The 144179-nt window shown below is 42.4% G+C and overlaps 2 protein-coding genes across 8 annotated transcripts; both read right to left on the reverse strand.

Annotated features, from left to right (window-relative positions):
* Positions 1 to 232: 232 nt before the first annotated feature.
* On the reverse strand, positions 233 to 69519 carry DPY19L3 (dpy-19 like C-mannosyltransferase 3). Of its 6 annotated transcripts, none has more exons than XM_055310108.1 (20): positions 69341 to 69519; positions 68304 to 68352; positions 67816 to 67957; positions 64891 to 65024; positions 44958 to 45048; positions 41932 to 42053; positions 41060 to 41205; positions 38901 to 39024; positions 38223 to 38357; positions 27491 to 27622; positions 26003 to 26104; positions 23676 to 23749; positions 23345 to 23503; positions 20329 to 20451; positions 19828 to 19939; positions 18973 to 19029; positions 14998 to 15080; positions 6734 to 6866; positions 5512 to 5670; positions 233 to 4021 (listed from the first exon to the last, which is right to left on the reverse strand). In XM_055310108.1, the coding sequence occupies exons 3-20, from the start codon at positions 67916 to 67918 to the stop codon at positions 3860 to 3862; spliced, it is 2151 nt and encodes a 716-aa protein (XP_055166083.1). In that variant the 5' UTR covers positions 67919 to 67957; positions 68304 to 68352; positions 69341 to 69519; the 3' UTR covers positions 233 to 3859. The 6 variants fall into 6 exon arrangements, with proteins under 6 accessions (XP_055166083.1, XP_055166084.1, XP_055166080.1 ...); XM_055310109.1 differs by having other exon boundaries at positions 68304 to 68659; XM_055310105.1 differs by having other exon boundaries at positions 68160 to 68352; positions 69341 to 69518.
* Positions 69520 to 85534: 16015 nt separating this feature from the next.
* Positions 85535 to 124475, reverse strand: ZNF507 (zinc finger protein 507). 2 transcript variants are annotated; one of them, XM_055310568.1, is made up of 8 exons: positions 124328 to 124475; positions 122173 to 122266; positions 120668 to 120786; positions 114158 to 116292; positions 112638 to 112755; positions 108921 to 109035; positions 89527 to 89661; positions 85535 to 89420 (listed from the first exon to the last, which is right to left on the reverse strand). In XM_055310568.1, the coding sequence occupies exons 4-8, from the start codon at positions 116288 to 116290 to the stop codon at positions 89054 to 89056; spliced, it is 2868 nt and encodes a 955-aa protein (XP_055166543.1). In that variant the 5' UTR covers positions 116291 to 116292; positions 120668 to 120786; positions 122173 to 122266; positions 124328 to 124475; the 3' UTR covers positions 85535 to 89053. The 2 variants fall into 2 exon arrangements, with proteins under 2 accessions (XP_055166543.1, XP_055166544.1); XM_055310569.1 differs by lacking the exon at positions 124328 to 124475 and adding an exon at positions 123351 to 123629.
* Between the last annotated feature and the right edge of the window lie 19704 nt (positions 124476 to 144179).

The raw sequence follows: 144179 nt of genomic DNA on the forward strand, positions 1-144179 counted from the left end.
GCTGACATCAGCCTTCTCTTTAGAAATACAAACTATAACCCTGAGGTTCAAGTGAAACAAGTAAGCAGCTATCAAATTCCATGAAAAAACAAACTCCTTCGACATTAAGCAAGTCCAGCTGAGACCTTGGAACATCCATCTCTAGGGACCAGAATTTATGTAGCACGTATTTAATAACTTCAGTAGCTCGTTCCTTGGTTTCTGACCTTCAAAGAAAGGAAAAACACTCCTCTTGTGTACTTTAAAAGAGCTTTATTTAGTATATAATCTCCGTACAATTCAGTACAACAAATTATAAAAGCTCTTCGTAAGATTTTACCCATAGGATGTTAAATACAGAAAATCAATTGCCAATTGCCACAAGAAAGCAAGCCACTCTCATCTTAAAAGCTTTTTTCCATCAACAGATAAGCACTCTCTTCTAGGCCAAAAAGGTTGTCATATATAAAGCATTTGGGAGCATATTAACCAAGATACATGATCTGGGAACATTTTGTATCTTCCTATTTAATTCCAAGGTTTCAACTGAATTTTAAAAATGGGAGTATTTCTATGTTAACTCAGGTAAGTTTTGGCCAAAGATAAGCTAAAATTGGTACATCTTAGACAAAGTTCACATGGAATGAGAGTAAACATTTTTAGTTAACTGTGAAATAAAGATGCAGACCAGATGAAATATCTACATAAGTCCTAGCCCTCCGGCAGCACCGACCAACACACGCACACGCGCACATGTGCACACACACGCGCACCCCCAGCTGACCTCACAAAGAAAGAAAATCGTCTGTAAGTGGACAACAGATGGCCTACTTAACACCTAATTATGCTCCTGGCTAATATATCTGAAACGAATCCCTATTTCTTCGGACTGTAATAAAAGTGACTGGAACCTTTCAACTATACTAGAATCTCTAATAGCCACTGTGATCAGTATCAGTCATTTAATGAAGCCATTTAATGAAGTAAGTAGATCTAAGTAGGGAATCGTAACCTTAAATGTGTAATAGTCCATTCATTTGCTAATCTTCTGCTGTGAAGCCAGGGTCTTTCCTTTGCAATAAGGGTTCAATGATTCCAGTTCTATTCTTGCATAAATCGTACCAGGAACGTGGTTTGGGTATGTTCTAATACCTCTGGTCAGTAGAGATGTTTTTAAAGGTGCAACAGGTACTTTATAAAGCAATCTGAGCTCTGAAATTTTCTTGAATTTCATGTTCCCAATATTTTATAATTTTCCCAACCACAGGTAATTTACTCAAAAGCAGTTTTTATTAGTGACTCAACGTTATCAAGCCTTACCAAAGCAGTCAAGTTAATTTTCAGAAATAACCCTTTTTACGCCATTTCCTATGCTTGTGTTGAAGTGTGTACTTACTCTAAGAAGGGGAACTCGCACAGGGCAGTTTGGTACGAGTACAGAACTCACAGGAGGGAGCTCGGGAATGAGAGGACACTGGGGAGCAGTCTGGTTCGTCAGCTCACAAGACGGGTGGAGACAGTCAGGGAATCTGGGGAGTCACGTAAGTAGAGGATCATTAAGAGCACTTATTGTACTGAGAGGTTCTTCTAGCTAGCTAGCTCTGAAGCAACATCAAGGGGTTATCCTCCCCATAAAAAAACAGCCACGTTTGAGGCCACGACCAAACATTAACACAGCTGCTGAGATCTGTGTGGTGGGAGCGACGGCCCCCGGTGCCCTGCTCTGGCCTGGTACAGAGCCAGGCGTCAGCCACTCTTCCCCTTTCCTCCTGCGGACTCCAACAAGAAGATCATACAAGAGAATACTGATGAACGCTAAGAACGTTTAATGGGATTTGTTGACAGACTTGTTCATCAGCAAAGAAAAATGTCTACTACACATGGTCACAGTGTCTTGGAAAGAGTGTATGTATGGACTCTGTCTTGCAAGATTTTTTTTTTTTTTGGCACTTTATATTTTTCGCTGAAGACTAAACACTAAATATCTTGGCAACAATGGCACCTACACTAGGAGAAAAAGATTCCTGCGTGCCATCAAGATGGTGATAAGCATACACATTTAAGGACGTGTTTCTTATGCTGAGACTCCACGTATGCAAACGCTTAGATTAGTGCATATAGAAGTATTTAAAATAAAACTGGAATATATCTGGAAGGTGATCGAGGACTTTAAAAACAAAACTACGTAGTCTAACATGTACCTTACGTGTGCTTCGTTTCAATGAAAAGTAAGGCACTCGCCGAAGGATGTGCTGACCCATGCTGTCAGCCACACCAGGCATGCATCATTCCTGGCTTAAAGTTCTCCTACTGATTAAAGTGTTTTGTTACTGTGTTACCCTAAACTGCAGTGGTCTCCAACCTTCTTACAGAATATAGGAAAGACATAATTCAGGTGTTTCAGCTGCATCATTTAGTAACCCAGCCAATTTTTTTTTTAATTTAAATAAGTTTGGATAAAAAAGCCGAGTATCCTGGAGTCCAACATGACAGTCTAAAATTTCTTTTTTTGAACACTGTTTAATAAGTAGTAACTGAATGTGAAATAACTTGGACGTGTGATCTGTCTAGCTTGATGCCTAGGGTACTTCAGTACAAGTGCAAGGAGAGACCTTTCCATCATTTCCAGTTGGCAAGAACAGGGGAGAAAGTTAATTTCATTAGCCACCTTGATTTAGTTAAATGTGCAATAAGCTTTTATCAGCAACTTTTACATGTCCCCCTCATTAGAAATTAATTAGAAAAGCAATCATCAAAAAATGTTTGAACAGGTATACATAATCCTCTTTGTTGTTTACAAATAAGCATGACTTAGAGGCACTTAGTTACCTTTTAGTAAGAAAAAGAATAACATTACCCGGGCCCTCACAGTTAAGATTGGAGACCACAAATCAAATTTGGTATGAAAATGCTCTCTGCCAAAAATATTGTATTCGTGAATTAGTTAAGATAGAACATTTTAAAAATATTCAGACTTTGCAAGGTTCTAGGCTGTAAAAAATACAAAGGCTAAAAACAAAAAGTTTAGAAAATTTTGCAAACCCAGTAAATTTAAATGAGTAAGAAATGAAGAAAAATTTTCTTACTTGCAGGATAGGCTAAATAGTATCAATAGGTTTTAAAATAACACTAAACAGTAACAAATTCTGCTCGGCTACATAACATTTCTGCTCTTTTCACGACTTACAATAATGAATTTGTCACACTTTTCTGTATCCCACATTAAAACATGCACCTGCATGCATGCGCGCCCACACACACACACACACACACACACACACACTGAAGTGCTAAACTTTACATTTCAGACAGGGCACAACGAAAAGTTTTAGATATATATACAAAGACCTAACATGATTTTTTTAAAAAAATATTAAAAGCATGACGATTGGAAAACATTATAAAATGTTTAGGTGAAACAGGACAATAAAGAGCTTTTTAAAAAGCTCCCCGTTGGTCTTCACTAGTGAAACGATACTGAAGAATTTAACTATGCATCCCCTTAATTCGACTCAACCATAGCTGTCTGAAGTCAATTGAAAGTATTTCAGATCCCGAACAGCCTCTGGATTTCCTGAATGACGTGTGGCTGTTCAGGCTACCTGTGGCACACTTACGTTTCTCCCCAACAACAAAATTTGAGACCACTCCTAGAAAGGTGAGAACCTTTAGGCTAAAGAACATTAATGAAACGAGATAAAAAAGAGAAGCTTGTGTTAAGATACTTTTGAGGACGGTGACGCTTGTGTAAACATCTCTACAACTTCCTCCTATCACAGCTTTGTGGTACAGGCTACCTAAAGACATATGAAATGTTACTGTTGAGTTGCATTAGGATGGAATTTCAGTATCAAAAATAGAGGTTGGACAGAGAGCTTGGTTACTTGTTTCTAGATAGCTTGTAAACATGGAACGTCTTGTTCTGGAACACTCTAGTGAAGTACGCTGTGTAGGGTGGCAGGTTTCTCTTTATCTCTTCGCAGAAGCGAGGGTGGCCTGCAAGTTTCAAGTCGGGATCGTTCTCTCCTGGGCCATCCATCATCTAAAGCCAAAACAAAACCAAACACGGTTTGGGAAACAAAATCGTATTGATAGGAGAGGAGAGAAGTAGGAACAGGTGTTGGGTTTCTTTGAGAGTCATGTGTTACAGCTACGTAAGTTGTATTATTTCAATGTCAGTGGCTGCTTCAAGATTATCTGGTCTACCTCTTCCCCGTCGGAAGTTTAAACCAAGGCTGAGAAGGGGAGCTGACGGTCGCACAGGGACCACCTTTAACTGCAAGGCGAGAAGTAGAACTTGGATCTCCTTGTTCTTCGGGACGTACTAACTACACTGTCACTCTCACAAAAATGAGATGCAGAGTGCTCGCTTTGGCAGCACGTATACTTAAAAAAAAAAAAAAAAGTGAAATGCAGAGAAGAATTACTATGACCAGAGGAAATCCTCCAACTCATCAGATGGTCTAGTTAGAGAAAGTTACACACAAATCAAAATTTAAATGCAAGTCTTGGGTCTGTTATCTCCTCTGAATTCAAGATAGTTATAGACAGTTACTTTCCTTGGGCAAAAATCTGAATCTCATGTTCTCTTTCCCCCGGATTTACTGAAGCGTAATTGACTAAACTGCATACAGTTAAGGGCTACAACCCAATAATCTGATACACACATACATGGTGGAGTGATTACCACAATCAAGCTAATTAATACTTCCACGTCGGTCAAAGGGACAAACCTGCAGTAATAAGGTGAATTAGGTCTGAGGCTCTGACCGCACAGCATGGTGACCACAGTTCATGGTCCTACCCACATGCCTGACATATGCTAAGAGAGGGACGCCCAGGTGGCTCAGCGGTTGAGCGACTGCCTTCAGCTCAGGGTGTGATCCCGGGGGCCGGGGATCGAGTCCCGTTTTGGGCTCCTTGCAGGGAGCTTGCATCTCCCTCTGCCTGTGTCTCTGCCCCTCTCTGTGTGTCTCTCATAAATAAATAAAATCTTAAAAAAAAATATGCTAAGAGAGTAGATCCTAAGCGTTCTGAGTCTCTAATTCTGTATGGTCAAGTTTTCTTTTTTGAGAATTTATTATTTCCAAATGGCTTATCATTTCTCCCCCCTCATTTTCAGCACACACGGCCTCTTGGTGCAACTCCTCTGCTGTGCTCTCATCTGAGGCCTGGCGGGGTTCCAAGGCCAAGTTCCTCCGGAGGGAGGAGGGAGAGGCAGCCTGCTGCTCGGGGACACAGGCTCGGCCACAGGAAGCCGTGTCTGAGGGCAGTGCCGGGAACAGCGTGGGCGCGGCCCTGCCGTCCCAGCCACACTCATGCACCGGCCCAGACGATGCTCCGGAGCTCAGGTCTTTGGAGGCTGAGCTCTTGTTTTAACGGCAAAGCCTTTAAAGACGAATTTTATGCAAAGCCCCAGGACACAGATCAGCTGAAGGCAGAGGTGCTCTGCTGGACGTGGCTGGGACATCCTTCTAGAAGGTACAGACACCCGGGTGGCCCCCACACGAAGCGAGGGGACGATGTGCTTACGTGCCCGTTGGCGACGTCCAACAGGTCCCGCAGCCGGCAGCCCCGCTGGTGCCTGCGCTCGTAGCAGATGCTGTCCTCCAGGATGACGTAGTCGGTGCCAAAGGACCTCAGCAGGGCGTGCACGTCCTCCGGGGACCTCTTGGCGTATATCTGATACACCTGCGACGGGAGAGCGACGTGGAAGGGGTGGCAGTGGCCCTCGCTGCCGGGAGTGAGCGGCGCGGGGGGATGGGGGTCCCAAGAGGCGGCTGTCGTCACGGAGCCCGGGCCGGGGGGGGGGGCAGCCACCCCGCAGACATGGACTCAGGCGTCCCCGGGGTCCTGCGGCACGAGAGGCCAAGTGCAGGTGGTGCAGGTAGGACAGCGCTGCACCTTCACAGAGATGGTGGGGGGACGGGGCGCCTTAGGCATCCAGGGGGAGCGTGCGGCGCCCTCACCACGAGGAGCCCAGCCTGTGGCCTGGCGGTCGTGCAGGAAGAGCGCCACGGGCCTCGGTGCTAGGTGCTCGCTGCGTGGTCCGGGGAGCCCACCCCGCTCTCTCGACCCTCCCACTCGCCACCAGCGTGGCATGCTGGGCGAGCACCCACGAGGTGAGCACCCCGCCTTCTGGGACTCGACACTGGGAGGACGTTCCGCGTGTGCACGTGTGCAGGGGGCTGGCGGTGGGTGACAGAGAGGGGCGCCGGCCGCTTTCCTGCACGCGGATGTCCACGGATGTGCCAGCCTGCAGGTGTCGGGGGAGGGGCAGAGGGGGGCCTCGGCCCTGCAGCTGGAGGCCGTGGGCCATCCTCACGCCCAAGGCGGCCCCAGGACTCGAGGGCACCAGGACCTTGAGGGCGTGGGTTTTGTGAGTCCCCAGATGCGGGCTCTGAGGCCCAGCCCCACGGCCCCCTCCCGCTTGAACTCTGGGGCTGAGCCAGGCACCCTCGCTGCCTCCTCGGCTGACTTGGGCATAGACAAGGGACCAGGATGCACCCCTCGTCCTCTGCCTTCCCTCCCCGACGCCCCCTTGTCTACACCGCAGGCTGGGGATCTCGTTACCCTTCGGAGCAGGAGGAGGTCTCCGGGCGCCTGTAGGGGCCGTGGGCAGGGCAAGGCCTCGACTCAGGAGATGCCAGGGGCTTCAGGCCCGCCTCGGCCGCCGAGCTACCTGGGGCAGGGACCCCCGCGGCCCACCCACGCCACCCCACGCCCCGGCCAGGAGGCCAGGGCCCGCCCTCACCGCTTTGGTCCGCTCCCTCAGGCTGTTGTCCTCGTAGTGGGGGTGGTTGGTTAAGGTCCTGCCCGTGCACAGCTTGACCCCGGCCAGCAGCTGCATGCTCCCAGCGAACACGGCCTTCCTTGGCGTGTTGGAGCTGAAAGGTCGCGAGAGGCTGGTTAACCCCATGGCTGCGATTTCCTCACAGACGACAAACAAGACAAGACAACCTCATGCTGCCGGACTCACCCGGCTGCGTCAGGAAGGCCTGAGACTTGGGGGGAGACGCAGCACCTGGCTGCCTGACACTTGCACTCAAACTGTTTTATGAAACTTCCCCTGGTTTTGACAGCGGGCGGGAAGCTTCTCCTTGACGCTTTGCTGGGCTTCCTTACAGTGGACGGCCCTCGGGCCTTCCAGGCCAAGTCCCCCGGTCCCCTCCTGGTCTCGCCCCAGAGGGGCAGATCCCGACCACACAGACCTCCGCAGACGGTCATCGCCTTCTGTACGAGACTTAACTAAGAGGCTGCCTACAGTCAAACAGATGACAAAGCCAGAGACTGCCGCGATCACGGGTTCCTCCCAGCTTGGTTTTGTTCCAAACAAGAAAATGGACCACAGATAAGTGATAAATTACTTCCCAGAGAAAGCGAATTGGTAACAACAAAAGGACACAGAAGATTCTGGAAAGCAGGGAATGTACTACTCCGCTTGGGGATGTCCACCATTTGTGATGTGGCAACGCAAGTATTTCCTACGTTCCCTTCCTTAGTCCTGATGATGAAAGTCCAAGGACTGTGGGGAACATGGGGCACTCCTGTTGTTAAATCATGACCCCCTGGCTCTCCGAGGGCCACCGAGCTGCGATTCTCTGCCTCCGCACGGGGCGTGAGGGACAAGGATGGTGGGTCAAGGAAGGACTCCCTGATGACTGTGAAAGCATTTTTCCTTCCCGCCCCCCGGAAAGAAAGAATCTTAGTAGTGGATTTTAATTCCCTTCCATTTTTTTGGGACATGGGAGTCTCTTGCAAATCAACGAGGTGCCGGTTTACTGTGAAGAACACGAGCGCCCTTCTACGACTCTCCGCTGAGGCCCACGGGGGGCACCGCAGCCCACACGGGCCCTTCCCGGGCTAAGGAAGAGGCGCCCCGGCCTGCCAGGGGGAGTGAAAAGACGGAGACGGTTTTGAGAAGGAGTCTAAGTGCAATCATTAGAACTCAGCATACTCTGTAGAAAGAACCAGAGCAGGCTGTTCTCAGCGAATCTGGAGATCAGGGCAGAAACCCCAGCGCTAGGTTTCTGGGAGAGGCTGCCATCGCTCCCCATGTGGCACGAGCAGGTCTACGTGCGTCAGCGCAAGGCTCAGACCGCGGTGCGAGTGCCATCCAACGGAGGCCTCGGGATGCCTGGAAGACGTCCCACGGTCCAAGCTGCAATGCTTACAAATCATTTCCTTGAAGAACTCGGGGTTTTCTAACCATGACCCCCTCGTTCACTTGGATTTCAAGGAGCTGTCTCACATGACGGAACGTGGGTCCAAGCGCAGCGGGCACCCGGGGAGGACACACAGCCTGCATCCCTCCCTTCCCTAAACCCCAGAGCCCGGCGCGTGGACTGCCACGGAAGAGCGTTTTCCGAGAGCGGGGCTGCGCTCGATGGATGGTCAGTGTTCTGACGGGCAGGCCCAGGGGCCCGAGAACAAGCAGATGTTTGCTCCGTCCCCTTGAAGTGGCACCTTACAGGGAACTCTTGACATCGGCCCCTTGAGGTCAGGGGGACAGGAGGGCTTCAGGGACAACACGTGATGGTGGAGTGAGCGCTCCTCAGCAGGAGACTTAGCTGAATGCAACTGACCCTTGTTAAGCAGCTCGTCGGGGCCGCCCCCATCCCCGCGTGCTGGAATGGCCAAAGAGGGTGAGCACCGACAAACACTAACTACAGAGAATGTCAATGTTTCCCCAAGCCGTCCTCCGTTCCTTTTGTACACTCCGGACTGGCTTAAGCCATTCCACTGCAGTAAATAATGCAGTTAATGCCACGTATTAGATGGATGCCAAAAAGTGGCTCTTTGGGACCACGGAACCGAACAGACTGAGGACGCAGGAAGAAATGAAGTCTGGTCTCCCCATCTGGCAGAGCACGGGGTAGAGCGAGAGCGAGCGGTGGGGGGCAACCCCGGCCTCTCCAGTCCTACTGCCCAGAGGGTGCCGAACCGGCCTTTCTACCCAAATGACAAAGCCTGTGGCTGAGCTGAGAAGATCCATGCAAATCTTCAGACTCAGCATCACTATTCTGAATTCCAACGGGGGGCAGCGGCGGGGAGACGCAGAGCTGTTTCTAGTGTCTATTTTGTAACTGTGGCACATACCGATGACTGGCCTGTTCTCTATTCGTGGCTCACGACCAAGGTTTCGTCTCCCTTCCTGGGCTATGATCCCACCACTTGGAGGAACTTCACAGTTCACAGAGGTCTGAGATGTCCAAAGGCCTGAACTGCTTGCCGGAGAGCTACAGGCTCATTCTCTGTCCAAACGACAGTGCTGAGGGCCTACTAGGTGCCGGGCCGCAGCGTGCTAGCTAGTCAGCCACCAGAGCCAGCCTCGGCTCCCTCTACAGGCAGACACTTCTGAACAAATGAGTCGGTGCGGCGCGCGTTTGCCAGTGCTTTCTGTGGGCCTTCAGCTACCCTGGGAAACAAAACACACCAGACAAGGTCCCATCGTGGCCAATCTTGCCTCTCTCCTCCGGGGGGCCCGAGCACACTGGAGTGTCCCCTTGCCCACAGTGGGTGCAGCCCCCGGGGAGGGCAGGGGGGTAGGTCACATGACTGCTTAGAGGCGCTGGGAAAAATGAAATAAACTGCACTCATCTGTCACGTGTTTTAGTGTGTGGCCCCCCATTAGTAAAGAGTCAAAGTTGAATGTCATCTGTTTCAACTGTTGGTGTAACAATCTTCTGGATTGTTAACAGTCTTTCACCAAGATCCTTGGTTTTACTTTATTTAAGATTTTATTTATTTATTCATGAGAGAGAGAGAGAGAGGCAGAGACAAAGGCAGAGGGAGAAGCAGGCCCCATGTAGGGAGCCCGACGTGGGACTTGATCCCGGGACTCCAGGATCAGGCCCTGGGCCGAAGGCAGGCGCTAAACCGCTGAGCCACCCAGGGATCCCCCTTTAGTTTTACTTTATTTTTTTAGTTTTACTTTAAAGTAGCAAAATACAAGTATCCTAATGCCTATAAAATGGACTAGAAATAATACTTCTTTGAAAACTACTGACTTCCAAGCATGGCAGAGATGAGGTTTATTCGTTTTCTCCTACGGACTCGGTTTGATATGCCAGCCCCATGGTAAATCTGGGGTACTTCACTGCTACTTTAAATATTTAAGTTTACTCATAAAGCAAAGGCAAAGGAAAACAAGCAAAGGGAAACAAAAAACAAGGACACACTTTCTGAACTTTAAAAGCCTAGATCCCCCGTGTTTTCTATTTTCTGTGGTGAACTTAGCAGGCAAAGCGGAAAGGCGTTCTTTGTCCTTCAGATATGCAGCACGGCAGGTGTGACGCTGGCTACTCCTCCTTCAGAGATACTTCTGCTGACACAGTCTGTGGTCTGTGTCTAAAATAGCTAATGTGCTTTTAACCACTGAATGACACTTCTCTATTATAGGAAAACAAAGCAATTTTTACCAATGTTTGAACAAATGATGTATAAAATGAAAGGATAATTTGTTTTTATAGCTCTCTGCCAAGCTCTGTAGCAGGCTGCCCAACCTGCAAACAATTTATTCTGTAAGAAATGTCACTAAATAATGACAAGGACTCACAGGTCAAACGGATTTACATTACATAATTTAAATGTCATTCCAGGAAGACCTGATGGCATTTTGAACAAATAATCTCATTTATTTTTGAAGCTCTAAGCTTCAACAAGTTAATTACTGTTGAACTAATGGGTAAACTGAGCATTATAATATAATGTGTGAACATTTGCTTTATCTACACTTCAAAAATTTATAGAATTATGCAAATACCACAAAATGATTCATTAAATATAAAAGAGGCTTATAGGCATTTAAGGTCTGAACTTAACCTTCATCATATTTAAAATATCCAGTAATTCTTTCTGCTTTGATAAAATGCTAAGGAAGTTTGGGCCATTTTCTTAGTTCCATTGAGAAAATATGGCACACGCAGGCTTCATCACTGAAGAGAGCCTACTGCCAGTGGGAAATCTTCTAAAGCGCCATAGTTAAAATGTTACATCTCAAAATATTCAAATCTATAGGAGTGTCTTAATTGCACCACGTCCAAGAAGAATTTCAGGAACCAAGAATGAAACCACTCGGGGTCACAAAGGAATGAGGTACGAAGCACTGCTGTTGTGGCATTTGGCCTCATGGAAGGAAATGTGCTTCCCAGACGCACATAAAGCCCAACCAGCACCCCCTGAGTCCGGCTCAAAGTGATACCAGACCATTAAAAAAATTGACACCCCAAAACCAAAAGGCCAACACATCAGGTTTTTAATCTTTGTATCTGGGAAACATTATTGGCAAAAGAGTTAATATGAACATGGGCAAAATCTGCTGGGGAGCAAGGCCTGTGGCACGTCCGTGTCACGCGGGACGCAGGCCACCAGGTGAGCATGCCGCCTGGCGCCTTGCAAGGGAAGGACCGAGTGGCCTCTCCGTCCTCCCAGGGAAGATTCTGGGGCTGATGTCAACTAAATGTCCTCGCTGATTAATGAGAAATTGAATCTCAAAGTTTTCTTAATTTTATACTTAAAACTTAAGTCTCCAAGGAACTGAAGCTAGGAAATTTCTATCACTAAAAATTAGAACTATAAAAAAATTTCTCTTGAAACCCGGTAAGCCTCTAAAAATCTTTAAATGGAGTCAACAATAAGAATACAGAAGAAAAAAAAGAATGGAGACAATATAGGGCTGACATGAGGCTCAAGTTTTGCTTCAGTGAAGAGAGAGTTAAAGTAGATGGAGGGCACCTGCATGGCTCAGCTGGTTGAGCGGCGGCTGACTCTTGAATTTGGCTCAGGTCATGATCTCAGGGTTGCGAGGTGGAGCCCGACTTAAGATTCTCTCTCTCCCTCTCCTGCCATTCCCCCACCTCTCTCGCTCTCTCTTGCTCTCAAAAAAAGAAAGAAGGGACAGCCACCCCATTTACAAACAGTCATCATCATGTCCCGTGCTCCATAAACAGCTGTTGAATTGTATTCCTAAGTATACAAGTTCTGATATAACTTCATGTTGGGTGCCTGGGTGGCCCAGTCGATTACACATCTGCCTTCAGCTCAGGTCACGATCTCAGGGTGCTGGGATCAAGCCCCACATCGGGCTCCCTCCTCCGTGGGGAGTCTGCCTCTCTCTCCTGCCTCCCGCTCTCCCTGCTTGTGCACGCTCTCTCTGTCCAACAGCTAAATAAAATAAAATCTAAAAAAAAAAAAAAAAGATATGACTTCATGTATTAATGCTTTAAACATTTTCATAGAAATCTAATCCCTCCACTACAGCTCCTGTCATATTAATAAGTGATATCCCAACATAATGCCCTTTACCTTCCCTGGAGGCTGTCTGGTTAAGCCAATAAAAGGTCATAACTGAGCCCCTCCAAACAAAAGAGCAGAACCTACTCCTGCTGAGGTGATGGGATCTTTTTCCCATTGACCCGCCAAGCCCGAGAAGCCCAAGTGGATCCTCGGCAAGACCTAATCTGCAAATGGAAGCTCAACGTCCCTGGAGCACGAGCGTGATGCCTAAGGCAGGTGTGTGGTCTGCTCTGGCGTCAAGTACAGGAACCAGAGACCAGGACATGGCAGGTAAGCTTCTTCTCAACACTTCACAGGGGAAGTGCCCTGTGCCATCATGGAGGGTCACTTGAAGTGTCCCCTCAGGTTTCTCCAGGTCACTGTTTCTCATCCTGACCCATCAAGGGCAGCCATCCTGTATCAGAAGGTACATCCCCACCCCGGTAGAAGCTGTCGTGACCACTTGACGGAGGACAGATGTGTTGTCACCACGGTGGCTGTCTGACAACAGCAGCAGACAAAGCAGAGAGGAGGAGGCATTCCTCGCTGACAGGGTTGGGTCCCCACCGGAGGCTGGTGGCTGCCTTCAGACAATTACAGACAGACTTTCAGATACACGCCATGTATCCTTAGGCCACGGCCTATTCCCCAGCACAGCTCAGACCTAGTAATGTCGTGGGCACATGTGACTAATCAAAGTACTAAAATGAAGCTGAAGGTCATATTTTATGTTTCAAAAACAGAAGAAATCAAGGCGAGTTAAAAGAATATTAAGTACATTCCTTTGTGTTTGGAATTGAAGGCGACAGACCAGAGCCAATTTAAATGTTGATTTAAACAAATACATTTTGTGTCTAAATAGACCCTATTTTGGCATATATTCATCATCACTTAAGCTTATTTCACAAACATGCCCAGCAGCTATTTTTGCAAAAACAATAATTTGGATTTGAAGAATTTCAAGGGAAAACAAGCAGGATTAGATCACAATGGAACCAATATTTTGGAAGAATACAAAGCTTTCCAGTTGCTGAGGGTTTTTTAGAAAGTAAAAAGAGGATGGTCTACATACGGGGAGAGAACCAGGTTAATGAGAGGAGAAAGTAACGAGCAAAGATTGCTTTCCCAAATGAGAGAAATAACAGACTAACAGACTGCCTTCTTTACACCCGGAATATAATCTCTCATCCACAATTTTTCAGAACCAGAAATGTTACTTTAAATAATTTTCTGCGAGGACAAGCACGAGAATAGAGGCTCTACAGTAAGTATGCCCAGCCCGCCAGTGCCAAACACAACCCCGGCTCTGCTGGGGTGCATCTTTATCACTGATGCTACTGTTCGTTCCTGTAGGACTGGCCAGTGGAGGTGGGATGTTTACAACAACGATGTAGGTAGATCCACCAGGCCCCCCGGCCTCAGGAGTATACCCGACAGCGGGTGCCCTGCACCATTCGTAGCAAGAGTGCAATTTTAAAAACAGCAAATATCCGCCTCACCTTCAGATGTACGTGTCATAAATTTCTAGTTGACTACAGTTAATACAAAGGTAATTAGCTTTTCTTTACATGAATAACCCTCTTTCCCCTCCCACACACACACACACACACACACACACACACACACACAATAAATACTGAAGGAATTATTTACTCTATAATTGTCTGCCATGATTTAAAGTTAAATAAATAAATAAAGACAAAGCCCTGCTTTGTAATCTCAGCACTGGAAATATATGAAAAATTATACTCACCACATCTAGTCAGAGCCAGTCCGACATTGGGACCAAAGCCACATATATATATTTTAGGCATAAATCTCTATAAAACCCATGTATTACACTCAGGAGACCTAAGCTATCAAACATTTACCATCTCTTAATACACAAGCGGTGCTAAACTGTACTGGTTAGTAAACATTCGTCATGAGCAAGTGCCAATATGGCTACTAAAATTCTAAGTGATGGAGACGACACAGCCGATGCCTTTGGAGTATGTCACACAAGATTGGTGACATCTATTTACATGTGAATAATTACACCGCTGCTTTTTGGTTGTAAAGCAGGGAAATACAGCAGTACAGGGCCCAGGAACAGTGCTCTGGGTAGAAAAGTTTATTCGTGCTGGTGGGAGGCAGGTTTCACTAACAAAGCTGTGAAGCACACGAAGTTCATCCTGATGCAAGTGCTGAGGCAAAGCAACAAAACGTGGGCAACAGTAAAAACCAATGTAATGCTGCACATGACCGTGTTCAAGAGAGAAAAGACTTTGCGTTTTCGGTTTCCTTAGGCCTAGGCTTGGGAAATGTGCTTAGTTGAAATGTGCTTGGAGCTAGTAGGACTCTATGGTTTACAGTGTAATTTTTAAATGATCAACAAGGAAAAAGAATACTCTCAAGTGTCGGCCGTCACAGAAAATCTGAATGGTGTTGAAATGAAAGAAACGAGAAAGGTGGAATTGGTGGAGAGTGTAAAGCTTTCTTTCCATGACTGTCAGAGGCCTGGAGTATGTCCTCCAGCTCTGTTTCCCTCTCCTTGTGGGTTTTTTCCCTTCATGAGATCGTGGTTAGAGAGACTATTTCTTAAATGGAAAGAAACTGTTGCCAAACAGAGAGTTTTAAAGAAAAGCTTGAAAATGAATATATCTTCACAATTAGATTCAGAAAGAAGAAAACACCAAATGAGGTCTATAGTGACTCTTAAAAGGCACTTTACAGTTTAAAGGTTAAAAAAAATCCTCTTACTTAATCCAGTTCATCAGCTCCACTGTATCTGGATCATAGAATTCTCTCAACTCGGAGAGTTCATCCATCATTCCTGGCCAGAACTGAAATTAAAAACAAAACAAAAACAAAAACAAAATCCACCCCCACACCCACAACTATCACTAAGGTTAAAACGAAAGAGGAGAAACTGCATATGACTTGTGAACTAGACAAACAGGGCAGCTGCAGCGCTGGATCGACCTCACCTCCACAGTCCACCCTCCTAGCGTCAACGAGCCAAAGTCCGAGACCAGCTCGCCAAACTACTTGAGCCAAAGCTAGTAAGGCCTAGAGGGGTGGTCAACTTTTAAAACAAGAGCTTTCATTTTCTCTAGTAAAAATGCTGCCATAGGTGGGGTTAGTATCTAGGAAAACGTTAATTTGGATGTGACAGCAATGGCAACCGCGAGGAAGCTCACCGGGTACTGGAAACTGTGACTTCCACTGTGCCATCTACCCTTCAAGACAGAAAGTGCCCTTACAGGACAGCACTGCGTTAGAGCTGCAAACATGCGCTGGAACCCAGAATCTCGTTTCCTCCCCGCAGCTACCCCGGGAGAAGGTGGACACAGAAGGCGTCCTCCCTACTGCTATTTCACTAGTCCGCAGACAGTGGCTCAGGCAGATGACTTAGCCAGGTCACAAAGTGGCAGAGCTACCGCCTGCAGCCTGACTCCAAATCCATCCCCCCTTCACTGTGATTACACGGTTCCCGCTAGAAATCTGGGCAAATGCCTTGTTGTATTTTAATATAATTACAGGTACAATGGGAGAGAGGAGTATTTGAAAGTAGGACTCTCCAGGAAAATCTGGTGCATTTGAATATTCTATTTATGCCACTGATGCCTCCTACTCAACTTGAGAGAGTTAGGGTGATGCAGAGAGAGTGTAAATATCCCACTCTGAGCCCACGGCTTTTCTAACATAATTGCCTGTTTAATTCAACAATTAATTATATGTTCACTGCTGTATCAAATGACAATTGGCTAAGAAGCCTTGATCATCTATATACGTCTAGAGTGAACAGCAGAATTCCTATGTTGGAAGAAGGCCACTGACGATGGGTCTGCGCTTCACTAAAGTAGAAAATGTAATAATTTTATTTAAGAACCAGGAACTGGAACCAGAGTGGCACCTGATCGGTTGGTGGCTGTATTTTAGCCCTGTCACTTTCCCTTCTTCTCATCTCATCTTTGGCCATTTTTTAATGCTCATTCTCATCTTGTTTCCTGGGTGCATGAACCAGGAAAGATGCTGGTGATGGAAAATCACTGCTGGCTCCAAGTTTTAGAAGAGATGTAATCAGAGTGATTCAATGATACCTGTGTAATATTCCAATTATTCCTACAAATTGGGATAATCAACAGAATGCCGATTTTTTAATGACACGTCCTCATTCTTTTGGTATAAAATATATTTCAAAATCTGTGAATTCAATGGATGTGAGATATTTTTCTAGCGTGGGAGTTGCTGTTGTTAATTCTGAAAATGTTCAAATCTAGTAATATCACCTGTAAACTTCTTAAACAACGTGAATATAAGTGTTAGATTAACTAACTGCTGTTTCTAAATGATAGGAGATTTCAGCAACACTAGTAAGTTAATCAACACGAGGGTAGTAATTTCACTAAACTCCCGACTTTTGAGTGAAGTGCATGCTTTTCCCTTCTAAACGGTATTGTCCTAAAGAGACATAAAGCAAAATTGCTACCATTAACAAGAAAATCTGAAATCCTTATTACAATCGCTCTGTAAAACTCAAAATCAGGCTTTGAAATATAGGAGTTCATTTTACTTAAAGGTAGTTCTGTTCAATAGTTGGAAAACAGCTTCAGTTTCAGGGTACTTCTTAATATACATAACATCTTTATCGTCTTTGTGATTTTAAATTTTGAGAGGCTGGAATATCTAAAACATTTGAACAGTGAAAGCTGGATGCATCAGTGTCTCTCCTGAAGTCCAGTACCAAGAAGGGCTATGTGGATCAGGCCAATCTTTGGAAGGAGTCTTCCAAGTTACTGACTCTCTTACTCAAAGAATGTCTACATAGATTTCCTGGAAATGATGGCTTTTTTGTGCTATCATTTTTTTTTTTTATAGTAATGGTTTTCAAGAGGGGTGGGTAGAGGAAAAGATTTTGTCCCACCCCTAAGGGGATGTTTCCCAATGTCTGGTGACTTCTGACTGTCATGATTGGAGGGAGGTACTACTGGAACTTAGGGGGGTAGAAAGTAGGGATGTTGAGACCCAGGACAGCCCCCTAGAACAAAGATTTATCTAGCCAGAATGTCAGTAGCGCCACTGCCAAGAAGCCCCGTTCTATGCATTAGCCCCCACCCAGAGGGCCATGGAAAACACATTTCTAGACTCCCAAAATTTTTGATTCAGTAGGACTGGTCTGGAGTGAGCCACAAACCTCTGTATTTCTAACAAGTTCCTAAGTGATGCTAATGCTGCTTGACTGGGGACCATACTCTGAGAACCAGTACTGTATAGTGTAATTTATTCTATACTGTCCTTCCTCAATTTCACCAAGAACAAGAGGTTTAAGTCCCCAAATAGCTGTAAAAAAAAAAATCAATAAAATTCCAAATACATGGCTGAGACCTAAGAAGTCAGTCTATGCACACAGAGACTCAGGAAAAAAGATTGTGATTGTGTGCGTATATCTTTAGTGCGAGACAAGAAACATGATGAGCTCAATCTTTCCTGCGAGGAGGGCGTTTTATCACTCAGAACCAATGTGAAGAGGTCAAGTTACCTCATTTGTTACTAAACATATATTCTATTTAATCTTTAGTTGTTGCCTTCCAGAGGTTTTAAGGAAGTTTCATTTATTTACATTTAGGGTAATAAAATTCCCAGGGGCAGGGTGGAAGAAATAACCTATTTCTATGTTTTCTAGTATCTGAGTTAGCACAGTGCTCTACCTGCAACAGTAAATGTTTTGATAAATAGGAACATTTAGATAAGTCATACTTATTGGAAATATTTACAATAGAATCATCCCATATTACCAAACATGATTTTTAGCCTAAAACCTTGGCTTCAGATAAAATCTTACGTGAAGGGCTAAGCAAATAAAACCAGAAGCTGAGCACTGCTCTAGCTGGGCCTCTCCATGGGGGACCCCCTCCTCCTTGCAGCCTCCGCCCAAATGAGGGGCTGGACACAGTAGAGTATGAAAGTAAAAAAACCCTAAACTTAGAAAAATACGTCAGATTCTTTAAAAAGAGTGGGTGAAAGCTCAGTTCTATAGCAAAGTCTGGGCTCCCTGCCCAGGTACAGATTCGAGCCTCTAAATCTCAAAGACATGACAAAAGGGTCACCAAACAGTCAGCCTGACTGGCGACTCCCTGTCTCTTACAGAAGATTCTCAGAACTAAAGCACACAGTTAAAGCTATTTCAGAAAGCAGTCAACTGAGAATATGAAGAATTTCACAATTTCCTATTGAAACTGAAGGACAGCTAACAAGGAAGGCTAAGAGGCTAATCTGGGACTGTACATATTTACATACGCCCAGGCTCTTACAAAGATGATCGTAAGCATCTAATAAAACATGCAGGTTAAAGTAAGATGCATTTCGGTATCTCTTACTCTATAAAACAGGTAACGGGGGTAAATTATTTTTCTACTTTATTCATTTCAGTATAGGTCAGAAAATACCTTTATTTTCAAAATTTGCATTAGCTGAATAGTAAGTCAGTCAAAACCAAAATTAATTAGAAAAATTAAACTGTGGTTGTTTTTGCTATAATGTTTTTACTTGTTAAATTCTATTTGGGAAACAGATCAGTTTTCCTGTCAGTGCCAAATGCCTTCATGAGAAGCGAAGGAGATGTCTGTGACCTCAGCAAACCATTCTATTTGCCAATAACACACAGAATACAATGAATCAAAGCAATTATTCTGCTAAATTAATGATGGCAAGAATGAGGAAAATCAGTCTTACCTTATAGCACAGATACAGCAGTATTAATATCGGTACTGAATATCGCATTATACATATCTATATAAGAAAGACATTATTTAGATCACAGGTATTTTTTGCCTTACAGTGTTGCTTTGTAAACATAGGACTTTTTTCTCTTTAAAACAACAGAAATGTACTTTAATAGAGCCCGATTCTCCAATTTGCCCACCATCTAAGTCAATGTAAGGGTCGGGTCCCAATCACTCATGAGATACTCACAGCTTCTATCATGTTGCCACCTTGTGAAATTACACGGGAGAACAACTCAAACTGCATTTACAGCCTATTAATCATAACCATGCACTTATTAATATTTGTTCTAGGTATAACTTATAATAGTGATAAGTCTGGATAACTGTGGGATTATTGGTGATTTTTAATTTTTCCTGGTGTGCTTTACAGTATTTCTAAATTCAGTATAATGAGCATATCTAACTTATGGTCTGGTTAAAAATAAAGGATTTAAAAAATTAAATTAATAATAAAATTATTTTAAAAATAACTCCTTATAAAATCATGTGTCAGGGCACTTGATTTTGGCTCAGGGCATGATTCAGGGTTCTGAGACCGAGCCCCACCTCTAGCTCTGTTGCTGGCCCTGGAGCCTCTTTGAGTTTCTCTCTCTCCCTCTCCCTCTGCACCTCCCCCTTCCCCTGCTCACGATCACTGTTCAAAATTAAAAAAAAAAAATCATAATGTGTCAGTTATCTATTTTCAGCTTCAAACTTTAGTTTCTGTTTCATCAGGCAACTACTGAAAACAACAAGAATTGGTATGAAAGAAATCCTAAAACTCTTAGCAATAAAAGTGAAATGGCAAAGGGACAGCACTGACCCTCTTTGGGTTATAAAGATGGATTGACTTCAGAAGTAATTCCCATATTTCAGGGCTGCATAAACCAAACGACGCGAAGACACACATGTGCGACGTCCAGAGGTACTTCATTCTGTAAGAACAGAGACAAGCGAAGTTCGACAAGTGCCAGCTGCGGACAGACTGCAGTGTGACATGCGACACAGCTGTACCGTCTGTGATAGGAAAATCTGACTAAAGCTGTGCAGGAACCATCTGCCAAAGGGTTAGTTATGAATGTTACTGCCTTTCGAGAAAATCATATAAGTAAAAAGAGAGGAATGTTGGTAATTAGGGGAAAAAAACTGGTTATTAATAATATTTTGTACTGGAGAAGATGCTTAAATAAGGACATTTTTATGGGAAGCATAATTATCAGTGAAGAAGAGTGTTAGTTTCCAAACCACATTGCAAAAATATGTCAGGTAAAGAAAGGGTGGTCGAATAAAAGACTTAATCAAGCAAACAGATAAAGCAAAATACCTCATTGTACTCAATGCCAGGAATCCAAACAGAATGGTATGTATTAGGTTGTAGGCAGTTTCTGGTTTCAGGATGATTGTGCACTTTCCCGTCTGACCCGTGGATTGCTGGCTTTTGGAGTCACTGAATAAAATAGCACACATACAAAATTACAGCTGGATACATAACTTTAAGTTAGTTAAATCTTTTTTAGAGATACCAGAAACTTACGCCTTCGTGATTTAGAAATGTGTTATTGCTCTAAGATAAAATGAATCAGCATCACTCAATTCTGAATTCGTGAGGATAAAACTGTTATAACTTAATGCATTAATAACTAAACTTCAACCAATTTCATTTTAAGTAAAAATTTAGAATGTTCAACCCTTTAAGTTACAGGAAAATAGAAAAAATTCTTTTGGAATCACTTAAACTGCAAGGTATCTTTAAAGATACTTCATGAGTTACTAGCAGTTACTAGCATTTTACAAGTTTTTACAAATAAGAAAAAATAAAAATGAATCCATAAATGTGGAATTCACTTCCTTTATGAACAAATGATCACATTTTAACCAACCAATACCTCATTTAACCAACCAATACCTCATTAAATATGTCTAACATGATTTTTTAAATCAAACGTGGCTATATTAAAATTAGACCCATAAAATAAACAATTCCTTATCACTTAACACCCAATTCTTGCTCTATTTTCCGTTGCCATTGTTTTTTTTTTTTTCCCCAGGGTTTCTTTGAATTAGGACCCACAGCTTTCATGCTGCATTACATCAAGATCTCTTTAAATTATTTTCAATCAATAAAAGTATCCTCCACTTGGAGGCCGTTTATTGGCTGAAGGAAACATATCATTTGTCCTGTAACTACTCCCACCTTCTGGATTTGGCTGATTGTCTCCCTGTGGCGGTGTTTAATACATTTCTGTATTCCCATGCTCCTTATAAACTTGTAATTAGATCTAGAGGTTAATTATTAGAGTCAAGTTCATTTATTCTGGCAAGAACACTGTATGGGGGATATGCTATACTCTAAATTGCATCACACTGGGGAAGTGCATACTGTCCTATCTGGTTGTCTGAACTTTAGAGATGCTAAAATGGGCAAGTGGGTTTGGATGTTGCACCATTTGTTGTCAAGGGAGTGAGGAGAGAGAAAGAAGGGCTGTCAATTTAAGATAAAAACAATACCTTTTACAAAGGCCTCACTTACCCTTCATAAAATCCCATAGACTTGGAATATGTATGATGGTTCCATGCAACTAGAGAACTCTTCTTTGCTAGAAATTCATCACCCTAGATTCACATGAAAATTAAACTGATATTCTAGGGTAATTTTCACCACTGGTAATAATCTTTACTTAGATGTTATATATTACAACCCAAACTCTGGCTTCTATGCTGCTACTAAAAGATTGCTCTAGACAAAGAGAACATATATTCTCATCATGTTCCCTTGATACCTAAGAGAATTTTGCAACACCTCTCCCGATCTCCCCGACCAAGCTGGAAAGCTCTGATTAATCCCATATATACAAAGCCCATGAGTTAATCCCCTTGCGATCCTATTCTTCACATAATGCAGATGTGTTGCATAAACATAATAGTATCATCCTTCCTAGTACTAAAATGGTAGAAATACTTCAAGTACTTGGCATTGATAAAATATCCTTCAAATTATTTAAAAGCTAATTAAAAATAAGATACTATAATTCTTAAATTACTTTAATTAATGTAATGCTTTTCTTCTAATAAGGTTCTAATACCCCTACCTGGTAGATGAGGATGCTCTAAAATCTTTACCTACAATCATACACCAAGTCAGCTTGCAGAGACGGCTCATAGATTCACATTGAGCATGGCAGACATTTTCACAAAATACTGCAGGCCAACTGAACTTCCTGCTTTGCATGCAGTCTAGAGTCCTGTCGACACTTGGCGTGTCTGGAATAATATTAAATTACACTGTCTAGAATAATTTCCATCTATTTTCACAGGGCTAAATTTTATCTTGGGCTAAATATCGGGCTAAGAACACTTCTGAAAGATACTAAAATAGTTTATAGTCGATGAAATATTTTCATGGTTCAATGTGGCTTCACTCTTAATAATCATAAAACATCTCAACTGATCTGGACTCATTTTAATGCCCTTTCTCAGCTCAGCTCTCTGGTGGCTGCGAATCACAGCTCACCAGCACCTTAATTGGCAAGATAACTACAGAGAAAAGGGCTTCCTTCTGAGCTTCATTAAGTTTTCACAAATGACAGTAGCTTCAATTTCTTACACTTAATTTTCTTTCAATTTAACATGGATAGTAAATGCAGAAACCTCCATCGGCTTTGTAGGTAGGTATTCTACAAGCTTTAAAAAAAGTCTTTATACTTCTGTGCTCTTTCTTTTAGCAGATTAGTAGACATGTGAGGTTTTTGAGACATAGTCAATTATTACTGAAGACTTTGGTGCATGCTAATAGTTATGGTCCACTCCAATTTTATAAGACACAACAAAACAAACAATAACTCTCAATATTTCACGAGCCATAAAAAAGGCAGCTAGATGAAAAGGAGAAAAAGAATGGGAAACTAATACTGAGAACAAAATGGAGACTATGAGTCAGTAATAATCACCAGTTAATGACAACTAAAATCTACAAAATATTCTAGAAGTGAGGTACCATTCTAAGTACTATTGTTTGAACTTTCGTACTTCTGACAAAACCCCATAGAGGAACTCCTCTGAGTATCCTCATTCCATAATAAGCATAAGGCGGAACTGGCTCGAAGAGGACAGAGTTCCCAGACCTGTTTTTACTGCATTGCCTGCTGTCTGCTGTCCCTTAGCTGGTCGATCCTTAACTACTGAGCATGTAGTCCACTCTAATCTGGTTACAATCCCCTCCCCTTGAGCTGAACAATACTACCCTGTTTGTGTGTGATATTTTGAATTTCAACCTTGTAGTTTTTCTGCAACACAGACCAAGTTCATTAAAGCATGGGATAGGTTTCTGGAACATGCCGTACCTGAGGTTATGGAAGGCAACCGCTAAGGCTGCCATCACTGTGATGGATAGAACAAATATGTAAGCATAAAAAAGGAGAGTATCTGAAAGCCTTCCGAATGTATTAAAAGGTAAGAGGCCAAATGCTTCTTCACACAGATACAGATTTGCATCAAAATCTCTAGGGAACAAATGAAAACAAAGCCAAGTATTAAATTCAGTACAAGATAAGTAAACCACAAATTTTTCCTCAAAATCAGCTTGGAATTAATAGTTGAAGGCATAATGACAACTTAAGTTTTAAAGTCCCTGTTGAATTAATATAAAAAAGCAAATTTTAAATTCGGTCATACCTTGTTGCTCCAAACCCAAATTTTGCCTTCAGAAATTTAAATATGTGTTCGTCTGACTTCAGATTAAGAATTTTCTATCAGGGAGGAAGAAAATGAAAATTGTTATTAGTGCCTTATGCATGGTTTCCTGATAATTTCCCATTGAATACATGTATTTAGTGTCTAGTTTCACTGAACTGTGTGTGCATATGTTTATGAAATCCGCAAATATTCTCAATAGTTGTTAGAACTGAGGAATTCTAACACAGGGACTTTCAAGCCCTCTCCGTTCCTTTTTTCTTTTTTTTAAGCAGAATCATTTTTTAAAATATCTTACATGTTGAACTTAACATGTAAAATAGATAAAAGGTGAGCTTCTTTGGTCTCAGAGAGAGGGAGAGAGCTGAACCCCAGTAGAGTACAAATTTTTTGATCAGAAAACCAATAATATGATGATCTGAAACCTCAAACAGATACAGAGCCCACAGGGCCTGTCTGGCTTTGGGGTTTCTGTCTGCAGGCACAACTGATAGAAGATTCATCCACACAAAGACAACTAAAGGCCCCATGGTGGCCCTCAGGGTGAACTGACAAATGCCAGTGCGTATCATTAGTGATTATAATTTTAATTCATATAATTTTATTTTTAATATATATAGTTTATAAAAATCCATATAACATAAATGGGTGAAGAAATCCTGTCAGAAGGAAAATGAAGATAGAAAAGAAAAGAAGATGAATCCGTGAGGTTTCAAAGTGAGGTTAGTACATAAAACACATTCACTAGAGATGATCCACAAATTTGGGCTTAAAACATTCAACTAGTAAATGCAGACAGAGATAGAAGCCTAAGTTCTAAGATTAAAACAAACCAGTTGTTCAAAAGAGATGCTAGCCCTCCTAGAACTGAGACTCAAGAGAAATTTTCCCCATGGGTACAGTAAAAACAGCAGGAGTCTCAGAGAAGGTTTTTTTTTAATTCCTCTCATTGTATGTAGTTGGCAAGACATCAAGTACAATTCAATAGATGTTATTCTTTGGGAAGTCAAGAATCAATGGTCCAGGCAGGCAGCTCTCTACTGGCTTAATCCAGGCACAGATCACTGAATATCTAGAGCGGGGGGGAATGGATGAACTGCGTATCTTTCAGCCAATCCTTCAGAAATGCTGATTGCTCAGCTCAAATAAGCTTTTGATAAGTACTGAACTGTATGGGGCTTAAGAACATAGTGGCAAGGACCCGGAGTGGAAGTGTTTAATGTGGCTGGATGAGTGAGAGCCTTTGATAGTCAACAGACAGGAAGAGGGACTGCCATTCTCTTATGGAAGAGAAGGAGTCTGTCTTGTACATGCAGATGTCTCCTGTTCTGAAACCAGCCTTCTAGAAGGGGCAAAATCATCTTAATAAATCACTGCGGTTCTGTAAAATCAGTTTATTATCTCTCTCTTTTTTTTTTAAAGTAATCTCCACGTCCAACATGAAGCTCCAAAGGGCCATACCGAGACCAAAAGTCACATGCTCCACCAACTGAGCCAGCCAGATGCCCTGCCACCTTATTTACCTTAACCCAATTAAACAAAAGTCATTTTTTTTGTACCAGAGTGCAAGAAAATGCTCTCTAAAAAGCAGAATTTTTAAATTTAGAGAAACACTTGTTTAATGCTTTTAAAGTTGAGCTTTTAAAAAGTTTAATAACTCACAAAGTGAGTTCAAGTTAGAACATATTAAAGAGTATGTTCTCATTTATTTGGGGAATATAAATAATAGTGAAAGAGAATAGAAGGGAAGGGAGAAGAAATGAGTAGGAAATATCAGAAAGGGAGACAGAACATAAAGACTCCTAACTCTGGGAAACGAACTAGGGGTGGTGAAAGGGGAGGAGGGCAGGGGGTGGGGGTGAATGGGTGACTTGCACTGAGGGGGGCACTTGACGGGATGAGCACTGGGTGCTATTCTGTATGTTGGCAAATTGAACACCAATAAAAAAATAAATTTATTATTTAAAAAAAAAAGAGTGAACAGGGGCACCTGGGTGGCTCAATCAGTTAAGCATCTGCCTTTAGGTCAGGTCATGATCTCAGGGTCATGGGATTGAGCCTCATGTCAGGCTCCATATCCATACTCAGCAGGTAGTCTGCTTCTCCCTCTCCCTCAGCTCCAACACCCACCCCGCTCATGCTCTCTCTCTCTCAAATAAATGGGTAAAAATCCTTTAAAAAAGAGTGAACAGAAATCCATGATTAAAATCAAGAAAACTGTTATTGAGACAAAGTTAAAGCAGAGCTTGTTACAAGTAAAACTGGTCATTCTGTAGTAATGTAAATTAAGGGTTGTTTTATTAACCTACCTTAATAATGCTGTTGAGAAAAAGTGTCAAACACAAAACTGCAAATAAATGTAACAATAGTTTCCCAAGCCTATTAAGGAAGCTTCCAGTCTTCAGATTTTTCTAGAAATTAAAACAGTTGAGTTTTAATTCTTAGATTATTTTGTAAACACTTAAGATGAGATTACTTAAGGATTTAAAATATCAGATCATGCAACATACAGAGAAAATATGTGGAAAATATAACCTAATTTTTATGAGGTTACAATGTCTTAATATTTGTAAATTTCTAATATAAGAGTAAATGAATTCCTTAAAATGCTTCAAAGGGCAGAGAACTGTCCTAGTCTTCCTTTTTTTTTTAAAAGATCTTTGCAACCAGAGCATGGCGTCTGCCAGAAGGTACTCAGGATACACGGACTGAACAAATCTTGTGATCATTGATCCAGTAATTCAAATAGCACAGACATAGCCATAACCCAATTAAATAAAAGAGCTGTCAGTATAAAAGAAGGTAAATTGTGCTCTTTGATACATAATAGTTTTCTCATAATCCTTAGATAACTTTACAGATTATCAAATATCATCTAAGGAGTTAAATATGCATGATTTTTATTTATAATTAAAGTTAGAAGGATGAATGAGAACTACTGTTTTAGATAATCAACTAAAGCCTGTTTTTAAAAATCTTTGTGACAGCTTGTCCATGACAGCCTCCCTCCAAAGAAAAAGGATTTATTCTTCCCAAAGCAGAAAGTAAAACAGCTTCTTGATATAAAAGTGTTTATGAGAAATGTTTCTCATATGCTTATGAGAAAGAAAACAGGCTCTGTGACATTATATGAAGAAAAACAATGGACTCTTAATTAAATCTCATGTAACTTTAAGAAATTTGAATTATTTAATAAAGCCAAAAGATAGGGTCAATGTTTTCAAATGTGACACTCTATGAAGTGTCCCCTTATTTCTAAATGTATGTATTTGGATTCTCAAAATTCTCAGAGTTAATTTTAAGTCACTTAAAAATCAGTACCATGGTATGGAACGATGGGGTAAAGAGCAGTGCTCAGTGCTGTGATATCAGTAATAAGGTGTCCACCAACTTGAAGGACATTGTGATGAACATATTTCCCCAAGCAATGGGTTCTTTTTACTCTTGGATTCACACGCAAAGGTTAAAGATTTTTGCTCTTTTACCTTTGTATCAATGGCTTTCAAATAAGCATTTTTGGTTAATCCCTGAACTGAGATTCCTATTCTCTAAGAAAAGATGTCAAAACAAAGGGATGGCCCATCAGAAAGCTTGAAAACAGAAATGCTAGACCATGCATGTAAAAAACAAACAAACAAACAAAAAAACAACCCACATAACACCTAAATAATGTCCTCAGTGCTTTTTAGTAGGAATTTGGTCATAAATCTTCCTTTCTGTGCTGTATAAAAATAAGGCCCAACCAACCACACAATTAAAAAAAAAAGTTTGCTTTAAGGACCAAAAAAAAGTCCTACCTGAAGTTTTCTTGCAATTAATACTGAAAGATTAAAACTGATAAGCAATGATCCAAGAATCATAGAATTAAAAAACTGAAGAATGCAGACCAGGAGCAAACCTGTCATCTGGATGCCATACAGCCAGGTTGCCTGCAACAAGCAAAGATTAGATGGTGAAATGGATTTTACTAAGAGACTACCACATGCTGATATGTTTTGGCCACTAGCTGGATACATTTCAAATTACAAATAAAGCAGGAAACACACCTAGCTTCACATAATTCAGTAAAAAAAAAATCCCCAAAACTAAATCATTTACATACTGTTTATTTCCCTTTTAATTACACAGCACTTTAAACTTTGTAACTTTAATTATGGAGGAAACAAACAGATAATATGAGGTATAAGAAGCAAACAATGGCATAAATATATTCTGGAAATGGGCAAAGGAGTCTGTAGCATTCAATTTTCTTCTGAATTCTTTTACAGTTACTGTGTACGGTATTTTCTCATATTTTGTTATTTCTGATTTTTCCAACATTTCAGGACTGTGCCAAATACTGCTTTATTTTCTGTGTGTGCTTAATTCTATTAGACTGACAACTCCTCCCAGAGCAAGGCCTTTGACTTTCTACCTCATGGATCTAGAGCAGGTGGCAAAGAGCAGCGGTCAAGAACACAAGCCCTGATGTGAACGGCACCTATGCTAGAGTGCTGACTCTGACATAAACCAGCTGTGGGTCCTTCATGTGCTAGAACACGTTCATCTGTAAGACAGGGATGATTACACCTTCTTCGGAGCTGCCATAAGGGCCTGGCATAAGGACCGGATGTGGTAATGTTTTAAAATGCCTAGCACATAATGAGCACTCACTAAAGACTGCTCTTGGTGTAGAACTGTTGACAGGCTGATACGGAGAGAAGCAAAGCTCCTAAAATTTGTATGGAACCAGAAAAGACCCCAAATAGCCAAAGGAATGTTGAAAAAGAAAACCACAGCTAGAGGCATCACAATTCCAGACTTCAGCTCTTCTGTAAAGCTATAATCACCAAGACAGCATGGTACTGGCACAAAAACAGCCAAAGATGAATGGAACAGAATAGAGAACTCAGAAATGGACCCTCAACTCTATGGTCAACTAATCTTCAACAAAGCAGGAAAGAACATCCAATGGAAAAAAGGTCTCTTCAACAAGTGGTGGACAATGGATAGCAACATGCAGAAGAATGAAATTGGACTCCTTTCTTACACCATACACAAAAATAAACTTAAAATGGATGAAAGACTTAAATGTGAGACAAAAATCCATCAAAATCCTAGAGGAGAACACAGCCAGCAGCCTCTTTGATGTTGGCTGCAGCAACTTCTTGCTAGATACATCTATGAAGGCAAGGGAAACAAAAGCAAAAATGAACTATTGGAACTTCATCAAGATAAAAAGCTTTTGCACAGCAAAGCAAACAGTCAACAAAACCAAAAGACAACCTACAGAATAGGAGAAGATATTTGCAAATGGCATATCAGATAAAGGGCTAGTATCCAATATCTATAAAGAACTTATCACAACACCCAAAGAAGAAATAATCCAGGCAAGAAAAGGGTAGAAGATAAGAACAGACATTTCTCCAAAGAAGATATACAAATGGCCAATAGACACATGAAAAAATGCTCAACATCACTTGGCATCAGGGAAACACACATCAAACCACAATGAACTATCACCTCACACCAGTCAGAATGGTGAAAATTCACAAGTCAGGAAACAACAGATGTTGGTGAGATGCAGAGAAAGGGGGGCCCTCTTACACTGCTGGTGGGAATGTAAGCTGGTGTAGCCACTCTGGAAAACAGTACGGAGGTTCCTCAAAAGAGTTAAGATAACACTACACTGCTATCCAGCAATTGCACTACTAGATATTTACCCAAAGATATAAATGTAGTGATCTGAAGGGGCACCTGCACCCTAATGGTTATGGCAGCAATGTCCACAATGGCCAAACGATGGAAAGAGCCCAGATGTCCTTCAACAGATGAATAAGTAAAGATGTGGTATAAATATACACAATGGACTACTACTCAGCCATCAAAAAAATGAAATCTTGCCATTTGCAATGACGTGGATGGAACTAAAGAGTATTATGCTAAGTGAAATAAGTCAATCAGAGAAAGATAATTATCATATGATCTCACTGATATAATGAATTTAAGAAACAAAACAGGATCACAGGGGAAGGGAGGAAAAAAATAAAACAAGAAAAAATCAGAGAGGGAGACAAACCGTAAGAGACTCTTAATTATAGGAAACAAACTAAGGGTTGCTGGAGGGGAGGGGAGGGGAAGAGAGGAATGGGGTAACGGAGTAATGAAAGGAGCACTGAGTATTATATTAAGACTGAAGAATCACTGAACTTCACCTCTGAAAATAATACAATATATGTTAATTAAGTGAATTTAAATTTTTTAAAAAAGAAGCAAAACTCAACCAACTTATACACAGAACACATGCCACAAAGAAAAAGTGACAGCCCCTAATAAAGAGCTGACACTTTCACAAAAAAGATTTAGTTATTTACCTGAGAGAGAATGCACGTGAGAGCATGTGAGTGAGGGGAAGGGCAGAGGGGGAGAGAGAATCTTTAAGCAGACTCCCCAGTGAGCATGGAGCTCGAGGCAGGGCTTGATCCCAGGACCCTGAAGTCATGACCTGAGCCAAAATCAAGGGTTGGACGCTTAACGGACTGAGCCACCCAGGTGCCCCAAGAATTGATACTTTCTTTCCTCTCTGAAATTGGACAACTCCATATTTTACTGGAATATGAAAAATTCTGCTTTTATTTAGCAGCAAATTAGATCTCCCTCATAGTTTTGTTTTCTTAACCTCAAAGGAAACAAACCTATTATCAAGCATCTAAGGGCACAGTCTGCAATGGTTCAGTGCTTTTGCTTGGTGTTAACAGAAACTCGGATGTTAAGATTATAAAGACACAATATTTTATTGTAAGAGATTTAGAAGATCTAGGAAAACATAAGAAAGAAACAATAATGGATAGAAAGGTGGGCTCTAAAATCGAAATCCAACACCATTACCTACAGAAATAATATTGATTTCAGAGTGGTGTATGATATTTCATGTAGCATTTTACTTATTTCACATTATATTGTATCCTTTTCTCACATCAATGACTATTCTGTGAAAACTTAATTTTAAATGGCTACATAACATTCTACCATATGCCATAATTTGTCTGCCAGTGGACCATTTGTTTCCAGCTTTTTATTACTGTCTAAATTAATGTTATGAACATCCCTTAAAAAACAAATCCTCAGATCATGGTATCTGATTACACTCATCCACCCTTATCTGCCATGGATATGTTCCAAGACCCCCAGGGGATGCCTGATAGCATGGACGGTACTGAATCCTATAGATAGTACGTTTTCCCCTATACGTACATACCTGTGATAAAGCTCAACTTATTCGGCACAGTAAGAGATTAACAACAATAATCAATAATAAAAGAGAACAATCATAACCAAATATGGTACAAAATTTATGTGAATGTCGTCTCTCTCAAAATCTTTACTTATGCTGTACTCCCTCTTCTTGTGAGGTCACGTGGTAAAATATCTAGGTGATAAGATGAAGGGAAGTGAGTGATGTAGGTGTGGTGACACAGCATTAGGCTACTACTGGCCATTTATCAGAAGGTGGATTATCTGCTTCTCACCGTGGCTGACTGCACATATGAAACCATGGATAAGGTGGGGGGTGTGACTTCTGTAGCTACTTAACTTGCTCACTGTTGTATATTTAGTGCCTGAAACACCCACTAGATCAGGGTGGCTCAATACATAAGGAATGAGTGAACGAATGAATGAATGAATGCATTTCCTTAGGATAGATTTCTAAAAGTATAATTACTGGTTAGTGAAGAAATAGCTTTTGCTTTTTTTTTTTTAATTTTTTTTGAATTTTTATTTATTTATGATAGTCAGAGAGAGAGAGAGAGAGAGAGAGAGAGAGAGAGAGGCGCAGAGACATAGGCATAGGAGAAGCAGGCTCCATGCACCGGGAGCCCGATGTGGGATTCGATCCTGGGTCTCCAGGATCGCGCCCTGGGCCAAAGGCAGGCGCCAAACCGCTGCGCCACCCAGGGATCCCCAGCTTTTGCTTTTTAATAGCTCAATTGACATAATTCATATACCACAAAATTCACCTATTTAAAGTGTACAATTCAGGACTTTTAGTATTAATAGAGTGGTGCAAATATGACCAGAATCTAATTTTAAGAGATCCTCGTCGTCTCCCCAACATCCCCACCACCACCACCACCAAATTCCATAGTCCTCCCTCCTTACTCTCTTCCCCTCATTCCTGGCCAACACTTACCTACTTTCTGCCTCTAAGGATTCGCATATTCTAGACATTTCATATAAATAGAACCCCACAATATTTGTTTTTTCTGTGCCAGGCTTCTTAGCACTACATTTTCAAGGTTCATTCATCATGCAGTAGCATGTATCACTACTTCATTCTTTTTTACTATTGAACGATATTTCATTGTACCACATTTTGCTTCCCCATTTATCAAGTGTTGGGCATTTGGGTGGGTTCCACTTTCTGGCCATTTACAGTCATGCTTCTATAAACATCCATGTACAAATTTTTAAGTGGATGTGTTTCCATTTCTCATGGGTATGTACGTGGCAGTAGAATTGCTGGATCACATGGTAACTCTATGTCTAACACGTGAGGAGATGCTAAATTGTTTTCCAAAATGGCTGCACCATTCTGTAATCCCGCCAGCAATGTATGAGAGTTCCAACATCTTCACAACCTTGCCAACATTTGTTATCATCTGTCGTCGTTGTTGTTGTTTTTAGATTTTAGCCATCTGAGTAGGGGGGAAATGGTATCTTACTTTGGTTTTGATTTGTGTTTCCCTAATGAGTAATGAGGCTGAGCATCTTTTCATGTGCTTGTTGGACATTTACATATCTTCTCTGGAGATATGCCTATCCAATCTTTTGCCCATATTTTATTGTTGAAAGAGTTCTTTATATATTCTGGAAGTGCCTTATCAGATACAGGATTTGCAAATATCCTCTCCCATTTTGTGAGTTGTCTTTTCATTTTAATGGTATATTTTGAAGCACAAAAGTTTTCAATTTTGATGAAGTCCAATTCATCTATTTTATCTTTAGTCACTTGTGCTTTTGATGCTGGATCCTAATAAAAAGGCTTGGCTTGCTCCGAGGTCAGGAAAAATTATTTCTGTCTTCTAAATGTTTTATAGTTAAAAAAAAAATAAATGTTTTATATAAAGTTTTAGCTCTTACAACCAGGCCTATGATCTATTTTGAGTTAATTATTGTGTATGGTGAGAGAGAGGAGTCCAACTTCATTCTTCCGCATGTAGATATCTAGTTATCCCAGCACCATTTGTTGAAAAGATTCTTCTTTCTCCATAATTATCTTGGCACTCTTGTTGAAAATCAAATTGACTGTTTATTTCTGGTGAAGATTTATTTCTGGTCTCTCAATTTCATTCCATTGATTGATGTCCATCCTTCTACTAGGATCACACTGTGTTGATTACTATAGCTTCAAAGTAAGTTCTGAAATTGGCAAGTGTGAGTCTTCCAACTTTATTCCTCTTTTTCATGATTGTTCCAGCTATTCTGAGTCCCCTGAGTTTCCACATGAATTTTAAGATCAGCTTGTCAATTTCTGCAAAAAATTAACCTGAGATTCTGAGAAGAATCAGGTTGAGTCTGTACAACAATCTAGGGAGTACTGCCATCTTAACAATAGTGAGTGTTCCAATCCATGAACATGGGGTATCTTTCCAATTTATATAGGTCTTTAAAATTCTCAATGTTTTACACTTTCCAGAGCATAAGCATAAGCACTTCTTTTGTTCAATTTATGCCTAAGTATTTTATTCTTCTTGATGCTTTTCCTTCTAGGAAATATTGGTATTTTTAGCTCCTTTTCCTATTGGGATATAAATATTTTTATTGATTTGTAGGACTTCTTTAAGGATAACAAATCACTCATGAATACATTTAAAAAAATAAGTATTTTGCCTGCCTTTTTGAGTTATGGTGTTTTTTGGTGCTGCCAGTTCTTTTTTTATATCAAATAGGCATAATTCTAGAAAAAGGAACAGTTTACGTTGCAACAAGATTGCACAGTTTTATAAATGTAATGATAGCCTAGGTTCATAAGAACATTGTTGGTGAGCAGACAATGTAAAATTGAGCAGTTCTGTATATTAGAAAGTTCTAGATTATCAGCAGTAGACCTGATGTCTGACATCAGCTCACTTCTCAATTCTCTAAGTTTCTATCCTTTGCAAAATCTGGGAAAGTTTCATTCTTTCGAAAAGTACTTTTTAAAATATTTTTTTCAGCCTCATGTTCTCCTCCTCCTTTGGGGATTCTGATTATAAGAACATTAGAGTTTTTGTTAGAGCCCCACAGGTCCCTGAGGCTTTTTTTTTTTTTTTCAGTCTGTTTTCTCTTGTTCAAGTTAGGTAATTTCTGAATTGTTCTATCTTCAAGCTCACTGGTTCTTTTTTCTGACCACTCCATTCCTCTGTTGAGCTCATCTATTGAGTTTTTAATTGTCATTATCAGAGTTTTTCAGCTCTAAAATTTCCATTTGCTCCTTGTTTTTAGCTTCTGTATGTTTGTTGAGAATTTGTTTTTCATTTGTTTCAAGTAATTGCTTGGTGAAAAATTTTTGTAATGGCTGCTTTCAATTCCTCATCAGATAATCCAACTTCTGTGTGTTGGTGTTGGCATCTGTTGATTGTCTCTTTTCACTCAACAGAGATTTTCCTGGTTCTTAGTATAAGAAGTAATCTTCAATTGCATTGTATTATGTTATGGGACTCTGGATCTTTTTTAAATTTCTGTGTCAGTAGGCCTCCTCTGATACCATACCAGAGCTACGACAGTGGGGGAAGAAGGATGCTGCTCCATTATTTCCAGATGGGGTTAGATGTCTGGGTTTTCCACTTGGCCCCCACTGACTTTTGGGAGACCAGGGAGAGGAATGCCTCATTGCCAGGAGATGGTGAAAGTTTAGGTGCTCTACAAGGTTTCTGCTGATACCATCCTGGCTGAGAAGGGAAGGGATGCCACATTACTGCTCTTCGCATGGACTTCGTTGACACAGTGTGGGGTAGGGAGGGTGAAGGGAGAGAGGGAGGCTTGTTACTTCTGAATGGTGGTTAGAACCCCAGCTTCCCTGTTGGTTCTTTTTTCTTTCTTTCTTTTCTTTCCCTTCCTTCCTTCTTTCTCTTTCTCTCTCTCTCTCAAAGATTTTATTTATTTATTAATGAGAGAAACAGAGACATAGGCAGAGGGAGAAGCAGGCTCCTTAAAGGGAGCCCGGTGTGGGACTTGATCTCGGACTCTGGGCCCACACCCTAAGCCAAAGGCAGATGCTCAACCACTGAGCCCCCCAGCTGTCTTTTCTGACACCATCCTGTCAGGCAGGGGAAGGGATATCTCATTACCACTGGATGAGGGCTGAAGGTTCTCCACATGGCCTTCACTGATGCTTCTGGGAGATGGTGAAAGTGCTGCCTCCCTAGCCGACTCCGTCTGACAGAGCCCTAGCAGAAGGGGAGCACCTTGTTACAGGTGGGTGAGGGTAGAAGTCTAGCTCCCCACTGACCTCCTGCTGATGGAGGTGGGAGTGAAGCTGCAGTTTTTTTCTGTGCTGTTTGCCTGAAGTACTGCAGTTAACATCCAAATGTTTTCTATCTTGCTAGAGATGCCCTGCCTCCCTTTTCCCAGTCCTTTTGTTTTTCTTGGGCCTTCTGATGGAGTCCATTGGTGTTTCCTGGCTGCTGACTTTTCCAGCACCTTCTCTGGGATATGTGAGGCTAAAAGAAAACCCAAGCGCCTCACTGCCGTGTTCTTCCTCTGGGCATGAGGGCTCTAAGCAGCCTGCTTTCGTTTCTTCACCACTCAAAATCTTCTTATGTGTGTTTTATATATACTGTCCAGGGCTTTTAGCTGCACTAAGTGGGAGGAACAGGGAGCAGTACATTCACTCCATCTTGTCTGTAACCATATGGAGTACTTTAAAATTTCCTCTTACGTAGTGATCATTAATGTGTCTTGCAGTTTTCACAATGGGTTAATAAAACTTCATTAGCTTCCATATTCTTAGTCTTTAATGGAGCAAAAGTATATGCTTTATAATGCCATCTACTGTTCTGCTCTGTATTCAAAAAGCCTATACACATTTCTAAGTGAAACTTGAGCTTTTGATGGTAAGAGATTTTCCATCACCCGTGAAGACATAAAATGTACTAAAGAGGATACTTCTTGTCACATCAGACTCTGAATTTGCATTACCTTTTTCTATACCAACAATTCTGACTCTCCCATTTGACATGATTAGAGGTCAGTGATTCCAATTTATGAAGAAACTAAGGCTCCAAGAAGGTAAACCACTTCAAAGAGCTGGTTATTTCCATATCCAATAGTAGCAACTTGGTTTTACAATTTAGGATTCTTTCATTATACTGATCCTCTCAAATTTTTGCTACTTATAACTACTACCACTAATATTAACAGTTTCAACTAGGAAAGTTCAACAAAATGTAGAAGTGAATAGGACAGAAATTACCTGTATCATTCGTTAGTTTTGTGTGTTTTGTATGTGCCCAAACAGTATCTTTTATTGTTTTCTATTTTAAAAGAAAACAAAAGAAGTAATATGTGTTCATTAAAGAAAAATTCAAAAGATTTAAAGGACAAAAGGAATTTAAGAACATGAATCACATCAATCACAGTCAGCCGACTGCTAATACTTGGTTGTATATCTTTCCAGAAACTTTTCTCACTTTTCCTATATGTGTTTTATTTTTATTTTTTCTAGTTTTATGGTTTTTTAAACATTTTATTTATTTGAGAGAGAGAGAGCAAGAAAGAGTGAGCAAGCAGGGGGAGGAGCAGAGGGAGAAGGACAAATAGATTCCATGCTGAAGGCAGAGCCCACGGTGGGGCTCGACCCCACGACCCTGAGATCATGACCTGAGCTGAAATTATAAGAGTCCCACACTTAACTGACTGGGCCACCCACCTGCCCCATATGTGTTTTACTTTTTTTTAAAAAAAGAGAGAGGTAAAAGAATACTGTTACACTAATAAACCATATTTATTTAACAATACCCTATTGCTATTGACTTAGGTGGTTTCCAGCTCGCTTTTTCTTATTACAGTACAACTAAAACAAACATGTTTGCTTATTTCCTTAGGCTAAATCTCTAGAGGTGAAAGTGTCAGTGAGAAGGAAAACACATGTCCAGGCTTTTCTGTGAAATTATGCTGCAGAAAAATGTTACATATTTGTTTTCAAAATGGCTCAACGTATTTATTTTTTATGTGAAAATGTACAGAACTCTTTTGAAAGTACTTGGTAGAAAGGGAGGAAACGTGCTATTACATACAAAGAGAGAAAGGGAGACCAAGCAGCTCAGGAGTGCATGGCATGGAGAAATACAAAGGCATCTAGGCTCCCCGTCCCCATGACCAAGCTACGAAGAGATTCCAAAACAGGAAAAGCAAATCTAAACAGACATCGCTTCATTTGTACACAAGGCTTTCTGAGGCACCTGGAGCTCTCCTACCATCATTTAGTATCCTATATATGCACTTCACACACACCCACACACGACACACACATTCGTTTGCTCTAACTACTAACTACTTGCTTTCCTTCATTTTACCTTCATATCTTCCCCACAACACTCCATCCAAATTCCACTCTTCTTATTTGTGGCCCAGCTGGAGCCTCCCACTTTCTAGCCTAAAAAGAACCTTCTTGGACTTCTAGCGCTTATTATTACTAGGAATTAGACATCTAATTGGTCTAGTGGTCCACATCCTTATTTCCCATGCTGGAGCACACACACGACGTCTCACACAGGTGCCACTGCTCTGTCGTGCCTCCCCACTGCCCAGCAGATGGACAGTGTCCACTCGCTGGTGGACTTCAATGTTTCCTAATTCAGATTCAGTCACTCTCTCTAAAGACCGTTGTATCTCTTTTGACATGGAATAAATGAATGCGACTCTTTTGCATTCAACTGTCTTGCTGCCTCAGAATTAGAGAGAATATTTTATTATACTGGGAAATACGTTACGGTTACTTAAGAATAGTTACAATGAACAATTTTTAAAACATACACAATACATTAAAACACGTTGCTGCACGTGAAAAATACTTTGCCATTTAATGACAGCAGCACACACGGCTGTCACACACTGTGAGACAAACAACGGCTCCCTGTGTGGCCTTTGGTCAGGCAAGAGGAATTCCCATCTCACACTTGATAAATGTCACTATGAAGATTTTATACAGTACCACAGAAAGGTGCTATGTACCCACTGATTTCCTTGGGGGACCAAGGCAATACATTGTAAGACATTTTATAAGAGCCATCTTACACTTTAAAATCTAAATCATCTCTGTAAAGGACAACTGATCTAGACATTTGTGCTCCAGATAAATGCATCTTTTAATGTAAAATAAACAGAATAAAAGTTAAGGTGGTCAGAGAGGCTGCACAGATTACTCAACTTCAATTGACCACAGCATATTTACATCACGGCTAAGAAGCTGCTTCGACTTTATTGTTCACGTGTGCACATTTTGAACTCATTCTGTGATATAAAACACTAAACAACGACTATCTTGAATGAGCAGAAAGCAAAGCTTACCTTCACTGCTGGCAGCATGTCCAAGGAGTCCAGTGTGAAGAGCACTAATGCTTGCATCAGCATCATAAATTGATTAAATTGCCATGTCAGACTAAAGAGAAAAGTTGATATGAAAATGGCAAGAAGTGTCAGCCTCTGTAAAAAGAAAACCTTTGTATAATTTCCACGTCTCTAGTAATAAAGAGCCCTGCAGACAAGTTCTCTCAAGAGCAGCCAATATCTCTATAAACCAAATAGAAAAACCATAAACTGTTGCTCTGAAAACCCTTGCATTTGTTATTTAAGCTCTAAATATCCTAAAGTGACACTGGGCATATAAATATTCACATAAGGTATGTGTACTCCACAGTATTATGGAGGCGATAATGCACCAAATCACATCTCAAGGGCAATGGCTTAAGGATTCTGACAGTTCCGCAGAAATTGTGTGTGGGTTTGCTGCAACTATTTGAGGGCAAATTATGTAGAGTACATTTTTAACATCAAAAATGAAAACATTTTCTTTGCAAAGTAGGAAAGGGCTCAGAAGGGGAAAACTTAATTTAACTCAAGTTAAAAAGTCGGTCACGGAATAAGAACTATTCACATGCGCTGAGACACCATGCACATCACATTTTCTGAAGCTTCTTCAACAAAACTGGAGAATTAAAAAACATACGAAGTATCGTAAAAACTTACTTCAGAAAGAGGCTGTAAGTTTGGTCGCAGGAAATATGTAATTGCCGCTATCTGAATTGCAAAGAATGGTAGAGCCCAATTCTCCCTCAGCGGGATGGTAAACTCAACTCTTGTAGTATCTATTCTGCACAGAGAAAACACAAATGGCCAAAGGAGTAATTTTTGCTACCATTACCTGAAAAGATTTCCTAAGATGAAAGATACAGGACATTAAATATGCTTAGATTCCGGTTATCGGTTCTCAACAATAAGGATTTCTCCTTACTGTTATCATTCCTGTAACATCAAATTGCACTGAGAAAATTTAAGGAAACTGTTCACAGGTACACGGCCAGCTAAGGAGTAGGCCTGGGCTCCAAGCCATGGTAGGGTGACTCCAAGACCCAGGAATACGCACTCATGCCTGGCTGCCTCGAACTTTTTTTTTCAAGTTCATTAGTGCAAACTGGCAGCCTGTCACGTTCTCCCTCTCTCTAGTTCTTTGGTGCTTAAATCTGAATATTAAATTTGTCACTGGGAATTTGTAAAAGCTTCTTGTCCGTCTGGAATGTGAACCAACAAGATGGTCAAGTAGAGCTAAGTTTTCACCTTTGTCCACTCAGTACCAAGAAGCATCCCCACACAGATGAGGTATTCAATAAACAGATGTCTTCTACTTCCTCCTAATAGAACAACAAATTTGGCTTTCATGTACTCTTAGCAATAATAATATGCAAAAATGTTAAAAGGCAGCATAATGGTGTTTTCATACTCTGTGTTTGATTTCTGACTGAGACTTAGCTGGGTGAGTGTGTGTGTGTGAACGTATGTATATAAAACTTAACTTTTTAAGCTTTAATTTCATCATCACTCTGGAGTGCCTGGGTGGCTCGGTCAGTTACACATCTGTCTTTGGCTCAGGGTCCTGGGATGGAGCCCTGCACTGGGCTCCTGGCTCAGCAGAGAGTCTGCTTCTCCCCCTGCCCTCCTGCTGTTCACACTCTCTCTCTCAAATAAATAAATAAAATATTCTATTAAAAAATTACTCATCTCTACAGTGGTTATAATATCTATCCTATAGGATTGTTAAAAGAATATATAAAAAAACATTTTGGATTGGGGCAGCCCCGGTGGCTCAGCAGTTTAGCGCCACCTTCAACCCAGGGCGTGGTCCTGGCGACCCAGGATCAAGTCCCGTGTTGGGCTCCCTGCATGGAGCCTGCTTCTCCCTCTGCCTGTGTTTCTGCCCCCCCCCCTCTCTCTGTCTCATGAATAAATAAATAAAATCTTTAAAAAAACAAAAACAAAAACAAACAAACCCAAAAAGCATTTTGGAAAGTGGTTAGCAGTAAGCACTCAATTAGGTCATAATAAAAAGTAGTTTGCTTAGGATTATAAAATAAAATCAATTTAGAACTTAGTGCTGAAGTTTTAAGACTCCTACTCAATGTTTGTGTTGCTCCTGTACATGGGTCAATAATTCAACGTATCCTATGTTTAAAAAAAACAAACCACTATTTTGGGCCACCTGGGTGGCTCAGTCTGTTAAATGTTTGCCTTTGGCTCAGGTCATGATCCCAGGTCCTGGCCCCATGTTGAGCTCTCCCTGCTCAGCTGGGAGCCTGCTTCTCTTTCTCCCTCTGTTCCTCCCCCCTCCCAGGCTCTCACTCTCTCAAATAAATCAATAGAATCTAAAAATAAATAAAAATAAATAAATAAATCAATAGAATCTTTTAAAAAACGCTATTTCATGCTCTAGTATTTAGAATCATAGATATTACCTAAGTAACAGAAGAACTTCCTTGTATTTGTATAGTGCTTTATGCTTTGTTAACTACGAGCCCCACACAACCCTATCAAGACTGATAGTAAAGATACCATGTGGAGCTAGGTGGCCGGAGACATAATGATCACACGTCAAATTGGTAACAGGAATGGAATTATTACAATGATTGTCTCGACTTGTAATTCAATGTTCTGTTCCTCGGCTGGAAATAAATATACAAGTAGGACTGTCTACATTGCTAAATAAGACAAATAAACACGGCTGGGGAAACCAGAGAGAGAACACTCTTATACAGACAAATGTGGCGGAACCACTTCCTCAGAACTGGAAATAAAGCATCTTCACTGTAACTTACATCTTAGAAAGGGAAGAGGGAATAGGGATTCCAACTCACCTATTTGTGACATACCAGAAAGCCGCTAGGAGCCCTGACAGCCACGTACCACTGAGGAGCCAGCTGGTTACGTAAAGCGCTGTGACATAGATCGCCTGCAGTCCAAACAAGGTGTAAATATAAAAATAAACTGGCTCTAAATATTTCTGTAAAAAGGAACAATAAAAAAACATTTGTTATGGAACTCTTAATTACCTTTTCATTGTCACTTAAAAAGTATGACAGTGGAGGGGCGCCTGGCTGGTTCAGTTGCTAAGATCACGTGACTCTTAAATCTCAGGGTCAAGAGTTCAAGCCCCATCTTGTGTGTGGAGTCTACTTTAAAAAAAATTTTAAAAATAGGACAGTGGAAATTTAATATTTAGGAATTGGGTGTTAATTACCAGCAATAAGCCTACATCAGTCCTTTCTATGCAAAAGTGTGCTAGCAGACTTTCTTCCTACTATGACAGTAGAAGAGGGAAGGAAGCCCTTGAAGACTCTGGCTTCATTCTTTAGACAAGGTTTACATTTAACTTTGTCCAGTACTGGCTTATTTACATGAAGTGGTCATTGTGATTTGCTAATTTCCAATTTTTTAATTTCAAAGATAAGGGAGGCATGATTACACGTTTCTAAATGAAAATACCTATCAGCCTCTAGACTGCACGCACGTATTATTGGCCAGGAGGCATCTATAGACACAAAAAATCTTACAAAAACATAAATAGAAAACAAAGTTCACAACGCATCTGGAGAAAATTAGGATTTTGCTGCTTTTCTACCAAGCCAGTTCAAGACTGGAATAACATACGTGAAGGTTTCAACTTTATAATAGCACATTTTGACTTTCATGTGATATTAACAATTCAGTGTCACAGAATACAACATACCTGTATGGGCAGAACTCTATATAAAATACTGAGAAAAACTTCTTGGTAAATATTCATTCGCTGAAGAAGGTTAATTGTCCTCATAGACTCAGTTTTGTTATCATATATTAAGCCATGAAAACCTAAGGTTGAAAGGTTGATATTTGAAAAATCAGGAGAAAATAATTATAAATTACTTGTTCATTTAAAACTATTAACAGATTCTTTAGTGTGTGCCAGAGAATGTGCTATGCACTGGGGACAGAATGGTGAGCAAAAAACACGGTTCCACCCTCAAGGAGCTTACTGTATACTAGATGGACATTTACATGTTTATACAAACATAAGTGAATTGTAGCTTGAGTATGTACGATATAAAAAACACCCATGTGCTCTTCTACAGAAATTTAGGTCGAGGATTTTATATCTCCACTCTGCCCTCTTGCCATGAGACCTATAACTATCCCTTTTGGGGCTGTAAGTAGCCTATGGGTTTGGCCATTTGACTTGTCTGACCAATGGCACGTGAGAGGATGTGACATCTTTTACCAAAACATAATGCCTGTTTCCACCCTTCAGTGTGGCCTTTTCCCTCTGTCATGACAACAGCAGGTTCCAAATAGGGGCTGGATAATAAAAGCAAGAAATAAACCTGTTTTTATAGAATTCCGTTGCTACACTGAGGTCATGTGCCTCTGTAACCAAGCTAAACTAATTAGTAGAAGGTTTGAAGAGACAGTTCATAGAAGAAAATATACGTACAGTCCTTATACATATGAAAAGATACTCAACTTCGCTCCTACTGGAAGTGCAAATTAAAACTACATTGATACCATTTCTCACCTCTCAGCTTGGAAAGGAAATTAAGAAATCTGACAACATCCTCTTTTTTATAGTCCTTATGAAATTAACAGATTTAGGTAATGATCACCAATGGTGCTAACCCATCAGGTGAAAGGCTAATTGAGAACTTATTAATGGATCAGTCTCAACCCTAAAAGAGATAGTACACATCATGTGCCCCCGGTGTGGAAGTGTACATCACCATGCAGGAAGGACTCTTGCTGAAACAGAATCTAGACCTGAGCAAGCCTCTAGATCTAATTACCAATTAATAGGAGATGCAGGCAACAGAGACTCATGAAATGACACCATGGTGCTCCAGCAATATCCAGAAAGTGAAAAACTATCAGACAAATAAATCTGTGTTTTCAACAAAAAATTACAAGAAAAAATATGGAAAGAAATCTATAAATTAAAAGAAACAGCAAGGGGGGGGGGCCTGGCTGGTTTGGTTGACAGAACATGTAACTCTTGATTTTGAAGGTGTGAGTTTGGGCCTCATGGGGGGGGGTGTAGAGATTTAAAAATAAAACCTTGAAACAAAGAAAGAGAGAGAGAGAAAGAAAGAAAAGAATAAAGGGGGAATGCAAGCAAACAATTGCATTGCATGGACTTTATCTGGATCTCAAAAACATTTTTATATATAAAAACTATATTAAAACAAGTTGACTCGTTGAAGTGAACACTGACTTAGCAATACTGAGCCCTGTAGGAAATACAGGGTTTGTTCTTATGCACCTCTGGTCATGCATTTTCATCAACTGATCGACACAAGACCTTGAGTTACGTGTTTCTGTTTAAAGGCACCTTCTTTAATACGTATTAGTGATTCATTAGCGCCGAACACATGGCCAACAGCACTCTAACTCGTGCTTGAACAAAGCTTATCTGACACATGTGTTTTCTCTGAATGCCCTCTTCACAGCCTGCGTGCACTTGGGAACTCCACACAGCACTTTAGCGCTATGCTGGGAGCCATCTGAAGCTGCCAGATCACCAACCAAAAGCACAAAAATGCACAAACCATGGCCCTAGGTAGACTGGAAAAGGACAGTGCGGAATGAGAGCTCAAACGAGATGGCAGTGCATCAGCTTGTCCCACCTCAGCTGGGAACATGCGAGTCAGGTGCCTACCAGTTTCGCTGCTCTGCACAAGCCCGGGAATGACCACAAGAGCACCGCAAACACGGGTTCTGGGGTTATAAGCAGATTTTAGCGAGTAAGTGAATTTGTAAATATGGACTCCGTGAATAATGAGGATCAACTGTCTGGGGAAAGAAAATCAACATCTATCCTGCCTTTGTTGTAAAAATCGTTCCTCAGGGTCATCACACAATTGAGGAGAAAAAAGGTTTCTTAAATAACAGAGTTCCAGCTGACAAATACAAGAGGGAGGCAGAAGGTCACTTTTGTAACTACTGATATAAGGGACAGAAGCAATAAGCATCAACGGCTGCTAAGACCATTAAGTGACAGGCTGAGGGGTAATTAACCTTATTATGGGGGAGCCTGGCTATCTACACAGGAACCAACTGATTAATACTTCTGGTGCAAAAAGAAAGATAACCAACATTTCATGTCTCCCACTGTGATAGAATTAGAAGTGCAAAACATCACCCATGACGGATTCTTGCCAAAAACGTATCCGAATCCAAGCAAAACCTAGCAAATGTCTCTGTCATGTGTGCTCGTGTGGAGCACAGCAAGCACACAGGAAGTAGGAGAGATCCTTTCTGGGGCTTCTATCAGCAGACTCAAGGTAAAAGGTGACCGTATGGGCTCTAAACCACTCACAAGCAGTGAAAATGTGGGAAAGTGGCATCTGCCAAATAAAGGACCGGATGGGGACACCGAGAACAACTGTAATTTTTGTTTGACCAAAGTGCCTCCTGTTTTCAGACAATACTCTTTTCCCTTGCGAAGACCTCTTCCAAACGACCGTGAAAAAAATCAGCAGCAAAACCAAGAAATTGCCAACAGATGAGTTTGGGGATGGAGTTGCCTGGAGGGGAGTTACGGGAGGTCTTGGAGAACTTCTTCCAGAGCAAAACGCTGGTTATGCTAGCAGGAAACACTACACGAGTTTAAAGACAAAGTACACAAGTTCTGTAAAGCATCTGAGATGCTTTAGTGCACAAGTAGGCTTGGCGGAAATAACTGAGAAGGACGAAGCAGGTCCCTGCAAAGCTCTTTGCTGTAATTACCTTGCATGAGCGTTGGAGCCTGCAGCATTTGCTTGTAGTAGGAGTAATACAGTCCACATTCTGTTCTGAATGAGATTTCTCGCTCCACTTCCTGAAATAAAGTTAGGTCTACTGGGTTTACATGACCTCGTTTTGTGTTTTGTTTTGTTTCTTGTTTTTTTAAAACATCTATTGTCACAGCAGAAACAGGATCCAGAACTACAACTTCAAAGGAAAAAAAAAAAAACCCAAAAACCTCTCAAAACATGTCTTATGAAATCTTGGCCATCCAGAACAATAGGAGGCTGGTCATCGTTGAAGCTGGATGGGATTTACAGTTTATATTATGTGATTCTCTCTACTTATGTGGATGTTTAAGATTTTTCCATAACAAACCGTTTTACAAAATGGAGACAACTAGTTCCATTTACGCTGATGTTTCACAGTTAACGATCTTCTTTTATTTCACACAAATTAAAACTTAAAAAAAAAATGCCACCAGTCTTATGTAATACTAGTGAGAATCAAAATAGGGACAGTATAAAAAAAAACTTCTAAATGAAAAGAACTATAATTGCATTAGACACCTACCTAAAAGCTAATGGTATTATATAAGATTAATAATTTGGTTTATTCAAGACTGTAAGGTATTCTTAGTGAAATGGGGCAGACCTTTTACATGTGAATTTTATATTGACAAGGGTCATCTCGTGGAAAGGTGCTCCTGTAGGCAAATGGATACAAGAAATATTAAACTACTTTTAAGTAAGTATTCAATTTTAGAAGAACTGAGAATTTAAAGTGACAGCCACTAGTCAATTTGGTTGTTAAGACGCTTTTATGAAATTTAAAAGTTAAATCATTAACTAAATCTGGAGGCAATTGGTGGTGAGGATGGGGAAGACATTCTGGAATAATCATGTTAATATTCTTAGATACTGTATTTCATATATTTATAAAACAGTATAAATGAATGAAAATGATCATTTCTGTCATTACAGATTCTTTTACCCCAGTGTTCAAAAAGCCAGGCTCTAGAATCTGGCACGCACTGTCTAATGTGTATTTCCATCTCTGTTTTTCCTACCATAGCAGATCCCGCTTCCATAAACCCAACCTTACTGGGAGAAGATGATAAAACACGAAATACAGTATGTTCTATGGGATAAGCTTCTTTTAATATACCTTTGTTATTTTTCCTACCTCCAACTATTTTTCAAACTGTAATAAACATTTCATGAAAAGAACCACTCATGCTATTTACCTTCAGGCCTGAAATTATTTCATGTATTGCTTCTTTTTTTTTTTTTCATGTATTGCTTCTACTGTTTAAATATTTCTCCTATCCTTTAAAAAAAAAGTACCATGAGTTGACTCATGAATGAAGCACTGAAGAAGTACTCGGTTATTTGAGTATAAATACCCAATTATTGACCTTGAGAAACAAACTTATGTTTTATCATTGTTAACTCTTTAAAAAAAAAAAAAAACCTGGAGGGAGGAGCAGAGTAGCAAACCTTACATAATGAGCTGCCTTCCATGGGGAACAGGCTTATCTTGGGGAAATCAAACATGGAAGAAAGGCCCAGCCAGGTTCTGAGGTTTACTTTCATTAGCACGCTTGCTAATAAAAAGGACAACATACAGCAACAGGGCTCTTTTAGCTTTTGCATTTGCTACTGTTTTGTGCTGTATCTTTCACAGTGGTAAAGGCAATTCTTAACAGTCATGTTAATCCATTCATCTTTAATTTCTGAGAAAAACTGCTCTAATGCTTTTCATAACATAAAACTAAACTGGTATCACTTGCTTCTACAATGTTCCCACTCCTACTTGGTCAAGTAGCCACAGAGGCTGTGAATAGACGTTAACTGAGCAAATGTTAGCTTTTGTTCATGCAAATAAGGAAAAAAACCCCCATTAAGTCTAATTACATTCCTTTTCTTCTCTCCAGCTGCCTTAAAGTGTTCAAAGTACGGCTGTCTTCAATGGAATATTCTAATGTCAAACCCGTATCCCCAAATCAAACTAGAGAGCCAGATCAATCATTCACATGAAGGGGGGCTTCATATCCAACGCAGTTCTAAGGATAAAAGAAGACTGACCTCATAAAGATGGGGAATAAAAGGTACAAAGGTAGAAAGCTTTGGTGCTCCACCCCTCTCTTTAATATACCCGGAATGTGTAAAGAACAGAGGGGGTCCTAATTAGTAAAAAAGCATTCAAACATGATTAATTGGTAATCTTGGCACCAGCTGTATGGAACCAAATGCTATACTTTATTAGACAGACACTTGCAAGTTTTACATCTGCTTCATGCTAAGAGAACATCTGCTTTACTCATTCAAACACTTTTCCAGTTTTACAGCAATTTATACTTTGCCTGGTGGATTGTGCCAGTGAAAATGTACACCAATAGAAGTTACCCTCTAAAGAATGCAAAATGAACAAATACTTCATATTTTAATTTGCATCGGTTCCACAGGGAAAGCAATGTTGGGAGAATGAAAACATCTCTTCTGAAGATAATGACAGAAAGAAATAGATGAAAGCATTGTGTCTTTACGGAACCGTACAGCTAAAAAGTAAGTAGTTATATTTAAGTAGTAGTTTATATAGTGCATTAACAGAAGTACTGAAAGGAAAAAGCGTTATAAAAAAATGACTGCTCACAATTAATAATTTGCATCCCCTAGAAACACACAAAACATAACAACCCCTTGTAGACAAATGACATCAAAACCGCCAAAGGAAACCTCTCATTACTTTTTTTTTTTAAATCTCATGTAAGTAACTTCTGTTTACAAAAGCTTCACCCAAAATAACTAGGCTGCTGGTGGCGGGGAAGCCATGGAAAGATTGACTTTATACATGTAATCTGCCTCAGAATTAGGTAACAAATCATCTCACCAAGGAACAGTAGCTCACGATAAGACAGCTGTTCTTGAAGCTTTGTACTGGGAATCATGCCCTTAGCAAACACATTTATGGCGCATACGTGGTTTATGGTCTGGTTAGATTCCTGTCCATCTGTTGGAATGGAATGATTCTTGCCCTAGACTTGATTAATGCCTTGATGGGTGAGAGCTGCCAAGCAGCATGTGGGAGGTTAGACGGCTGCTGAAGAGACCGTGCACCCACTGGGCTCGCACAGAAGCCACCACCAGTCCTGGTACCACCACAGTCCCCGCTTCACGGGTTCACCCTCTTTATTCTAAAGAGTCTTTGCTTACTTAGCAAGAGCATTCAGTGAGAAGATATGCAAAGTCTGTGATACCAAGCAAATGTGACAATAACAGTGAAAATACTACCGTAAATTGTACAAGATTGGTAAAAACTGAGTGACAGGAGTGCTTTTTTAGCCAAATGAGAATGATCTTTCCTTATCACTCAACATTTATTTGCTGGGGAATCAAAGGTGTGAAACTTTGGTCTTTGATCCCAAGGGGTTTATGTTTCAATGAGAAGGAATAATGCATTTTTTAAAAAGGAAAATGACAATTCAAGGAAAGGTATCAATTAGAAGGAAGGAAGAGCCTTTTGCCTGAACTATTAACCCAGCCCCAGTGGATTCTGTGCTTCTCACTGGTCTATTTCCTCTATCTTCCCATTCATTCATTCATTCATTCATTCATTCAACAGACAGATAATGACCAGAAAGTGACAAGCATTCTCCTGCTAGGAGACCCAGCGGGGAACAAAAGAGACACAGATCTCTGTCTTCACAGAATTTATAATGTAGAAGTGAGGGATGAATTTGCTCGTCTGGCAAACAAGCAGAATATGAGAAGTAAGGCAGAGAAGGGGGTGGTGAGGGATGGGTGGTGCTGTGATCTTGCAGGTGAGGGGGTAAGGCCGGATCAACGCAGGGACAACTGAACAGAGATCTGAGGAGGCGAGGCAGTGAGCCACCTGCAGAAGAGCCTGCTCACCAGACAGGGCAGCCAACATACACCCTGGAGAACCACGAGGAAGGCAGTGTGGTCGAGCTGGAGGGAGCAAGGAGGGTCAGGGCACCGGAGGGCTGGGTAGTCTGAGAGGTGACGTGGGCTCAGACACCGGGCGCTGGCAGGTGACAAGGACTGCAGGCTTGTACTCTGAGCTAGGTGTGTGTGCAGGCGTGGAGGGGGGAGGTCAGAGTGTGGCTTCAGACACGCAGAGGCGGGCTGTGAAGGATCCGGAGCAGGAGGGAGCTGCCGCAATAAGCCAGGTGGGGATTAAGGATGTGAGAGGCCATCACGTTCTAGATACCGTGACCTGAGGTTATAAGGTGGGCCTTGGGGACCAGGACCGTGCGAGGGCAGAAACCCCGAGCCACTGGAGGATGAAGCTGCAAGTCACAGAGATGGAGCCACACGGAGGAGCACCGGAGGGCAGGGCCGGTCAGGGGCCTGGGGTGGCGGGTGTTAAGTCCGAAGTGCCCACCGGCCACCAGAACTCAGGCGGCCCAGGAGGTGGGGAATGCAAGTCTGGAGTTGAGGGGAGCGGTGCGGGCAGGGGAGAGACATCTGGGTGCCATCAGCACAGAGACGGTATTTAAAGATTGCTCTCAACGCAGACAGAAGAACAGAGCCAAGTCCCGGGTCCTCTGCCAACGAGAAGTCAGAAGGCTGAGGAGGAGCCTGCAAAGGAGCCAAAGAATCAGCTGCGGAGGTAGGAGTGAATCCAGAACACGTGTCCCGGGGGCAGGGAAAGCCGCAGAGCCCGAGGAAGACGAGGACCGGGCAAGGACCACTAAATCCAGCAACCTGGAGGGCATCGTGACATTAGCCAGAACTTTGTGCCGAAGCCTGACCGGGGTGGGCTCAAGACAGGGCACGGGAAGGGGGGGACAGAGGCTCCCGGCCCACAAACTCTAGGCATCTGCGTGGGAAGAGGAGAACAACGGGACAGTGGCTGAAAGGGAAAGTGGGGCTCTAACAGCCCCCCCCCCCACCTGCCACGGGAGAAGGCAATACAGACCCAACTGCTGGAGTGATGTAATTTGGGAGAAGGCAGGGGAGAGGGTCCACACCCGCGGGGCCAAGTCGGCACACGTCCCCGCAGACGGGGGGTGGGTGCACGAGGAAGGTCTCTTCAGCTTGCTTCCCCTCCTCAGACGACAGGACTCAGGATCCGCTACCTCCTAATATGGCACGTTGGCATTGGGGATGTTTGAAGCCGAAGGGATTCGAGAAGTGGCAGGTGCAGGAAGGACCCTCTGACCTCTCCCCTGAAGCAGGTCCTAAGACTCTTGTGAAAGCTGTACTCCCCACACCAGGAGGAAAGACCATCCTTATCTCCGGGGATGAGGGGCAGGACAGGAGCCTGAACCAACAGGCCTTGCTAAGCTCGCCCCGCTGGACCACCCCTAGCTCATACCTTTTGGTCCTATTATATTATTCAGCTTCCTACTCTTGGTCAAATCTAGTATAAAAACGCGCGGGTTTAACCATTTCTGCAGGTCTCCATTTCCTTCTGAAGGTTCTAGTGTCACATAGAACTAGTATTACATTTGTCTGCTTCTTTCTTAATCTGTCTTTTGTCAGCTCAACGAACAGGACCCCACCAGAGGGAACAGGACCTAGGAGGGCAGCGGGTTCCCCTCTGCAGTGAAATGGGAAGCAACGCACAGCTGACAGTCAACACTGGGGACGTTCTGGCGGGGAGAAAAGAGGGAAGAAAGGGTTAATCACCCCGGGAGAGCTGGGGGGGTAAACAGACAAAGGAAGTGGACTGGGACTGCCAGGGAGCACTTTTTAAAAAGCACATTTGAGGTCTTCCTTCCCTATTAGTTTCACTTTGACACATTTTAAAAATAAAATATTTAGGGGTCTGTGTATTTAATTTTGGATTCAGTCTCTGCTACTTTCTGAGTTTTCCTACTACTTGTAATAATTCTTTTCAGATTATTCTTATGGTTTCCAGGTATGTAACGACGTGATCTGCCAATAATGTGACCTCCTCCTTTTCAATTGTTCTTTTTACTTCTCATGTTTACGTTGCCGGTACCTCCAAAGCCATGTTAAACAGCGCTAACAGGCATCTTTGGTTTGGGATATGCTTCTAATGCCATGATGCCTCTAGCCATGTGTGCCAACGACTTACTTAAAATGAAAAACGTAGCTTCTCAGTTCCTGAACACATTTAGCTAATGGCTAGAGCATGAACATAGCACGATGAACTTTTCATCCTCATAGAAAGTTCTACTAGATAGCACTGTTCTAGTGTTTCCCTAATGGGTAAGGTCTTAGCATTTGGTCTGAAATGTATGCATGCTATATTTAAGAAAAGGATGTATCTATTTTTTTTTTAAGTTTTACTGAGACAGAATTCACATACTATACAATTCACCCATTTAAAGAATACGTCATTGGCTTTTACTATATTCAGAAAGTTATGCGTGCATCACTAGAATCAATTTTAGACTATTCCCCCTAAAAAGGAACACCACACCTCTGAGTTGTCACCCTGGAAATCCCTCATGCTTTCTAGCCCTGGGCAATCACTAATCTACTTTCTATCTCTTTAGATTGACTATCCCAGGCGTTTCGTATTAATGAAATGATACAATACGTGGTCCTTTGTACCTGTTTCTTTCCCTTAGCGTGTTTTCAAGGCTCCTCTAACGTAGCACGTATCATTAATTCTCTGCAAAACTGCCAAATAATAGTCCATTCTATGAATATGCCACATTTTACTCATCCATTCAGTCATTATTTGACATTAGGGTTGTTTCCCCTTTTTGGCTATTATGAAAAATGCGGTTATGAATATTCATGTGCAAGTTTTTGTGTGGGTGTTTTCTCATTTTCCTTGCGTATTTCCTTAGGAGTAGAATTGCTAAGATCATACGATAACTATGTTTCGCTGTCTGAGGGCCTGCTAGACCATTCCCCAAAGTGTTTGCACATTCTACATTCCCATCAGCAGTGTAGAAGGGTTCCAATTTCTCCACACCCTTGTCAACACTTGTTATTACATTTCTTTTTATTACAGCCTTGCCAGTGGATGTGAAGTGTTATTTCATCGTGGTTTTGATTAGAATTTCCCTGACAGGCTAAAGATGCTGAGCATCTTTTCATGGGCTTTTTGCCCATCTGTAGTTCATCTCTGGAAAAATATCTATCAAAGTCCTTTGTTCATTAAAAAAAAATTGAGCTGTATTATTGAGTTATGGTTCTCTGTAGATTCTAGATTCAAATCCCTTACATGGCATATGATTTATAAATATTTTCTCCCATTCTAAGTGATGTCTTTTCGTTTTATTGATTGTATGCTTCAGAGCACAAAACTTTCTAATTTTGAGGAAGTCCAATTTAATTATTTTTCTTTAATCATTTGTGCTTTTGGTGTTGTATCTAGGATGGCTTAGCCTAACCCAAAGCCATAATGATTTATTCATGTTTTCTTCTAGAAGCTTCATAGTTACATTTAGGTCTCTGATCCACTTTGAGTTAATCTGTGTATACATGAGAAAAGGATCCAATTTCCTTCTTTTGCTCATGAATATCCAGTTATCCCCAGATCCTTTGTTGCAGACTATTCTTTCTTCATTTAATTGTCTTGGTATCTTTGTTGAAAAATCAACTGAACATAAATGTAAGGGTTTATTTCTGGACTCTCAATTCTACTTCATCTATCCTCATGCCAGTACTCACTGTCTTGATTACTGTATCCTTATAGTGAATTTTGAAATCAGGAAGTGTGAGTCTTCCAACTTTGTTCTTCTTTTTCAAAACTGCGTTGGCTATTCTGGGTCCTTTCAGTTTCCATATTAATTTTAAGGTCAGCTTGTCAATTTCTGCAAAAACATCCCTGGGATTTTGAGGGGGATCACGTTGAATCTGAACACCAACTTGCCATCTTAATACTGTCTTCCAATTCATGAACATGGTTTAAGTTTTGACTTCTTTTGCTCAAAGTATCCTATGCTTTTGTTGCTACCGTAAATGACTCTATTTTAATTTCATTTTTGGTTTGCTCATTGCTACTATATACAACTATAGTAATTAGTTTTTGTATATTGATCTTGTATCCTGAAGTCTTGACAAACCCATTTATTAATTCTAATAGTTTTTTTAGTGGATTCTATATAGAAGATCATGTTATCACAGAGACAGTTTTACTTCTTCCTCGCCAATTTGGAGCCTTCTGTTTCATTTTCTTGCCTAATTACCCTGACTAGGACCTCTAGTAGAATGTTGAATAGAAGTGGCTAGAACAGACATCCTTGTCTTGTTCCTAATCTGAGGGGGAAAGCTTTCAATTTATCACCATTAAATATGATGTTAGCTGTGGGATTTGGGGCAGATGCCCTTTAGGAGGCTCAAGTTCTCTACTTCTAGTCTGTTGAGTGTTTTTTATTGTGAAGAGTTGCTGAATTCGGCCAACCTTTTTTTTTTTTTTTAAAGATTTTATTTACTCATGAGAGATACAGAGAGAAAGGCAGAGGGAGAAGCAGGCTCCACGCAGGGAGCCTGACGTGGGACTCGATCCTGTGACTCCAGGATCACGCCCTGGGCCGAAGGCAGGCGCCAAACCACCGAGCCACCCAGGGATCCCCCTGTCAACTGCTTTTTCTGTGTCTTCTGAGATAATCACATGGTTTTTGTCTTTTATTCCAGTGATGTAATGGGCTCATCTGGTCTATTCTTAATTTTAAGTTACATATGTTACAAGGAAATGATGTTAGAGTTTTTTTCAAATACCTTTTTTGCATCTTCTGAAGTACTGACATATCAAACAAGTATATCACTAGATTTCCCAACAACTTCCTTTAGTTTCCTGGCATAAAAATGACTTTTTCATGGTACATTATACTTTTGATATGCAACTAGATTCTCTTTATTAGTATTAACTAGAATTTTTGGTTCAATATATATGTATGTTGGATTAGTCTCTAAGCTTCGTTTTTTTTTATATTATCTAGATTATATGCAATTGATTCTCATTATTCAGATTTCTGGTTTGCAAATCTGCTTACTAGCTAAAATTTGTAACAACAAAATTGACAAAATTAATAATTGCTGTGCTTTTGCGGCCATGTGCGGAGCAGCGAAAATTTCCGTTCCCTAATGTGCACTGTTCCCAGCTGTGCTCTGCCTCTTGTTCCAGCACTCACACAGAAATGATCAGAAGGTGACTACAGTAAGGGGCAGTGCAACACACCCACTGAAGCCCCAGCTCTGGGACCAGATGGATGGGGTCTGAATTCAACTCTGGTGCCTCTTAGTGGCGTAGCCTTGGGCAAGTCACTTAACAATCCTGAACCTCATTTTGTAAAATAAAGAAAATAGAAACTACCAGGAAGAGTTTTTAGAATTTAAGATCTATGTGATACACACACACACACACACACACACACACACACACACACACACACAAAACCGTACTACCCCAGGAGTAATGGTTCACAGTATTCTCTAATTCAGTGTTCTCAGTGGCTTGTAGAATAGAACTGCTGAGAATTAAGGAAAATTGACTGTAGTTACATTCGGATCCTTAGTTTTGGTATGTTATACCTGATTATAAAAATAATTTGGAAGTTTTCTCTTTGGTGTTCTAGAATGGCTGAATTAGAACTGGAATATTTTGGCTAAGAGTTTGGTAAAATTCCTCCATAAAATCAATGGGGTCTGTTCTTAAGGGGGTGTAGGATGGATAGCTCTTTAGCAAGTTTTCTCTAAAACATCTGCAAAAATAATTATATTTTCTGGGGCCAGTTCTGATAATTTGTATTCTAGAAAATCACGTTTCATGCCTTTATCCAACTTGCACTGAGTCAAACAAAATAGACTTGTGTGGCTCTTTCCTATTTTATGGTCTCTGTAGTTATTTCTCTGCTAGGACATTTCATGATCTCTGTATTTCTCTGTTAGTTTTTATTTTGGTTATTTGTATTTCCTACCTCATCGTTACCCATATTTTTCACTCCCCAAATAACCATTCATTTATTATTTTCCTGCTTTCTGGTTGATCAATGTCTCCTTTTACCTTTTATCCTTCTTTCTCCCCCTAGATTTTTACTTTCCAACTTTGTAAGTGGAATTCGTTTATTCATTTAGATTTCCTAATGTAATAGTTAAGACTACAAATTCTTCTGAATATTGCTCTAAGTTGTATTTCCTAGTCCTGAAATATGGTTTTCATAATTTTCTAGATTTCATTTATAATTTCTATAAATTCAGTTTTAATTTCCCGTGACCAAAAAGCTTTGAAATATTTTTAGATTTCTAGAAAGTGACCTTTTTTAAAAGTTATCTTTAGATTTTATTTAAATGGATGAATAAATTAAAAGTATAATGTGAGTCTGTGACCATTATCCCCAAAGTCAGGATCAAGCCAAGTTGTGATAAAGAAATTCTGTATTTTTGGATACAGTCTGTATTTCTGGATCTGAGATTTTCCCAATGTTTTAATATATCAATGTCTTAGTTAATTTTCTATGGATATTTGAAAAGAACATTCTGTCTTTAGATATTTATAGATTAGATCTCTTATTCATTATTTTTCTTAGGTTGTCTATATTTTTATTTTTGACCATTTGCTTTTTTTTTTTAGAAAGAATTAAAACCAGTATTAATATGTTTCTGTTTCTTCTTTTATTTCCTGTGGCTTTTGCTTTATAAATATTGGCAAGTTATCTGACACATGGGTAGTCCTGTGGTTAGCATGTTTATCGCTGAAAAATTGTCCTTCTTTGCTTCATTTAACACTTTCTGAGACTCCCCCCCGCCCCCGCCTTTTAGGGAAATACTTCAGCAAGTCCTTATCCACCTCTGGTCTACAGTCCTTCTAAGGAACTTTGTTCTAGAAGCACCTTATGAATATAGTATGTGATTTGCATTTTTCTTTGTGGTAGAGTTTTTATCAAGTGAGTAAAACAATTACACAAAAATATTTTGACATATTTGTGTTAATACATTTTGTATCATATTTTTTGTTACTTTTTTAGAACAAATCCTTTATTATATGGTCTGTGTGTGTGTCTTTAAATTTGGAAGGTTTATGTTTTTTGTTCTACGAGTTACTTTTATAACTTTGAAGGATAATTTAATTCTCTACTTTTTTGGAGAGCATCTACTGAGTTTCTAAAATAATGACGATCTCATGAAATTTACAGCTCTCCGCTACCCAATTTGAACTTGATAATTCTTTTTGGAATTTTCTTTTATATACACTATATATGTTTCTTGAGTATTTGATTGACTTTTAAGTAGGCTCCACACCCAGCATGGAGTCCCAGGTGGGGCTGGAACTCATAACTCTGAGATCAAGACCTGAGCTGAGATTAGATGTTTAACTGTCTAAGCCACCCAGGTGCCCATTGACTTCAGTTTGAAATGAAACTTGGCTTCTATCTATAAAAATAAATAGGTTCCTCCACCGTCTTCTACCTTCTTTTCTTTCCTCTCTAACTTATTATTACACTGTTATTCTGTTACTACTTCATAGTAATTACATTGCTAGGTGTTACTACAATGTTTACATCATATATACTTTGTTCTGTAACTTTTTGGTGCTAGTTCTACAGTTAAATATGTTTGCACCTCATGGATAGTCTTTCTGCCACTGTTTTGCCTTTTCTTTTTCAGCTGGATAAAGTTTTCCCTCTACGAATCTCTTCAGGTGTTCTTAAAAAATATGTATTTCTCAGAATCAAAACAATTTGTATGGTGCTTTTTATACATGATGGAATGACTGGAGTAAAATACATAAACCACATTCTCTTATGTGAGTCTTCCGCAGGCATCATTCCAGGTCTTTAAGCATTAAATGTTACCATGGAAAAGTTGGATGCCAGACTGATTCTCTCATAGTAAGATCTTCTGTTTGGATGTCCAGGGGTTTCTTACTGTTGACGCCCAGCAATTTCAGAACTATACCCAGCTAATGAGGTATACGCCACGTTTTCCTGGAGCCACTGTGCCCTGTTCAGATTCATCTTTCATTTTTCTTTTTCTTTTTAAAGATTTTATTTATTTATTCATGAGAGACACACAGAGAGAGAGAGGCAGAGACACAGGCAGAGGGAGAAGCAGGCTCCATTGCAGGGAGTTTTCTTGAATTATATCTTTGAACATGATTTTCCCTGGTTTGTTTTGGTTCTCTTTTTTTGGGACAAATTATGCATGTTTGCTGTTGTCTTCATCAGCTGTCAGTTTCTCTCGACTATTTTAACTGTACTAATTTCATTTTATTTTGTTTACTTTTATCAGTCCAATATTTCTCATTCTGTGCCTTCTGCAGATTCTAATCTTCTGCGTGTTGCTTCTGACATTGTCATGATTTCTGTTAGGTCGTATCTTTTACTTCTATTTATTGTCTAAGTTCTGCCAATGCCTGTTTCATTTCCTTCGTTACCTTCCAGTGTGTCCTTGAAGATGGTATACATACACCTTCTTATACTCCTGCTTTGAATTAATCTTCTATGCTGGCAAATGCTTATTATGTTTGTTTTTTAATGCGACATGTTTGGTCATAATCTTCATGTCTCTGCAATAAATGGTTTCTGGTGACTATTCTTCATCTGTAATTTGTTCTTGTTTTCCTCTCCCTTTTTTTTCTCGCAGTTCCGTTGTACAGATCCTGTGCTGGTTCCTTCCTGATTGTGAGCCATTTCTGAATGTGAGTTCTTACCAAACCAGCTAATTGAAGGAAGTTTATGTGGGCGAGAGGCCAGGGCAACCAGTCAGGCCAGCAAGAATTCTTGTGATACAGCGTGGTTTGCAAGACTGAGCTCTTTAGTCTTTTCCTCATCTTAGGCAACCAAGATCCGCAGCCTCAGAGTTGTTCAACACACAAGTTTTCTCCCTTTATCCTGGTCTTCTTAAATGCCACTTTTACAAAAATGGCTTGTCTCTGTGATTACTCCCTTCAGCCTCCCTAGCTGACTTCGCTTTCATACTAGCATGTCTCCAGGAAAGCTTCCGTTATTACTGGACACATTTGGTCCCTTGGGGACCTCAGTCTCACCCCTCAGGGTATGCCAGCAATCTTAGAGAAGTAGACTCTGGTGACTTCCTCTAAAACTCTGTAGCCCTAAGACTCCTCTTGTGGTACCTTTCCATACTCCTTTGACTTTTAGTGGGTTTGGCAGCCCTCCCTCATATACTGTGGTTCCAGACCATAGACCTTTCTTAGTTTCATCAAGGATGGAAAATGACTACCTGTTTCTCATTTTCCTTAACTGCTTTGAGGTAATTCTAAAAAAATGAAGGAAATGACATCTCTACACTGCCACTTCGAAACAGGAAGTAATAAGTAATTTGAACAGTTTAACCACACAACTAGGAACAATCTACTCTAAACTGGGGAGCATAAACATAGTGAAATAACTAAGTATATAAATTATATAAACATAATCATTTAAAAAATAAATAATCATTTATATAAAATTGTGAAAGTTTGTATAAATATGTAACTATATATGGGAAAAGCATATGATGCAACATCAAATACATGTGATTATAAAAAAGTATATTAAGTGTGAGTGAGTGGCTCAATCAATCCATTAAGCATCCGATTCTTATTTCAGCTCAGGTCCTGATCTCAGGGTCATGAGTCATAAATAAAGTAAAATATATACACATACAGGATGAAGAATGGAGGAGAAAAATGAAAACTGGTTTTTGTTAAGGGTAAATGAATACTGAGTAATGTTTTTTTATTTAAAGTTTTTTGTTGTTGTCACGGTATAGTTTGTGCAGTAACAAAACACGTGTTCAAAAAATAAAAAGAATCATGCTATATATATTTTTTACTCTTGCATCTACTAAACACAAATCACTAAAAATGCACTGACTGGCTCCCTACTTGCCAGTACTAACTATATCCTCTCCCTGAAGGCAAGCTCCCAAAGCTGCATCCCTCTGCTCTAGTTCTAGCCCAGATCTTTCACAGCAGCCGTTGTCTCTGTCTCCCTTCTCCCCTGCCTATACCGCCTCGCGCACCTGTAGAGGTTAACGTGACTCCAAACAGACCACTGTTACTCAGCACTGATGATACACCGGGCACCATAACAGTAGCACGGCAAGTAAGAGCATTGGCTTTGAATCCTTTTAGTGTGTTTTGTTTATAACAAAGGGCAGCAAAAAAGCAGGTTGCATTTAAAGGACAATTCAGAGTTTAAATGTTGGGGTTTTGGAGACAGCCAGATAAAATATGTTTAGAATGCACCTACAACATTGCTAAGCACACAGAAGACATTCCATCAAGAGAAAGGGGAACCCTCTTACACTGTTGATGGGAAAGCAAACTGGTGCAGCCACTCTGGAAAACAGTATGGAGGTTCCTCAAAAGAGTTAATAGCACTACCCTGCTATCCAGCAATTAAACTACTAGGTATTTACCCATAGAACACAAAAACACTCATTCAAAGGGATACATGCACCCTGATGTTTATAGCAGCACTAGCTACATAGCCCAATTATGGAAACAGCCCAAATATCCAGAGACTGATGAATGGATACAGAAGATGTGGTGTGTATATCCAGTGGAATATTACTCAGCCATAAAAAGAACAAAATCTTGCCATTTGCAGTGACATGGATAGAGCTAGAGAATATAATAATAAGTGAAATAAGTCAGAAAAAGTCAAACATCATATGATTTTAGTCATATGTGGAATTTAAGAAACAAAACAAATGACTGTAGGAGGAAAAAGAGAGGGAAACCAAGAAACCAACTCCTAACTGTAGAGAACAAACTGATGATTATCAGAGGGGAGATGGTGGTGGGGATGGGTGAAGTACGTGAGTGGGGACCAAGGAGGGCGTTTATTGTGATGAGGGTGATGTATGGAAGTGAGGAATCACTAAATTGTACACCTGAAACTGATACTTCCCCGTATGTTAACTGGAATTTAAATAAAAAACTAAAACTAGGGATCCCTGGGTGGCGCAGAGGTTTGGCGCCTGCCTTTGGCCCAGGGCGCGATCCTGGAGACCCGGAATCGTATCCCACGTCAGGCTCCCGGTGCATGGAGCCTGCTTCTCCCTCTGCCTGTGTCTCTGCCTCTCTCTCTCTCTGTATGACTATCGTAAATAAATAAAAAAAAATTAAAAAAAAAAAAAACTAAAACTAAACAATATGCTAAGACAGGACAGTATATACACATTTTCTATGACCACTTAAAACCAATGTCTACTTCAACGTCAAGTTGCTCTTTGGTCCAGAGTTTCCCACATTCAAATACTAACACTGTTATGATTAACAACTAACATCAAAAATTTCATTCTAAAGGCATGAACTCAATGTGTGATTTGTCTATTTTAGAAGCAATGTTTTTACTTTCTGAATAGTTACAACTAATTCAAAGTATCCGGAGAAGATTAAAGTTATTTTCATAAAAAAAAGCCTAGTAATTTTGGTTAAGTATAACCCACACGTACAAAAGGAAAACAGAGTTACACTTCCCAAACATTCCCATAATCGCCCAAAATGAAAATGGTATAAAGTATAGGAGTAAATTTCTAAAGGTGTATAAATTCTGAAAATGAGCTTTCCCCAATGTCTCTGATCACTAAGGGCTCGAATTTTCATTGGTTTATTCAAAGAAAATGTATACACATTTTACAATTAAATAAAATATAAAATTTAGTTCCTCAGTTGCAATATAGCCCCATCTCAAGTATTTATAACAGCTACATCTAGCTAGTGGCTATGGTACTGAACAGTGCAGAAGTAGATCATTTCCTTCATGGCAGAGAGTTCCATTGGACAGCACTGGGTTTACATAATCCAAGATGAAAAATAAACCAAATGCCTATGCAGAGGTATCATCAGGTTTGAGAAATGGCTGAAACATCTGAGGATTCCTCTTGTGATACAGAGGGGGAAAAAAAAAGATCTGTGCTACAAGCTACTGCTTGAATAAAGAGAAAAAAACTGCAGTAAGATTGAGCTCGATTGTACGTTTCAGGGGACGGGGGTGTTGGTGGAAAGAAACCTGTTAGATTCGAGGATGTTCCTGTTTTATAGCTTCTCCCAGATGGTATCTGAGGCGCAGACAGAAACTAGCCTAGGGTCTCTTTCTCACTCTGCACACTCTTCAAACATTCTTGCCCACACATCTACAAGCTGGTAATATGAAAATGTCCATTTCCAACACAGATGGAACTCCTGCCTCCAGATCCATGAATCCAGCTCCCTTTACTCCATCTCTCTCTTCTTGGACTGTTTCAAAAGTGACTCATAACGTATCCAAACAAGGATGTATCATTTGCTGTCTCGCTGTCCCCAGTAAAGAATTTGGCTGGCCTCTGTCACCAGTTCCTGGGAGGTAGCCAGTGAATCCTCGAATTTCCCAAGTGAGAATAGTGTCTTTGTTGTTCACGGTGGGTTCATCAGGACCACATCTGACAGTCTGTTTTAAGGAGATGACTCAGGGTGGGGGCTGACGAAGCCAGAAAGACTAGCCATGTGATTAGAGAGCTGAGGCTTGGAGCCAGCTGATATTGGCCCATCCTTCGGGGAGGAAAGGGGGACTGGAGAGTGAATTCAATGTCGTGGCCAGTGATTCGATCAATCATACCTACATAAACTCCAGTAAAAACCCTGGACACCAGAGCTCGGGTGAGCTTTGTTGGTTGGCATACTCAACACATTGTCACATATCAATGTGTCAAGAGGACGATGTGTCCTAACTCCACAGGGAAAGGATCGTGGAAAGCCTGAGTTTGGGACCCTCCTGGACTCCCAATGAGTCTCTGCCTTTGGCTGGTTCTGGTTTATATCCTTTTGTCAGAAGAAAACTGGCAATCCTAAGGGTAAGGCCTTCCTGAGTTCCGTGAAGCATGCTAGCGAATTACTGACCCTGAGGAGATAGTGGGTGTCCCAAAATTTGTGGTGGTCAGAAGTGAGGGTAGCCTGAGGACCCCCTCACACTTGTAACTTGTGTCTAAAGTGAGGCCGTTTTGTGGCACACGGTGCCCTTAACCTGTCAAGTCCCGCTTACCTCTGGGTAGGAGGTGTCAGATCTGTTGCTCTCCAGATCTGTTCCTCCCACAGGCTCATTATCACAGTGAATGGCATATGGACCCATCCATTCAGCTGCTAATGGAAAGACAGCTGAGGACTCTTCCTTCTCAATCACCATCCACACAAATGAGGAATCCCTGTATCTTTCCAGGTCTATCTTCTAATAAGCTTTGCCTCTGTTCATTTCTCTCCAACACCTGGTCTTTTCTTCTCTGGTTCCATTCTCCTCTTTGCTCATAAAAGTCTGGCCCCATGTGCCTTCTCTCTGATACTCAGGTTGACAGGTTTTGTCCTACGTAAGGGCCTTTGTACTGGTTCCCTCTGCTTAAGAGGTTTTCCACGGACCTTAGCTTAACTGGTTGCTTCCCAGGATTTAGGTGTTGACATAGGTCTTATCTTTAAAATGGTCTGCTTTCCCACCCGATTCTAAGTATCCTCCCAATAACTATACCCTGTGTGGTTTCCAAAGAAGTACTTATTTTTTGTTAGTCTGTTTTCTCCCTCCTCATCAGAATTAAGTTCCATATGGTATTCAGAGGCTGTATTCTCCAGGCCTAGATTTGTGTCTGGCACACAGGACACATGCATTTACTGACATTCAGATATTACTGAATCCCCTGAATTGGATTTTCTTGGTGGCTTCCTCTCACTTTAGTGCTACTCCTCCTCAAATCCACTCTCCACACTGTAGCCAGAGCCATCTTTAAAAAACAATAAGATGATGGCACTTGTTCCTTCATGACCTGGCCTCTCTGTTTACCATCCCAGTAGATTCTCTCCTCATCTCCTCTCTAGCCAGACTGAACTACCTCCAACACCTTGAACGCTCTCAATGCTCTTGCCTCTCAAAGTTTCCGTGCACATCCCTTCCCTAGGACATTCACCTTTCTTCCCCAATTTGTCTGGTTAACCCTTCTCTTCCTTCAGGTCTCCTTAACCAGTACTTCCTCTAGAAAGCCTTCCCTGATCTTCCAAAGTTGGGTTGGGCTACCCCTGTTCTGTGCTCCCACCATATCTTATCCTACCCCCTGACGGTACTGACGTTGGATGGGCTGCCATTGTCTGCCTACCTGCCTGTACCCTCAAGAGTGTAAACTCCCTGAAGGCAGGGGCCTGGTTTTAGTCGGCTCTATTGCTATGACTGAGCACAGTACCCGCTGGCATGCTACCAGTGCTCAGTATGTATTTACGGAATTAATGTATGATACCGGAAAATCTGCTGGCAAACATATTAGTCTTTGTTACTCTTTCCACGTTCCCCATGGTAACACTGCCACAGAAAAGGAGCTCGATAAATACTCGGTAAAAGTATAATGCCTACTACAACCTGGCAAGATTTAAGAGAAAAATCCAAGGGCACTCAGGTTTCTTGAATGATGGGGTGTATTTATTTAAGGTTACTAGCAAGGCCAGTTAAAAACTTTAAGGAGCTAAAATTACTATTTGAAATTAAGTTCTGTGATCTCTTTCACTATCTTCTCCTTACTACACAGTTACTAGTATTTAATTTCAGCTAAATATCCACATGGGGGTATTTCAGTCTCTAGTCAAAAGACTTATGTGGATAGAAAAAGTAATACTTTTTAGTGCAAGGAAATCAGTTTATAAGCACTCCACTTTCAAGAAAAAAGATAAAATTTTTTCTTGACAAGGAAAACTACCCACTGTCCCTGAAGGATAAGAATTATCCTTTTACCATGATAATTTGTATGAAGGTATATATGCACACATACTATACCTATAGAGTAATATGACAGGTTTTTAAAATAAGCATATTAGAAGTTATTCCTCTAAATTAAATTTGTCATTCAAAGTAATCTCCCTTGGAGATTCAATCCAATAATGGAACCAAAGCTCAAAAAAATTTTGGAAAGCTCTTTGAGGACTGTTTTAGATTCTGTACAGACTTTTTTTTTGAATGTTCACATAGATGATAAATATCTGACCTCTGAAAGTGACTTTTACATTTATCAGCAACTAATCGTTAGAAACCATAGTAAATAAAATCAAAGATCATGACATTTTGGATCAAAACTAAATATATTTAGATGAAAAACACCAGTGATGTGTTAAGTTTCCTTGCATAAGTGATATGCTTGTCCTGAAAACAACAGCAAGTTAAAAGATACCTAGAAATGTTTAAGAGAGAAAAGGGGATAAGGAAATTGGGTGTTTAAGAAGTCATGAACCCCAAAAAGGGCAGCCCTGGTGGCGCAGCGGTTTAGCGCTGCCTGCAGCCCAGGGCCTGATCCTGGAGAACCAGGATCGAGTCCCATGTCAGGCTCTCTGCATGGAGCCTGCTTTTCCCTCTGCCTGTGTCTCTGCCTCTCTCTCTCTATGAATAAAAAAAAAAAAGAAGTCACGAACCCCCCCCCCCCCAAAAAAGTCACGGACCCTCCTGACAACGTGATGAAAATTATGGCTCCTTTCCTCAGAAAAATAGTGGCTTCCCCACCCTCTCACCACTGCATATATGATTAGAAAGGTATAACACACTGAGGTCATCTATGGAGACAGATTAAGACTTCATGGTTCAGAGCACTGGATTTTGGTTTCTTTTCTTTTTTACTGTACCCAACAGAAAAAAAATATCATACTGTGACCCAGTTTGCACATACGTACATATATTGTTACACAAATAATTCTCAACCCTAGTGTATGTGATAATAATCTCTGGCATCTTATTTTAACTAACAAAATTGTTACTCATGATTTACTGCATCAATTTCACAATGTATAAGGTGAAAAATACTAGTTCAGGGTAACTGCCGCATAACTGGAGCAAGTTAACGAAAATGAAAAAAAAATTCACTGATTACAAAAATTCTCATGTTATTTTAAACTAAAAAGGTCTTTTTATGCTATGTCCAAACCTTTTAAGACATTAGATTCTTTATATGGCAAAACTGCATTATCTTGGTCATTCATCTATATGGTGAACTACTGGAGATACTGATGAGCAAATCACACAACGGTCACAGGAACCCCATACCTTAATATTAGAAAACCATAAATCGTTTTCATGTAAAGTAGCCAAGTAGACCGATGTTAGAAGTCCAATGCAAAGGGCAACGGTTCCACCAACTGTAAATGACAGAAGTTTCCATAACCTTCTACTCGCACAACCTTTTAGAAAAATAAAACAAATAGCTAAGTCAGTAGAGAATGTGGAATTTACTAGTTCTACTTCAGATTATCAGGTATGCTAAGTTCCAGCTGCCTGTCACTGCTGAAGCTTCCCCTAGGCCCAGCAGACAAGTAGGGACTCTTTTCTGTGATTCTGGAGACTTGCTTTCATACTTTATTACAGTTTTTATGTGACTAATTGTTCACTTGTCCAGTTTGCCAGAGAGCATGAGCTTTCCGAGAAAAAGTACATTATCTTATTCATCTTAATATCTAGGGTCTGTGTTTGGCACAGTTTAATAACTGTACCTATTGAGTTCATTAAATGGAAGAGAAAACGGGTTGCATGTCTAGGATATAAAAAGTCTTTTCGATGGTCGACATATAATTTGTGGTGTATTCACTAAAAGCTACCAAAAAGCTTGACTACTTAAAATTCAAAAACACACATGGGGAGAAAAATCCATCACAACTCAAGTTAAAGGACACATAAGCTAGGAAAAATTATTTATTGCACATATAAGAAACTTTAATATCCTTAATATAGAGTGAACACTTTCAGGATTAAAGAAATGAATATTTCAGTTGGAAACAGATTTAACACATGAGTAGGCAATACACAAAAGAAAAAAATGGCCAATAAACTTAATAGACAAAACTATTCACGTTCATTGGTATTAAAGAAATGCAAATCGGGGTGCCTGAGTGGCTCAGTTGGTTGAACATCTGACTCTTGATTTCTCTGGCTCAGGTTATAATCTCAGGGATATGCATTGGGCCCTGTGCTGGCCAGTGAGCTTGCTCGGGATTTTCTCTCTTCCTCTCCCCCTCCTTCCCCACTTGCTCTCTCTCTCTTTCTCTCTCTCTCAAAAAAAGAAATGTGTGGGCGATCCCTGAGTGGCTCAGCGGTTCAGCGCCTGCCTTTGGCCCAGGGCGTGATCCTGGAGTCCCGGGATCGAGTCCCGCATCAGGCTCCCGGCATGGGGCCTTCTTCTCCCTCTGCCTGTGTTTCTGCCTTTCTCTCTCTCTATCATGAATAAATAAATAAAGTCTTTGAAAAAAAGAAAAAGGAAAGAAATGTGAATCAAAACAATGAACTATAACTTTTTAGATGTTGGCCAATTTAATGGCTTAAAAATGCTAACACTGTTTTAAATAAGGGTACAAAATAGGATTATTTTTCAAACACTGATGGTGGAAAAATAACTTGGAAACTCTCTGGAATGCAACATGGAAGTAGTAAAAAGCTACCAAAATGAGCATACCACTTGACCAATAATTCTAAATCTAGGCATAATAAAAGAAATAAAGTTTTAAACATCTGGCCACAAGGATTTTTATCATAGTTCTGTTAATATAGGTAAAGGGTTAAAAACCATCTAAATATTCAGCAAGGAATTAGGTAAATAAATTAGGCTATCATCACACAATGACTACATTGGTAACATTTTTAAAATACATGGACTTACTGTATGTTCATTACGTAACAAGAGGGATGTAGCAAGTTACAAAAGTTAGGATCTCAATTTTGTAAAACCACAGATGAATGCTTCCAGTTATACCCGGGCAGAGGCATTTAGATGCAAGATCAAGTTTCAGGAGTGGCAGTCTCAGGGTGGTTTGTGGGAACATTTTTTTTTTCTTTTCTTTTCAGGGTTTTTTTTTTTTTTTTTTCCAGACATAATACTACTTCAGTAAAATGAAGAATCCTCAAAATTATGTTTTAATTGAAAAAAAAAAAAAAAACAAATTTGAAGTTACATTGTTTAAGTCTTCAGAAAGTACTCTCTCCCGTCCCAAACTGCTAATAGTGGAGCTGGATGGCATGACCTCTCAATACAGATTAATTTTATTTTATAAAACTGTTCTCCCAGAGACACCTGGGTGGCTCCGCGGTTGAGCGTCTGCATTTGGCTCAGGGCGTGATCCTGGGGTCCCGGGATCGAGTCCCGCATTGGGCTCCCTGAGGAGCCTGCTTCTCCCTCTGCCTGTGTCTCTGCCTCTCTCTGTGTGTCTCTCATGAATAAATAAACAAAATCTTTTAAAAAATAAAATAAAAGTAAAATAAACTGTTCTCCCACATTACTAGTTCGAGCTGATAAGAATTAACATAGCTGCCATTAATGTAAAGTCTATCAATCAAAAATGGTTGATAGACATGGAATGTTTCATGCTTATCTTTAAAAACCTTGACCATGCTTAGTTCAGAAAGCGACTCTGGAGTCAGGAAGTTGGCAATTAAAATCATTTGATGTACAGCTTTCCAAGAATCTTCAGCCTTATATAAGCAACTTACCAAATTCTGATCATTCTCCCTCCCCAAACCAAAGGAGAAAATGTCAGGAATTCAAAAAAGGAATGAAAAAGCTTGATTCATTTTTCGATACCTTAATGAAATGAGAAAGTCTCCCGAGGCAAGGCTGTCTAGAGTGAATGGCATATACAAACCAGAAAAACTAGAAACAGACTAAAATCTGAACTGCGGGGGGGGGGGGGGGGGAGCATTATTCTAGAAAGTCAAAGATTGGCAAAACTGGAACCTACAGAACGGACAGCTGAGAAACAAGGGGTTCTTCTAATCGGAGCTCTTTCCTCTTTTATTCTGATCGTAACTATAAAAACAGTATTCTCAAATTGCCATCAGATCAATTGTTGAACCAAACATCAGGGCATTAGAGCAAGTTTCGTCAAGCGTTAGGTCTCGCCAAATTCTCACTCTATTGGAGAGTGATATTTTAATATGCAGAAATAAAAGCAATCCAAAGTGCTGCTTTTAATTTGAATCACCTACCAGATGGCAATTTATTTTCCAACTTCACATTGGCTTCTCGGGCCGCATAATCCTCAGAAACTTCTGTGGTTTTCACTCCTTTTCTTTGCCTGATGGATATCATGGTGTCAGAGACTTACACGCATTGTTCTTCCAACCACTCCTGCAAACGACAGAAAAGTGAAGCTGCGTGTCCACAGGCCAGTCCCCCGTCTCCCCAACACACCCTGTGCTCATCTGTGCTTAGGTGACACGATGCCTTGTCCCTCCCCGGGCTTAGCATGTGCTCCCGCTTCCCCATCGAATCTTAACCGGCCTCCAAAGTTACCGTCAAGATGCAACACACGTATTTACTTAATACATACTATCAAGAGTCAAGAATAGGGATGGGCATCCCAGACAAGCCGGTGGTGGTGACCTTCCTCCGAGAAGCCCTCCCGTCTTTGGCCGTGCCAGCTACTGATGTTTCTCCTTCCTGAGCCCCTGCAGTTAGTTACCACGCATCTGACCCCATAATCGATGCATCATGCAGCAGCTTTAGGTCCAGTGCACAGTTTCCTAGCACAGGGAGAGAGGAGCTCAGTAGTAAATCCGTGGACCGGCCTGACTTTGAAGGAGTGGAAAAAGACTTGTTTTGCCTCAGGTGCTTGCATTTAATACCGACGTCCTTTAAAAACAATGCACACGCCCCAGTGTGTGATGGCAGCGGGGGTGTGCCAATCAGGGCAGCTGCTATCCCGGGGAGCAAAAGTGGGAGTGAAGGCAGGGTGCAGGCGCCTGGTTTGGAAGCGGCGAGTGGGAGGCGAGGGAGCCGTGGCGGTGAGTAAGCTGGCTGCGGTCCCCCGGAACATCTTGCTTCGCTCCTCTGCATAATGAACAGCGTTTCCCTAATTACTATCAAATACGACCAGTCTCCGGGCACCGTGGTTTGGGGAGAGGGGGGGGGGCAGCATATTAATTCCCAAACGGAAACAACTTGCTTTAGGAAAAGAACCAACCAACCAACCAACCAACCGACGCTACACAATGTATTCGTTCATTCATTCGTGCGAAGCGTGGAAAAAAAGAAAGAAAGAAAAAAAAAAGTGAGATGCAAAAACGCAGCTGAGTGCGAGCCATGAAAGTGCGGGACCCCGGAGCAGCGAGCGGTGCAAGGCAGGACGCGCTCGGCCCCGCACGACCTCGACCCTGGGCAGGCGCTCGCGGAGGAGCCGCAAACTCCCGGCAACTTAGGGCCCGAGGGCGGCAGACACCGCTCCGCGCCCTCCGCCGCAACTGCGAACCCAAGTTCCGCCACCGGATGGGGGGCGTCGCCCCAACGTCCCAGGGGCGGGAGGGCCCGCTGCCCCCCCCCCCGCCCCGGGGCGCGCACCTGCTCGGCCTCCCGCCGCCCCCGCCGCCCCGGAGCCGCCGCGCGACCTCGAGGACTTGCCCCCGCCCCGCCCCGGCCCGGCCCGGCCCGGCCCGGCCGCGCGGTGCCCCGGTCCCACCCCCCCCCCCCCGCCCCGGGCCCGGTCCTCGCGGCCGATGCCCCCGCAGCACAGACCTGCGGCCTCGGCCGTCCTGGCGCGCGGCTCCGGGCGGGGAGGGAGGCCGGCCGGCCGCGGGGCGCCGAGGGCCGCGGGGGAGCAGGCGGCGGCCACGGGGCAGCGGCGGAGCTTGGCGCCGCACCCGACAACTGGGCGGCCGGGGGGCGTCCGCGGCCCCGAGGAAGGGGCGCGCCGGGGAGGCCGGGCCGCCAGGGCCGCGCCCATAGGCCCCGGGAGCCGTCCGTCAGCGCCAGACCCCGCCCCCTCCCGCGGAGCCCCGCCCCGTCTCGTGCGGCGCCGGCCGGAAGGAAGCGGCGCACTTCCGCTCGCCGCGCCGGCCCCGCCCCCGCCCCCGCCCCCGCGGCCCGCCCCGGCGGCCCCTGGGCGCTCGGCCCCCGGCCCGCGAGGTGCCGACTCGGAGCCTCCAGGCCGCCGCCCGCCGCGCACGCGCCCGCCCCCGCCCCGCCCCAGGCCCAGGCCCAGGCCCAGGCCCAGGCCCAGGCCCAGGGGGGCGGCTCCGAGGGGGGCGCCTCGGGACCCACCCCCGCCCGAGCTGCTGGAGGCGGGCGCGCTGAGGGCCCGGCGGGCGGACGGACGCCGCGGGGACGCTCGGGCCTCGCCCCGCCCCCGCCCCCGCCCCTCCCCTCCGCCTCCCCCGGGGTCACGCCCCCTGCGCCCCTCCCCCCGGTCACGCCCCCCCCCGCCCCCCCCGGGGCCACGCCCCCCGCCCCGCTGGGCCCGCGCCCCTCCCCCCGTCACGTCCCCCCACCCCCCCACGCCGCCGGCCCTCCCCGCCTCCCCCGGGTCATGCCCTCTACCCCTCCCACCTCCCGTCTCGGGCCCTCTCCACCTTCCTCCGCCCCCCCTTCTCCCGGTTTGCCCCTCCCCCCGCCTCTGCCCCCAACCTTCACCCCCGGGTCTCGGCCCCCCACTTCTCTCCCCGCCCCTCATCTCCGCCCCCCTCCACCTTCCTCCCCCCACCTGGTCTCGGCCCCCCCACCTTACCCCCCCAGGCTCAGCCGCCCCCAGCTTCACACCCCCCTCCCCGGCGGCCGCCCCCCCCCCCCCCCCCCCCTCGGGCCTGTGCCCGCAGGCACGTGCTGGAAGGTGTTTGCTGACCACGGTGGGAGCACCCCGAGATTCCGTCCCGGGTCTGGCCGCCCCTCCACCTTCCTCGCCCCCCACCTCTCCCCCTCGCCCCCCATCTCCGCCCCCTCCACCTTCCTCCCCCACCTGGTCTCGCCCCCCACCTTACCCCCCAGGCTCAGCCGCCCCACCTCACACCCCGTCCCGACGCCCCCCCCCGTGCCCGGTGCCCGCAGGCACGTGCTGGGAGGTGTTTGCTGACCACCTGCTGGAAGGTGTTTGCTGACCACGGTGTGCGCTCCCCCCCCCCCCCGAGATTGCGTCCCGGGGCGCCCCCTGGTGTCGGGGCGGGGCGGCGCGCTCGCTCCCCTTGCGGGCTCCGGGCCTGTGGCCTTGCCCTGGGGCCTAGAGCGGAAGCCTCGGAGGGCAGGGCCTGAGCCTCGCCTGGGCGCGTGCACCCCAGGGAGCCGCCGGCCGGCGGGTGGGCCAGCCCTGTCTGGGTGACTCTCGTATAGGAACGATCCGGCCGCCGGGTGGGTCCTCCCCCTGCGCACACGGCCCACGTGGCTCGTCCCAACACGGAATAACTTGGTCCCGGGAGCCCTTCCCGGTCACCCCAGTGGGGGATTCTCTCCTCCTCCCTGTGTCTGTTGCTGTTAATAACGAGGACACATTCTGTGCCAACGGGTTGTGGAAGCTGCTGGGTGGCTCTAATAAAAATAAGTGTCAGCTGTCTTTTCAGACGGCATTTGTCATGTTTTGACTTCAGTGTTGGTGTCTTTGATGCTCCGGGTTTGAGAGCGGGGATTATTTGTAATCCGCCTCTTTCATGTCGAGATGCCTTACGTAAAACACATCTGGGCGCTTAATAAATACATATGCGGACTGATGCCTCCTTAAATAGAACTTTTCCCTTTGTGCATGTAGGGTTTTGTCTAAGATTGTGTCGCTCCGGGGGAGAATGTGTGTCTGTGGTGCAATGCGCATCCCCCGAGGAAAGGAAGTAGTGCTCATTAGCAGCTGCTTGTTTTAATAGGAAATGGCTTTACCAGCGAGATAAAGCTTTGAGGCTTAGACAAAGTAGGGAACTGCGGAGAGTAAGGCTCAGGTCAGGGCGCCTGGGTGGCTCGTGGTGGAACATCTACCTTGCACTCGGGGCGTGACCCCGGGGTCCTGGGATGAGTCCCGAGTCTGACCCCGGGGTCCTGGGATGAGTCCCGAGTCGGGCTCCCCGCAGGGAACCTGCTTCTCCCTCTGCCTCCCCCTCTCTGGGTCTCTCTTGAATAAATAAATAAAATCTCTAAAAAATAAAATCAAACGATCCTGACAAGGGTTGGTAACTTGGATTAGGCAATAGAAGGGAGAAGAGTCGGTCAAGTTCTGAGATATTTAGGGCCAGGCCCACCAGGACTCAGGGTTTAGATACACGGATTACACATGATGGGGGGCGGGGGGGGGGAGCCACGTCTGGCTCCTAGGGTTTTCACCTTGAGCAATTAGCTGATTGGGTACGGGGTGGGGGTGGAGGGTGAAAAGCAAGTTTGGGAATAAGAAAAGGTTTATTTTTTTTTTTTAAAGTTGATTTTGTGATGAGTTGGAGATGCTTGCACACGTGGAGGTGTCAACTAGGCAGTGGCCACATGCGACCTGCGGGGCAAGACGTCGGAGCCATCAGGATACGGTCAGTGGAAAGCGGGAGCCGAGGAGCCCGGTAATCGTTGCTTTGGAAAGGAAGAGTTTACAAGAGACGCGAGAGGAACGCTGGCAATGTAGGTGGGAGAGGATGGAGCCCCGGGGAGCCCACAGTCGCAGAGGGTGGGGACCATCAAGAGCCTGAACGAACGTCATACGTCAGCTAGGAAGCAGACCGTCCAGACGGACAGCTCCCTGCCATAGTCCCACGACGGAGGCCCTCGGTGGGAAGGATGCGGTCAGCACCCGTGACCGGGTGACGCGCTTCTCAAAGTGCCATTACCTACAAACAACCCGGGGACCATGTGCACAGGCAGATTGTGGCTCAGTAGGATTTGGGGAGGGCCTGGGATCCCGTGTCTCCGAAGGAAGTCCCAGGTGACGCTGATCCTCGGAGCCCAGGGACACGTGGAACAGCAAGGCTCTGCTGTGGCTCTCAACGTTTACTGAGCACAGACTCGCGCGGACAATGTCCTCAAGCAGATGATTGGGCCCCACCCCTACAGACCAGGATTCCGTAGGTCTGGGGCAGGATCCGATAATTTGCATTTCTAACAACCTCCCTGGCGGTGGTGACGGAGATGCCACAGGTCCCCAAGACCATAGTGTGAACTGCACCATTCTAGAGGACCACGGCCCAGCTGCTGCTGGCCGCAACAGAAAGATCCGTTTGGGTTTCAGAACATAACGCAAAGAAGTGTTCCTGTACACCACTGCAGTCCCTCGGTGACCAGAGCCCGCTCCTCGCATCCATCACCCTGAGCCCCCCAAGTGCCCTTTATTAGGACCATTTAGTGGCCTCCTAACCGATGGCCTAACCTCCATCCCTGCCGCCTGTCCCTGTCCATCCGCCAAGTGATAACCAGAGTGATCCTACTAACGCAGCACTCTGCGGGGGGCTTGGTGGCCTTATATGAAAGTCAAGCTCCTTAACACAGCTTGGAATTACTGCCAGCAGCCTGCCTCCATTTACCTCTTCCAGCCTCACCTCTGCTTCCGGTTCGTAGATTTCTTTCAAGGTTTTTGCAAGCGGGTCCTCGCACTCTTCATCGGACTTATCTGCTATTCCGCCTTTACAGGTCAAATCTTTTTTAGAAAACGTTTATTCATGAGAGACACAGAGAGAGAGAGGCAGAGACCCAGGCAGAGGGAGAGGCAGGCTCCACGCAGGGAGCCCGACGTGGGACTCGATCCCAGGACCCCGGGATCACGCCCTGGGCCGAAGGCAGGCGCTCAACCGCTGAGCCACCCGGGCGTCCCTTTACGTAGTTCTTTAGGACGTATTTCAGGAAACAGTTGCTAGGACTCATATTTTAGATGGTGATAGACACCGGCAAGTACATTCCAGAAAGGTTAACGTTTCTCTTACTCTGCACTTCCACCGACGCATATTACGGTGCTTCTCTCTTCACGCCCTTGCCAGCCGTGGCTGTTGCTGATCTTTGCCAATCTCAGGTGACAAGTGAGAGATCCGTTTAAATGCTGTTTGTGAGGTGAAGACCGTTTGTGGGATGTTTGTGGTCCTTTTGCTAGGATTCGTCCTTTTGTGTTCTGTGACCAGTCATCGATTTAATGTTGATATGAAGGGATTTTTCAGATTATGGGTTTTGGCCTGTAGTCGTACACACACCCTGCAGGCTTTTCCTCACTCTCGTATGCCTCGTCAGGTGATTCGTCAGCAGTTTTCCATTTTTATATTGTCAAATCTATCACCTTTCCTTTATAGCTTCTGGGTTTTCCCATCATGCTTAGGAAAGCCTTTCCCATTGCAAATTGTAAAATTTCAAAAATGCTTTCTTCTAGTTTTTAATATGGGGCGAGATGGGGATGGGACATAATTTCTTTCCAGCTGGTTGCTCGGTGACTTCACCATTGTTCTTTTCTTTTTTAATTTTTTATTTATTTATGATAGTCACAGAGAGAGAGAGAGAGAGAGAGAGAGAGGCAGAGACACAGGCAGAGGGAGAAGCAGGCTCCATGCACCGGGAGCCTGACGTGGGACTCGATCCCGGGTCTCCAGGATCGCGCCCTGGGCCAAAGGCAGGCGCCAAACCGCTGCGCCACCCAGGGGATCCCTTCACCATTGTTCTTAACCTACTGCTTTGATATACTTGTATCACATCCTAAACCCTCTATGTATATCCTATTTGTTAACTCACTACTATGTTTAAATGACTTAAAAAAGGAACTCTATATAACAATTTTACATATTTATAAATACCGTTTCTTTATAGAAAGCTTTGATACTGGCAAGAGCAAGTGCCCCCTTGTTATACGTCTTTTAAGCACATCTTGTTTGTTTGCTTGTTTTTTTAAAGGTTTTTTATTTACTTGTTCATGAGAGACAGACACACAGAGAGGCAGAGACACAGGCAGAGGGAGAAGCAGGACCCATGGAAGGAGTCCAAGGTGGGACTCGATCCCGGGACCCCAGGATCACGCCCTGGGCTGAAGGGAGGTGCCCAACCGCTGAGCCACCCAGGTGTCCCACACCCTGTTAAGTTTTGCATGTTTACATGCTCAGATTAACTTTATTATCATTTACTAGTTTTTTTTCTTTCTTTTTCCTCCCCTGCCCTTTTTTTTTTTTTCCAAATTGTTATTTAAATTCTAGTAAACCTATAGTGTGATATTGGTTTCAGGAGAATTGAGTGATTCGTCACTTATATACAATACCCAGTGCCCATCACAAGTGCCCTCCTTAATGCCCCTCACCTCCTTAGTCCGTCCCCCACCCCCCTCCCCTCCAACAACCCTCAGTTTGTTCTCCACAGTTAAAAGTTTTCTGGTTTGTCTCTCTTTCCTTCTATCCTCTATGTTCATCTGTTTTACTTTTTAAATTCCACGCGTGAGTGAAATGATGGTATTTGTCTTTCTCTGACTTACTTCACTTAGCGTAAGACCGTCTAGCTTCATTCACGTTGTTACAAGTGGCCTCGCCACTTTCTTTTTTTTTTTTTTTTGATGGCTGAATAAGATTCCATTGTGTATATTCCACATCTTTTTTATCCATTCATCTGTCGAGGGACACTCGGGCGCTTTCCATAGTTTGGCTGTCGTTGATAATGCTGCTATAAACATCAAGGTACATGTACCTCTGTGAATCTGTATTTTTGTATTCTTTGGGTAAATACTTAGAGGTGCAATTGCTGGATCACAGGGTGGCTCTATTCTTAACTTTTTGAGGACCCTCCACACTGTTTTCCAGAGTGGTTGCACCAGCTTGCATTCCCACCAACAGTGTAAGAGGGTCCCCCCTTCTCTGCATCCTCACCCATATCTGTTGTTTCCTGCGTTGTCGATTTTAACCATTCTGACAGGTGACAGGTGGTCTCTCATCTTGGTTTTGATTTGTATTTCCCTGTTGATGAGTGATGTTGGGCATCTTTTCACGGGTCTGTGAGCCATCTGGATGTCTTCTTTAGAAAAATGGCTGTTCATGATGTCTTCTGACCGTTTCTCAAGTGGATTATTTGGTTTTTGAGTGTTGAGTTTGAGAAGTTCTTCATAGATTTTGGAAGTATCCAAATCAGATGCCAGAAGTACCTTTATCAGACATGTTGTTAGCAAATGTTTCTCCCATTCCGTAGGTTGCCTTTTAGTTGTTTCCTTTGTTGTAGAGGAGTTTATCTTTTTTTTTTTTAGGATTTTATTTATTTATTCATGAGAGACACAGAGACAGAGAGAGAGAGAGAGAGAGAGAGGCAGAGGGAGAAGCAGGCTCCATGCACCAGGAGCCCGACGTGGGACTCGATCCTGGGACTCCGGGATCACGCCCTGGGCCGAAGCAGGTGCTCACCCAGGCGTCCCCAGAAGCCTTTTATCTTGATGAATCCCCAATAGTTCATTTTTGCTTTTGCTTCACTTGCCTCCCGCAACATGTCTAAGTGAGAAGTTAACTATGGCTGAGGTCAAAGAGGTTGCTGTGTTCTCCTCTAGGATTTTGATGGTTTACTGTGTCACATTTACATCTTTCACCCATTTTGAATTTATTTGTGTGTGCTGTAAGAAAGGGGTCCAGTTTTCCCAACACCATTTGTTGAAGAGACTTTTTTTTTTGTTTTTTTCCCGATGGATAGTCTCTCTTTCTTTGTCAAAGATTAGTTGACTGTGTTGTTGTGGGTCCATTATTCTGTTCCATTGATCTATGTGTCTGTTTTTGTGCCGGTACGATGCTGTCTTGATGATCACAGCTTGGTAGTACAGCTTGAAGTCCAGAATTGTGCTGCCACTGGCTTTACTTTTCTGATTCAGGATTACTTTGGCTATTAGGGGTATTTTGTGGTTCCATACAAATTTTAAGCTCATTTGTTCTAGCTCTGTGAAAAATGTGGTATTTTGATAAGGATTGCATTAAACGTGTAGACTGCTTTGGGTAGTATAGACATTTTCACAATGTTTGTTTTTCCGATCCACGAACGTGGAGTGTTTTTCCATTTCTTTGTGTCCTCTTCAATTTCCTTCACAAGTGTTCTATAATTTTCTGAGTAAAGATCTTTCACCTCTTTGGTTGGGTTTATTCCCAGGTATCTTATTATTTTTGGTGCAATTACAAACGGGATCGATCCCTTAATTTCTTTTTTCTGCTGCTTCATTATTGATCATTTACCAGTTTTCAACAAAGAATCCACGGAAGTTTTTATTAGAATTGTACAAAATGTATAGAAACGTTTGGCTGAAGCGAGATCTTTCTAACACTGCGTATTCTTTTATAGGAACATGTACTTAGTTAAAGACAGTTTGGCCAACCACACATGTTCTTTTAAACCGTGCTTTCATCCGATTCGTATTTTTCCATCTTGTCCACCAGGGTTGACTTTTCAAGTGTCTTGGTAAAAAAGCAGACTTTTTGCTCTCCTACCTTTATTGAATAAAAATTGTTGACCTCTCCATGAATGTGTATACTTAATATGTATTTAGCTGAAGTAAATACACAAGGGAATCCTAGTGTGCTGTGCCTGCATTCCCCTGGATGATTTTATACAACAACAGTCCTTGTGTAAGACCCACACCACACACCACAGAGGCAGGCGGTGCCCGCAGTACTCGTCTAGCCTGGCTGCGTCTTAGGGAGCCTGTGCCGAGTCCCAGGGTCTGCATCCTCAGTGCTCATGGATCGTTATGGAGTTGCACAGGAGTGGTTGACATTACACTGGAGTCCTTACCTCCTTTAAGATATTTGTCCATATAGGGGCGCCTGGGTGGCTCAGTTAAGGTTAAGCCTCCAACTCTTAATGGGATCAAGCCCCAGGACAGGCTCCGCTCTGGGTGTGGAGCCTGCTTAAGATTCTCTCTTTCCTCTTCCTTTGCCTCCTCCTCCTAACCCCCCAACCCCGCTTGTGCGTGCATAGTGCACTCTCTTTCTCTAAAAAAAAAAAAAAAAAAAGGAAAAAAAAGATATTTGTCACTATATGGCTCCTTCCCTATGAGATTCTTTAGAAAGGCATTATGAAATATTGTTAGTATTGATTTCTTCTCTTCCTTTGATCAACTTTAACTAGATTTGTAGTGGTTCAAACAGTGAAATTCAGGGGTGCCCGGCTGGCTCAGTTGGTAGAGCATGGGACTCTTGGTCTCTGGGTTGTGAGTTCAAACCCCACCTTGGGTGTGGTACCTACTTAAAATAAAAAATAAAATAGGGAAATTCATAGACAGATTAGCACAGGTGCACAATTATCTGCCTCTTAAAGTGAACAGTACTTGAGCATTAACCAATTTTGTTTCGTTCTCCTTCTTAATACCTGCTACTCCTACCTCTACTTGTCTGTTGTTCCCACCTCCACTTTCTTTCTTTTCATTTCCATGGTTAGAATAACTGTTGCACTTATGTATTTCGAATGAGGACATGAATAGTCAAGTTATTCAATTAAAACAGATGGCGATGCTTTATCACATAAGCTTTTTGCCAAATGTGATGATTCCTAGATGTTGGCTGTTCTAGTCCGCAAACCGGTGGCCTTGGCTGGTCTTCTCGGTTTGTTTCTTTGGACCGCTCTAATGTCATTCCCTGCAACAGCATAACACAACAGGTGTCTAAACTCCTAGAAGTACACATTTCCTACCAACGGGTGCCAGAGCGTATTGTCTGGCTTGGGAGTTTTGGGTTTTTCTGTAGGAAGAAGTAGGACTTTGAGCCAGAAATGTATATGTTTCTAACACTCTCAAACGAAGTTATTTTATCCTGCCTTAAATTATGGCTAATGTAGCACTGGGCTGGATTGTCACTAAGTGTTCCCTCTGCAACCCTCCTGAGCCCACCCATGAATGTCAGTAAGCCAGCCTGAAGGGCTCCCTACGTGTAAGAACTCACGGGTGTGGTGGCGGCTGCCCAGGCCTCGCCAGCCAGGACTTGCACCCCCGCCCCCCCTGCCAGCTGTGTACACTGTACTGGGTGAATTCAGTACTTCCATGTACTTCCCTACATGCTGGACCAGCAGATGCACCCACCTCGGAGAGGTTTTTAATCAAAAATCTCTGGGTGATCTTTGGAATTTTAAATTCTGGGTACCAGAAAACAGTTTGTAGTAGTATCATAGTCTCTGACAACCATCATCAACCAGGTCATTTATATAAAAGCATGCCTTGTCCATGGTAATATCCCCCCGACGGGGAGGAGACTGGCCGTGGGGTTGAAAAAAATCTTAACTCTTTTTATGTATCAAGCACAAGATACACAGCATATGTAAGGTATTCACATTTCAAGGATTGGGGCACTGATTACAGAAAAAAAATGTCTAAGAAGGGTTCTTTATGGGGGGTGATAATGAGAAAAAAAAGTTTGAGACACTGGAATGGGTTAAGTTTTGGTAGTGGGAGCTCTGTCCACACCCTGGAGGTAGGCTTTTCCCTTTAATGGATTTTCTCTACACCTAGAAGGGGGCGGGAATGGGGGGCCAGGAATGAGGGCCGAGGACTCTGGATTAATTAGGATACGGGTTGGATTGCTGACACCACACCTCAAAAAACCATGGCTTCAACAAGACATCTGTCTCCATCATGTGAGCGGCCCAGCTCCGCAGTGGCAGGGACCCTGGGGCGGTCCGGCTCTGCTGTCCCCAGGGGTCACATCTGTAGTCAGCCGGAGCTCTTCACCAGGGTCACAAAACCGACAGCAGGGACCCGAAGGGAAGGGGATGGAGCTCAGCCCAGCAGTTTCCTGTCACTTCTGCTCCGGTCACAGGCCTCACCTCGCCGGAAGGGACATCGGGAAGGCGGCGAGCCGCGCGCACCCATCTAGACACCCTCCCGCTGCGGGGAGAACACGCCCGAGGCACTTTCTCCCGAGGGGCGAGGTGGGACGTGTGTCGCGTCCTGCACACCATTCGTCTCCTCTCTGAGGACCACAAGTCCCAGGAGCACGGGCAGCAGAGAACCCCTCTCTTTAAATTTTTTTTTTTTTTAAGATTTTACTTATTTAGTCATGAAAGAAAGAGACACACAGGCAGAGGGAGAAGCAGGCTCCATGCAGGGAGCCCGACGTGGGACTCGATCCTGGGTCTCCAGAAACTGCTGAGCCACCAGGGCTGCCCCAGAACCCCTCTCTAAAATGCACGTCGGGGGTGGGGGGTCGGGGAACAGCTCCTGACAGGCCACCAGGAGGCGGGGCCAGACCAATTCACAGGTGTGAAGGGTCCCAACTCAATCCAAAAGGTACCCAGTTATCCAACTGGCTACTAAGTGCAGATTCCCTAGCTGTCATCCCCGCTCCCTGGCTTTATGGAAACCCATAGACTTCTTTCTTTCTTTCTTTTTTAAATTGGAGATTTAACTTTATTGGAATAGGTTTTACCAGAAGAGCTCACTTGGGGGCATTTAGAAATAGTCAGTAGTTCTTGAATTACTTAGGGCAGCCCCGGTAGCTCAGCGGTTTAGCGCCGCTTTCAGCCCAGGGTGTGACCCCGGGGGCCCGGGATCAAGTCCCGCTTCGGGCTCCCTGCATGGAGCCTGCTTCTCCCTGTCTGTGTCTCTGCCTCTCTCTCTCTCATGAATAAATAAAATCTTAAAAAAAAAAACTTAAAAAAAATTACTTTAAAAAATTAGATGTTTGTTAAGTATCTGAATAAATCAGTTGAGAAGTGCCACCGGCTACTCTAAGGGTAAGAGCTGGTGTCTTGGAATTTCAAAAGCAAACGCCGAAGGTGTGGGTACAGCTAGGATTTGAGTCTGCATTTCTTCTTATACAAAGTGTTTTTTTTTTTAAAACATTTATTTATTTATTCATGAGAGACCCAGACCCAGGCAGAGGGAGAAGCAGGCTCCCAAAGGCTCAGTGTTATTGTTTTAAGGTTTGGTTTTAACTGGAAATCATGCCCTTTGTAGCTCACCCCCAGACAAGTGAAAGGCAGAACTCGCACCCGGAGACGCAGCTACTTAGGCTCTTGCTCTGTTTACTCCTAAGCGCCAGTTAGAGCAGCGGCTACCGGTTAGCCCCGCGCGGCCCGGCCTGGCCGCCTCTGCCCTCGAGCTATTGTCTCACGGGATCCCGACTCCGCCCGGTGGGACGAGGACAGGCCCGCGCTGTCCCGCTCCCGGAGCCGAGCTGCCATTTCCCATCATCTCCGAGAACTTCTGTCCCCGCAAAGGGCCGGCGCAGGGCACCTGCTCCAGGGTGGCGCCCCCCCCCCCCGAAGGCAGCCCGCTCTCCTGGGGCCTGGGGGGGTGGCATCCGCTCGTGCAGGACAAGGGTCGCTCTCGGGGCCTTGGCGGCAGCTTATGGAGATCAGCGGGGTCTATGAACCCAACGTCCTGGCGACAGTCATGTTCTAACGCTTTCTCTCGGATTGTTACCTTTATATTTTTTTGGCGGGGAGCAAATACTTTTTATTTTTTAAGACAAGTACACCCCGAATACTCCCACGGTGCGGCCAGCGCCGGATGCCATCCCGGGCCGCCGTCTGCGCTCCTTTGTGGCTGGTCCCGACTGCAGCATCCTTCGTTTCACCCTCATCACCGAGAGCCTCACGTTATCCTCTAAAGAGGGCGACACGCCATCCTTTCTCCGGAGTGACCTTCACTATCCCTAGCTACCCGCGCCGGATGTGCCCTCCTTCCGAGCTGGCGTGCCCCCTTCACTGTGGCCATCACGTCCCCCCGGCCCGCAGCAGGAGTCTGTTCAGTGGTCCCTCGGCCCCTGTGGCGAGGCCCACAGAGAGGTGTTGGGCTCCCGTGTTGTCCGCACAGCCGGGAAACTGGAATTCTGCGCCAGGGGACCCAACCACGTCCTCACTTTGCCATCTTGAGTCCTGGGATGACTATTACCTTTTTAGATGAGACGTGAACTGTCCGCAATATTCTAGGTACTGAGAAACAGGTTTGCCTTGTGTGGGGTGTATTTTAAGGGACAGGAGGTCTTGAGTAGCCTTCCTCAAATCACAAGCCAGCCTGTTCCTAGGTTCCCTTCCAGGGCTGCCCTAAGGACCTTCGCTACCGCGACTTATAGGGGCCTTGTGATCTCCGACCGCCTCGCAGTCAACACGCCAACCGAAGGCACCGCTGTCCAGCTGCTAGACGGCCAGGCCCGCTGTGCACGCACGTGGCTACTCATCTTCACAACCACCCAACGAGGTTGCAGTATCACCATCTGTCCTACTGATGAAGAGACAGGGGCTCAGGAAAGGCGCAATGTCTTACTCCAGGTCACGTGGCTTGGAGCCACGTTCCGTCCACGACTGCGTCACGACTTGACTATGTGACAGACGATCTCATCTGAGCCACTTAACTCCCCGAGGCAGCTATTAGACCGGCAGCTTTACGTCTCAGAAAACAGAAATAACTGAACTTGTAAGACATTAAAGAGGGTAAAGCCAGGCTGTGTTGCAAAGCGGCGGAGGCAGCAGTACCCAGTGCACGTGCGGCTCTGGCGGGCTGGCGCCCAGACATTCCTCCCCGGCTTTCGGATGGGACGAGGTGACTGCCTGCCTGCCCGCGACGCAGAGTCACACTTATTCTTTTCCCCTATTACAAAGTTTCGTTTCGAAGACTGTCAGGTAGCGCAGTGCGCTGGAGCTGCTTTATCAGCATTTGCGTACTGAGCACAAGGTGGCTCCAGCTGGGCACAGATTTCTGAAGAGCCTTAATTTAGATTTTTTGACCTATCCGGGGATGCTCTGCATGGACTCTGGGGTCAGCATTCTAGAAAGACACTACCTCACCAACTGTGTTCTCATGCTTCGCACCAGAGAAGGGCTGAAAACAATGAAGGTAACCTTGAAACCACTGGTTTATTTAATTATTCCGGCATGACTGTTTTATTTATTTTTTGTACAATGGTAGCTGTAGAAGAAGATCAGAAATAAATACAGCTTAAGATTTGAACCACGTCCTGCTGTACTTTTTCTCGAGCCTGAAATAGAATTTTCTAACACCTTTTGTGGTTGGAAATACTGAATTTAAATAGGACTGCAGATATAAACAAAAAGAGCAAAATGTGGATTGATGTGCCTATTCTGGTAAAATGCAGCCACACTATTTCTGAAATACAGATACAAAAATTGATAAAATGACAAGTAGAAAATAGGAAAATCTGGTGACGTGTGCTGCAGTGATAATAGGTCTTTAAATAACGCTATTAGGGACTAATAAAAGACCTGAAAAATGAATAGCTTATGTCGTTGAGGGTCTCTTCAGGTCACAGTTTTTAAGATTAATAATTAAAAAACTTATTTCATTATCACTGATATCCGTGGGAATGACATGGATAAGTATTCGTTTTTCTTTCTGACAAGGGATAAAGCTGAGAAATCAGAAAGATAAACTAAGTAGGGGGAGTCTGAGCTCATGGGCAAGGATTCATTTTCCTCTGATCTGTGTTAAGTCCAACTCCATCTACCTAACATGCACTGTCCTTTCCAAGCAAAGGACCCAGGTACCTCAGTAATATGGTGGAAGTCCCCAACTTACAGTTTTGCCAACTGTTATGCAATGGTGCCTTTACTGTCTGGATTAAGTGGCAATCGGTGTAAATGTGGTTGAGTTAGGAAGCAAAAAGAGGGATCGCTGGGTGGCGCAGCGGTTTGGCGCCTGCCTTTGGCCCAGGGCGCGATCCTGGCGAGCCGGGATCGAATCCCACGTCAGGCTCCCGGTGCATGGAGCCTGCTTCTCCCTCTGCCTATGTCTCTGCCTCTCTCTCTCTCTGTGTATGTGACTATCATAAATAAATAAAAATTAAAAAAGAGAGCAACATTTGAAAATTTTGGTAGGTAATGGTAAGAATTCATATTAGACGCCTAAAATTAAACTCTTTAATTTGAAGGAAGATCTATGATCATCTACTATTGTAAGCAAACCAGACACAGGGAGGGATTACCCATTATTGGCAAAAAAAGTAGACAAGAAAACCAAGTATGTTATAATCTTACAAACACTTATGGTTCAAACTGGAAAATGTCCCACCAGAAAATGAGGTCTAGTCTCCAACACAATATACAAACTGGGTTTTGCTGCACAGTTGGACTCTGGAAATGGGTCAACCACGTTACTTACAGTCATTTGGATTTGGAGATCTAAGCCAACCCACACTACCTCAGTAAGCCTGTCATGCGCCGCCAATTAAAAACTTTTCTAAGAACTTACAAGGCTGAAAATGTTCATTTTACATCTTTGCTGACTGATTTAGAAGAAATCTAGTAAGGAAAGTACTGTGAGACTTTTTCTTCTCTCTGCCAGTTTAGTGAACAGATCTACACTAAGGCCAACTACAACCTCCTTGAATTTGGCTTTAGACTCAGACCAACGATTATCTACCACAAAGAGGTGCGTCAAAGTCTATTTTCTCTATATCCTGGATTGTTCAATCACTTGTCCCCAGGATGAGTGGATTAGATCCCACGGTTACCAGGTTACCCGGTGCACCAGTCAGGCATGCAGGAGGTCCTGCCCCACCCAGCAGCCGAAGTGCCCACAGCATCGAAGGGGTGGAGTAGGAAGGGTACTGGCAACACTGTAAGGCTGTCAGGACGAAAACAAGATAATACTTTTTATAGCAGCATTATTTAATCGTGCACTGTTATTTTAAACAAATTGTGCGTGGCTTTAAATAGCAGAGATGATGAAATAGGTTAAAGTCATTAATTATGGATAAGGGCTGTGGAAGAAAAGGAAGACTTTATAAAAATTAGAGGGAGAAATAATACGATTTAGCTAGAAAACAGTGCTATAAAAAGCTTTCTCTATAAAAAGCTTTTTTTTTCTTTCCTTTTTTTCTGGTAGCTCTAAAGCATGGATCAGACCATTGTTCCAGCTCAGAAGTCAGCCAACTTTTTCTCCGGAACTATTTACTACAAACAAAGAGTAAGCACTTTGGGTTTTGTGGGCCATACGGTCTCTGTCACAACGACTCGACGCTGCTGTACCTTGACAATAGCCACGTGCCATGTGGAAACCAATGGATACGGCTTTATTTACAAAACCAAGTGGCAGGACGGTATTGAAGCAAGGGCTGTAGTTTGGTCTAGACCAGCACTGTCCGATCCAAAAATTACATTAGCCACATGTGTAATCTAAAATTTACTAGCAGCTACACTAGAAAAATAAAAACAGGTAAAATTATTTTAATAGTCTTATTTAACCCCAAAAATAATTTCAACATATAAGAACTATTAATAATACACTTTACTTTTTTTGTATTATGTTTTCGTAACTGTTGTGTGTTGTACATTCCTAGCATACTAGTCAGATTTCAGGTGCCCAACAGTCACATGGGGCTAGTGGCTACCAAGGTGCATCTCTTCTAGAACCTCCATGCTGGGATGTCCACAACGAATCTGGTTTAGTGACAAAGTATTGGCATTTGCTTCTTAAAAGGGGATGAAATTATGTTGCCGCTAGGGAGCTAGGACAAGGGATTACAGCTACTGGGAAGAAGTATCTCGCCTCAGACATGTTAGGTTGAGGTGGCCCAGGACTGCTGGGGCACAAGTGGGTACAGCTGAATGATGTTCAGGTTCACTTGTCAATGCAACAAACAAGTCTAATTCAAAAAATAGCTGCTATAGACCACATAATGACCCAGGTGTGAACACATCATTGTAATTTCTGGCCTTCAATACAGAATGCTAGTAATTGTCATTAACACAGCTCTGGGCTTCAGGAATGGTCATTGTATCAGAACTGGAAGTGTCTAAAAAAGGTGATCTGGAACATAAAATGAAGAACTGTGTAGCAAGGGGAAAGGAAAAAACACTTCAAAATTAGATTGGATTTTTAAAATGATTAGAACGATCTAAGTGCTTTTCCAATTATTTTTGTGTAATAGGGTTTAATGCTAGTTGGAAATAATTTAAACAAGTTACCGAAGGGTAATCCTAAGGCATAATTGTAAATTCAGGCCTTGGGAAGTTCGTCGGTATTTAAGCCTAACTTTCCAGGTGATCAAAGTCAGCATTCCTAAGAAAAAAACACAGACAGAACCTTTGGTAATAAAACATAGAGGCCAATGTTTTTAACAAAAAATTTATTACCAAAATACAATATTAAAGTCAATACATGACAAACTCCTGTAAAGCAAAATAAATTATTCTAACATTGTACAGTATTTCCAAAGGTAGTTAAAGAAGCACTATAGACCTTGCTTCACTGTTTGTTGAACAGATAAACTGTTCTACCATGAACACAATCCTAGAGTTTTAGGCTTTAAGGCATGCAGCTTGATGTGCAGGATAATTTTACAAAATGCAAATCATCCTATTTTAATAAGATACAGTGTCAGAATTAACTGTAGTCTTTACATGTCAGTGTTCCAGAAATTTTTAGACTTTGGCTATAGAAGCAATGCCATAGTGTTACACAATACTCATTTCTTAAAAAAATACATGTATTCATGTCCATGAATATCAAACTCAAATTTCTATTAAATATATTTTATAGAATATTACTTAGAGCACCTTGCTGTACAATAAAAAAAGATTAAATAAGTGTCTATGAAAACTAAAAATATAATAAGTCTCAATAGAGAAACCTGTTGTCTTTGTCAAGCCAAGTACATTGTGGGAAGATACAATGTAAACATGGGTGCCCACCATCTGCTTTGTGAGAAAAGATGGAGAAAATAACAAAGCCACCAACAGCTACCTTGAATAGTATGAGAGATCTAGAACAAGGCTTCTGTCAGTGTCCCCACACTGCACTGGCTGGACACAGAACTGAAGTCCGCACGCAGCCGCCATGAGAACGCTGGGGCCACCAACCATGTTCTAGGCTATCAGAGGAGGAGAGAAAATGTTGGCCCCCTGGAAAAGTATTACTTGTGACGATCAGAATGCGTCGTCTTGCCCCCTCCGCACCTTGGCCTCACATCCAGTATGTTTCTTTTAAAAACTATTTTTACTATCAAATCTTAGAACCATAAAGTGTTTGAGTAGAAAGCAAATACTATGAGCTTTACAGGGCAAAAGATCTACTACCAGTAAGTAAAACGTTATGCCTATCAAGAGAATTCCTGCTGATTTTTGTTAATACCTATCTCTTCTACAACTAAACTTGCATACTTAGCCTTCATTATTACTTTGAGAAATGTTCAATTGTTCTTGGTAGAGACACTGTTCACTTAAGGCTTGCCGCTAAATGGCAACCAGAAGGTACAGAAGGTCCATGGTATATGGTTCCTCCTTTAGCCGTAGAGGAGTTTAGGGATATTTTAGCGTAGAATCAGACGAACACTGAAAGGTTTTGAACTTCTGGGTTAATATTTTCCTCATGAGTTAGGTAAATTTTAAGTCCATGATTCTAAATGGAAAATTTTAGAATCAAAAGAAGTCGTTTAGGGAACTGAAGGTAATTTAAAAATTCACTATTGATGTTTTTGGGATTTTTTTGGTTATTAATATTTTCTAAATGATTACATGCAATTAAAACCAAGGAAACTTTATAAAACAAAATCCTGCTACTAAAGGTTGTTAATTTTCAGAGTGAGTGATAAAAATGGAACTATTTAGAATATTTATTTAAATTTGAAATGAAATATAATTGTGTTTTAATTCTGAAAACAAGAAAACATATAAATCCACATGCAGTGAATCTGGATAATATAATTTATATATATATATATATATATAATATATATATAAATTCATTTTATCTTTTTAAAGACCACTTATCAGAAACAGAGTAACTCTCATAAATAAATTAAAGCTACCTAAATCAAACAGCTGCAAAGTTACGGTCAATTCCGTCTCCTTAAATATCATCATCAAAATGAGATTAAAAAAAAATTAAACAATTTCAAGTTTCAAGATGGCCTGGCCCCACCTAAGGAGTTCCTGATGCTATCTTAAAAGTATTATTAATTTATTCAATCCACACCTGGACTTCAGGAAGGGAATTCCTTCCTAAAATGTGTCTGTAGAGTATTCCATTCAAAAAATTCTGTTTTCAATGTCTTCTGAGTTTGATTACCAGAGTCTACAGCCTCAGCAGTGGAAGGTGTTAGACATCAGGTTCGGAAAGAGCACCGTGAAGATGGTGCACTGCGTGGCGCACGGGCCTTTAGACTTGTACGCAGGATTTACTTTGACAGAATGATGCAAAAATAAATGATCAGTACTACAAAAGCCAAAACAAAAATAAAAACATCCCTGCTCTCTTCACTTTGAAATACATTTATAATGCAGAATGCGGAATTAATGAGAAGATGACATCTATTTGATGGCGAGTTTTAATGTGGAAGCACTGGTAGTTAACTCTCTGCACGTCCCACCGCGCACTAACAGGATGGAATACTCTACACGGGAGAAACCCTGCAGCCTTGCCAAATGTTGTTGGTTATCAAAAGCTTTATAAACAACCTGAATTTTTACTATAATTTAGCCACATCTGATTATACCTCTTATGCTAAGTACAACTAGATTGATAAACTCCAGGAAGTAAAATCTCAACAGCAGTACTCATTTTAAGGGGCTTTTGAATTTCTCCCCTCTTCCCTCAAATGATTTTTATTTAAGAGAGAGCCAAGTATTTCCAAGGTCTGATGATCAAATGCAAAATTTCATACTGTGTTGGTTGAATAGACCTTTGCGGTAACACGCTTGGTCTAGTGTAGGAGACGGGATTATGAAGCCTGTGTAGCTGCGGAGAAAATTGCAGTGTTCTGTCAAACACTTGCAAAGAGCCTCTGGGAAATGTGCTGTGCCAAAGGAGTCCCCATCCTCACGAACCTTCCGATTTGGTTTGAGGCTGGTGGGAATTCAACTATTTTCTCCTTTGCCCACAAGAAATTCACTGTAAACTTAACACACTAATTTACTTCCTAAATGCCTATTTACAATCTGGATTTGGATTCCGAGGTCTCTTTTTTTAAGAAGTAATGTATCTTAGATTGAGTATATGATTAATTCCTACGGATCTGGAGAAAGGTTTATTAGGTAGATCATTTCAAAGCCCTCTGGTGATCTTTTCCTTGTTGACTCTGTTGGTGATCGTGAAAACCCCTCAGAGAGTGGCCTCTCAGCCCACACAAGGGGCCCGTCTCTCTAGAGTTGGCATGTCCAAGCTCAGAGTGATGGAGAAAACTAGCTTTGCTTAAGACTGTGACACTTTTGTAACAAGAAGGTTTAGAATAGTTCTGGAAAAGCTCTTTCTTAATTCTTTTGCTTGCACTTCTACACTATGATAAGCTTTGAATAATAAATACACTCAACACTAAGAAGAGGAAACAGGGCTAACACAGGGTTACATCTTTGCTTCCTCCTCAACCCACTTCCTTCACTCAGAATCTTTAAATATCATTACCGAGTAAACATTAGGAATTTTTTTTATTACACTGCAAATTTGGTTCCAAAGTCACATGCGTCTCTTCCTCAAAAACAAAAAAAAACAAAACAAAAACAAAACAAAAACCCCAAAACCCAAACACCACACCAACTATTTTTTCTGTGCCTAGCAAGTTATTTGATAGCGCAAAGGTGAAACCGTGCTTTAAAGGATTTCTCTTCTACCATGTTCCTCTTCAAGTATTCAATCTAATTTGTGTTTAAAGCAGTGTTGTGGTCTTTGTTTAGGATGATGTTTACGATCTCACCCTCATGCTCTTTCATATGATCCAGGAGATTTTCTTTGCTGGTAGATTCGAAGCCACAAATACAACAACAGAAGAGTAGAACACAATACTCCATACTGGGAGGGGCCAGACTGGAGTTTTTTTCTAAACTGTACGAGGTATTACTTGTAGGGCTCAGTTTCTCATTGTCGTTGGAACCTACAACTTCGCCAGGAGCCTGGGAAATCAGCTCTGAGGAGGATATCAAATTTTCCGAACTTCCAGTGACAGGATCGGCTCTTTCCTCACTGCTGTTTAAGAGCGTCTTTGCAGGGGACCTCCCCAGAACTCTTAAAAATAAAACAAAACACACCAAATCCTGAATTGGTTATAAGACTAGCAGGTTTAACCCTAACTTTCGTTTACATATATAAGGGAAGGGGTAGCATCAGGTACCTGCCACTCTGTGAAATGGCATCATTGATTGCCTTGTTCACTTGTTCATAGTTGTAATTTTGGTCACTCGCATGCTTCCACATGTGAGACTTCAAAGAAGGAGGATGGCTGCATACATACCCACACAGAGAGCACCTGAAAGACATGTGTGAGAGTCAGAATGGTCCTGTAACATCATTTAAAGAATTATAGGGTTTCTGCAACAATTATGAAATTCCTTCCCTGGAAGCCTTATGAGACGTCCTGTTCCACTGTATCTAAGATGTTAGTGATTGTAAGAGACGTATTGATTTCAGAGGCTAAAGTGTCCTAGAAGAGATATCCTAGGATCAATAAAATTAAGTATTTTCTATTATAGAAAATTTATTAGAATCATGACAAACATCTCAGATTACTTTGGCTATTACAGTATTTGGAAAGATTTTTAATATAGTAATATACAAAATCTTTGCTCTAAATTTAACCATACACAGAAAAAAATGTACAAAATCAATACACTATACTATTCTATTTCTTAAGGCAAAAAGGAGAGTGCCTGGGTGGTTCAGCTGCTTAAGCATCTGCCTTTGGCTCAGGTCATGATCCCAGGGTACTGGGATGGAGCCCCACATAGGGCTCCTTGCTCAGCAGGGAGTCCGCTTCTCCTAATCCCTCAACCCCTCTCCACTTGTGTGTGCTCACGCTCTCTCTCTCTCTCTCTCTCTCTCTCTCGCAAATAAAATCTTAAAAGAAAGCAAAAAAGAAACTAAATAATTTTAACATGAACTTATTCCTGTTATTTACACATCCACAGAAAAGGGAAGTAGTCCTGAAAAGCATCCACAATTTAGATTTTATAAATAAAATGGTTAATTAATAATCTTTAAAAAGTTTCAAACATTGGTTTCGCATAATTGGTTACACTCGGTAAAATCTGAACTGAATGAAGTATTTTTAAAAACGAATAGACTTTTTTTGAAGAGGCACTTAGAGCGCACTTTTAGGTTTATCTCCTTGCCCCTGCACCCAGTTCCCCCTTAGTGTCACAACTTAGTCATCATCTCCCCCTCCCAGTTCCCACATCTTGTCTCAGTGTGGAAGATCTGTTACACAAATGTGAACCAAAATGGATACATCGTTATGAAGAAGTTGACAGTTTACACTAGGGTTCACTGTTCTTGTTACACAATTTTGTGTGTTCTGACAATGCATAATGTCATGCATCCACCATGACAAATCATAAAGGATAATTTCCTCGCCTGAAATACCCTCCACGCTCTGTGTATTCACCCCCCGCATTAATCCCCGGCAACCAGTGATTCTTTTACTGTCTCCACCGTTTTGCCTTTTCCAGAATGTCATGTAGTTGAAATCATAGTACATAGCCTTTTACGGCTGGTTTCTTTCATTTAGCCATATGCATTTAAAAGTTCCTTCACGTTTTTTCATGGTTTGGTAACTCTTTTCTTATCACCAAATAATATTCCATTGTCTACATGTACCACAATTTGTTTATCCATTCACCAACTGAAGGATATCTTGGCTGTTTCCATATTTTTTGACTAGTATAAATAAAGTTGCTATAAACACATGTGTGCAGCTTTTTGTATACATAGGAGTTTTCATCTTTTGGGCAAATACCTAAGAGCACAACTGCTGGATGTATGGTAAAATTATGTTTATCTTTTAACTTAATTTTTATTTTTAAGATTTTTAATTAATCTCTATACTCCACATGGGCTTAACTCACAACCCAGAGACCAAGAGTTGCATGCTCTACCAAATGAGCCAGCCAGGTGCCCTGTAAATGTACTTTGTGAAAGAAATTTTTGTCAAATATTTAAGTAGAAGCTTAACAAATCAGGGAACTTATCTGAACTCTTCACAACAATAGGAGACATGGAATAATGAAGCACAAAACAAAGTAAAAAGGCATAAGTAAATATGACAAATAGGCCAGGTCTAACTCACTAACTCATCTTCAACTTTATGATGGGTGCAACAGTATTAGCTTTTATTACATGTCCTGAGGCATCAGATCCAAGGCCAGTGAAGGGCCTTTTACCTCAAGAAACACCAGGCCAGGGCAGCCCCAGTGGAGCAGCGGTTTAACGCCGCCTGCAGCCCAGGGCGTGATCTGGGCGTGATCCTGGAGACCCTGGATCGAGAACCACGTCAGGCTCTCTGCATGGAGCCTGCTTCTCCCTCTGCCTGTGTCTCTGCCTCTCTCTCTCTCTCTCTCTCTCTCTCTCTCTGTGTCTCTATGAATAAATAAATAAAATTAAAACAAACAAACAAAAACACCAGGCCATTTAAAGGCAATAAATGTGCAATTCTTGAAAGAATTCCCATAAATTCAAACATAAATTATCCGGAAGATGTACAATTTTCATTAATAAGCAGAAAAATGCATCGCACTCACAAGCCTGACAAAGATAAGTCCGATAATGCCATTTTTGTAGATGTGCAGAAATGGAAATGAACAAATTGAATGTATTTAAGTACAAACACTCTGAAGAGTAATTCTGTTAAGACTGAAGAACCACACATCTGTGACCTTGTATTCTAGTTCTAGGGGGCTACCTAAAGATACTCTCATACGTGTTCACAAGGGCACACATAAAAGAATCATCACTGCAGCCATGAACAGTTAAAAAAAAAAAAGACGCAACTCACAAACAGTGTTTTCCCAAAGGAATATGGAAATTAAATGGTTTATTTTCATATAAGGGAACATTATACTGTGCCTAAAATGAAAGAACGAGATGTATACTTATCACCATGAACCAATGTCAATAATGATCAGTGAAAAGAAAAAGCAACAGAAATATTTGTTTGGTATATCATTTAAATAAATTGTGAAAATACCAAAACAGTTATGTGCTGTTTTTAAATATATATATATATGTGTACACATACACACACACATAGTAAAGGCTTGAAAAAATGCTAGGAAATGATACATATTAGTATCAGGACAATGGGAAAGAAAAGGAGAAGTTTTAGCTGTTCCTGTTTTATTTCTTCCAAGTGTGGTAAGACATTTGAAAGGTTTTATCACTTAAAATATTTTAAAACTATTATCCCATTCTCTTTAAGACTTTATAGCTTGCATAATAATTTTATTACTGGCCACACAAGAAAACTAACCTTAAATCATCTTGTTTTGCCCATTTACATATGAGATGTAGTGTTTTTTTTCTAAGCAAGCTCCACACCCAGTGGACTCATGACCCTAAGATCAAGACCTGAGTTGGACGCATGCCTGAGCCACCACGAGATGCAGCATTTCTTTTGACATATCTCAATAAATCCGTTTCACTAACATCTAAAAAGGGCTGGCAGTTGGTGATCACTCCCATCTCCATGCCATTAAACTCAGTGTCCATATCTGACTATACTCGTTACATGTGAGGGGAGTGTGCTGTGGGTACGGTCCCTGGCTCAAGTGTTTCTGGACTGATTCCTTGAAAGGAGAGACTGCCCTGCACCACTTCGGCCTGGTGTCCAGGTCTACAATGAGCAAGTGGGTGTCAAACAGCCAAGGCCAAGAGATGACCACTTGTTCCCACCTACTACTTTCACCAACACAATGCCTTTATGCATGTCAAATACTTACAAGGCAATTTATAATATACACATTTATGTTTACATGAGAAAGGGAAATATACATAAATTCATGACTCTTCAGATTACTTGTCTCCTTATATATATTAAGACTCCTACCCTGAAATCTCACTGGAAAATTCTGTACCCAGAATGAACCACAGAACGCTGCACATCAAAGGGTCCTCTGAATGAAAAGTCAATCTTTATTATGCAAGGAGTTTCATACTTTGAGAAAAATGAGTCAAAAAATAAATGTCAGAAATTGCAAACTTATCCCACGGAACATGTCCAATGTTACTCAAAACTTTTAAAAAATAAGAGTGGTGAATTATTCAATTATTTTTTTTTAAAGCAAATTAACTTTAGAATAGTTTGAGTTTTAAAAAAATGTTTCTCCTACTGTTAACATCTTTTATTGCTAAGACATATCTGTCATAAATATGGAGCCAAAGTTGATATGTTATTATTAACTGAAGTTCATACTTATTTCCTTAGTTTTGTCCTTTTTCTGTTCCAGAATCTTCTCCAGGATACCACATTTGGTGATCATATCCTTTGGATCTTCTACATTTTAACAGTTCCTCAGACTTTCCTTGTTTCTAATGACCTTGCAGACTTAAAGAATACTGGTCAGGTATTCTGTAGACTATCCCTCAATTTGGCATGTCTAATGTCTTTCTCATGCTTAGACTATGGTAATGGGCTCTTGGGAGGAAGACCAAGGGGTACAGTGCCATTTTCATCATATAATACTGTCATAACATGACTTAACATTGTTAATGCTGACCTTGAGGTCAAGTTTCTCCACAGGAAAGTTACTGTTTCTTATCCCCTTTCCACACTGCATACTTTGGAAGAAAGTCACAAAGTGCAACCCATATTTTACTTAAGGAATGGGAATTATAGTCCATCTCCCAAAAGTAGACTATCTATATAAATTATTAGGAATTCTGCATAGGAGCTTTCTCTATTCTCATCCATTTATTATTCAATCAATGTCAGTATGGACTCCTGGATATTTTTTACTTCGGGATATAATACTATATTATTTATTTTATTGCTGAAATCACTAAGGGCTCCTCCAGTTGGCTCCCAAGTACTGCTGACACACTCCATGGTTTTGTCTATTGAGCACTTCCCTTACATTCTGGCACTCAAGATGGTCTAGGCTTACTTATCTACCTATATAGATCAATCATTTCTCTAAGCCATTTCTTTTGTTCAGTTTTATTGGTATTTGAGGCAAAGATGTGCATGCTCAATGAAGTACCCCTTTTTAAAGACTTATTTATTGTTTCTTTTTGTGGGGGGAGCTTGTAGAATGGGGCGGGGGGGGGACAGAGGGAGAGGGAGAATCCAGGCAGACTCCCCACAGAGTGTGGAGCCTGATGTAGGATTTGATCTCACAGCCCTGAGATCATGACCGGAGCCAAAATCAAGAGTCAGACACTTAAATGACTGAGCCACTCAGGTACCACTGAACTGCTTTATTTCTAAAAATAACTCACTTTCCTGATTTCAAAAATCCACTGTAGGAAATTAGAAATATAAAAAAATATACAAAGAAAAAAATCATTTATAGCTTAACCACTAGATGTAACCAATATTATCATTTTGATGTGTGTTTCATAGTCTTAAAATACATATATTTATAAAATTGGGATCATACAGGTAACTATTTTGTCAATATTCCTCAACAGAACTTAAATTTTCTACAATAAAATATTTATGGCTGCACAATTCTATTCTTGATGGGACTGGTGAAATTCCATCCACAATTCCCTATCACTTTATGAAAAAAAATATAATCACAAACTTCTGGTTTCTGGTCCAGCACATAAGAAGATTGAAGTAATTGATGACTTGCTGGTGGCTAAATGTACACAAGGGTAAGAGTTAAAACTGTGAAGGGATGCAATCACTGGGGGCCCTCCACACTTTTCTGAGTTTACCTCCTGGAGTTCTATCAAGTTCTTGGTGAATGTTGGAGAAAAATCCTTCTGTTTTGGCAGATGGAGGGGTAAAAGAACTTCAAAACATGCCATAGCATTCTGTCCTTAACAAGTCTACCTGTAGGACGAACTATTTAATCAGAGCCTCGCCTGCTGGAGTTTCCTGAAGCATCAGTGGCCAGAGAGAAGGGAAATACCCAACTCCAGCCCACTCCAGCTATCTTGTCCCACCAAAGGTGGGGGACTGAGAAGTGCATGTAAAGTTCAATCCAGAGGCACAGACTCATTAAAAAACTGACACCTAATCACAGACTACTGAATGCTTCCCTTCTCCCCCCGTATTACACATTACTAAAAGCCTATTTATAGCACTGCCTTTTACCTAGCACATCATGCCTGGCTATCAAGAAAAAATTATGACATACTAAGAGGTAGAAAAAAAAACCCCAAACTTTAAAAAGAAAGAGCAAGCATCAGAACAAGACTCATATATGGTAGAATATTGGAATCATTAGACTGGTGATTTAAAACAACTATGACTGAGGCACCTGGGTGGATCAGTCGGTTAAGTGTTTGCCTTTGGCTCAGGTCATGACCCCAGGGTCCAGGGATCAAGCCCCATGTTGGGCTCCCTGCTCAGCAGGGATTCTCGTTTCTCCCTCTTCCTCTGCCTGCCACTGCCTGATTGTGCTCTCTCTCTTTCTCTCTCTCATTCTCTGTCAAATAAATACAATCTTAAAAAAAAACAACAACTATGATTAATATGCTGAGAGTGCTAATAAATACAATACACAATAACAGATGGGTAATGAAAGCAGTGAGATGGAAAGTCTAAGAACCAAAAAAATGCTAGAGATAAAAAATATGTAACAAAAACGAAGAGTGCCTTTAATGGGCTTATTAGTAGACTGGACATGGGCTTATTAGTAGACTGGACATGATTGAGGAAAGAACTTCTGAGCTTAATGATATCTCAGTAGAAATCTCCAAAATTGGAAAACAAACAGAAAGGAGACTGGGAAAAACAAAATATACAACCAAAAAAAAGGTGGAACATGTATGTAACATGAATAGAAAAGAAAAAGAGAAAGAAGAAATATATGAAATAATAATAACTGAGAATTTCCCCAAATTAATGCCAGACACACCAAACCACAAGTCCAGGAATCTCAGAGAACACCAAGCAGAATAAATGGCAGAAAAAGTACACCTAGGTATATCATTTTTGAACTACAAAAAATAAAAGAGAAAAAAAATCCTGAAAAAAAGCCAGAGGAAAAAAACACCTATAGAAGAACAAAGGCAAAAATTACATCTGATTTCTCAGAAACCAGGCAAGCAAAAGGATGGAGTGAAATATTTCAAGTATTGAGGGTAACAACAACCAACCTAGAATTCTACAGTTAGCAAAATTATTCTTCAAAAGTAAAGCAGAAATAAAGACTTTCTTAGACAAACAAAAAAACTAAAGCATCTTGTTGCCTGTAGACCAGTAAGAAATTGTCTTGCAAGCAATGTTTTAAAAAGTTCTTCAGGGGGCACCTGGGTGGCTCAGCGGTTGAGGGTCCACCTGTGGCTTGGGTTGTGATCCTGGAATTGAGGTCCTCATAGGGAGCCTGCTTCTCCCTCTGCCTGTGTCTCTGTCTCTCATGAATAAATAAATAAAACCCTAAAAAAAAATTTCTTCAGGAAGAAGGAAAATGATACAGGCCAGAAACCTGAATATACATGAGGAGAGAGAGTGTCAGAGAAGGCATAAGACTAAAAAGAACTCTCATTTTTCTTATTCTACTTAATTAATTAATTAATTAATTAATTTATGATAGACATAGAGAGAGAGAGAGGCAGAGACATAGGCAGAGGGAGAAGCAGGCTCCATGCACCGGGAGCCTGACGTGGGATTCGATCCCGGGTCTCCAGGATCGCGCCCTAGGCCAAAGGCAGGCGCCAAACCGCTGAGCCACCCAGGGATCCCTCATTTTCCTTATGCTTAATTGAGCTAAGAAATAAGCTTGTTGGGACACCTGGGTGGTTCAGTGATTGAGCATCTGCCTTTGGCTCAGGTTGTGATCTCAGGATCCCGGGATCAAGTCCTGCTTCTCCGTCACAGGGAGCCTGCTTCTCCGTCACAGGGAGCCTGCTTCTCTGTCTGCCTATGTCTCTGCCTCTCTCTGTGTGTCTCTCATGAATAAATAAAATCTTTTTTTTTCCGAATAAATAAAATCTTAAAAAAAAAAAAGGAAGTTTGTCCACAGTAATAGCAACAATGTACCTGTTTATATATGCTTATGTATGTGTGTGTGTACACACACACACACATTCTTAGGTATAACTGAAACTTTAATGACAGAAATAATACAAGGGATGGAAGAGAAGAATTAGGATTATTTTATTATAAGGTATTTGTACTATGCATGAAGCTGGTATGTTATTTGAACATGGATCTGGATTAGTTCTAAATGTGTACTTCGAAGTCTAGGGAAACCACTAAAAAAAAGTAAAAAAAAGAAACGTAACTCACATGCTAAGAAAGGAAAGAAAATGAAATCATACCATACCCTCAATCAAAAACACAAACAGCAGAAAAAGAGAGGAAAAAAATAGGAACAAAGAACAAGGGCAACAAACAGAAAATAGTAATAAATATGGTAGATACAAATTCAATTATATCAACAATAATTCTGAATGTCAGTGGTCTAACAACACCAATTAAAATACAGAGGTTGTTGGGAGTAGATTAAAAACAAGAATCAACCATGTGCTGTCTACAATAAGCCCATTTTAAATATAAATACACAGAGAGGAAAAGTAGATGGAAGGAGACACATATATCACACTAATACTAATTAAAAGAAAGAGCAGCTATATTCATTTTAGACAAGGCAGACTTCAGTTAAAGAAAAGTAATCAAGGAAAAACGGGGCATTACGTAATGACAAAGGGGTCAGTTCTTCAAGACAGATGGTGGTTAGCATGGATGTGCCAAACAACAAAGGATAAAACTGTATGAAGCAAAAACTGACAGAACTGCAAGGACGAACAGATGAATCCACTATTGTAGTTGAAGACTGACGCATCTATCATAGAGATACAGCAGACATAATTGAACTGAATACCACCATCAATTAGCTGGATATAACCGACATCTATAGATGACTTCACTCAGAACTGTAGACTACAAATTCTTCTCAAACTCACATGGAATATTCACCAAGACAGACCACATTTTGGGCCATAACACACCTGAACAAATTTAACAGAAATCATACAATGTCTGCTCTCAAACCATAACGGAATTAAGGTAGAATAACAAAGGTAGTGGAAAAATCTCAAAATACTTGGGAGATTGAACAGTACACTTATAAATAACACACGGGTCAAAGGAGAAATGTGAAGAAAAATTTTACAGTATTTTGAACTAATGAAAAAGCAACTTATCAAAATGTGTGGAATGCAGCAAAAGTACTGCTTGCTTGGAGGGAAACTGATAGCACTGAATGCGTATAGTAGAAAAAAAGAAAAATCTAAATCAGTCATCTAAGTTTTCACCTTAGGAAACTAGGGAAAAAAAGAGCATATTAAATCCAAATAAGTAGGGGAAAAAATAAAATTAGAGCAGAAATCAATGAAACTGAAATCAGGAAATCAATAGAGAATGCAACAAAACCAAAAGCTGGTTCTTTGAAAAGATCAGTAAGATCAAAAGGACACAAGTGATTAATATCAGAAATGAAAGAGGGGACACCACCACAGATCTCATAGACATTAAAAGGTAATCAAGGAATAATATGAACAACTCTATCTTCCTAAATCTGATAATCTAAGTAAAACAGACCTTTCCTTTAAAGATACGATCTGCTAAAATTCACACAAAAAAGAACAATCTGAAGAGGCCCTGTATCTATTGAAGAATTAAATAATTTGGAGTGCCTGGCTGGTTCAGTTGGCAGAACATGTGATTCCTAATCTTAGGGTCATGAGTTCAAGCCCCACACTGGGCATGGAGCCTACTTAAAAAAAAAATAAATGAAATAAAAAGCAAAAGACAAAAAACAACAAAAAAAAGAAAAAATTAAATCAATAATTAATAACCCTTCTAAAACAGAAAGCACTGTGTCCAGATGGTTTCACTGTTTTTTGTTTTTTTAATTAAATATTTGGAAAGAAATTATGCCAATTCTCTACAATTTCTTTCAGAAGCTAAGGGAGGCAACACTTCTGAACTCATTCTGAGTCTGGCATTACTCTAACACCCAAACCAGACAAAGACATTACAAGAAAAAACAAACTAGAGCCCAATACCTTTCATGAATACAGATGCAAAAATCCTCAATAAAATGTCAGCAAATTGAATACAACAATGTATAAAAAAATCCCACACCACCACCAAGTTATCCCAGGTATGCAAGCCTGGTTCAGTATTTGAGAACCAATGTGATCTATCTCATTAATAGGTAAAGAAAAATCATATGATCACATTAAAAATTTATTTATTTATTCATTAATCCATCCATCCATCCATCCATCCATCCATCCATCCATCCATCCATTCATGAGAGACACAGAGAGGGAGAAGCAAGCTCCCTGTGTGGAGCTGGACTTGGGACTCAGTCCCAGGACCCCGGGATCACGCCCTGAGCCGAAGGCAGATATCAACTGCTAAGTCACCCAGGTGCCCCATGTGATCATATTAATAGATGCTGAAAAAGCACCTGACAAAATCCAGTGCCCATTCATGATAAAAACTTTCAGCAAACTAGGAACTTCTTCAAATGGATAAAGACTATCTACAGTAAACTATAACTAACATCATACTTGATGAGAAACTTGAAGCTATCCTGCTAAAGTTTAGGAGAAAGAGATGAATATCCCCTCTCACCACTTTTTTCAACATTGAAGTCCTAGCTAATATAATTGAGCAAGAAAAGGAAATAAAGCATACAGTTTGGGAAAGAAAAAATAAAAGTCTTTGCAGATGACATTATGGTCTACACAGAAAATCCAGAAGAATGGACCAAAAAACTCCTGGAACTAATAAGCAATTATAGCAAGACTGTAGGATATAGGTTAATATATATAAAAGTAATCACTTTTCTATATTCTTGTGATGAACAGGTGGTATTTGAAATTAAAAACACAATACCATTTACATTAGCACTCCCCAAATGAAATACTTAATTTTAACAAAATATGTATAAAATCTCTATGAGGATAACTACTAGACTGATAAAAGAAATCAAAGATCTAAATAAATGCAGAGATATTCTATAGTCATGGATTGGAAGACTCAGTATCATCAAGATGTCAGTTCTTCCCAACTTGATCTACACATTCAATGTGATTCCAATAAAAATCCCAGCAAGGTATTTTGTGGTTATTGCCTCTCAAGTTTATATGGATAGGCAAAAGATCTAGAATAGCCAAAAAATATTGCAGGTAAACAAAGCTGAAGAAGTGGTACATAACTATGGAATCAGTTAAGAGATCAGTGGTCACTAGAGTTTGGAGTATGTGTGGCGGGGGAATGAAAAGGCGGAGCGCAGGGGATTTTTAGAGCTGTGAAACTACTCAGCGTGATAGATTACTATATAAAGGTGGATACATGTCATTATAAATTTGTCTAAACACACCAAGAGTGAACTATGGACTTTGGATGATGATAATTTACCAGTGCAGGTTCATCAGTTGTAATGAATATACCACTCTGGTTGAGAATGTTGATAATGAAAGAGGCTATAAATGTGTGGGACATGGAGTATATGGGAAGTCTTTGTACTTCTGTTCAATACAGCAGTGAACCTAAACTGCTCTAAAAAATAAAGACTATTAAAAAAAGGTGGACAGTTATATATTAAGAATTTTAGGCATTTAAGGCTTTTGATACAGAAAATCAATGAGAACACACTTCCTATAAGCTCTAATTTTTGTACCAGTAGATGTTCATTCTTTTAAAAGATACTTAGAGTAGAAATTAGGAAGAAATGAAATATCAATGCTCTTTTCAAAGCATGAAAAAAAAAACACAACAAAAACAAAAACAAAAGAAAACAAAGCATGACCAGGTCCAATGTCGAAAGTCAATTAAAAAAATAGCCAGTTTCTTTATATTCAAATTAGCTTAGGCCTTCAAGTTGCAGACAGATTTTTAAAAAGTTGTTTCAAGTCTTTATACTAAGTTAGAATCACACTGATACTGAAACTTGGCAAGGGCAATTGAAAAAAAAACTACATACCAAATCTCAGTTACGGATATCAATGCAGATTATCCTGAATAAAACGCTGGCAAAGAGATTCCCACAGTTTATTAAAAGAATAATAAACCATGACGAAGGGAGGCTTATTCTAGGAATACAGAGAATTCAATATTAGGAAATTTATTATCATTCACCATTTGAAAGAATCAAAGGAGAAGCCGTATTTTCACTGTTGTTACTGAAACTTAATCTAAAGAAACTCAATATCCATTTATTTATTTATTTTTACATTTTTATTTATTTATGATAGAGAGAGAGAGAGAGAGAGAGAGAGAGAGAGAGAGAGGGAGGCAGAGACATAGGCAGAGGGAGAAGCAGGCTCCATGCACCGGGAGCCCGACGCGGGATTCGATCCCGGGTCTCCAGGATCGCGCCCTGGGCCAAAGGCAGGCGCTAAACCGTTGCGCCACCCAGGGATCCCTCAATATCCATTTAAACAAAACTTTTTACTACGGAAATCTGATTTTTTTTGAGACAGAGAGAGAATGTACATGTGAGTGGGGCGGGGGGAGGGCCAGAGGGAGAGGGAGAGAGAGAATCCCAAGCAATCCCAAGGCTCCACACCCAGTGCAGAGTCTGATGCAGGGCTCAATCTCACAGTCTGAGCCAAAATTCAGAGTTCAAAGCTTAACTCATTGAGGCATCTAGATGTCCCCTCAATATCTTTTGATATGAAGAAGTCCTTAAAATTTTCCCTAAGAGAGGAAGAGAGAGAGAGAAAGCCAAAGCTGCATATGGAATGACTAAGTCCTAATTCTAGGAGCATTGACCTTAGGTCAGTAGAAAGGCTATACCGAAGGGACACACTCACAATGGTAAATACTCTTTGAAAGATCTACGTGTGAAAAAGCGGGAAAATGGTAAGGTTAAGCACTTATTAAAATGATTTTCAACTGATTAGAGAAGACGGATACTATAGGAGGACCTCAACCTCAAAGTAATGTACAGGCAGCTTATTACACCTATTTCTACCTGCTTTTTAAAGAATAGGTTTCCTTTACCTAAAGCACTATTCTCCCACTTTCCATTCCCTCTGCACTCTGCCTATACAACTCCATGGAGCAAACCAAATTCTCTTAGTTTACAAAAATGAGAGTGATCTATTATTACACCATCATCTTGTTTTATTCACTTTACTTACTATACATTTATTTTCTGAAATTATGTTGTTTACTTGTCAATCTTCTTTCATGAAGGTACTAACGTAAAAAAATAAAGCTGTCAGTTATTTTAGCACCCCAAAATGGTGCTTTATTTGGGAATAACAGAGAATTGCAATCCAGGGCAAGTGAGTTTGGCAAAACCAAGTCTTCTGAACAAAGGGCAGGGATGTCCTTTAACAGAGGAAAGTAGGAAGTTAGGAAGGCTGTTAAAAACAAAAAACCTTTACTTATAAAACAAAACCAAACAAAAGCCCCCCAAAACCCACTGGGATAAACTGGGAGCTGGAAGCATAGTGGTTTTTCACTGGCTGAGCCGTGATCACCTCTCACTGACTGGGCTGCTGGGGGGCTGTGGTGAGGAGGTCAGCTTTTCTATCTCTTGCTGGGATAGTAAAGTAGTATCCACCCGTAAAGTCCTTCTCTTCCTACTGGGGTCTGCAACTGACAATGAGTGGTAGGGCAGGCATGAGAGCTCCCTCTGCTGAACCTGCAACTCCATTCTAGTGAGGCTCCCTTTATTAATCTTCATAGTATAAAAGCCACGAAATAGAAAATGAACAGGTGACCCTATACCAGCCTGACTAAAGTACATGGTAGTATGCCTAGAAAAAGCACAACAAATATATATTTCAAAATAGAGGGCTATCTATGTTTAACAGATCATTTCTAATCATTTTACCAGCAGATGATTAACATCCTTATTTCCAATTACCCTGTACACTAGACTGGAGATTTAACCAATCATGACTCTAATGAAGCCTCCATAAAACCCCAAAAGGATGTTCTGAGAGCTTCTGGGCTGGTGACCACGTGAAAATGCTGGGGAGAGATGCCCAGAGAAAAGCATGAAAGTTCCGCCCCTCCTGGGCCTTGCCCTATAAACCTCCTCATCTGGCTGCTCATCTGTATCCTTTATAATATCCTTTATAATAAACTGGTAAATATAAGTAAACTGGTTTCCTGAGTTTTGTGAGCTGGTCTAGCAAACATGTGATTTCTAGCCAGTCATTCAGAAGCACAGGTGACAACATGGAAGTAGGAACAGTCTTGTGGAACTGAGCCCTTAACCAGTGGGATCTGATGCTATATCCAGGTAGTGTCACACCTGGATTAAATTCATAGGACCCTCCCCCCACACCCCCAGTGTCTGCTGAAAATGGAATTAACTGCTTGATGGTGTTAAAAAAAAACACACACACATCAGAAAACCCAATGCTTCTCAGGATCTAGCTAAAAAACCAAAGACTGAATTTTCCCATAGGCTTTCTTCTATTGCTCATAGGTCAGTTACTTCAGACCCATAACTCTAGGAAAATAAAAATGTGGTTCAGACACCCTAATTCCCTAGCCTGAGACCTTACTTACCTTATTCCAGATCTGATTCAATTAGAACAACTGCCTTGAGGGATTAGAAGAAACCAGAACCTGGATGTTCTATAAAATCTGAAGTGACCTGAGTAGGATCTGAATATGCATAAAAAGATTTCGATAAAAATTCTGCAGTAGGGTTTGTCTTACCACATTTGTTTCCTGTGGGGTATCTGGGTGGCTCAGTCGATAAAGCGTCTGCCTTTGGCTCAGGTCATGATCCCAGGGTCCTGGGATGGAATCCCTGCTCAAGGGGGAGTCTGCTTCTTCCTTATCCTCTGCCCTTCCCTCCCTGCTCATGCTCTCTCAAATATAGCACTAAAATCTTAAAAAAAAGTTCAAAAGGCATTATTTGCAATAGGGAGAAAATCTGGCAATAATCCATATATCACTAGAATGAATTGCTAGTCTTACAATGGAATACCATATAGCAACGAAAAGGAATGCGTTAGTACTACATTAAATTGTACACAGTGATGATGAGTAAAAAAAAGAAAAAAGCCAGACATAAAGTAATGTGCAGTGGGGTGCTGGGCTGGCTCAGTTGGAAAAACATGTGACTCAATCTTGGGGTCATGAGTTCTGGTCCCATGCTGGGTGTACAGCTTACTTAAATAAACTTAAAAAAAAATGTACTGTATGATTTCATTCCTATTAAGTTCAAAAAAGGGCAAAACTAATTTATGATGTTAAAAGTCACCTGGGTGCCTGGGTGGCTCTGTTGGTTAAGTGTCTGACTCTTGATATCAGCTCAGGTCTTGATCTCAGGGTTCTGAGTTCAAGCTCTGTGTTGTGCTCCACCCTAGTCAAGACCATTAGGGGTAGAAGGCAGAGAGTAGTAGGGGAGGAGAAAGGTAGTTAGTGCCTGGAAGGCCCCAAGAAGAGGGAGCTGCAGAGGAGCTGGCAATGACTAATTTCTTGGTCTGAGTGGTAAAAAGGATGAGTTTCACTTGTGATCCATCCATCAAGCTGTACATTTACAGTTTATGCAATTTTCAGGATATATCTGACCTTAAATTATTAACAATTTTAAAGAGAGAAAGACTTAAGAGACTTACCAATAATGCAATGTTTGGAGTTTTTGTTTAGATTCTGATGTGAACAAATTAATTCTAAAAGTGTATTTTTGAAACATTTAGGGAAATATTGCGTATATTTTGCCTAGATATTAAAAATTGGACTAAAAAAAATTCAACATACCCATCTGGGCAGCTCTTCTACTTAAGGAAGAGAAAGCACAATAAGACCACTGTACATTTATTTTCAAAATACAATAAAAACTAACAGAACCAAAGCCATTTCATAGAGAAGAAAAACAGGTATAGAGATAAGCATCAGTCAACACTTACTGAGACCAAATACATGCCAGGTAGTGTACCGAGCACTTTAGGCCAAAGTCCATTCCTTTGTCGTGTTGCCCCTCCTGCCTCTCGCCATGCCACGGTGCAGTTTCAGAACATAAGGACCAATACAAGTGTGTTTATTTTGATTTTAATTTTTAATTTTTTTAGAAGGGGTAAGGGAGAGGGAGAATTTTAAGCAGACTCCACACCCAGTGCAGAGCCTGACGTGGGGCTTATTCTCATGACCCTGAGATCATATCCTGAGCCAGAATCAAGAGTCAGATGCTTAACTGACTGAGCCACTCAGGCACCCCTCAAGTGTGTTTCTAAGGGAGAGCAGTTGAACTTCAGATAGTTAGAAGGAAACTTCGTAACCTGAGGAAAATGGTTTGTCATCCCATTTTGCATTACTAGCTAGTTAGTCACAAAAGTGATACTGGGGACTGGAAGCCAGAGGGAATTCTACAACTTCAATATTAAATGAAATGGAGGATGATTTAGTATTTGAAAATTCTAAATGGAGCCCTTTAACTGTGGGGTCAATGTTATAAACACCAGGTATGGTATAACCACAATTGGTATGTGGTTTATACAGAATGTTCCTTAATGAAGCACTGAAAAACAAAGTTTGCTGCGTTTGGTAGGACTGGGGTGGGATGATGCCTTTTTCATCTTTCCTTGTCCCTACGAAGGAATGGCAAATGGCTCTCTTCCTTCTGTGAAAAGGACAGTTTCTGAGATGACCTTACAAATGCAGAAGAAAACCAGCTCCTTCAATGCACCAGGAAATATGCTGGGTGCTTAATACACACGACTTCATTCAACCCTCACAGAGCTTTATGAGCTAGGCATTATTCTTCGCAGTTTCATATGGGAAAGGAGGATTAGCCTGGAACAAAAGCCAGAAGGTTACCTAGCTGGGAATAGGTTGTGGCTCAGGCCTGAGACTCTAAAGCGTGAATGTTACATAAGACACTGGGTTGCTTGTAAGGCAGGCAACACAGCATGGGGACCTCAGCTGTGGCAGTATTTCTACCTGGATGTAGCACCTCTTTTATAAAAGAAATAAGCTATGCTCATCTATCCAGAAACAGGATTACTCTTTGTTTCTCAAAATGAGAGGTCAACAGCATTTTTGGGGGTGGGGGAGGTGATGTTAGACAATGCATCAGTCAGAGGGGATGAGGCTAGAAACTGGGCCCAGTGAGATTAGCTGACCACCACTTACTGGGTGCTTAGTTTGTGCCAGTTACATATGGTATTTAATTTAGTCCTCACGCCTGTCCTGTAAAGCAGGTGCCTTAATTAATTATCCTCATTTTAGAAAAGACAAGACCAAGCAACGCAAGGTGAAATAGTTGCCCCACAGTAATAAATGCCGTTAAGTCAGAGAGCTCAGATTCAATCCCAGGGCTATCTGCCCCTGGAACCAGGGCTCTTAACCAGTAAGTGAAGCTTTATACTGCCCAGATCACACAAATGGGTTCCCTGAAGGACTAGAATGGTGACATAAAAAGTAAAGGCATGAACAAAGAATAGTTATACATACTGCAGGGAATCCATTACATAACAGGCACAATGAAACACCAATGCGTCTGTTCTGCCCTTGTGCCAAGACTAGAAGTTGTGCAACAAGGCACTCTAACTCTGTAAGGAATTCACCATTGCTCCTGGGGAGCGAGGTTCTTAACGAAAAGTAGGTAACCAGAAATGTGCAGGGCATAGATTCTGGGAAAATAAGGCCAAACTGATTATTAAGTGTATCAGGCGGCAAAACCGAATGAAGCATATATGCAATAAGCCAGGAAGACTACGGTGATAACTTAGATCAAATTAGATCTCGAAAAGGCAATGCTTACTAGCTTAGCTTAAGGCAAGCAGTATATGACAAGGAAGACAAAGTCTTGACACATACTGGAATAGAGCCCATTAATTCACAATTCCATGTGGATTTAAAGTATTTAAAGGAGGTTAAAAAAATAGAGTCAACAAGACCTGACAATTTGAAAATAAGACTTAGGAGAAAATGTTGCTTATAATTACAGGGAGGGGGACGTACAACATCTCTTCTAAGACATGAGCACTTAGGCCAAACCCAGTGACAAAGTATAGTGTGAATTAACCTGGAAAGTAACTGACCTGTGTTGTAAGAGGAAGAGGGTTATCATAGTGTGTTGCCCACTGGTACAAGATCCTAGGTCAAGACCACTCAGGTAGATGTGATGTGCAGATTCTCTACAGACCCAGAATCTTTCATAAATTTATCGTAATTGTGTACTTGAGAGTTTACTTATTTACGGTTTATCTACAAACTTCACGATAGAGGCATAATATCCTTTTTTATTATCATGAAGTCTACAGTCTAAGAGCCTACATAGCACCTGGAACATAGTATTTGCTCAGTAAATATTTTTCAATGAATTGGAATGAGGAGTCTAATTCTAAACCCAGAGAATGTTATTTTACTCTCACATGATTTAGCACAGGTCATTAGATTTAAAAATAAAGATATAGCTTTCTCCTCTTATCCGATGAACCAGTGTCCCCGTTTCCATCATGTTCTTCTAAATACTTCCTAGAGTAAATCATAAACGATACATGCTAAATAACACCCAATCACTCCTTATCTGTAATTTCTGGCATGGAGTTATTGTTAATGGCCTTCATTGTACTCTGGGAAAAAAAAAAATCTTTCTCAGGGATCCTAGTGTTAAAAACGTTTGAAATAAAAACAGACACACTCAGGAAAGGCCATCACCTATCACAGAGCTACAGGACTTTGAAAGTGGAGGGTGATTATAAATAAGTCTGTTGGTTAGCAAACTAAGCAAATGTTATATATTTAAAGCCATACACATACAGACACAACTACACCAAATAATGGCATTTTCAGGCACAGTCTGTCAGGTTTTCATTTAACTACTAATATAGTGACTTTCCCACACTCACTTGTGTCATATGTATACAAAGGCTGGGGAGAGAAATTAGGACGTGAAACAGGTTTTGATAAGCCATTAAAAAAGTTCATGTCTGTGGCCTGGCACAATTAGTCATGGTGACGGTCTCCGCTTTGAGTAGGAACCTGATACTCCATCAATCACGGTTGCGAGCAGAACAGACTGCTCTGTGACAGCCTGACAAACTTCTGCAAAAATGTTTGTATCTCTACTACATGAACAACAAGCAGCTTATTCTCAAGAGCCAAAGTGTACTTAAGAAACAATGATTTCTATTTTTCTATCTTGATCACCTGAGAACGCCTTTATTTCCTGAAAATATGTATTACAATGGATTTTTGTGAAAAATCAAGTAACAAATTTAAATTAAATGACAGCTTAATTTTCAAAAAGAGAGTCTTTCATAGGGAATTATATGGCTTTTAAGTTTTAAGCATCTTTTGGTGGAATATGGAGTACTTAAACCAAATTACTGAAATGTACCAGAAACACTGAAGATTGCTATAATTTATACCCACACGAAACAGAAAACATCAAACTGACAAAGATGTAGATATCTTTGTATTTCATCTACACAAAATGCCTATTGTCCTAAGACTCAAGCTTAAAGTTCATATTCCTTAACAAACTACACTTTTGAAACCAGTAGTGAGTTTCTTTGTGCTGAACTTGTGTTTAAACAAATGTTATGAATCTTCAATTATCTCATTTTTCTTTACTATAAAATATTCTACTACAAGCATTAAAACTCTACGATCATCACACTTACCTGTATGGCTTGTCAGAATTATGGATTCGTCTGTGGTTTCTGACACCAACGTATGTTGTACTTGTATAATCGCACACATCACATCTATACTGTTTCTGGACTGAAGACTTATTCCCTAGACAAGCGATTGGAGACCTTTAGTGACATCCTTTGATTAAATACAAATGACATAATTTCCACTGTAAATGAATATTTATAGCACACAGTATTAATATTTCAATCAAGGCTTTCTCATTTAATAAAGTTAACAATTTTGAACATGACTTTCCATATGAACTGAACATCATCTGAACTGTAAACATAGATACATTGAGTTGGTTTCTGCATAACCTTGTACAAAATGCTAAAATATAATAAACTTGATGCCAGCTGCCCTACTGTGTAGCAGCTGAATAAACCAGAGATATACTGTCAATCTCAAAGGTGTTAGTCTAATTGATATTAGACTCACTGTCTTAAGGAAACACTGATTTGCCAACAAGCTGTGATTTAATACTGTAATATAATATTATACAGTCTGGCTACAAAGCATACAGAATAAATTCAATATAAAAAGCCTAAAACTGTTTTACCCTGTGGGTTGCCTTTGTTTACAACTGAAAAGTCAGCTGTCAATGCAACAACAGAAGAAAAAACACCAAGAAATTATTCCGTGCTGAATAATGTCGTATGATCATACCTAGCCAACTGCCAGGGACAAGGACAAGTGTTATCACTAATGCGAACGTGCAGCTCTCTGAAGTCCAGAATACAGGGATCCAATGGAAAAGAAGAGGCCACATTACCACACTCACTCTGCAGCGCCAGGGCTGGGCAATTTAAATCAGGGTAAGCCCGAGACAATACAAACTGGATGACTTGATCATGTAAAACTGTTCCTGAAGATATTCAACACTTTCTTTACTCTTCTGTAAGCACAAAGTCCGCAGGCCATTCACAGCCTGACTGCTTTATACTCAGAAACAAAGCAAGCATGGAAAGCTGGAGAATAAGGCAGAGCAGGAAGGCAGCTTAGGTAGATCACTAGCACACAGCGCATAATCATAAAATTGGTGGCACAAAAGAAACCCACGCTGAAATTGTAACAAAGAAAATCCTTAAGTTAAATTTAAGCTTTCTAAAACTGAAATTTTCTTTTGCCCAGAACTACTTTTGCCAGGCAGAACAAAATGTCCTAATTTCCTGGTGTAAGTCTGCAACATTAATGTATACACTAATCATAATTATAACGTAAGTATTACTCTTAATTGGTAGGTTAAAAACTTGGACTTGATTGTAAGTGGCAGTGTTCCAAATACAGTTTTTAGAAAAAAACCTAAAAAAATGAAGTGTGAAATATTGGATAATGGTTTTGTGTGAGAAATATTACAGATCAATGACAACTAATAAAAATGACAGATGGAAAAACTTAATATAGCACAGAATGAGAGCCCGTGCTACTTCAAGCAACTGTTTCTAACAGAAAGAATATTAGATTTAAAGTTCACAACTCTGGGCTTCGTCCTTGCTCTTCTACTTAGTAGCAGGGTGATCACAGGCAAAGCATTTTATTTTGCCTCATGAGGACTCAGTTTTCTCGTCTACAAAATGGAAATTCTAGAACCTCCCAGTATGGTTTATTTAGGAAGCCCAGGAGAACTCTCTGTTCTTCCTTCACTGCGGTCTGCATGTCATCTGCATGTTGTGTCAGGTGTCTGACCCATCCTGAGCTGTAGACTCCCGGAGGGCAGGGATCTGTGTGTTTTGTTTACACTGAATCTCTAGGGATTTGCGAATTGTATGTCTGCAATAAAGAACAACTTAATTAAATTTCAGGAAGGAACACCCTATGAAAGTGCTTCACTAATGGCTCTAGTTGAGCACCTGTGATGTTGGCTGACATCCCCCTCAGTTTGGTTCTGTCTTCCTCTCTGGCTAGGCTCCTTACAGGCAGTGATGCCTTCACTGTACCCCTGGCCAGCTAGATCAGGATGGGCACCCCATGCCTTTTGGTAGAACAAATGTTTGAAATACCATTACACTGGGTCTCTGAGTCAAAACATGTCCCAAGTTATCTGTGCTATCATAATGGGCAGAGGCTGGGGACCACTGAGACATACATCCTCTAACTTGTTCATTAACTTTACTAAATGGCTAAAGAAGTTTTAGTGAAACATGAATTACCCTGACTTTTTTGTGAGCTAAGCACTTGTTTTTTGGCCCGACAACCAGATTTCAAATGATCTAATACTAATTAATAAAGTATCAGCGTAAGTGTAAGTATGCAGGAGGTTAACAGTCACCTGAACTGTTAAACTACTATGATCAAAAAGCAAATGGAACAAAGTGAGGGAAAAACAGACATGGCAAGCAATTTAAAATCCATACGTTTAACCCCAAGAAACAGAGGCGAATGCACAAAGATGCTGTAAAATGGAATATGGTGGACAGATGCTGTCGCTGTAAAGCTCAAACTGGTTACTTTAATTTTGAGCTGACATTTTAATCTTTTTTTATTAAAATTGTGAGTTCTAATTTGTTAACCCATTTGGACAGTTTTATAAATTACTGCTTTTGAAGACGGTGCTAGAAAAGACATATTCCACCACTGGTATTAACCGCAGGTGGTGCCACTGAGTAGTATTTACTTTATTCCTTCATTAGGGATTTATGGTCCAATGACATCAAATGCTTTATTGTCTCCTTTAAAGGGAATATGGAAACATAATGAATTAAAATAAAAGGAGGCATTTAGGGCTATTTCGTAAAAAGGAAACAAAACTGCTAAAGCAGCCATCTATTGCAGAAACAGATGCTATGTCATAAACTCCTTTTGTTTTGGATAGTTTTACAGGGATGACATCTGTTTGACAAGGGAATTTTGGTACTACAGTGGTGTCAAAATCAGTTCTTTCAGAAACATTCTTGAATCAGTTATGCTTTCTGGGGTATAATTTAATGAAACATTACGGTAAAACATTTTACTCTGCAGTTGTTTCTAACTTTAATTCTTAGGAAATCTAAAAAGGAAAGTCACCCCAATATGTTTTATTTCCCATAAACACTACATACCGCACTTGAGACATTTAAAGTATATCAATTTAAGAGAGCTGATGCAAGGAAGCACAGTTTATTACGCTTTATCCCTAATTCTCCGGATGTGGCATCCGCCTTTTCATGGAACTCTAATTAAATCTTTTGATTCTAATATTCCTATTAGCAGAAACTCAGCCGACTGGTACCTAACTAGTACATAAAAAGATTTTGCGTTTTTTTAAAATAATGCAGATGAAATCTGGCAGTCATACTTGGATAAGAATAAGATCACAGCAGGAAGCCTCACTCGAAGTTTGAGGTGGGGGCCTGCCATCTGCAAAAGCTGCTATGTTCTCAGTGGGTCAACTGGTGCTGAGAGGGAGGGCTTGCTTTCTGTGCTGCAGCTTCCCCGGCTTGCTGGTTTGTAACCCAAGGGTTTATGTTGGTCTTGGCTCTTACAGGATAGCATGAATTTCAGCCTATTATCTATCTCTGCCCTTGAAGCTCAGTCCTTACTAATACAGTATTTCACTTAGTATCACAGGACATCCTCAGGAACACAGGTAAGATTCACTCCACAGTATGAAAAGAGAATATATGCAGCTTGAGTCCTGAAATTAACCCACATGACAACTAAGGGCTTTTTAAGAAGGCTCCATATGCTAGTCATGCAACCTGTACAAGAAAAAAAAGCACAGATACCTTCTTGAACACATTTCCCATCAGCTGTATCAACGGCAATTCTCGACTCATTAGAAGTTGTTACTGACAAGGTATCTGGAAGACTGTGTTGCTCTCTCTCATGGTTCCTTAGTTGACTCTAAAAAATTGAGAAATATTCACATGTAACTTTCAATAAACATGCTTGCGTTGTTAATAAGAGATGGTAGATGCAGTTAATTGCTTTCACAGCCCAGCACCTAGAACACATTACCAATATTTTAAAATCAGGTGTGCTAAAAGATTATCTGACTTATTTGACAGTTTATGGGAAGAAATACTCTAGAGAAATCATAATCTCATCAAAAAGGCAGTTCTTTTCACATTCCCCAAAAGGAATCTCCTGTTACCTTCCAGAGGTGTTTACACAGGGCATGTGCATGCTTACTGAACCGCTCGCTGACAGGCCCAGAGGGAAGAGCACAGTGTTCAGAATAACCCAACTGCTTTCACAAAAAGAGATCCAAACACCAACTACTGGACTTGTGTTAATTTTTGCCTTTCGATACCAACTAAATGTGTAGAGAACCTAATTGAAACTGTTCCTCCACAGTACCTTCTTCCTCCACCCCTATCCTCACCAATCAAGAATGCAGGAGCCAAAGAAACTTCTGGAACTTGCTTTTGCTGCCCATTTGGATGCACTGCTTGTCTAGTAGCCTGGGGCCACTACAGAATTTCATGAGGGCAATCCAAGTAGGCAGTGAATCTCAAGACTCAAAAGCTTTTTTTATTCCCAATATTTTTTTACTACCAGCTAGACCTCAACTCTGAGAAATCTGAGAGAAAGTCTATATCCCAGTTACTCTTTTAGGACACTTTTCCCCCTTCCACCAAATACTGGAGAAGAAAAGTTCTAAATTAATTATTCAATGAATCTAGTTTCGGTTGTTTAAGGTAGCATAAAAGATGAAAACCAGTCAAAATAATCCTTGAAAGTCCCTTAAACTGCCCATGAAACAACACATGTGGCTCTACTTCTACTTTAGTTTCATTAAGTCCAGCTTATTTTTCCTCCTGCAACAATATAGATCACTATTGGCTGGTTGTTTACCTGAAAGTAAATGATCTACATTTTGGGGACATGGAAGATGAAAAATTGTTGGTTTTTTTTTTTTTTTGGCACTGATGATGTATGATAACATTTGTGTAAATCAAATATGTGTATATCCCTCCACTGTACCTACGTTCCCTTGTAATTGCCCTGCAATTTAAAATCAACACACTTAAAAAAATATATCCACACTAAAGCAATAAACACAGAAACTGTTGAGGAGGCGGTTGGCAGGGAAAACAATCCTATTGCAGAAATTCTGATGACCTAGATTTCAGTCCCAATTTTAATACTAATTAGTTGCGATGTCCCTGGGCAAATTATCAAACTTTCCTGGGTCTCAGTTTACGTACCTATAAAATGCAGTGGTGGGGTTCTCTCTACCAAGTGCCCTCCTTGCTCTAAAAGTTCCACGGCTCTCTGAATGATTTGATGAACCAGCGCTTACCTTATAATGAAAAGATTCTTCACATCGCTTGCACTGGTATATTCTTGTTTTACAGTGGTTGATCATGTGGTTCTCCAGATCTTTGCTGTTGTCAGCTATGTGCTCACAGATGGGACACTGATACGGCTGTCGCTGTCGATGGACTCGCAGGTGCTGCTTGATGTAACCTTTGTTACCACTGGCGTAGTGACAGAGGCGGCAGCGGTAGGGCCGATCAGCATTTGGGATGTATTCTACTACATTGCTTCCCGACAAAGAGGCATCGCTGTTAGGTTGGCACTGGGCATTGTCCTGCAACTCTTTCAAAATGTCATCATCTGAAGCATTTTGGTCTGTCCTCTCCCTCAACTTCTCGATTACAGTCAGTAAGGACATGCTGATGCCTGTCTTCACCTGCCCGTCTGACAACTCCTGCCTACCCTCGGGGAGCGCTACCAACGGAGAGTTGCTTTGGTTAAAAGTGGTTAATCCATCTGCAGAGTTTTTAAGTGGTGACATCATTTTAGAATATGCTGCCAATGTACTATCCACTTGCCTTTGTCCCGTATCCGGATCTAGAAGGTTTATATTCCCATAGTGCCCGAGGTTGGTCCTCGTCAGCTCTGCAGCTCTTATAGGCATCGTGACGAGGGCTTCTGCAGCTAACGAGTGTAGTCTGAGGGACTCCGAATTTGTTCTTCTTCGGCCTGGAGGGGCATTCTCGTCTGCAGCCAGTCCTTTGTTTATTAACTCACTGTCTTTCTTCTCCGGACTGCTCCAGCCTATGATCAGCCCCCCGATATCAACGGTACACTTATCAGCATGATAAACTTCATCTCGTCCTTCACACCTGATCTGAGATTCTGTTGGGCTCAGGTCTTTTCCCTCTTCGATTTCAGTATTCATGAGGAAATGTTTCTGTGAAAGAGTTTCTTCAGCACTTGGCAGACGCTCCACTATCACATTAACGTGACCTTTTTTATTTGGGCTACTACTAATGATCTTCTGTGCAGATGAGAGTAGACTATCAGCAATCAGATTCTCCTCTACATCAGAGATCACCTCTAACATTTCTTCCTCGTTAGGGTCAAGAGTAACTGACTGACCTAGATGAACTCTCCCTTCCGCACTCTGTTCTAAAGGAGATGAAGAGGATAAGGTTTCTGAGCTGCAAATCTGCACCTGTACTGAAGGCCCGTTGTGGATGCTTAGTTCATTGTCTCCAATAGCAATGACTACTGCATCCAGCCCACCAGGCTCAGCAACCACTGAAGAGTCCAGCAAGCCTAGGGGCTCATTTTCATTTTCGAAGATTGGATAGGAGCAATCAACCTCCCCGGCATGCTTCCAAGCATGTGTTTTCAACATTCTCTGCTGGCCACAGGTATAACTACAAAACAAGCATCGATACATGCCATACTGTTCGTATGCATACCACTTCCTTTTACCCATTTCTGCCATGGATGCATTGTGGGCAGTCTTAGTTTTCGGACTGTCTGCAGTCACTGCGATGTCAGAAGTGGTTTCATTCTTTCTTTCTGTGGGTCTCTGACATAAAGAGTTGGAGGGGCTTACACACTGTTGGGCTTTGGATTGAGCATGACTGTTGGCATCGTTTTCGTGGTCATTTACCACATGAGCTTCAAGTTCCTCTTGGCTTTTAGATGTAAGATGGCACTCTGAGCACATTAGTATCACTTCATTCTGCTGACCGTGCTGCTTGATATGATCTTTTAACACAGAGAATGATGATGATAGAAACTTGCAAAGGCTACATTGGTAAGACATAGCCTTCCCATCGTTCTGGGTAAGAGAGCCAGGGGTAAAATGTATCTGCGACATCTCAGCCCTCCTAATCTCGGCAGCAGGCGACTGGGTTACTTTAGCTGGAATCTCGCAAAGTTCTTGGGCTTCAAGAGAGTGTGTTGTGGCACTTGAACGTGAACGTTTTTTCCCAATTAAGAGACATTTTTGTGACTTTTCATGTTCTACTATCTTGCTTAACTTCTGGATAACGTGGATCAATGGATCTGTTTTAACTTTTCTTTGTTCATCAATTTCCAATGATGAACTGATGACAGTTTCAGCAGTCAATATAGCTTCCTGCTCTCCAATATCTGGCACCAACATGGCAACACTGCTGCTTTCTTCCATATCTAGAAAGGATAATATACAACGGAAAATAATCACCTGGTTATGGGTATTCCAAGTATGTAATCACAGGAAATTGAAACAAATCTTCAGAGTTTAAGCTAATCTATTTATTTTCTAACCTGGAAGCTCCATATCAGTATATCTGGCTATCCCCAATACTTAAATTGTTCAGCGCTTCTCTTTGGAATGCCATTCCCTATCAAGACTGATGATGATCTTTCCATCCATTTCTTTCCTTGGAAATGACTTTAAACAATTTGCATCTCCTTTTTCTTCACTTTTTTCCCCTAGACATCTAGCTGGGCCCAATCAGTACTCCCTCTCTTTTGAGCAATGCCAAAAAACAGGACTCCTATTCCTTGACTGAAGAAACACAGGCATTCCCAGGGCATGTGGAACCACCTCAAGTTACTACAAAATACCACTCTGCAAAGCCAGTATGTGTTCGACACAATTCTTGGCAGACAACTTCTCATCCCAAATATAATAGTAGTTTTATTATTAAAATTATAAATTTTTCGCCCCAAATCTTTGGAATTCTGAAAATATAGTCGTGAACCTCTTATATAAACGGTAGAGTGAATTTTGAGAAGTACTATGCAAACGAAACTACATAAAAGCAATGATGTAGTTCCTTCTTTTATACTTCCTTCAATTTATTTTCCTGAAGAAAAACCACAAACTATGCTGTGGTTTTTTCCTAGAGGCCCTATTAGTGGTCAACTACTACTCATACGCCTATGCTTTTCTTTTTTCTTTTTTTCCTGAAAGGGAAAGCGGCACCAGAGAAAGAAAATAACTGATATCCTAGTTGTGCTTCAGGTCTAAATATCTAAAGTCCTTAAAAGGGGTCCTCTGTAAGTTCTAGCAATGAGTTACAGCCAAGGAAGTTACAAAACAAAAAATACTCACAATATCTTTCCGCCTAAATCCTGAATCCTCTATTTCCTGGCAGTACTTTCATTTCAAACATTTCCTTTGGCTCAAAGTGAGATTAATTTGTTGACTTGGATCACATTTTTCAGTTTAGGCTTTTTTCCAGCAACAAGTTTTGTTTTTCCACATTTTAGGTGCATTCTGGAGTCTTACTCACAACATTCAATAAATGCCAGCAAAAGTTTTAGTGGCACCAGCTATAGACCAAAGACCACACAATTCTTAAACTTTAGTCATGGGCTCTGAATTCTTATTTTAGGAGGTGAATAATGGCTTCTCTCCCCGCAGGTGGCTGAATCAACATGGAAGGGCCCTTCAATCCCCACCAAGACCAAACCTAACTCCTGCTAGATCCTACCAGCGCTCTGACCAGCTGCATTGCCAGTCCTCCATATCTACTCTTGGCAACAGTATGGCTTTTCCTCTCTGATTTTTCTGCTCTTTCTGGCACATAAACTTTCTATATCTAGGTCCACATCAGGCAAAAATGCAAACATTTTACTCTCAGCTTCTTTAGTACTACTTCTTCTTCCCTCCTTCCCAATACTCTGTCCAATGTGATCGGCTTTCTTTTCTTTTCCATGTCCAAACTGCACTCCTAGCAGGGAATACACTTCCACAGCCATTACAACAGTGACTGCTACTACCACCCCCCACCCCAGTTCCCACCAACCACTGGCCCTTTAGCCACCCTCTCCCTTACACAACCTGAGGGAAGTCTCTCTCAAAAGATTATGTAGTTCTTTTCTTTCTCAAACAGGAAGAACAGTATTTTTCAATCTCTACACTCAATCTTAATCATTAAAGAAGAGACTGGTGTGGAAACAATGTGTTTCCTCAGGAAAATCCTGTGTGACTTCCTAAGTCATGTTATTGCCTGAGAGTTTCACATTTTTAGGACAAAGGGCACTATGGGTCTTGCCTTGATGACTGATTTGCCTTTAGGGTCACTTACTTAAGGCTTTATGTCTTTCAGTTTGATTGATAAATGCAAACTAGTTAAGTAATTGTTAATAAGAGGACTGCTTGAACATTTAATTTCTCACACAAGCTCTGGTGGTCTATGTAGATCTACGGTCTCCTTCTCCATGAGATGTGACATCAATGTAGGCTGATTGATAGTCTGCAGGTTAATGTATCTGCTCAACAGACTTTGCACACCCACAGGGTAACAAAGGTGATTCACATTATCCCTGTTCTACTTAACGATAGAATAGGAAAGAGAGCGGTGCAAATTGCTCCCTGTGGATATTTCACTGTGCAACCTGAAAAAAAGTGAAGAGGAGGAGGGGTTCATCTTATCTCAAGAAAAAGACTAATACAAAAGAAACTGACAAAACATTCAGATTTTAAAAGCTGTGTCTGCTCAGGCATTAAGAGCTAATGGAAATTTGCAGCAGATGCTCCAATTTTCCCTGAACATTTATGTAAGTATCTCATTTTAGAGGCTGCATACATTTGGGGATAAGTACAGAAATGGCAGCTATAAAACAGATATGACAACATAAAATACCTCAAGAAACACCTGAAAAACCAGTTTGGGCCCACATGGCACAATCGAGGTACAAGTTAAGTCCCATTAAAACAAAAGTCTCTGTTAAGAAAAGGTCAGAAAAACAGTTCATAATAAAGTATACACAGCGAGGGAGTTAAACTGACCTTAAGGCCAGCCCTTGAAAATTTTCACAAAAATTTCAAAATATTTTACCACAAAAGTATGTACATACGTTAAGTGAAGTAAAATTTATCTGGGGGGGGGGGGAAGAGATGAAAAGGAGCATGAACACAATTTCAATGGCTCAATAATGATGACAACATGGATTATGAACATCTGCATACTATCCATGGTCTTCAAAAGATCAACGTAAATGCAACTCTAAAAAATAATTAGGGTCAGGGACGCCTGGGTGTCTGAGAGGTTGAGTGCCTGCCTTCCACCCAGGGCGTGATCCTGGAGTCCTGGGATTGAGTCCTGCATCAGGCTCCCTGTGTGAAGCCTGCTTCTCCCTCTGCCTGTGTCTCTGCCTCTCTGTGTGTCTCTCATGAATCAATAAATAAAATCTAAAAAAAAAAAAAAAAAAAAAAAAACCAAAAACTAGGGTTGGGGGTGGTTGGAGGGGGTGGGGATAGAGTAGGAACGGCAAATTTTGTTAATGAAGTTGAACGATGAGTATCTAGGAGTACCTTGTTTCTACTGTGTACGTGTTGAAAACGTTTCATAATAAAAAATATTGTAAAAATTGTTATGTGCAAGGCACTAAGCAAAACAGTATGGAAAAAAATTAAAATCACAGTACTCATGGTTTAAAACAGAGTTGGCTGGATAGGTCAAACGTATTTATAAGTTAAGTAATGCAACGGTACACAAGGTAAAATAGTCAGAAGGCAACGCTCAATGACCAAATCCTAATAGAAACCAAAGACCCAGTTTGGGTCTAGGAAGGTAAGACAAGGCTTTCCAAAGAGGTAAGATGTACACTGTATTCCAAAAGCAGCTGTGCCAGATGTCAACATTTGCCCCGCTGGGCTCATTGTCTCCTTTTCTCTACTCTGCACTCTGCCCCAGGAGGTATTACGTCATTAGACTCCCTTGCCCTCTGGTTTCTTGTGGCGTTATTTCAACTGGGAGCCACGAAAGGAGACCAGAGGGAGGTAACAGAGTGAGATCAGGATACTCATTTCCCTGGTTCCCTCCCTCTAGGTCACTGGAATAGAAATGTTCCTCAGTGGAAGGCCATTCTCTTCAGGCAGCGGGCTTTACAAGACTCCTGGTTCTGGTACCCCTTCCTTGTCCTGATGCTGCTAGCTGCAGATGACTGCATTATCCCTGTGGTTTGCCTATACAAGTCCTACACCTTTATTATGAGTAACGGTAAATACAACCTCCTTGAGTGCCTCAGTTGCTCTTCTGGAATTCTGTTAACAGCAAAGGTAAGACTGACAAGGAAAACAGCCACAACATTATTATATTTTCATAAACAAGAATAAACCTGCTATCTAGTGGTGAGTAAAAAGAGCAATATGGCTGAACAGGAAAGTTTACAGCAACAGGAAAGACTAGAGGCATCACCAAAGTAGGAAGCTTCTTGTTTGGAACCTTTAGACAAAGCATTAGACAAAAATAAATCACATTGCTATAAATAAACAAATAGAAGTTGTATCCCAAACCAGAGAAGTTCCATAAATCTTTCTCACTGAGTCTCAAATCCTTCCCAGACAACAGGACAGGTTTCTCCCACTATCCAAAAGTAGAACCTTCCTATGAAATCTTTCAGAAGCCAAAGCAATGTAAAGTGAAGGAGGAATTGCCGTTAATTTATATGGAAAAAGTTTTGAGTGTTCCTCAAACCAAAAAATAACCTAAGAGGCTTTTCTGATACCTTAGGACACATCTTGCTAACAAATGCACAAAATAAATCAAGATAAAGCACAGATGCTCACAGACACAGTTCGAAACTCTGGCGCCTTGATGCTGAGATGCTGAGCGTAGTTCCAGGGGAAGGAAAGGAGCTTGGTGGGGCCACTCTTGTTGCTTGGGTGCTGGCTCTATTAATGGCTCACTGCAAAACAAACATTGAAAACTATTTTCGCTTTTCATCTTTTTTTTTTTTTTGTAAAAGTGAAATCTTCGGATTTCTTTCCGTTAGAGAAAATAGGTACTTTTGTAGGTCTCATAAAAGCAAAGTGGCAGAAAGCAAACTGGAAAAGTGGGGGAGACCTGTATTCCACAGGCAAAAGATTATAATTAATGTCTTTTCCAAGAAAACCAAAGTATTTCGGTTGTCTTTCTTTCCTTATAATTTACTACTTGGTTTCTTTGTACATCTAATTAATTCCTTTCAGATGCTGAGTATGGTTATCGTAAGTAAAATCAAGTTGAACAATTCCTGTGGGGGTCTGGAAATAGGCTGTAATTTTCTGTGTATGCGTAAAGGCAGTTTGGTATGTTATAAAGAATACTTTCTTTCGGACTTAGAATCTGTTCTCTCCCAACCAGACCAAAGATTGTGTGAAATAATGGCCAATTTCCCATTCTCCTAGATTATCGTAATTCTAAAATACAAAACATTTGTTTTGCTCCAGCTAAAAGGCAGAAGTTCCTCTTTTAGAGTACCCTCAGTTAGCGGCGTGCCCTTATTAGGCAGGTCACTGTTTCTGTAGGTTTTATTCAGATTCCTCAGATGTAAAACAAGAGACTGGTACTGAATGAACTTTCATGTACCTGAATTATAAACTGTCTATAAAAAAAATTACCTCGAGACTGCTTACATATTATTTATAGATTTATCTTACTAGTGTCAACTATAATTTATTTGAATTAAGATCTCCTTAGCTTAATGGGATTAATTGCCATGAAGAAAAAAACAGTATAAATATCACGAGTACATGAATTTCATAACCTAAAATTTCGTAGCTGGCATCAAGCCTGAGAGAAGATTCTAATTTGGCAGCTACCGTGAAGACATAAGGCCTAACTAATATGAACCAATATTAAGATTTAACATTTATTGAGCACCTACAATGTGCCAAGCACAGTGCTGGAGGCTATAGAAGTAAGAAAGAAGAAATCCTTGCCCTTGAAGCGCTCACCACCCAGGGAGCAGTGTCTATGTAGGCTCTGTGTCTTATTCATGTTATTTCTGGTAATAGCCTCTTTTTTGCAGGTAGGGAATCTGAGGCTCACAGATGTAAAGTAATAACTGATTTAAGAATTGGAATCCACGCCTATCTAATTCCCCCTTCTTAATACATCAATTTCCCTCTAACATCTGAGGGGGAACAAATGCGTATAAAGAATCTGTACTAAAAAGAACAACAGTCCCTTACAGCTAGGCCGTATCAGGCATGTTAGCGTGTTTGATCTTCATAACTGTTTGCACAGGCCAGGTGGGTGTTACACAATTTTACAAATCAGGAAAACACTCAGTGTGGTTTAAGGAACTTACCTAAGGTTACATGGCTGTTAAGTGGCAGAGCCAATGTCTTTCAAATCAATTCCTGAAATTAACACAGTCCCTTGGATCAATCTTCAGAATTCAGCTGTGGCCAAGAATGAAAGTATATAATATCAAATATTTCTCTTTCTTGGTGAAACAAAATAATGATTTCTTTTGGCAGCGAAAATTTCCCCAATATTCTATGCAAAATGAAACTCGGAGGAATGTTTATCACCCAATCCAACCATGTGATGCAAATTTACATAATTTCTCTCACAAGTAGACTTCATGATTTTGCACGAGTCAGAAAAACAAAACAAAAAACCCCAAACCTGCTCTGGAAACTTCTCCCGATAATTGTGCATTTTGTTTTAGCTCAGAATTTTTATCTAATCGATTCTAAATGCTACTTGGTGTGACTGGTATCACTCTGTAATGGAGAGGAATACACTGTGTGTTATTTTAATCTCGACCAAAAATACGATCTAGAGGATGATTCTGCAAACTTCAGACAGTTCTGCAAAGCACAGTGGGCAATGAAAAGATAGGACAGGGGATCCCTGGGTGGCTCAGCGGTTCAACGCTTGCCTTAGGGTCAGGGTGTGACCCTGGAGTCCCGGGATGGAGTCCTGCGGCGGGCTCCCTGCATGGGGCCTGCTTCTCCCTCTGCCTCTCTGTCTCTCTCATGAAATTAAAAAAATCTTAAACAAAAAAAGATAGGACACAGCAGATGGACCTGTATATATCCTCCGATGCGGGTTCCTGCCCTGGTCTTACATTTCATTGCTCCTGTGTGTGTCTTACACTGGCCAGGTGGAGTCTCAAAAAAAAAAAAAAAGAAAGAAAGAAATAAAAACCTTAAAAAAAAAAAAATAAGGCACAGTAGATGGACCTGTACATATCCTCCGATGCGGGTTCCTGCCTTGGTCTTACATTTCATTGCTCCTGTGTGTGTCTTACACTGGCCAGGTGGAGTCTCAAAAAAAAAAAAAAAAGAAAGAAAGAAATAAAAACCTTAAAAAAAAAAAAAAGATAAGGCACAGTAGATGGACCTGTACATATCCTCCGATGCGGGTTCCTGCCCTGGTCTTACATTTCATTGCTACAGTGTGTGTCTTACACTGGCTAGGCTGAGTCTCAAAAAAAAAAAAAAAAAAAAAATCGAAGAATGCCTATGTTCGTTTCACCTGGAATGCAGCTGCCTTATCGATTATGGTCAAGTAAACGGTTCATCGCCGGGGCAGAAAGCACGTCTTTGGTCCTCCCCTGAAGTCAATTTTTAAACGAAGTTAAGTGGGGTGGAGGAAGGAGGAAGGGGGCCCAGGCCCAGGCTTTCTCTTTTTTAATCGATAACGCAGCCCCGTACCCGGAGTCGATCAAAGCGGATCAGAGCAACTGAAGAAAAGTGCAAGCTCAGGGAAGGAGGCGACGAATCCCCTAACTGCCTGACAGGGAGAGATGCAGACTGATAGTAAGTGCCAGCCCCCCGCGGCACCCACCGGGCTGGCCTCCGGGCTGCGGCCGCCGCCGAGTCAGTGGCCCAGGCCCCCCCCCCCCCCGGGCCCCCGCGTCCCCTCCGGAGGCGCCCGCGGCGGACGCCGAGTTCACCGACCAGGACCGTAGGTGACCGGGGCGGAGAAGCCGGGGGTGGGGTGTGTGGGGGGCGGGGGTGGATTTTCGGTACCAGCCTTTTTTCTACACCAAGAACTGGGCTGGGGCGACGGGGGCTCGAGGAGGAAAGTCATCAGAGGAAGCAGTGGACACACCGTCGTGAGCTTTTTTTTGTTTTTTTTTTTGTTTTTTTTTTCTTTTTCCTCCACCCCGGCTGGCCTACGGCGGATCACACCTGCAGAGCACCTGCAGAAGGGGGAGGAAGCGGCCGACAGCTGGCAGGCCCGCCCGGGGACACTCCCGGAGGGCGCCCCCTCCCCGCCCCTCCCCCGCTCCCCGCCCCCCCCCCCCGGGTCCCCGCAGGCCTCGCCGGGGGCGGCGCGGAGCCCTGGAAGAGCACGCGGAACTTGCGGCAGGTGCCGAGGGCACCGGGCGGGGTCGGCCGGCCGCAGGGGAAGCGGGCGCCGCCGGAGAGGCCTCGGGGGGGGGGGGGGCGCACATGGCCGGCGGCGGCGCTACCTGCGGGCGGAGGGGCGGCCCCGGGGCGCGGTACCTGCGGTCGGGCGGCGCCTGCTGCTTCCGCGAGCCTCCTCTGGCCGGCCGGCAGCCCGGCCGTGCCCTCGCCCTCGTCCTCGCCCGCCTCGCTCCCGGCTCTTTTCCCTCTTTTCCCCCCCGCTTTTCCCCCTCCTCATCCGGAGCTCCAAGATGGCGGCGCTGGGGACGGATCACGTGAGCCGCGGGCAGGTCAGGTGACCCGAGTGGCGGGCGAGGGGGCGGGGCGACGCTAGGCTCCGCCCACGGGCATCCTGGGGCGCGCGGCGGGCGGGGCGGGGCGGGGCCAGGGAAGGGGGGGCCCGGCGGGCTGGGGGCTCGCAAGGCGTCGGCCTAGTGCGGCGGGGGGTCACCTGGGCCTGCAGGTCTGTGTCTCCCCGCGCGGCCCCATCCCCCCATCCCCCCATCCCCCCATCCCCTCATCCCCTCCCAGGTTGGCTTTCCACCCTGAGCACCGGCGCTGTCTTCAAGCTCAATGCCTGTGGATTTGTTCCCGCGCTTGTTGGGCTCTGGTTTTGTGTGTGTTTTTTTTTGTTTTTGCTTTTTTTTGTGGTCTTGGTGCAAATGTAGAGGCCCCAGCTAGGCTTGTGGCCGGACTTGGGGGGTGACTGGTGCAGGGCAGGGCTTGCCCTGGGTCATCTGTTGGCTCGCAAGAGAGATTTTCAGATAAAGGACTGCTCCTGGGGGTTAGGGCCTGGCTCGGCCTCTGGACACAGTGACACCACCTCCGGCCTTCCCAGGGCACCATGGTGGTCCTCACTTGGCTCTGTTTTCATCCATGATGCATGCACCAGGGTTGTGAGCAGAGCAAAACGCAAAGGGAGTGAGGCGTTTCCTCCAACCTTGCAGAGGATGCTGGACTGTTGGGGTGCATTGGGAGCTGCACAGCAGGGTGTTTGGGTCTGGACTCGGTAGGTGGGCCAGGAGCAGTAGGAAGGGAGCAAACCTGAGATTCCCGCCATGGTCGTGGTTGGACTGGCCCTTGGACAGGTTTACAGGTCTTTGCAGTAGGCTGGACTCTCAATTTTCAAGTTCCTAGCAACACTTAGGCACTGTTGGGGCAGGTCAGGAACTCTCCTTACTCTACCTCAGGATACAAATTCACCTGAATTGGGGAGGTTGGGAAATCAGGGAAGTTAGATTTCTGTTAATCTACAGAATTAGACTCCTTTGCCATTTTGGGCCAAACAGCTAAGAAGAAGGAAAAATAAAGCATTGAGCAATTTTTTTTTTCAATGAAGGAGATTGAGTGGAAGACTACCACCAAAAGGTGGAAGGAAAAAAAAAATAAGGAAAACCAGCAAAACATGAAAAGGAGAAAACAAGAGCAAACAATTAATGTGCAAATTTCCTTCCTTTCCTGAGCTATACAAACAGCCTTAGTTTATAACTCTCCGAAGAGAAGATTTTCTTTGGTGATAACCGTGACGTCCGGGAACCCAAAAGTGGACGGAAGTCAGAGAATTATTTGATCAGGGAAGAGGGCAAAAATAAAGCAGAGAAGCTGTGATCGAGGGAAAAATAAGGGGCTTCCCAACAAGAGATAGAAGATAAGTTTATCTGTCTGAAGTTTCTGTGATAGTCTTTTCGGGAAGACATCAGTTATTTTCCATTGCCCTTCTTGCAGGACAAGAACTTCCTGGCCCTCTTTCTGGCTCAGAGGTGTGGCCTGTGACTGGTGTTGGCTCATGAATCGTGTGTGGTGGGGGTGTCACCTGTATCCCGGAGCATTTAATTGCCAGCGCGGTTGCCTCCAGAGAACCGTTTTCCCACTGACTTGATGACCCGCAATGTTCAAAACGGTGGCCACGCTGGCAGCCTACATCTTGGCGTAGCAGCGACTGAGCTGCCCACAGTGGATAAGTGGCGTGAGGAAGTCACTGATGCTTGGAGCTGTTTGTTACTACAGCGTGGCATAGCCACTGCTGACTGACATTCTTCCTCCCTACCCTGCAGTAACTGGAGGAGGCAGAGCCAGTAGAAAGAAACCAGGCAGGTAGTGATGTCAACGAATCAGGACCTTTATTCTGTAAGACACAGAACCCAGTAGGAAAACCCTGGCAACTTCAGAAAGCTGGTGGAGTAACCCCAGTATTTTTCTTTCCTGTACGAGAGCTCTCCAGAAAATTACAGACAACGTTTTTGAGTCAGAGGAATGCAAAGACATTCAGATGTAGTGAATGTCTTTGAACCATTGAACTTGGGGTCATCCCACCCAACTCTTCTGAGCGCCTTCCCCTTGCCACAGAGTGTTATTTATCATGATTTAATTAACTGATCCTAGTAAGATTTAGTGTTACAGATAGGAAACTTGCTTACTCAGTTCTCTCACACCTACTCTCTGGAATCTGATTCTGTCTCCAGGTGAGAGATGACCCGGATAACTGGATCCCTATCTCCACATATCTCATTATTCCAGTTTGTGATCATTAATTAGTGGATGAGGTGAAAGGTTTTGCTTCTACAAGTATCATGGGCCTGTATCTTCTAAAGTGACCAAGGAGTCTGATAATATGTGGCGTGTGCTTGACAACCTAACCCAGAGCCCGGTTTAAATTTTGCGAATGCTAAGGGCACCTGCAGGTGAATAAGTTGCCAAGGTGATGACTGGCTGTAAACTGAATGAGACACCAAACCAGTCGAAACTTGAGGAGACCAACTTGTTCCCAGCCACGATACTTATAAAGGACACCTTGTCTTTGGTGTAATAAGATTAGATTAGATTTCTTTTGACAGGATTAATCGTGTAAGTCTTTGGCACAGCACAGAAAATTGGAGGAGACGTGTTAGCCTGTATTTCTTTTAGTTGTAATTTTTATCTTGACCTTTAAAAAAATATCCCTTGCATACACTGCCTCAAAAAAGGGAAAGATTGTGCAGGGGTGACGGGAGGCGGGGGGGGGGGCGGCTGAAAGGAGAAGACAACAGAGTAGTGGTGTGAACTGAGAAGATAAACACAAACATTACCCCGACTTTCTGTTTAGGTCCAGTGGGATTGTGAGCAGGTGGGCTCCATTTTTCTGACGTTTTCATCCTGCCTGTAAAACAAGAAGTTCAATTTATCTTTTTTTTTTTTTTGAGCTTCAGATGTCTGGTATATGGAAGTACAGAGTTTAATTATAGGAGTCCTCCGGATTCAAAATGGGACTTCATCATTAAGAATAATGGCAAGGCTTGATTTTATTAATGAATGAAAGGATTGCTTGATGTAAGTCAGAAGGAATGTAAGATTAAAAGACATGATATATTATTATATATACAGCTGTCAGTAATAAATTAACATTAGCTCTAGGTTCCCTACACTTTGCATCCTGAATATACACCTAGAAATACTTCATAATTACAGTTCAGTTCTTGAGAATCATCATAAATTATCTATCTGTCATTCATTCTCTGCTAAAAGCCACAGACCTACATTATTTCCACAGCGCATTGACATCTAAAATCTCTGGTGCGACGAGGCACACATACTAATTTATTTCTTCCCGAGGGCCCGAATAAAGCCAGAAGGATACACCATGATGGGCGGTGGCTGGGGCGGATGGAGGAAGAGCAGAGGCACCTGTTGTGAGAGTTAGGGGGTTGCTCTCGCTAACGTGGCTCAAACTTACTTTCAGCTCAGCTGTTTGGGGTCTGAGCCACTAGCTCCTGCGGAGGAGCCCAGACTGTCCTAGCATCTAAGGCGGCCCTGTGGTCCAGGTGGTGATGGAACTCTGTAGCCAGCCTTCCCTTAGCACCTGAGACTGGCTCCTCCGCAGGACCTGGGAACAAGGACAGGACTCAATGGTGGTGACATCTAGTGGCTCACCTGGAAGGTGCAGTCAAGCCGCAGAGCACTCCAGTGGGAAGTGGGACATTGGGGCCTTGTCATGCTAACCCAGGTCCGACCCCTGGGCCCCTCAATCGGCCTATGAAGTTGGTTTCTGGCAGAGATTCCCTGCATTCATGTTGATTTATGGTTGGGCTCCAGGAAAGGCACCAGCAGGCTGGGAGTGGAGGTGGAGAGGGGCTGCTTTTGAGGATGTCGGGAGGCTCCTTCCAGTCTGGTCTGCATATGCACAGGCTGGTGCGGTGGCACAGCGTGGCTCGGTGGAGCTGCCACGGAGCAGGGAGCTCGCCTCCGCCAGACTGTCTCTGCTTCGACGCAGACTGGGTATTGGAACGCTCAAGTAATTTTGAGTCGTCTTTGTCAATAAAGGCAGTCTCTTTTCCACAAGGGGAATGAAAATGAGATTCTGAGGCCTCCGGAGGGCTGTCTCCTTTGGTCACTTTATCTGCCCAGGAGCGTCAGCTGGGTTGGGTGGCAGCTATTTGCAATGTCCCAAACCCCGTTGACAGGTAATACCACCTGCTCCTGAACCGGACAATGTGATTATAATAGGATACCGTTAAATTCTTCTCGGAGAAGCGGTTTCCTTAACGCAGTGACCTTTATTGATGAGACGCGCAGAGGAAGAAAATGAAAAGCAGGAGAAGATGATGGAGAAGGCCACTAAGAGGAGAAAGTAACTGCTAATCAAACCAGGAGGGCCTGGCTAAGGGGTAATCCTGTGACCTAACAACGTGTCGTTTGTTATTTTGACAGCTCCTCTTGAGGTGATAGACTAGGAGAGGCCACTGGCACCATCATTAGCTGGCTGGGAGTCCCACTTCTTGCTTCTCGAAGACACCAGCAAAGGGACACCCGTGGATAGCCAAGTAGTGGTCTTCCTTCTAGGGTCTTCGGCTCCGAGCTCCTCCCATAAAGTGGAAAACCAAGCATAAAGAACATTCTTTAGTTTTTGACCTTCTGGGAGGCTTCTTTCATTGACAAAGAGACATGAGCGAGAGAGGAAAGGGAAGAGGCACGGGGCACCCAGAGATAGTCCATGCTGCCGTGTCCATGCCCTTTCTGGCTACAAAGCTCTGGCAAGTCGCAAGGTCGGGAGGGCCCAGCGGCCGTCTGTTGTGAGTTGGAAGTGGCACATCCAGAATCAGGCATGGGGGGGGGGGGCTTCAGGGCCCCTGTGAGGTTCCTGAGCAGGTGGCAAGACTCCCATGTCGTCCACCTCTCTCTTGCAGTGGCTCACACATCTGGGCCGCATGGAGGGGGATCCTTATGACCCTTGAGCTAAGTCTGTTTGGTGCATGGAAGGAAATGGAGCAACATGAACGGAGGTGTGAAGTGGGAGTGGACACGGGGTGTCTGTGTGGGTCTGCGTGGGGTGGGGGTTTTGCAGTGGGGGAGGGGCAGGGAGAGCTTTGGCTAGAAAGGCGCACCAGGGCTGGGGCTGGTCCAGGCAGAGACAGGCATCAAGCATCTGTCGACGGCCTTCCTGGGGCAGGGCCCTCTGTTCGGGACTCTGTTTGTCTTATTTCACACGTCTTTGTGGACTTAGCTCCGTGGTCATTAATTACATATGTAGTCCCTGCCTTGCCATCTGTCTACCCTGGTGGAGAATGAATTCCAGGAGCCCAGGGAGCTTGTTAGTCTTGTTCATGGATATTCCCCCCTGGCCTAGAATAGAGCTTGGAATATAGGTACACTCAGTAAACATTCATTGATTGAATGAACAAGTGATTTCATTCAGCAGACACGCTCCGAGGCATGGACCGTATTTGAGAAACTCCTTGAAAGCAGCCTTTTGGATTCAGCATCAGATTGAGAACCAAGGGCTTGGGAGAAAGAAGGAAGATGGCATTAGGGACCCGAGAGCTGGCCTCCAAGAAGCCCTGAGAACCCAGGCTGTATCCTGGGTTTCACCCTGAGCTTCAAAACCAATTAGTGTCCACTAGCTGTGTGTGCTAGGGCAAGTTACTTAGCCTCTCTGTGCCTCTGTTACTCCATCTGTAAAAATGGGGACGGTGACACCTATTTCACAGGGCTGTTGAAAAGCTTGAAAGGCATCACGCGCAGGGAGCCCTGATGCACCTGACCCATGGTAAATGATTAATAAACAACAGCTATTATTATTGCAAAGGTTCAGATTGGAATGACACAAAATAGAAGGGAGAGATGGAGACAAGGGACACTGAACGAAGAGCACACAGCGTTTGGGGATAATTGGAGACAGGGTGTGCAGTGGAGGGCCGGTGAGCATCTCTGTTCGCTCATTGTGCCCTCACTGGGAAGCACAGACAGCTCTTGGCTCCAGCGCCCATGACAGAGGCAAGCACAGAAGTCGGGGGACACACGGAAAAGAAGAGGCCAGAATCATCCAGCTACTCTAAAATCAGCTCATCAGTTGTAGAAGTTGATGTGAGCCCAGTTAGTCATGTCACATATGACTACGTGGGTTTTAAGCCTATTTTTCCTAAACGCGGATTTTCTTGGCAACGGCATGCGCGCTAACACCCTAAGATTTAGTTACATTTTGGTTAAGAAGTCCAGAAGACTTTGGACTTGGCTTTGAAAAATTGAAAGTGAATTGAATTTGCATTATTTAAGTGGCTTATTCAGATTAACACTGCTATCTCTTCAGATTTAAAATTTCAAAGACTCAAAGATTTGATATTTCAGCAGCAACAATGACATCTAGGGGTTGGTTTCTACAGGTTTAATCTTAGATATATAGCCTCTGCATTTTGAAAAATAAGGGTGCTAACATGTTGATTCAATCCAAAATGATGTTGATTCAATCCAAAATGTCTGGACTGTGTGAACTTGGTTGATGGCTAGGGCAATGTTGATGGATCAGAGAAAAGAAAAATCTGGAAGTGGTTGCTGCTGTCATCTGAGAAACCTACTTTCCTTCTAGAATCACAAAACCTCTCATTTTGCTTAATATACTCATTTATAGATTCGTTCCCCCCCCCCTGACCTTTTAGCCAGAAATATGCCATGTTCCACTTTTCCCTGTGGATGACAGAGTTGCCTTCACTGCATGGAGAGGGGCTGGGGCCCCAGCTTTTAGCTCCTTCCAGTTTTTTCTGTTTCCATTCTTTGATGAGCCAAAGGAGTCTTTGACAGTTCTCCTCATCTCTACCCTATGTTTTTTACCAGATTCTTTTAATATATTTTTAAAAAAGATTTATTTATTGGAGAGAGAGCGAGTGCAACTGGGAAGGGCAGAGGGGGAGGGAGAGAGAATCTCAAGCAGACCCTGTGCTCAGCACAGCGCTGGATGAGGGGCTCAGTCTCATGACACTGAGGTCATGACCTGAGCTGAAACCAGGATGTTTCACCGACCGTGACACCCAGGTGCCCCATCCACCAGATTCTTTTAAATGACGGCTGGATCCTGCTCTCGACTTTCTGGCTTTGACTGTCAGGTTCAGAGGCAGCTTTTGGTCTGTTCTCAATCAACTAACAGTGTTGACTGGACACCATCTGGGCACACTCTTGTCCGTGTGTGTGCATCCTGCTGGGGTTCAGGTGGGAATGAGAGGGCCCTACAAGGCGAGACACGTAGGTGAAGCCCGTGAAAAACTATTTAGAGGACACCAAACATACATGTTAATAGGAGATAAATTATACATGAAAACATCTATGAACATACTGGAAAAATTCACAAATATTCAGATGATATTTAAAGTTCCTTTCAGCATGAAATTTCTGTGATTTTTGTGCAGATTAAAATTAGTACCCTGTTATACTGATGCATAATAATGTTGGTGTCAGCACAAGAATTACAGTTCGATGTTTTTTTTTTTTTTTTTTTTTAATGTTCTAGTGAAAGTAATGCCAAGTAGAACCCATCTCCATGGGTGAGTATGAGTCGACTCTCAGCGTTGCCAAGCTGTGAGGGTCGTGTCTGGTCTTCAGAACCGTATAGAGTGGCGTGAAGGTAGTGAGACCCAACTGTACCCCTCTGGGGGTGCACGCCTCACCATTTCACTTTCTGATGGGCTGGAAAATCCTTTTTGTTTCAACCCTGCTGTTGGCCTTTCCTCTGCTCTCTTAGCCCGTCTGCCTCGTGTCCTGCCTTAGCAAGTGGAGCGAACAGAAGTGATGCGTCGCTGGGCTGTCAGCGTCACCTTCTGAACAGTCCCTGACCTTTCCCTTTCCAGTGGTGTCCCAGATCTCCAACGGCTTCTAACAGAGATCTAGACCTTTCTCCAGCCTTGGCAGATGTCCCTGGTCGCTGCCCCATCCTCAGTCCCTCATACCCGCTCATTCTCAGCTGTGCTTTTTCGTTTCCCAGCTACACCAAGCCTGGTGTCCTCCTGCCTCTTCCCAGCCCTCTCCTGGCCTCTGCAAAGAGCCGGTTTCTCAGGCAAGCCTTCGCTGACCTCCATGACCTTGTGAATGCATTTGCCCTCCCTTTGGTGCCTTGTGCCTTTTGGCTACCCTGCCACTCTGACCTCGGCTCGTTTATGGTTTATCTGCGTGGTTATTGCATTAACGTCCACCCCCGTCCATAAATGGCAAAGTCTGTGTGTCACCCTGGTGCCAGGTGCTGGTTGATGCCAATGACACAACAGACAATGAATGAATGAGTAGATGAGTGAATGAATGATGCGGATGCTGGGGTTTGCCTTGGGTGACGGAGACTCTGGTGCTGTTTCAGATCCCTCAGCCCCAGTATCAGGTGGCTCCGTGATGACTTAGTGGTTCAGGCTGCTGTAACCGAAAACCCTAGACTGTACTTGTTTCTCATGCTTCCGGAGGCTGGGAAGTTCAAGATAAGGTGCTGGCAGATTCAGGGTCTGCTGAGGGCCTGCTTCCTGGCTCATGGACAGTTGTCCTCACACAGTAGAAGGGGCAAGGGTGCTCTCCGGGGTCCCTTTTATAGAAAGTGCTAATTCCACTCACGAAGGCTCGGTCCTCTTGACCTAATCACCTCCCCCAGGTCCCACCTTGAGGATAGGTTTCAACATATGAATTTGGGGGTAACACGGTGTTCAGTCTCTAGCATTCTGTTTGATTGTGTGAAATGGAGAAGTAGGTGGTAGACAACACGGGTCACGTTTCTGTGGGTTCTAGGACTTAAATTCTGATTTAAGTGAGTACTTCACGTTACATTACAGGGCCTCAGTGTTGAGTATAGAAAGTTCCAGTTCTTTGAGTGGTCTCATTAATCAAAGGTCCTGCTGCACATTAACGCTGAAATGATGTAGAATAAAAGGGGGCCCCTGGTGTGGCCAATTTTGCACTGATGGAGAAGTTCATCTGTGTTAGCTGAGCACTCTTGTGACCCAAACCCAGGCAGGGCCCCAGCGTGGGCTTCCCTTCTCAGCTCTAGGGAAGAACTGCGTTCCGCTCCCTCACGGAAAGAATTTTCTGAATCATTTGCCTCACTATCCTCAGGTTAAGTATAGTCTTGATGTTTAATCTATAAGGGGAAGATTATCAAGTGACATCTTGATTTGAAGCAGAGGTTTGTAATTTGTAGTCTAGTTTGGATGAAAAATAGGACTCAACTCAAGGAGATGGAGTATTAGTGCCCAGAGGTTTCCCTTGGGGTATTTTTTCTAATTATTATTATTATTATTATTATTATTACTGTGGTATTCATCCTAGATTTTAAAGTCAAGAGAAATAGCATAACACAGAGCACAGAATCTGGGCCGGACTGCCCGCATCTCTTTCCTGGCTCCGTCACTTAGCCGTGTGACCTCGGGCGTGTCACTTTACCTCTCTGTGCCCTAATTCCTGACCTTTAACATGCAAAGGGTAATATTCCAAACTCACAGTCCTATGGCGTGGGTTTTATGAGTGAATACCTTGGAGGGTGCTTTGAACAGTGCCCCTGCAGAAAGCACTTTTTCGGTGTTAACTATCATTCTTCCTTGAAAAGCGGTAGGAGATGTGCCTTCACCTATTCCAGTGCATGGATTGGATTTGTGATTTGCGACCTCCCTCATCCACTTGTGTAGGTTCTAAAGCACCTAAGGTGCGCACGGCGCTGAATAAGATGCTATGGGGAGCATCGCTGCTTTCCAGGACATTATCTAGTTGAAGAGAGGAGGGCCCTCTAAGCACAACCTCGAAGCAGAAGGTACCGACTCCATTTATTCATTCAACAAATACCTCTTGAGCATCTACTGTGTGCCAGGGTCTGTGCTAGGTGCTAGGAACGTGGCGGTGGGGAGGGCGGACCAAATCTCTACTCTTGTGGACCTTAGAGTAGAATGAGGGAGATGGAACCAGATGGGTGATCAGGCATGGCCACAGCACTAGGAAGGAACGAGAGCAGTGGGAGGGTAGAAGGTATGGGGGGGTGGGAGTCAGTCACTGTTTTAGAGATATGGGGGTGTTCAGGGGAGGCTACCTGGAGGAACACCAGGAGGGTGAAATCCAGGAATTGGGAGACTACAAGTGGGAAGAGCGCGGGGTGAGCTATACCCGGCTCAGGAAGGCCGAGAGGCAACCCAGAGAGTCTTGAAGACAATGATGGGTGGGCATGGGTTGGCAGGGACGCAGGGGAGGGCATCAGCAGAAGGAGGGCTTTCTGTGCGGCCCGCCCTCACTTTTCCGAGCTGTGTTGTGGGGGCTGCAAGAGGTGCTTACAGCTCATGCCCTGGCTCCTCGCACTTGCCAGTTTCTGCAGCTGGTGCCATGTCAAGCTAAACCCCTTCTCGTCTCCCTCTCGGTATTGGGAGGCTGAAGCAGGTGCGGTGACGCCAGCCGAGAGCCCAAGAGCAAATGGGATTTTAAAGTTGTTAGGGCGTTTTGGCATCCAGTTCCCCGAGATGAACAAAGTGTCTTGTCTGGTAATTGCAATTAATGGCTCTGCTATTCAAGCATATCCGTCAATAAATCTCCTCTAATAACCGATTGGGCACAGTCGTTGCCATAGTTATGTCTCTAAATTGAGCCCAGGGTAGTTGGCCACGACACTGACCTTCCTGGGGTCAGGCCTACTTCCTGACTGTATGACTCCATATCGCAGGAATTAAAGTTACCCTCCAAATGGTTGGCTTTGAGCCAGCTGAAAGACTAGCTCAGCCCCTTGCCTTAACTGCCTGGAGATTTCCTGTAAATCTCTTAAAATGCTGAATAAAAGTCCTCGAAACCCCGTAACATCAACAGTTGTAGTAATTAACGCTGTCCAATCCACTTTTGTACGAGGCTTGGATGCAATCAGCAGGGGGACCACGTGTGAGACCTGCGATCCCCGGGGTTATACGTATGACAGGCCTCACCTCGGATCCTGGCTGATGGGGTCAGTGCTTCACCATGGAATCTCTGACTTCAGTTCCTCCCTTCTAGAGAATTCCTTCCCTCACCCCCAAATTCTGTCTTCGGGAGCCTTTTGCTTCTCCCGTGGGCCCCTATTCCACAGTGACCACGCTGGCTCGTTGGGTTAAGGGCTCAGATTCCCGAGACCAGATCTGCTCCTTTTCTTTTTTTTTAATAATTTTTTTTTAATTTTTATTTATTTATGATAGTCACACAGAGAGAGAGAGAGAGAGAGGCAGAGACACAGGCAGAGGGAGAAGCAGGCTCCATGCACCGGGAGCCCGATGTGGGTCTCCAGGATCACGCCCTGGGCCAGAGGCAGGCGCCAAACCGCTGCGCCACCCAGGGATCCCAGATCTGCTCCTTTTCCTCCTCAATCATGACACGCCTCGTGTCCTCAGGAGATCTTGGATTTCTAGAATGCCATCTCGAAACCTGGTTGGGAACACCTGATGAGGTGGGGGTATTTTTAAGTGTGTCTATTTATATATTTGAGTTGATTGCAGGTAATTACGCAGAAGATAGAAGAAGAGATCTGGAAACAAAAATACTCAGCAAAATGGCCTCAATTCATGTCTGTGTGAGACCCTGGGGGTGGGGGTGGGGAAGACACTGGAAACTTCTTTCCTGACTCTGAGGCTTGACTTAAGGTTTCCAAACTCTGGTTTCCATTTCTTTCCATTTTCCCTTCCTTCTCTGCCTTCGCTGTTGTTCTCAGCATGGATGCTAGAGACGTTTAGAGCCAGAGGACCTCGGGGAAGGCAAGACGAGGTGAGGTGGGGCCACCGCAGGGTCACTCCTGGGGCGTCCCTGTCACAGGCTGCAGCAGGGTTAGCATGTCCGCCCTCCCTCCGTGGGTCTCTGTGAGGACAAGGGAGGGGGTTTCCCTACAGCACCCCTTTTTACATGACCCCTGCCTATCAATTCGCCTCTTAACTTTCCCCATGCAATGAGAATGATGGTGTCTTTTCAAAATGGATAAAGTCTGTAAAATTCACCAGGTCCGTGCAGGAACACTCCTAATCCGTTGAGCTGGGGCATCTCGGGGTATTGCCAGAAGAGAGCTAAGCAGCCCACGTGTGGGTCCGGGTGGGAAGCGTGTGTGCTTTTCACGCGCTTGCCACTCCGTGCCGTAGCGTTTTGATGGATGTTTGATGAAATTTGAATGATTAAACAATGTCAAATAGAATTCCGGCTTCCCTGTTAATGATGTGTCATTGAGAAGAGTTATCAAAATAGCAAGAGGTTTGTTTTCGTAAAAGAAGAGAAAGGGAAAGGCAAATTAAATCCAGTCAATGCATGAGGCTCAACAGCTGGAGGCACCTGCTGCCTTTCTTCGCGTCCCTGCCTTTGAGCTGGGTGGGTGCTCTGTGCCACCCCTGCCGAGGCATCAGCACAGCCAGCCGGTCAGCACTGGGTGAGTCCAGCCCGCCGCCAGGGGTTGGGGGTGGTGGTGGCAGGGGCCTCCCCACCCCATTGCCTTCCACCAGACGGTGGACCATCTCCAGGCTTCCAGACTCCATCCCCAGTGTGTTTCTTCTGCATCCTTGTGCATCCTGGCCAATGCTGTTCATCGTTGCGGTACCTGGATGGAGGGAGGGCGCTGCATGCCCACAATTCTGTGCTGAACTTTGGGCTCCCGTCGAGGGCAGATGGCTGCTGGGGCTGTTGGGCGCAGCGCTGCGTCTCCACGCTGTGCACCTCGAGTGCGCACGGCGTGCACCTGGCAAGCCCAGCCCCGTCCTGGCACCAGGAACAGGAGGGCTGGCTCTCATCCTCCTCGGCTTGGGGGTCACGGGGGCAGCAGGTCCCCAGAAACAGAACCCAAGGCATCACAGAGAAATTGAAATGTGGATTTTTCTAGAAGAGTCAGAGGAGAATGAAAAGGTACAAGGAGACCAGGGGAGAAAATGCAGGTTCGGGCTGGATCAGAGCAGGGAAACCGTGGAGAGGGAGGCAGGGCCTCCTGCGCGCCTTCCCTTAACCTCCTGCGCTTCCCTCCTGGCTCCCTTCTTCCCGCCCTCCTCCCTTGGGGGGCTCCTTTGTCTTTTCTCCGTAGTTTTGATTTTCCCTTTGAACTGCAGTCTAAAGCGTTTTTTTTTTAACATTTTGTTTTTATTTACACATTTCAAGTATGTATTATACTTATATATAGATGTATGTATACAGTAGAAAATTCGAGACAAAAATGGGTATACAGTGAAAATTGTCTCCCCTGCTCTTGTTACCGCACCCCCCCAATTCTTCCACATGGGAACCATTGTTAAAGGTTTATTGTATTTTTTACAAAGAGATTCTAGGCAGATACATATACACAAAGCATACGATACACACCATTTTGCACATTGCTTCCCCCCCCAACCATATGATGTTGGAAATCATGCCATATTGGTATGTATAGAGCTGCCTTGTTGATCTCAAAGACTGCACAGTGTTCTATTTTATGGATTTACTGTAATTTACTTTACAAGTCTTCTGTTGATGGACATTTAGTTTGTTTCCAATCTTTTGCTGTAATAAATTTCCTTGTACAGACATCTTTGTGTCCATGTATGTATGTATCTAAAAAATAAATTTTTAGAAAGGGGATTGCTGGTCAGAGGGTACATGCATTTTAAAATTTGAAAAATATCACCACATTTCCCTCTCTTCTAATTTACATACCACCTTGCCAAACCAGTGTGATCAAAAGTTGATCTTTGACAATCTGTTAGGCAAAACATGTATCTCTCTGAGTGAGTCGGCTCATTGGCATTTCCTTCTCTGTAAACTGTTTGTTCATGTTAAGGGTAGTTTTGATAAATCCATTTGGAAGAGACTCAGGTTCATAGAGGTCACCAACTGGGAAAGATTTAAGAAGGAGAGGAAAGGAGCCAAGTGAGCTTTATGGAAGAAAAATAAGCTCAAGGACTATTTCATTTTCTAAAGAAACCACTGTGCCTGGATTATGCCCTGTCAATATGCCAGTTATGCACAGATGGCTCTTCTGTTTGATGAATTGACATTTCTTCCCCTGGACTGTGATGGAGGAGGCTTTTCTCTTGCAGACCTGGTACTCACAATGGCATCCTCCTGTTACTGGAGTACGTTTCCATTGCAAAGTGCATATAAAACCCATTGTTTCATTGCAAATAAAAGTTTATATTTACTGTGACGTGACCACAATGTGATATTTTCATCCGTAAAGCCCTCACTTACTTACTTGCTTTAGTGCATTGGGCTGAAGGGAGCCACCTCATTTTCAGTGAGTGACCTTGAGGTGGCAGCAACATTACATTCAATTCTGTGATGCACCAAGTCCATTACAAAGTGAAAGTAAAAATTGCAATAAATCAGAATAATACTGATTGTTATAATTTTATTATAGGAGCATTAAGTCAATAAAACTTATCTGGAATGTCATTTGCATTGTATACAATTTTTACTAGTTATCCAGCATGTCTTAAAAGCATGTTTAAAACAACAAAATGAAGAAATCGGTGATGAATTGTGCACGAGCTGGGGTTTGTCTTCTGCTCTGGTAAAACTAAATTCTCGTTTGATTCCTTGAATTGTAAAGTATCCCTTTTCAGACTTGAGCTATACTGTAATGCCTTAAGTCTGCCCAACTGTATTTAGTGCCCTATTGTCTGATTACTTATTTCCCTGCAGGTTGTCTGTCTCTTTTTCATTTATGATTTTATATAGGAAGGTCATCTAATATATGGTATCCTTTCAGGAGAGGAGAATGTGGTTGTTTTTTTAAATAATGAGGAATAATGAAACTTATTTATGAAGGAAGTCAGAAAAATTTATTGAAGGATCACTATAAGAGAAACATGCAAATTAAAAAAAGCTGCTTAATAGCATATTCATTACCGGGGAGCTTCCAAGTAATGAAATAGTTGTGTAAAAGGCAGGATATTAGGTGATGTACTATTGCTTGTATCAGGTACAATACATGATTACTATGCATTTTAGTCTTGTCAATTGCTATTAGATTATCGTAGTATTACTGTGTAATTATTTAAGATGCAAGACACTAAGAATGTTTAGGCCTATGTTTTTGCAACTTTTTTTTTTTTTTGGCATTTCATGCCATGCATTACTGACATATGTTATATGAAGTTGGAGAAATAAATTCTGAATGTGTCCCTGGTTGACAACATTAATGATGTTCTAGTTATAGCTTTGGGCTTGGTCTTTGATTAAACCTCTTTTTTTTTTTAAAAAAAAGTTTTATTTATTTATTTTTAGAGAGAGAGAATGCAAGTGTGCGCGTCTAAGCGGTGGGAAGAGGGGCAGGAGGAGAGAGAGAATCTCAAGCAGATTCCCGGCTGAGCACAGAGCCTGATGCAGGGCTGGATCTCATGACCCTGAGATCATGACCTGAGCCGAAACCAAGAGTCAGGAGCTCAACTGACTGAGCCACCGAGGCGCCCCTTGATTAAACCCTTTTAAGAAAATGTGAAGCTGTAGTGGGGAAGCACTGGGCTGGAAGTCAAGAGGCTTGGATCCCCCTTCCAGCTCTGCCACAGTTAGTGGCTTGGCCTCTCTGAACTTCAGTTACTTCATTGTACAGTGAGCAGACATTGGAGTAAGTGCATATATGCAATCATTCACTTACTCAACAGGAATTCGTGAGTGCCAGCGGTGGGTTGGGAATTGTGTTGGGAGCTGGAGATCCTAAGATGAATGAGACACAACCCATGCTGCGAGGGTCTCACAGTACGGTGGAGAAGGAAAGTGTGTAAACACAGCCTCATAGCAGGTGTCATGCAGGGTGTGGTGGTAGGGGGTCTCACTGGATGATCACGGCTCATAGAACTGAGCACTTCCTTTATGCCAGGTGCTTAGTGAATGCTTTTCACGTGTTATTTCATATAACTCTCTCCCTAATCCATGTTGCAGAGGAATTATGACCATCCCCATATTACAGATAAAAAAAAAAAAAACTAAGGTGCTGCGGATTGACCCTCATCAGGAACACACAGCTAATAGATGATGAGCTGGGGTTTCCAAACAGGCACTCCTCATCCACATGCCATACCACATGCACATGTTCCTTCCTTTCCTTCCCCTTTATTCTCACTTAGGAAATACCCTTTGTTTAAAGAATCAGATGCACTGCCGTGTTATTTCTTATACTACACTCCTAGAGAGGGGGGAAAACATCCTAGACAGAGGGAAACTGAACATCAAGAACAGTAAAGAGAAGTGACTTTGACCTTATTCAGGGACTGGGTCATCTGTTAGGTCCATTCTGGCATGACCCTCTGATTATTGGCTAACTCAGAGTGGAAAGGAATCTTAAAGTCATCCCTGCTTGGAATCACTCATGCCGTTAAGAAGTGGAACCAAGTAGTGGTTAGAAGCAGAGTTCTCAGGTCAGACTAGCTGGGTCAAATCCTGAGTCTAAGTCACTTAATGTCTCAGACCCAGTTCATCATCCCTACACTGGGGATATCAATCATGGCTTCCTGGTAGACTTGTCTGAAGATTAAAGTAGACAATCCCAGTGATGGCTCGAGGCCAGAGTCTGCCATGTTAGAAGTGCTCAATAAGTGTTTTCCATAACTATTGTTATTGCTGATGGTCTTTTCCTCTTGGGCAATTGGCATAAAAAGATATGTCATAGGAAGTCCAACACAAAATTAAATTAGAAGCTCAAATTTTATCCACATGCAACTGATACAAAGACCAAAGTAATGTATAGTTAAATGTAAATAATTGAGAAATGCCTTTTGGTAATAGCTACCAGCATCGTGAATCTCAAATAAGTTGATTATTAAATATTTATTCATCTTTCACAAAAAGTATTGATTTAATTTTGGTGACAGCATCAATTTGAGGGGGCTGATTGAATATGTTGGGCAATATTTGTGTGAAGTGGTCTAATAAGACGAGTTCCTTGAACCACATGAATGGTTGTATACATTTATACATTTCAGAATTGACCTGCCCCTCTGGATGCTTTTGGGGCTGGGAGTGTGGCCATAACCCAGTCCTCTGTATCGGACTCTAGAGCAGCTCTTGTCTGTCAATTTTCACAAAGCTACATATTGCCTTGATAAAGCTTATTTTATATGTTATGGAACCATCTCACAAGCACATCACCAAACAAAAGATAAGTCCCAAATGGCTTGCTAATACTGGGTTCTTTGAGAGAGGCATTGGGGAAATATCCTCTTTTGGAAAGTGACGGTATTTGCCTGAAATATTAGACCACAGATATTAGATCACAAAACACGTGAAAACAATTCACAGCTCTCCAGGGCACAACTTTTCAATGTGCACACGTTGGTGTAAAACCAATGAGCTCTGCAACTTCTGGACTTGGCCTAAGGGGCCACAGTGTTTGGGAGGATTGTTTTGCTGTGCTGGGATCAGAAATTTCACTTTGATCAATTGCCAATGCAGGTTGAATCAGGCGCTCAGGGAGGCCTGGTGTGCACTTTCTGAGCTTCCTGACAATATTTTCTAGCTCATGGTCATCTTTCTGTTTTTGGTAGTTGAAAGGGACCATGCAGCTTGTCAGAAAATCAATGGATGGTTTGGCTTCTGGTGCTTTGAAGGTGTCACACACACACACACACACACACACTCATGTACACATATGCATATAACACATGTGCATATCTGTGCACACACATTCTTTCCTGTCTTCTCCAAGCTAAGCAGGCCTCTAATTTTCACTGTAAGTCAAAAAACACTAGTTATTATTGCCACCCAAACCTTTTATTATTGTCACTGAAGTTTTGTACATTGATGGAGTATAGCTTTTATCATCTCCTCTGAGCAGCCCCTGGTTGTGATTAGCTCTGTGCAGTTCTCACTGAAACTCAGAACACCAAGATTCATCTTCCATAGGGACTGTGATCACCTGTTTCCTTGCCCTGACCTTGTGGCAAGGAGGTTTGAGGGTGAGCTATTTTACCTAGCTGGTGTCCCATTGCAAAAGGAGCAGTGATACACATTACTGAGCACTTGTTGGCATCAAAGCTGATGTGTGCTTTTCCCTTTTCTGGAAAGAGGTAGGAGGAATGTGGGGAGGAAAACCACAGACGTTTCAAGGTAAGTGGCAGGCTTTAATGGAGCTTCAGTGAGCATGCTCAGGGTCACTTTGGCTTGGTTTTAAGATTTGGACAAACAGGAGAGAGTCCATGGACAGACGACTTCTGCTGGGGGTGGTGCTTTCTCTGTCTCTTGCAGAAGAAAATTCCTACTTTCCTAGTACTTTCACACAGGATGACTTTTCATCTATAATCAGGATTAATGAAGTCTGATGCCTCTGTTCCTGAATTCTGATTCCTCACTCTTTGCGTCACCCCCTCTGGCTCAGTCTGCCCTAAGCCAAACTCCCAAGTGTCCTGCTTACTCTCAGACTCTAAATTATCTTGAGCCTGAAAGGGAAGAAATGGAGAGGTCTGGTTCTCCCAACAAGAACAGAGGGCAGAGAAAGGTTGAAAAATGGATTGAGCTCTTGCCTGGAATGATCCAGAAAAAAAGATTAAAAAAAAAAAGGCCCATTATCTGGGTCATTTTAGTTCGATGAGTTCAAGATTTCAAGATGGTAACCCGATTGAACTCATTTTCTTTATCATCATCATCATCATCATCATCACCGTCACCTTCGCCTTCTTCTTTTTATTTTAAGCAAAAAGTGTTTGAAGTGCTGTGAAGGATGCTGGCCGTCCACCCAGAACCATAACTCACCAGGTTAACAGGCTGCAGTGCTTAATGCAAAACAAATCGCCAAGCTGGCACTGAGCAATGTGAAATCCAACTAGCTAGAAACTGTGTCTCATTAGAGGCCATCCACGCAGCAAGCAAATGCGCTTGGAAATGGTCATGTGATTCCTTCACAGGAACCACAGAAGTGATATTTGCTGCTGGGCAGCCAATCGATTCCCTCGAATCTGTTTGCAGTTTCTCTTCTTTGATATTTTGCCTCTTGTAAGATCTCATCCCTGCCCTACACCCTCAGTTTGCTTTTGCCCACTCGCCTCCACCAAACACACTAAAATCCCCCATGAAGACGTTCCATTAAGTTGGTGTCCAGACCCACTAGGATAAATGCAAAGTCTGGATCTTTCCCTCCCCCAAACAGTTGACTTCAGGCCTCTCCTGCACTTTGCAGATTAGAAACAAACACATTTCTGGCAGAGAAAGGACCTGCCTTTGGTTGAGTCTCCACAGAGTGGATGTTTACATTTATGCCAAGATTTGTTCCTAACCTCTGCTCAGCATTTGTTTTTCTGAAGAAGTAGGGGAAAAAATCATTATATGCAAACCAAAGCTAAAACATTTCTCATGTTGCAGAGTTGAGTGCTACCAGCACTTATATTTCTTAGGAGTTGGCTCCTGACCTCCCAAAACACACAACAACAACAACAACAAACCAAACTAACACCTTGTCTCCCTCCCAAGGATATGGGAAGGGGTTTATCATTAATCCTGACACACTGAAAACTCATTTCCATCAAAGAATTGTTGAAGCCAAGAAACTCCAGAAGTCACCCTGAATGTCTTTCTTCACATCCCACTTCACTCGTTAGCAAGACTCGTTGGCTCCAGCTAAAAAAAAAAAAAAAATCCCAAGTCCAGCTACTTACATCCACTGCCATGATCCCAGACCAGCATCAACATTTACCCAGCACCCATGATGACCTTCTCCCTGGTCTCACTGCTGCTACACCTGCCCCCTGCAAACACTCTTCAGACAGTAGCTGGAGCCACCTTTAAAAAGCATAAAGTCAGGTCATGTCAC

Source organism: Nyctereutes procyonoides, unplaced genomic scaffold (genome assembly GCF_905146905.1).
Source record: "Nyctereutes procyonoides isolate TBG_1078 unplaced genomic scaffold, NYPRO_anot_genome, whole genome shotgun sequence".
NCBI classification, from domain to species: domain Eukaryota; kingdom Metazoa; phylum Chordata; class Mammalia; order Carnivora; family Canidae; genus Nyctereutes; species Nyctereutes procyonoides.

What these genes read in the sequence shown, in the direction of transcription:
- DPY19L3 (XM_055310108.1), bottom strand. Translation starts at nt 67,918, where the DNA reads ATGATATCCATCAGGCAAAGAAAAGGAGTGAAAACCACAGAAGTTTCT. An exon ending in ATAGAGTTCTGCCCATACAG is followed by an intron (nt 41,206 to 41,931) that starts GTATGTTGTATT and finishes TCCTTTTTACAG; the next exon opens with AAATATTTAGAGCCAGTTTA. An exon ending in ATCTTTATAACCCAAAGAGG is followed by an intron (nt 19,030 to 19,827) that starts GTCAGTGCTGTC and finishes TTTCTTATATAG; the next exon opens with ATATGTATAATGCGATATTC.
- ZNF507 (XM_055310568.1), bottom strand. Translation starts at nt 116,290, where the DNA reads ATGGAAGAAAGCAGCAGTGTTGCCATGTTGGTGCCAGATATTGGAGAG. An exon ending in AATTCTGACAAGCCATACAG is followed by an intron (nt 89,662 to 108,920) that starts GTAAGTGTGATG and finishes CATGTCTTTCAG; the next exon opens with GTGCTCTCTGTGTGGGTATG. An exon ending in GCCATTTCACAGAGTGGCAG is followed by an intron (nt 89,421 to 89,526) that starts GTACCTGATGCT and finishes TTTATTTTTAAG; the next exon opens with AGTTCTGGGGAGGTCCCCTG.